At 41.8% G+C, this 113,195-nt stretch overlaps 2 protein-coding genes and 1 long non-coding RNA gene across 8 annotated transcripts; 2 read left to right on the top strand and 1 right to left on the bottom strand.

Annotated features, from left to right (window-relative positions):
• The first annotated feature begins 17,777 nt into the window (after window positions 1–17,777).
• On the top strand, window positions 17,778–41,153 carry MAX (MYC associated factor X). Of its 5 annotated transcripts, XR_001596499.2 has the most exons (6): window positions 17,778–18,060; window positions 18,796–18,822; window positions 26,077–26,184; window positions 38,307–38,430; window positions 38,906–38,990; window positions 39,668–41,153. XR_001596499.2 is itself a non-coding variant. In XM_016141731.2 (5 exons), the coding sequence occupies exons 1-5, from the start codon at window positions 18,025–18,027 to the stop codon at window positions 39,850–39,852; spliced, it is 486 nt and encodes a 161-aa protein (XP_015997217.1). In that variant the 5' UTR covers window positions 17,780–18,024; the 3' UTR covers window positions 39,853–41,153. The 5 variants fall into 5 exon arrangements, 4 of the variants coding, with proteins under 4 accessions (XP_015997217.1, XP_015997219.1, XP_015997218.1 ...); XM_016141731.2 differs by lacking the exon at window positions 38,906–38,990 and having other exon boundaries at window positions 17,780–18,060; window positions 38,301–38,430; XM_016141732.2 differs by lacking the exon at window positions 38,906–38,990 and having other exon boundaries at window positions 17,797–18,060.
• Window positions 41,154–47,439: 6,286 nt separating this feature from the next.
• LOC118600425 lies at window positions 47,440–49,103 on the top strand. Its single transcript, XR_004950085.1, has 2 exons — window positions 47,440–48,298; window positions 48,843–49,103. It is a non-coding gene; the product is annotated as an uncharacterized LOC118600425 (long non-coding RNA).
• A 3,761-nt stretch (window positions 49,104–52,864) lies between these two features.
• On the bottom strand, window positions 52,865–111,819 carry FNTB (farnesyltransferase, CAAX box, beta). Of its 2 annotated transcripts, none has more exons than XM_016141723.2 (12): window positions 111,445–111,819; window positions 98,501–98,565; window positions 88,709–88,781; window positions 86,391–86,482; window positions 79,090–79,236; window positions 78,907–78,990; window positions 74,791–74,877; window positions 68,843–68,972; window positions 66,082–66,214; window positions 59,408–59,519; window positions 58,406–58,520; window positions 52,865–54,323 (listed from the first exon to the last, which is right to left on the bottom strand). In XM_016141723.2, exons 1-12 carry the CDS (start codon window positions 111,586–111,588, stop codon window positions 54,192–54,194), a joined length of 1,314 nt encoding a protein of 437 aa, XP_015997209.1. In that variant the 5' UTR covers window positions 111,589–111,819; the 3' UTR covers window positions 52,865–54,191. The 2 variants fall into 2 exon arrangements, with proteins under 2 accessions (XP_015997209.1, XP_015997211.1); XM_016141725.2 differs by having other exon boundaries at window positions 52,865–54,320; window positions 111,445–111,686.
• Between the last annotated feature and the right edge of the window lie 1,376 nt (window positions 111,820–113,195).

Raw genomic sequence — 113,195 nt, 5'->3', positions numbered from 1 at the left:
TTGGTTGGGCATAAGCAATTCTACCCCCCTTGTCTCAGAATTTTTTTCTGTAAAAGATACATTATATATTCTTTATTTAGTGAGAGTACCTCTTGGCACATAGCCAGTTTCTCCCTTAAGCCACATGGAAGCTGGAGCATAAAGTAGGAACCAGAACTTAAGCTAAGATTTATTACCATCCCTCTCTGCTTATTCCTGTCATCAGTGATTAAAAATGACAAATTAAGGGATCAAAAGACCACAGTTAAATTTAATTCTAACACAGAGAAATGCACACAGTATAAATAGTCTACTAAATATCCTCAGATGATTTTTACATATTTTTAACATGTTCCCCATAAAGCATGTCATACTATGGGAAACCCAAGTGTTGGCCATCTGGCTGTCTCCAAGTCCTCCAGCTGGCTCTGGTCGCTTGCATGGTTGGAAACCCAAAATGTCCGCATGCTCCCAATGGGACTGTGTTCCCACGGCCACCTCTTGCCCCATTGCTTGTTTATGCTGAAATCTGAGTCTCCTTCTAGCAGTGCCGCCTTACTACTGTTTTGTTTCCTCAGTTGGCATGGACCCAAACAAGGAGATCAGTCCCTTTTGGTTTTAATTTGCCAAGGCAACCGCTGGCCCAACACAAGGCTGTTCATGAAGCAGCTTTTCATCAAGAGTGTAGAAATAAAGGTGTGGGGGTAATTTCTTTTACAAAAAAGTAAAAGTGATCAGGTGTCACCAGAGCTGGCTTCATGAGTGTGCAAGTAATGCAGTTCCACAAGGCCTTGTGCTCAGAAGGGTCCCTTATTTACGTTTTCATGCTCTGTGGTCACCATTTTGAAATGCTTAATAATTTCATCTTTGAATTTGTGTTTCAAGTGAAGTCTTACAGGTCAGTGGGGCTTATGCCAGGGGCTCAGAGCCTCTGCTCACATTCAGGCCTGCCTCCCACCAACTCCCTGCCTTCCTGGGCCAGGTTCTCGGCCAGTCTCCCAACTTCCACCTGATTACCTTCCATCGCTGCCTGGTGTCCTAGGCCCCTGCCCCATTTTCACCCAATGACCTATCCCCACCCCTACCTCTCCCCTGTCCACCATGGTTTGGGGTGGCAGGCACAAGGGAAGGGGAAATGCCTGATCTGACTTCCCACCCACCCGCTTGGCCAGGACATCTGGGTGAGAGGTGCAGCCTGCGGCCAGTGGGCAGGGTGGGCAGGATGCGCAGGCGCCGAGTCACAGCTCAGAAACCCCTGGGCCTGCATCTGCACTCCCGGATTCCGCATGCCCGAGGAAGCACGACATTAAATAGCAGATTAAAAACAACAGGATAGATGTAGAGAGAGATTGAAGTTGAAAGGGAAAACTTCATATTTTAGTACCTGTAACAGCATTTTTTGCTGCATTTTGAACATTACCATTTTTGTTTTGCAACGGGCTCCATGAATGATCTAGCCGGTCTAGGTCGGTCTTGGCCATCTTTGTTCTGCAGCCCTCTCTGCGGGAGGGAGTTTCTCACGAGCCAACCTCACCCACGAGGTTTCTTTAATTCTTCTCAAGCTCCCACGTCATCTCCCTCTTTTCCTGTTCCGTTCACCTCTCAATCCATCCTCCTAGGTAACCCCCAAACTCCAAAATGTCCTCACCATACCATGCAGAATTATTTAACACTCTCTGTTTCAATTTTCCATCTTCCAGATCAAGTTCCTGGAACCTAACTTTTCATGATCAAATGACCTACGAAAGTGTTTTGTGAAACAAAAAACAGGTTTCCCTCTAAGAGAAATTCCACTACCAGTTTTTTAAGCAGCAGGGTTTTTTTAGTCCCCATCGTATATATATAAATCACCAATAACTTTTCAGCAGCATTTACCAGCAAGTCACGTTCCCTGGAACATTAGTCCCACAAAACAGAGAAAAAAAGAATAAGAAAAGGATTCCATAACTAGTATGTTTGGGAAATGCTAAGTATGTTGCTTCCCTCATACCCCACTTTTTTTTTTTTTTTTTTTTTTTTGGTAAATTTCCATGTCACATTAGCTTACTAAAGAAGCTGGTTTGATTTTATTTAAAATAGTGTTTCCCAATTTATATGTTAACGAAACCCATTTTTCAGAGAACAGCTACTAATTGCCCACTTTGCAAGAACTACCTTAGAGCAGGTAAACTTTTCTGTAAAGGGCCAGGAACTAATTAATTTTTTTAGGCTTCGAGGACTGTACAATCTCCGTGGAACTACTCGCCTCTGTTCCTATATCTCAAAAGCGACCACAGGCGATACATAAACAAATGAGCAGGCTGTGTGCCAATAAAACCTCATTGATGGTTTTTATTAAAATATGAACTTCCTATCATTTTCATGCTAAAAAAGTTTCTTCTTTTGATTTTTTTTTCTCCATTTAAATAATGTAAAAATCATTCTTATTTCAAGGGCCAAACAAAAACAAGCAATGGGGGTAGTTCTTGTTCAGCAGGCGATGATAGTTTGCTAATCCCTGACTTAGAATAAAACAGGAAAAAAGTTACTTGTAGGCACAAGTTGAATACCATCTCTCTGTGTTAACTGTTATTGATTTTGAATTTTTTCTAATTGATCATTTTATATTTGGGCTCTTTTTTTTTTAAAGGCATTATTACCATTACCACTTGAATTTCAGATGGCTTCAGCTCCTGATACTTCAGCTCTTGGTGGTAAATAATTATCTCACATCTGCTACTCTCTCTTAGCACAGACTCTTGTGGTCCTAGCAGGTTAGCTCTTTGGGGTGCCTACCTCCTGCCATTTATTTCCCTCTTCATTCTCTATACTGGAATCACTCTGTCATTGTCAGGAATAGAGTCTGGACGCAGCAGAACTAGTCTCTTATTCCTTGAACTCTTTCCATTTGTATGTTCTAAGATAAATGTACTTCTGTAGAGCCAAGGAACTGGACCACAAAGCAGATACTCACATACTTTATAAAGTAACTTGCTCATTCTCAGCCTTTTCATAATTAAACCCACAGACACATGACTTCATGACACATCCCATTCTCCTCTTAGAAATACATGGGTGCATCTATTTTTTGAACTAAAATGAATTAAAATTAATTTTCTGAAACATTCATAATTAAGATCATACACTAAGATAGCTGGGGCTATCCTCGGAGTTGCAAAAAGTCAGTTTGAAATCACATTGCATGAAATACAAAGTTCTTAAGTACATTTATGTTTTGTCTCTCTTATTTAATTCCCTTAGAGTGGGTGTGCGATGAGAATAGAATCAAAGAGGAAATTATAAGGCAGCATCTGTGGTGAAGGATAAAAAGGGAAGATATATATGATCACTTTGGTGATCATGTGACCACTTAGAAACAAACAGAAATCGAATGACAGAAAGTCACCTGTGAGTTTAAGAAACTTCATGAAGTCCTGCTTTCTCCTGGGATGGTCACTGTTGATCTAGAAACTGGAGGAAGGACAGGCTTCTCTCTGTAGCTGAGAAGCAGCCCTGACTTTTTTTTTTAGCTCGAAAGGAGAATACATGTGGAAAGCACTTGTTGGCTGGGAGCTCAAAGCATTTTCCTTTTTCTGTCCCTGGAGAACCTGCTGACCAAGAGGTAAATTGCTCAGCATAACAAGCCCGATGAAGCAATCTAAATGGGCACTGGCCTGTGCTACTTCTGGAAGGGAAAGGGGATTAAAGGTTTGACAAGCCCAGGAGATCTGGAGTCAGGTTAACAGCTATCTGCTGCCCTGAGTACACAGAGAGGGTGCCAGGCAGGACTCCTTCTCGCATTCCTTATAGTCCTAAAGTGTCTCAAAACTCTTAAGGAAAAATGCCTAGCTAAGTTGTTGACATTTACAGTGGAGACGAGGACTGAAGGGAACCTGGCGGGGAGGAGGGAAGAGGAAAGAGGAGGCAGCGGGTCTGGACAAGCTGTCAGGGAGAGCTTGGCCAGTGGCCTCAGGATGGCAGTAAAGCTTAAGCCTGAGAAAGGCTAGCTCCCGACTCCTCTCCTCAGCCACTCCTCAGCCCAGTGCTAGGGAGAGGGGCCAGAACTCTGGGAAGGGGGCACTTACCTGACCCTAAGAGTAAGTATTTCCTTTAACTCTATGCCCTAGGGACTTTGCTGGCCTGCCCTCATCCTGTCTCTACTGGCCTAGCAAGTGGTTCCAGGAGTCCTTTGCTAACTACATACTCACTGGCAACTGAGCCACACCTGCGTTTTCCTAGGATTTCCCTGTCTTAAGAGAGGAAATGCAAGGCCTGTTAGAAGCTTTCTCCTAACAGCCAATGAATCACACCAAGGCTGGAGCAGGCCTGGTTCCCCTGCTGTGGGAGAACTGGGGAAGGCCACCCAGCCAGACACAGCCTTGCCCAGCCTCAGGGCCACTTTCCCAAACTAACCTCATCTTTGCCCTCAGTTGCCCTCCTCATACTCCCTCTCCTCTTCTCTTCCCAGACAGTGAGATTTTGGACCCAGAAACAGCCAATGCTTATCTTCAAGTGATAGGTGACCTAAGCAAATAAGCACAAGTCAAAACTGTATCTCCCGAACAAAAGAGGCTCTCCTACTCCTGCTGTGCACTGGGCCCTGGGATCTCATTGGTCGGACACTCCTGGGACGTGCAGGACATTCCTGAGGGCTCAGCATGGTCAAAGAATCTGTGTGTAGGAAACAGTGGTTTACACTAAAACCTGAAATAGACATCTGGGCTGTAATACGCTACCAAAGTCACTTTCAGACTTACATCTGCACTAAAATCTTAAAAGACAGACTCAGGAATATTTGAATATATTAACTAGGAAGGAGGCCAAGTTCAAGTCCTGGCTCTGCCACTTATTAACTATGAGATTTTAGGTATATCCCTCAATCTCTCCATGCCTTGGCTATGCAGAACTAATCTCATCTCAGAGAGCTGTTAGAAGGCTTATGTGATTTACTACTCCTACAATACTAAGCACATAGTAAGCACTATAAAAGAGTTTGTAAAACAAACATATAATTACAAATCTATTCATATTATATGCCTCAGATAAGAAGATAAAATCATTTCTTGGTAATGTTAGGAGGTCTCAGGCCCCACAGGGGATTTCCTAAGGATCTCCCATAACAGAAGCTCAAAGACTTAAAATGTCAGCATCACAGAGCTGAACGAAGTCCCAAAGCTAAGACTATACCTGATGTAGATCCTTATCTTAGAGAACTCTATACAAAAATCACACTCAATCCCAGTACAAACTGAATTACCCTCAGAAACTATTATAAACAGTAATTATTTTAACCGAAGGGGTTTAAATTACTTATGCTTTGAGTTGGGTTTTACAGATATCCTTATGTTGTATTGGTCACAGGTACAACTTTTTTTTTAAAGTAATTTTTAAAGGTGATATTCACGCAATTGATTTTTATATCTTTAAACTACTAGTTGAGAGAAGAGCTTGAAAGAGCATCTCAAGCTTTCATCCGCTTATGGACAGAACTATTCCCATACTAATTCAACTGAATGAATGGAATGTTTACTATGTGGTTATTAACATGTCATGAGACCATAATAGGCAGATTTTTATAAGACATCTCCTTGTGTGTAAGAGGGATTCCTTTGAGTGAATCAGCACAGAAAGCTTCTGAAGTGGGTGGGGACAAAGATCTACGTAGAGAGGCTTAAGGGTGTCCATCAGTATTAACGGGCAGCTCATCTATGAACTCTATGTGTCCTTACACTAACTTGTACTAAAAAAATTGAGAGGCTTTTTGGAGTTTCAGAAAGTTGAGTTTTAATGGAGCTGGAATTTGTCCTTACATGAAGCAAATGTGTTTGTTGGACCAGCTTCCCAGGAGTAGGAAACAAGATGGCACCCAGAGACCATGTGGCTAAGAGGCAAACAGAGAAATTAGGAGGCTAGGAAGTCAAACCCGATGCCTGCAAAGTTATGCTAAGTCTTTAAGAAGAACAAAGAAACTTAGGGCTGTGTAAAAATCTTAGATATTTTCATAGAATATTTTAAAATAAGGAATCTAGACATGGGTGGTTTAATGTTTTTCTGTTAATTATCAGACATTGTTTTCTTTATATATTCTCTTGCTTTTTAAAAACATAACTTGTTCATGTTAACTCTTTTAGGTCTGTTAAAGGAGTTTTTCCCATGCTTTTCTGGAATAAATAGGGGTACATTTTATCCCTCGGGCCCCAGACAGTAGAAAAGGAGGAATCAAAACTGAGAGAAGTTAAAGACAAAAACTCTGGAGAAAAACTACTTATTGACCAGCTAGCTAAGTATCTCCCTCACTCAAATCTCTGAACCAGGGGCCCACTTCCTCGCCTCAGTAAACAGCCTTTGCTCTGCCTGCTTCCTATGACTCTCCCTTCTTCAAAATCCATCTCATAGCCGAGACTTTTCCAGTTGTGTCCCATTTATTCAGTCTCTCCCACTCCCCTAATATCAGCATTTCTTCATCCTCATGTCCTCAAACATTATCTTTTGTATAGCTGCAGTTTACCTATAAATTTGTTTATTTTATGTTGTTTTGATAAGTTTTCTACAACATATAGTGTTTACATTGTCCTATTAGGTAGGAAGTTCTTTGAAGGTGAATACCTTCTATCTCCTATGTAAGTCTCTGCCACGTCATTTATATTAAAAGATTCATCAAGAGTAAAATATCATTATTGTGTTTTTTCGAATGCGTCACTCTTAAAAATCCAAACTACATAAAAGAAGAAAATTCATAACTCCATCCTGAAAAGATAACATCCATTAACAGTTTAGAATATACCATTCATCATACCTTGGTCTGTGCATGTACAAAAATTAACAACAAAAAAGGATCTTACTTCATATTATATTTCACAACTCTCCTTTTATTCTTATGTTGCTACTCAGACCTCCTTCATTTCTCTGAATAGCAACATAATATTCCAAGGCACAGATGTTTCATAACATTATTGATCTATTAGTAGATATTTAGTTGTTCTACCCATGTCTAATAGACATATATATTTTAAGAAAGCTCTCACATGTGTTATGCACCTGAAACTAATAGAATATTGTGTGCCAAATGTAATTGAAATTTTTAAAAATTATTTTTTAAAAATAAAGTTTTCAAAGATGACTCTCTTTTTTCAAGTCTGAGTTTCTGAATAAATGGTGGTAACGTTAATTAAGATAGAGTAGTTCTTGGATATATAAATTGCTTCTTTTTCCTGATTATTTTCTCCTTAAAATAATATAACCATTAAAATCAGGAACCAGTATCAATATACTACTACTGTCTAGTCCTCCTACTTCATTATAGTTTCACTAATTGTCCCAATATTGTTCTTTACAGCAAAAGGATTCAATCCAGGATCACGCATGGTATTTTGTTGTCATGTCTCTTCAACTTGCTTCAATCTGAAATAGTTCCCCAGTCATTCCTAGTCCTTAATGGCCTCGAAACTCTTGAAGATTACAAGCTAGTTGTTTTGTACAAAGTTGCTGGTTTTGGATTTGTCCAACGTTTCCTCATGATTAGCTTTAGGCCATGAGTTTTTGTTAGGAATATCACAGAAGAGATGCAGTGTGCTTGTCACTACATTCTATCAAGAGGTACTCGATGTCAGTTTGTCCCATTACTGTGATATTAACCTTGATCACTTGATTGGGTGATGTCCTCTAGGCTTCTCCACTATAAAGTTATCTTTTTTTTTCTTTTTAATCACTAAATATTTATGGAAGGTATTTTTAATCTGTGCAAATATCTATTCCTCATTCAGCATTCACCTACTAACTATGTCTAGCATCCTCGATAGTTCTTAGCTGAATTATTATTATTATTTTGGTCGCCAAAGTGATTTTATAATTCCATCATTATTTTATGTTCATTAGTTGATATTCCATTGTAAGGAAAAGCTTTCTTCTCTCACCACTTATTATTCATTTATTTATTTCAGCATAAACTCGTTGATTCTCATTTTATTTTGTAGCTTGTTAAGGAGACATGACAACTAAAGGCAGTGTGGAATCCTGGACCAGAAAAAGGCCATTACTAGGAAGATGGTGACATCCGAATAAAGTCTATGGATTAATTAATAACATCATAGCAATATTAATTTCCTTGTTTTGATAATCATATTATGATTATGTAAAATGTTAACATTAGGGAAATCTGGGTAAAAGGTATGTGGGATTTATGTTATATATTATTTTGCAACTTGCTCCATCACGTCATTTTTCATTATGGACATCTTCCCATTGTTTATCAGTACATAAAAATCTCATCCCCTGTATCGGTACATCTTTTTATGAAGAATAGGGTGGGCTTTCCATAAACGTTATTGACTGTTGCCACTTGCCATGAGTCAACTGGCCAGAGAGGGTCAGCCTGACCAACAAAAGAACAGACTTATTCCAGCAGCTGTCAGTATCCAGAGGACACTGTGTTCTTTGGAACTGTTACCAAACCAGCCAGGTCAGTTTCTCCTCCTATTTCAAAGCAAATTTCCTCTCATTCTCCTTGAATTGCCACAGTATTTGGCTGGCCTGTAATTGTGCTACAGAGCAGGGGGGAGAAGGGAGTGTGGCCTAAAAGAAATCTTTCTATAAATACCGAATAATTATTCATACGTTGTCATTTCTATCTATCTATCTATCTATCATCTAATTATTTGTTTGTTTGTTTGTTTGTTTGTTTGTTTGTTTTAATCAACATGCTCAGAGCTTAAACGGTTTGACTCTTGAGAGACTTGTTCAAGGTCACACAAGCCACTGGCAGTAACAGGAAGAAAAAGGGTGAGATGGCTGCACTGTCCTCAGCCAGCAGACAGGCTGTGCCAGACACTGCCATCCCTACCAAGCCCAGAGGGGAATGCCAGAAGCTTGGTGTTTAGCGTTGGCGATTGGAAGACACAGCTGTGTTTTGATAAGTTATGTGACAGCTTCAGCAGCATTTCCCCACTCTCCTTCAGAAAGATCACCTGAATTCACCAGATACCTGTCTACTTCACAACCTCAGGCAACCGGTACCTCAGATAGCTGCCTTTCATTACCTTGACACCCCTTGAATTCCCATCTCAGTCAAGTACACGACAACTTCAGATTGTGCTGACTACATAGGGTCTCCATCCATACAAAGAATTCACAAGCCAGGGTTCTCCAACCATTCTACCAACTAAAGCAGGCAGGGAGCTTATATAACTTGATAAAGACAGCAGCAATTACACTGAAATTGGTTAAAAGGAGTAGTTTGGGGTCATAGGACTATGTAATTTCCAAGATTCCTTTTCATTCTGAAGTTCTCTATTCTGTTCCTAATCAAGGCAGCAATGCCACGGTGAAAAGCATTCATTCCACATCAGAGAGACTTTGGGCTCAGGTTCTGGTTCTGCCACCTACCAGCTAAGTTATATCAGGCAAAATACTTGACCTTGCCCAGCTTCAGTTTCTCCATCTTCGCAGGGCTGTCGGGAGGTTTTGGTGACCTGACGCAGGCCTCAGCACAGCACCTGGCATAGCAACAATGCTCAGCACCGTGGCTCTCATTATTACTACTATTAAGAAATTTATCTTTCTTATCTAGACGGTTTTTCTAGATACAAGGATCCTTTCTTCTAAATAAAGGAGGATGTGACAATCTGAAGGAGAGGACTGAGCAGACAGTCCATATTTTTTTTACTTTAAAAGATTAGCACAGTAACCAAAAGGAACAGTTCTCAGAGGTAATCATTGAAGAAAAGTGAGAGGGGGGCTTAAGTGACTGCTCAAGATTACAAAGCTAATTAACTTTTCAATCTGTTCCTAACCTTGAATTTCTCCTGTGTCCCAACTAATCATCGCATTCACACCACCATACTGCCTAGCTCTACCTCTGCTCTGCTCTGGTGTTAGAAATGTCACTTAAGGACTCCAGATTGTATTAATGTTGAGCTATCATTTATTAAGCACTTAACAATTTGCCTGCCACTGTGATCTAATCATTGTTTATTCAGTGTTTAAAACACCCTGTATGTTAGTATTACTTCCCTATTTTATGGACAGAGAAACTTAGGCACAGAGAGGTTAGTCCACTTGCCCAAGGTCACATAGTCAGTAAGTTAGAATTCCAGCGGAGATTTAGTTTGGTGGGTCCTAGAAGTCAGAATGCATTATCTCCAGGGTCCCTGTAAGCACTAAATCATAGCTCTATTGATCTTAGGATTCCAAGGTACTCTAAGGCTCCCAACATTTGGAGCACAAGATGATCCCCCTAAAACTCTGCCTTTTTGTGCTTCCATGTGGTGATGGAAGTGGATTCACATCAAAGTGAGGGCTGGAGAGGGAAAACTAAATCCATCTCTTGGCAGCAGACTCTCAGCCTGACCTTCTCAAACTGGACAAGAGTGGTCATTCCATCGGACTTTCTCACATTCAGTTGTGTCAGCATGAGGCTTTCTTCCCAGAAAATTCTCCAAAAACACAATGTGTGACTTATAGCATTATTTGGAGGAAGCCAGTAAGGCTGAGAGCTTAGAGCTGAGTCTGGCAGGAGAGGACTGTGGGTTTGGAATGAAAGCTCAGTGGCAGGAAGGCTCAACACTACCCGGTGGAAAGCTTGATTTCAGCCTAGTGTTTTGGCTCAGTTTTTGTGTACAAGGAAAAGGAGAAGGTACAATTTGAAGAGTGTTAATAACTAGTAATTATTAATAGCTAAAAGGCCAGCCTAGGGGAGCAGTTATAGGGGTATAGTATCTGGAATCCAATATACCTGTATTTTATTCCCTGATGGGTCTCTTATGAGCTGGGATGCCTTTGACATGTGATTTACTGTCTCTGGGCCTCATGTCCTCACTCGTAAAGTGAGGTAATAAGGAAGGTCATTGTGAAGATCCATGTAAAGCATGAAGCCCAATGCCCAGAACATGGTAAGTGCTCAATAAATGTCTGCCAGTATTAACAGTGATTCTAAATAAACAATATTCTTTGCAGCATTACTCCCAAGACCTAGTAAACATTCTCAGCTGATTTCTGTGGGCTCTGTTGGCTAGTTTGACAAACAAATTAGTGTTGTGTCTAAATTGCCTTTCCTAATTTTAGGAAATTGCTTTCTACCTGCCTTTTTAAGGGATGTGTAGAAAATTTACTTTTCAAAATATTGTCACACATTGCTGGGAGATGCAAAAATAGTACAGCCACTTTGGAAAACAGTTTGGCAGCTTCTCATAAAGTTAAACACATACCTACCATGTGATCCAGCATCCTGTTCTGAGGTACTTTTCCCAAGAAAAATGAAAACTTATGTTCACCCAAAAACCTGTATGCAAATGTTTAAAGCAGCTCCATTCATAATCATCAAAAACTGGGAAAACTCAAATGTCCTTCAGCTGGCGAGTGCATGAACGACTAGTACATCCATCAGTGGAATACTACCTAGCAATGAAAAGAATGGACTGGTCACGTACGCAATGACCTGGAGGAATCTCAAATACAAAGGGAAAGAAGCCAGACCCAAAAGCCTACATGCTCTACACTGTCACTTTCTGTGACATTCTGGAACAGGAAAAATTATAGTTGTAGAAAATAGGTCAGTGGTCATTTTCAAGGACTGGGATTTGCAGTCCCTGACTAGAAAAGGGTACAGGAGAATATTAGGAGGTGAGGAAACAGTTCTATAACTTGATTGTGGTGCAAGGGTACATGAGTATATGTGCTTGTCGAAACTGGCAGAAATGTACACTAAAAAGGGTGAATGTTACCTTATGTAAATTACACCTCAATTAAAAGAAAACCAAGACAAAATACTGGTGCATACATAATCTCATTTTATCCACATATCTCTACCACCTAGGGCAAGTTCTTTCCTATGGGAAGGTAAGGCTTGTAGAGGGAAACGGCACTCTGGTGGAATCGGAACTCCACCCCTCACCACACACACACCACCTGCACCCCTGACTTGGAGCTACCTCCGCTCTGATTTGGTAAGGCACTCTAAGACTGTAGCCACTGCAGTCAGTTCCCCCTCTCTCTTCCCTTTCCCGCAAATGTCTAACCTTTTTAAGCCATCAGTTTAAAAAATACCAACAGTTAATTAATTAATTTGTTAAAGTTTGGTGATGAGTATCTGAAATCCACAAAGCTTCAGAGTGCCATGTTCCTTCCAAAGTTCTTAGTTTCGTCACAGAGAGGAAACCTCTTTGAAGGAACCATGTGTCCTGGCACATGTTCCTCTAATATAAAAGGAACTTGGGGTTTGTAGGCAAAATATTCTTGCTATAGTAAGCAGGAAATCAGATCAAAGCTGTGGAATCTGTCACACTTCCCAGCGGTGACTTTAAAACTGCCTCTCGGAATACATTTTGCCTTTTGTAGAGTGTCACAATGAAGACCGACTGAACTGTTATTGTTTTAAATAAAAGCAATTGTCTCATTTAACCTCAGACGCCTCCATTAAAGATCCGTGATTTTTGTTTGTTTGCTCTTTGTAAGTTGGGCTTTGTCTACATGATGGAACCCATAATATGTACAGTTTTATTCCATTATATTGACATTTCTATTACATAATATAAAATCTATTGTATGTCATTAACAGTAGTCAGAGTCATCAGTGAAACAACTTCCATCAACAAACTTATGAGGAAACTAACTCTGGCACTAATGAACAAAAAATCCTCTGCTGGCTCTTTCTAACAAAAGCTATAAACAAATGCCTTTGGTTTTCTGACAAAGGAGTCAAATTAGTTCAAGGTCTACAAGTAAGATATAGGCTAAACACACATTGGCCCTTGACATAATCTCCTCTCCACTCTGATCCCTAAGTCCTCAGAATTGTTGAAACGGATTTTGAGAAGAATTCAGAGCTGGGCATTATTAGCAGGGACGGCTCCGACAAAGCACACAGGATGGAGCGGGCCCAATCTTTATTTTCCATCAACCCCAGAATGTTTATGTCACATAGGGAAGCTCTACTCAGCTCCTGGTGAAGGTAAAACTGTCTTCGTGATTTTTTCTCAGTACTTCTAGGAGTGAGTTAACATTTATCAATCCATTCTAAAGAATGATGGGCTTGAGATAAACAATTGTTTCAGTACCACAGTATTTATTGTGTACCAACCATATGCTAGCTACTGTGCTAGGTGCCGGGGATACGACTAGGAGCAAACAGGGCATTGTCTCTGACTTCATAGAGCTTGGGTTCTAGGGGAGATGATAGTCCATTAATAAGTAAACAAAAACCAAATAAAAACAGATGCTGATTCTCTTAGTCTGTTCATGCTGCTATAACAAAATACCACAGACTGCGTGGTTTATAACAACAGAAATCTATTGCTCACATTCTGGAGGATGGAGTTTCAAGGGACTGGACATTCCACTCTGCATGGAGGGAAAGATATGAAAGGAATAGCTGACATCCTTGCCTCCTCCTTTATGCCCCTTGAAGGAAAAGTGATTCATCAGATTCACGAATTTGAGAAGAAAAAGTGGTCGCCTATGGCTCAGCACATTCTCCTTAATCAACGTTGCAGAATCCAGGAGGACTTCCTGGAGGAGGTGATGGCTGTGCCTAAAAAAGTGATCAAAAGAGAGCAAGTGGGAGTAGATTGGGGAAGATACAACTCAGGGCAGAGGAAACAGCATGTGGAAATCCCTGGAGGCAAAAGGAAACATGGCCCTTTGGATGAAAGGCAAGAAATTCTCCATGGCTGGCATACAGAGGGTGAGAGAGAAGGAACTGAAAGATGAGACTGGCCAAGGAGCCAGATCAGGAAAGGCCTCATGTGCCAAACGATGGAGTTCAGGCTTTATTCTGAGCACACTGAGATGGATGAGAAGGTTTAATCAAGAACGTGAAGATATTCCATTTCTGATAGATCATTCCAGCTGCAGGGTAGAGAAAAGGCAGGAAGGTCAGAAGGAAGTTCCCAGCCTTCTCTGAAAATGCGGGGAGGAAAGGGTCCTTTGCTACACCTTAGAGATCTTCCTTTTGGACCTCTAGATCCAATTGCCCTGAGCACCATCAGAGGTCCTTTCCATACAGCCCTCTCCTAGTTCCAAACCACTCATTCCCTCTCCCTTACAGGCTGAGGGGTGGGCACAGAACTCCGCAATTCCTTCTAGTTTCTTTACACTCTGCCCACACATTTGTAAACAATCTCATTATTAAAAACTCCTCAAATAATCCTAACTTGAGTGTGCTGGCTGGTTCCTTCTAGGACCCTTGAGGTTATACCACCCCCCCCCCCAAAAAAAAGAAAAAGCAAGCGTAAGTGACATAGAAAAAGCATGAGAAATTTGCTATTTAGGAACGATAATGGATTTATTGAGATAGTGATTGTCTTTTAATAGCCCTACTGTTTTAGAGAAAATGATGCCACTCAAAAAGAAAAGAAAAAGAATTAGAAATCCCACCTCCCAGAGACAAATGCTATTAACATTTTTGCTGAATATCCTTCTACACATTTCTCTACATATGTATACTTGAACGAATATGTTAAATTTTATATTATGCTGTGTAAAACCTACTTTTTCTCACCCACACATAAGCCTTGAGTTTTGAGTTGCCTGTAGAATAATCCAAGTAGATATGTACAGAAATAAACTGAATACAACAATCTAGAGCTCAAAAGTGAGATGCACTCTTGGGGTTGCCATCAGAGAGATGGCCATCAAAGCCTCAGGAGAAAGAGGTCGGGAGGGGAATAATGAGGGCCACAAGAGCCACTGGAACTCAAACACTGACAGGGTGAGAGAAACAAGAGGAGGCAGAGAAGGAGCAGCTATGGAGGTAAGGGGAAAACAGGAGAGTTCTCAGCCTTTGAGAAAGAGAAGAGGTCAATAGTGAAGAAGGCCACTGTCAGATCAAATAAGGTAAGAACTTTGGATTTAGCAATAAAGAGGTAGCTGGTGGCCAAGATAAGAGTGATTTTAGTGGTAGAGTGGAAGCCAAATTGTAAAAGAGCTGAGGAGACAGTCTACTTGCCCTCCCCACTTGCTGGTCCTGTTCCTCCTTTATCAGAGCTTCTCAAAATCTAATGTGCATTTGAATCACTTGGGCATACTGTTAGAACACAGGTCTGATCAGTAGGTCTGAGGTGGGGCCTGTATTTCTAACAAGCTGCCTGGTGATGTGGATACCACTGGACCAAACTTGAAGTAGTAAGGGGCTAGATTAGGCTCCCCAGAGACAAGGCCCAGTCTTGATAAGTTCACATAGGGTTTTACCAAAGACACTTAAGCATGAAGAGAAAAAAGTGAATTCTTAGGGTTTTGGATTATTATTCACATCAGAAAAATACTAAAAAAGAAAACTAGAGGAAATTTCTGTTCCCATATGTGTAATTCTTTCTTATGTATATGACTTGCTCATGGAAGTCCCTCCATTTGGGTCACTTAAAAGCTATTTCTTAAATTACAAACTTATGAAAATTTTCTAGTTATCTTTTAGTTATTATTTTCTACTTTGATTGCATTAGGTCCAAGAACTTGCTCTCTAAAATCACAGTCCTTTGAAATTTGTTGATATTTGCTTTATGGCTCAGACATGATCGATTTTTGTAAATGTTCCATGAGAGTTTGAAAAGAACATATTCTAGAATTGTTGGGTGCAATATTTTAGGTCTCTTAGGTCAAATTTATTACTTGGGTTGACAGGTCTGCATATTCTATCAATTATTTAAAAAAGGTCATGTTAAAATCTCCAGTCTCTCCACCAGGAAAGCTTTTCCTCCTCACTTCTACTCGCCCAGGCCACCATCCAATAACTGGGGTTTCATGTTCCCTAAAATCTGACCTGGTTTCTGCAGACCCCATCCTTGCCCCAATGGAACTGACAGCCTAAGACTTACCTGATCACCAACACCTCCACATCACCTTGGACCTGGAAATATTCCTCCCTCCTCTGAGCTTTTACATTATTCACTGCCTGTATAGCTAATTTAACACTTAGTCTGTGTTCATTGCAATTATTTGAATTCACAATTTATTCCCCTACCAGGTTTTAGATTCTGGGTGGGCAAAGATTATCCTATTTTTTATATGACTGCTTTATTGAAATATAATTATTGACAAACCATAAAATTCACTCTTGTAAAGTATACAATTCAGTGGAAGACTATCTTATTTACCTTGGCATCCTCTGTAGCAGTGCTTCTCCATCTTGGTTGCACATTGGAATCACCTGCAGAGCTTGAAAAAAATCCCACTGCCTGGTTCTCACTCCCAAAGGTTCTCACTTAATTGGTTTGGGGTGCAGCCAGGGCACTGGAATTTTTAATAGCCCTGGAGTAATTTCAACTTATAGCCAGGGTTGCCCTATAGTGCTTTGTACATAACTGCACCCAATAATTGTTTGTTGCAATCATGAATTAGTCCTAACTTCTAATATTCAGCTAATTAACCTATCTAAGAGCTACCTTCCTAGTCTCCCTTATAGCCTATCAGCTCTTATAACAGAATGGTCTGATTATGTCTATCTTTCCCATTTAATGTGAAAGACTAAGACAAAAGACTTTGGAAAAGATGTTTCGGATTGGATCACCGAATAAGAAATATTTAAAGGAAAAAAAGTAAAGGAAAGATTACAAATTTACATGTCTCTTCAGCAGGGATGATACGAGGAGGACACCAAGAAGGTTGTGACATGTATACTCAAATTTCTATATTCAAAAGTCAGGGATAAAATGTTATTTTATTAAAGAATCAGTAACTTATGAGAAAAGCTCAAGATTTCATCCATTTTGGAGACCAGAAGTAAAAGAGTAATTCAGCTACTTTGTTTATATCACGGCCGAAAGTTGTCTTGTTGTTTTTTCTTCCTGTGGGACTTGATGTATACTCTTAAAATGGTGGCAGGGCAGTCTCATTTGTTTCCACAGCTGTGAGCAGCATGAAGGCTGGGGCTATTCCAATCTTACACATTATAGCAGGCATCCCCATGCTGACACATGTTAGGTGTTCAATATATATTGGTAGAATGGATATGATCACACCTCATACCACAGTGTTTAAGCATGATTTTAACTGGAGAGGGAGCTGCAGTTTCCCGTTTTGATACCTTCTTGCAATTCTTAATTATGGTACTCCGAACTGGGGCACTTCCTAAACTGCCTGGGGTACCACAAACTCAGAAGAGTCTTTTACTTCCACATAAATGGTTGTTGAGGGTCGGGTGGGGGTGGGTGGGGGTGGGGGACTGTGAATGTATGAGCCTCACGTGAGCAGCACGGATAGTCATTCCAGAAGATTCACGCCTCTGGGAGCTGTCCTTCAGCGAGGCCCATCATCCTGTCCCGCTACACCACATAACACCAGCCTTTGGTACCTCCCCACAGCCAGATTCCAAGGGTCCTCGTGAGCATCCTGGGCCGTGGCCCCTATTCTGCCGCAGCAGGATTTCCCCAGCTGGCAGGTTATGCCCCAGGGCGCAGGGCGACTCAGGCATTAAGAAAACAAAGTAAAACCAGTCGCATCAAGGAGAGACAGCGTTATTTAGGCAGCAGGCTACTCCCCCAGAGCCTCCACCCTGTCCCCTGGGCCCTGCGCCCGGGACTCAGCCGGTGCCCGGCTTCAGGCGCCTCAGCTCCCTCCACGTGTCCTGTCTTCCCAGCAGTCTCCACTGCCGCCTAGTAGGAACCTCCTGACAACTCGCGGTCTGCGGACTACAAGTCCCAGCAGGCACTGCGCCGCTTCTCTCTCCGCCCCACTCCGCGGGACACGCAGGCGCTCTCGGCTCGGTCAACAAGCTGGGCTGGTGCCGACTACATGCAGTTCCTTACGGGATTTGTAGTTTTTCTGGCGCTAGCCGTGCCGCCAGCCAAAAGAACAAGAACTACAAGTCTCGGCGGTCCCAGCGAGACGAGCCCGGTCACGTGGCAGGGGGCCGACCGGGCGTGCGTGCCGCCGTTGATCGGTGCTGCAGTGAGGAGGTGGTTCTTGCCCGTGTTGTGTGTGTGCGTGTGTGTGTGTGTGAGTGTGTGAGTGAGAGAGCGAGTGAGTGAGTGTGTGTGTGTGGGGGGACTCGGCTTGTTGTTGTCGCTTGACTTCCCCCTCCCCTCCACCCTTCCCTCTTCCCCGCCGCCGCTGCAGTGGCCGCTCCCTGGGCCGTAGGAAATGAGCGATAACGATGACATCGAGGTGGAGAGCGACGTGAGTCCCGGGACTTCTTCCTTCCCGTGCGGGTTGTCAGGCGGGGACAGCGGCTGGGGCTCTCAGCAGGGTGACGGCGGCAGGGGGCCGGGCAGCCACCGCCTTCTTCCCCTCCCCCCACCCCCTGGTCTGGGACCGCCTCCGTCGCGCTCCGGGCTTGCACCCCTTCGGGCTCCTGGCCTGAGCGGCCTTCTGAGACTGGAGGTGGGGAGGAGACACGCGGCCTCTGGGACCCCTGCCCTCCCTCCGTGGAGCGGGGTGCTGCGACTTCATGCTCCCACCCTAGCCCGCTCAGGATCCGGGGGACAGGGACAGAGTGCGCCGGGATCCCATTGTCCGGATCCTGGGGAGGGGACGGCGCTCAGGACCTGCTCCATCGGTCCGCGATCCCCTCCTCCCTGGACCTGCAAATCCCGGAGAGGGGGAATGAGGGAGGAGGAATAAGGTTTGGGAGTGCCCAGATGCCCCGAGCTGGGTCCGAGGGAAGGAGACAGTGCTCTGGCCCCCTCCGGCCTGGGTCGGATCCTGGAAGGAGGGGCGGCACTCGGGACCCCCCTGTCCCGCCACCGGATCCAGCTGGGGGGAATGAAGGCGTAGGGGAGGGAAGGGGGGGGGGTCGGGCTGACTTCCCCACCCGCCGCTTCCTCCGCCGCCGGCATTTTCTTTCTTATTATTGAATGTGAAGTGTAAAAATAACTTCTATATTTTCTATTTTTTTTCTCTCTCTTATTCCAGGAAGAGCAACCGAGGTTTCAATCTGCGGTACGTCTCCTACTCTCCATTTCATTTTCATTTCCGTTCAGTTCTAATCCTTTTTGGGGTCAGAAAAAGATCATTCTGTTACTTTTAATATTGTAGTAAACTCTCTTATTAATTGCTAAGGTGAGGTGGGGCCTTGTTCTGGGGTTCTAGGCAGGGAGGCAGGTTTGCAAATCTCATAATTCTAGATTCTCAGGTGACAGGTTTCAGTAACTGTACGAGAGGAGCATGAATCCTTCCGTAGTTGTCAGATGGAGGATCTAGCTATTACAAGTTGGAAATGAGAAATAACATCATTCTGAAGTAAATTGTAGTAGCATTTCAGGGCAGAGTGGTCAGAAGATTTACTTTGGAACAAGTAGGTTCTAAACGGTATCTGCATAGTTACGGAAAGCTGAAGCCATATGCAATAATCACCTTTAACCAAAAATCATGTGACTGCGCTAGTCTTATAGAATCTAGCATAACATGGTATTTAATGCAAAAATTGGAAATGTAGAGGAGCCAAAGATTGAATAGGAAAAGTGTCCTATACAGCTTATTGTGGTCTGACTGTATTTGAGTTGAAGAAGAGGTAAAAAGGAAATAGAAAAATTGTTGAAGGAAAGTGGCATTGTAGAGATAGTTTTGCCAAAAGGTGATGATTGAGACCATAAAGTGTTCTCAGTAATTCCTTAGGTTTTTGATGTTAATGTTCTCAGTAGATAGTTCTATGGATATAGATATACACTAATACTGGCTTTGGAGTCTGAGACAGTCCTGTGGGCATTCCATGAATAGATTAGAAAAAGAAAGAGCAGACACAAAATAAATCAGAATCAGGGAAAGAGAAATAAGTATATCAGAATGTCTAATATTTGACACCTGGGAACAGTAATGGAGGTCACAAATTCAGATGCCTCTGGAGGACCCAGGCAGTAAAATAGGAATAGAGAGCAGAGGTGAAGACTAGGGTACATGTTATTTCTCTGATTTTTAAAATGATATGTGGGGCAATCAAGTTATTTGGGGGCTTGTTAGAATTTGGAGGATGCCACTTTAATACCTTTGTCTAAGAATTTAATTACCACAGGATAAAAGCAAGCCCTCTTGTACCTTCATTAGAATAAGCAAAGATTCTTCAGTTTGTCCAAGCAGAGAGGCATTAAGAAAAATTTTATTTATTAAGAGCTGATATTTCCATAAAATCCAGGGATATAGTGGTTCTAGGGGTCTTAAAAATTATTCCTGGCTAATAGTCACTAAAAAGAATTTATTTCTCCATTAAGTATTATCAAATTCATATAATTTATACATAACTTTGAAAATTCAGTTCCTTGTTTCTCAGTTACTATTATCACTAATAATGTGAACTTAGAGTTTCATGTTTGGGACTCAGTCTATTTAAATTTTTTTTTTTTTCTCTCCAAATTGCCAGTTGTAAAATCCGCTCCAGGGCTTCAGGGTTGGAGGATAGAGATTGGTTAAGTGTCCTTTATAGAATCATTATTTGAATCGGAATTACATTGGCTTTTCAGTGAGAGGAAAGTTTTCTTTGTGAAATTTTGGCTTTTAGTTCTTCAAAGCTTTCTGCTTTTCAGAATATTCATCCACATGGGTGTTGATGTAAATTGCCTATTAAATTATTAAAATGTTTCCACCCCCCCCCCCCCAGAATGCTAATCTCATTGTTTTGTTTAGATATTTTTAGTTTGTGTTAAGGTGCTTTGGATTTTTCGCTTTGATTTTGGGGGCGGGCAAAGGAGCGGGTTTGACCCTTTGTGTTTAATTTGATACATTGACTTGCTGAGACTTTTAAATATTATCTGGCACAAAATAATCATAACAGCATGGAGAGAAGAAACAACAGACAAATTTTACAGATTATGAGTTATCATAAATAAACATTTAGCGTAAAAAGGATTTCATTATTTTTCTCTGTGAACATATCTGTTTAGTTCCTGATATTTAGTATAGATAATAACCAGCATATTTTTTTTTTAAATTGGTGGGGGTACTATTCTTAAGCTTTGCCTTAGTTCAGAAAAGGATGTGGACTCTGAATAACCATATATTTAGGACTACAGAAGAACTTTTTAGAAGTTATATTGGGAAAAGGTTCTGAGTCCTAATATAAAAAGACAGTCATGGTTTATAATGTCACTACAATACCTACGGCCTTACTGCATGCGAAACGTAGGATATTCCACAAGCACAGTTAGGAAGTGAAGCTAACTGTAACAGAAAGTGAAACTGATTTAATGAATATTTTTTTCTATTGCCTCAGTGCAAGTGCAAAAAGACAGCTTCTCCAGTGACCAATAAACTGTTAAAGGAAGTAACCCCAAACAATATATCGTTTTTTGCTAAATTTAATACATCTCAGAATCCCACTGATGTTATTTTTATTATTTTTTTGGAGGGAAAGATTGCACTTAAAAGGTAATTTTCTGAGACAGGTATATTTCATGCAAAGTGATCTTTTCACTTTATTTCTGTTTGGGAATTTCCTTTTGGAAAGAATGAAAGTATACTAGAAATACAGAGTTAGTGTTTTCGGTCAGGAAACCCAAAGCCTTTTTCAGCTTATCATTCATGACAGCTGAACATTCTTCAGTTACAGTATACTTTTTAAGGAGTTTAAAAACAGATTTGTGCAGTCTTGGCCTTTCTGGCATGAAATATTTAACTTCTCCAATCTCTTTGCTTCTGTAGGAATTGCAGTGTATTCAGAAGGGAATGAACTTGTTCACCTTTGATATTAGAATTTACTCAGGAAAGTACTGTCTGTTTTACCTGGAATTAGTTCTTGGCAAAAGTGCTACATAATGCATATACATTGTGTCAGGTTAGAGTGTTGACAGTGATACAGAAATGCCTGGTTTGGTTCCTAAGAATGCCTCTTTGTTAGAAAAAAGGGTGTTCTTATATTTGTTTTTTCAAGATGTCAGTAATGGTGAAATAGCTGATCAAGGACTCCAGCTTGGTTTTCAATTAAAATTTCCTGACCAAGGCATTTTCATTCTCTGAAATGGTTATAATATGGTGGCATATTTAAATTATAGCATTCCCAACTTCTTTTAGGCACCAGTGATTTTATTGAAGGTGTTAAAAATGCATGTATTTATTAGATGTTAGAAATGTATAACAGACTTCAAGCAGGAGAAGCGTGGGGAAGTTGAAATTTATAGCTTTCGATTAAGGGCCTTAGTGAGTTACTCATTTTAGCTGCCCTTTTTTTCATGTTGCATTTTTTGTGTTGATTAAAATGAATATTTTAAGATACTTAGAAATTCATTTTTATTTATTCTGACCTCTTTCCATCTATCAGAAGTAATAAATAGACCTTTCTGATGAGAATTTCGAGCCTGTATATTTCAATGTTATTATTTAATAAGAGTAGCTTATTAATAATCATAAGCAACACTATCATCCCTCTAAAATGCAACCTTCAAATTTTTTAAAGGCAATAAATGTTTAGTGGACAACTCTAATTCCCTATATGCTGAGAATTTTTTATGTTGGAATTGAGAAGTCTCCCCTTATAGATGAGGTTAGGTAGCCTGCAAGAAATGGCATTGTTCTGGAGAACCTGTACATCCTTGAGTGATGGAGCATTTATTTCCCCATATTATTTGTCTGCCTAGAACTTGCAAGAAATAAGGCTCCGTTGATGTAATGGCTTAGATGAAGATGCATTCTCTATGCAGTAAGTTGAAAGGAAATAAAGAGATTCCCTTGAATATTTAACAGACCTCCTTAGCTTGAGTGACCTGCCACTATAGCAACTTCTTGGCTAACAAAATCATATTTGCTTTTAACATTTAACAGCACTTAAGATACGCATGCTTGTTAATGTTGGAGATGGACAAATTGTAGGTGAAGATTTTTATTGTGGGTGCTAGTATGGAAAGTTTGGTGACTGAGAGGCTGAATAAAAACCTTGGCAGAGATGTCAAAGCTGGAAGCGATTTGGTGCTGGAGTTCCTGTTGAGCATCTGGGGGCCACTCTTCAGTTTCGCTCAGCCTTTTAGTATTCCTCTTAGCTTGGGATGCCTGAAGGAAGAGTTTTCTGGCAGAAATCACAAACCCAGTACACTTGAAGAGCAGCCGCATCCAGCCACTGCTGCAATAGGATGTAGAGGGGAGCCGTTTGGGGGCCTGCTGTCCAGCCAAGAATAGCTCTGCTGTCCCTTAGAGTTTGTTTGGTATCACCCATCTTTTATAACCAAACATCTTTCTCAGTACAGGTGAGAGAAAGCTGGCTCATCTGAGTTGATCTTTATTTCTTCAAGACACCTGTTTGTTTACCCTTCTCCCCACTTAGAAAAACAACAACTAGTTTTGAGTTTGTGGGAAGATCTCAGTTGCCTTACACTAGAAGTCCTCACCCAGTTTTTCATTCTCAACTCTGAAATCTCAGCCTTTTCAAAAAGGGTTGCCAGCAAGTGAAAACAGTTAACAAAACAGTGATAAGCTTGGCAACTGGCCCTCTATTTGGGTGAATTAGTGGAAGGTGGGGTAACAGTGTTATCGGGCTGGATGGATCTGTGGTTTGGAAATGCTTCCCAGATAGAATTCTCTTCCTGTCTAAAGGTTTTTCATTTGCTCTTTCAAGCCACTAGAGGTATCACTTAGTTCGGAGTTGCCTGGAATTAGGCATGTTAGTTCTGCGTATTTTTAACTTGTTTTTTCAAGTGAGATTTGAAAGGAGAAAAATGCATCATTGCCATTGTCTCTGAGAGCTTAAAATTGACTCTGGTTAAGCATAGCTTGGGGATGGACATGGCAGCAGGAATTGGTCTAAGATTCCACTCTTCTGCTAGTTAAATTGAACCTGGAACCACCACAGAAATTCCATCCACTACTTTGAGAACAACAGTCCCCTGCTTAGGCTTTCTACCAGGCAGTGGACTGCTGCCTTTCCTTGTTGAGCCAACTTCTCACACTTGGCTGGCTCCCCAGATGAAAAGCCAAGATTTCTGCTGATGGTCCTCAGCCAAGTTCACTTAACAATCCTCTAACCGAAAGTCTTGTCTATTTGAGTCCTTTCAGGGCTCAGTGAATGAGAAAGGGGTTGGTTTTGGTGTTAGATTATACTTAGCTCCACCCCTCCAGTGCAGGCTTGAGTGAAACCAAGTTCAACTTGATTCTAGCTTTTTCAGATTTGCTGGGCTCTCCCAGAAAGAAAACACAATTGGAATTTTATTTGTATCAACAAGAGGGATTGTGGGTAACACTGGTGTCACTGCTTCTGTGCACACCCCTTGAGCTGGGAGGAGGGCCAGGAATGGGGTGATTTAGTAGACACAGGAGTATCTGCTACTGGATACCAAGCTGGGCGATTAATTTGCATGTAAATAAGCCATCTTAGGGAATATGTACCAAACACAGGAGAGGCAGATAGATGCCAGATGCCATCTCTTAGCCTTCTAAGCTCTTTAGGTATAGTCCAGGTTAGAACCCAGCTCAACCTGTGTAGGTGACTAGAGGAAACAGTAAGTTAGAAAAGGACTAGGTACTTAAATATGTTTAATTTCTCCAAGCTATTTTATACTGCTGTTAGAGGCATCTGCAGGTTTTGGGGGGTTTTTTTTGTTTGGTTTGTTTTGTTTTGTTTTGTTTTGTTTTTGCTCTAATTATGATATCTACCTCTAGCCTCAGGTTATCTGGTGTCCAAGCTTGATCATTCCCTCAGATTCCCCCATAAATTCCATATATCATTTAATAGTGAATTCAGACTTAACAAGATTAGGAGGGCTTTAGAAGTGCTCCAGGCATCTGCCCTGGAAATGAGTGCTATGCTCTGGAGAACCAAGGCTGTGATGGGAACCATGTGTCCGATTCAACAGAGCTATAGGAGAAGTGTTATGCTTGAGACCAGGAAGTGACTAAAATTACCACAGCTGCTCCCAGCCTCCTCTTCCTCTGTAATGACTCAGACTTTTAGGATTAGATAATAGAATTTCAAGTCATCTCATTCCCACAACTCTTGTCTTTATAGATTTTTGTCTGTACATCTTGTCTAGTACAAGGATTCATTTTTGCTAAGGCTTTCTTTTTGCTAAGCCAAGTTATTTACTCTTGTTGCTTCATTTTTAAAAGTACTGGTACTCTGAGAGATTAAAGCTACGTGAACTTCTCATATACACACTTGCTCTTTAAGCTAGCTCAATGTACCCTTGCATATTCAGGATAAATTTGCAGAGTGTGTTATTTTTCATAATTCCCAGAGTATAAATGTAATAAGGTTCTTGCTTTAGGTTGAGCATGTGTTTCTGTTCCATTTGGAGGGAATGCCCTTTTAATGGGGACCTGCTGAAGCTTTCTTGCAGTGCTCTCCAGCACTATCTCTTCTGCCTGAAACCAGTGTATTTTGCCATTCCTGATTTGTTGGCAGTGTTTCCCGTTTCCAGTTGTGTTCTTTGTGAATTTTAAGCAGGACAGGATAAAGACTCTGCTCCATGTGTACTTAGATAATGCCGAATAAGCATGACCTGCCACAAGTGCCTGCGGAAATTTATTCAGAGCATATGCAAGTCAGAAGAGTTGCCATCTAAGAACTAGCTTTCAGTCACAGCTTGTGTGGGAAAGCCCTTGGCAGGATAGCACCTTGTATCCACTTTAAAAGAATAGGAACTCAGAGTGCAGTTGGCATCTGTATCTGCTTTGTCATATGATCTCAGATTCATGCATCTTGGTTTTTCAGAGGTTTTAGTTTCTATTATATGTTTTGGTGAGAAAGTCTTAAACGAGTACCTTTTAACAATCTGGAGACCAGAATAGACTCATGGTGATGGGTTTCACATGGAAAGAAGCACCGCACCAATGACCTAACTCCATTCCTGGGTACCCATCCTGGGAATCTCTTTACAGTGGGGCTGATCACATCTTATGAAGGGGCCCATTGAAGCTTTTTTGTGGTCACCTCTCAACCATGGACTGGCTGCTTTTCTATCACATAAGTAAGTTATGGGTTAAGACTAATGTTGCAGGAGAGTCATACTTTGTCCCCCTGAATAACTTTTATTTTACTTATGCATGAGCTGGATGCATCGAGCTACTTTGGATGTTCCTGTCACAAGCCTTGCTCACCCCTTTCTCCCCCTTTAGCAGAGCCTAATTCTGGAGACTCCTAACTACCTACCTCAACAAAGCCTTCCTAGTCCAGTCACCAGGGACTGCGCTGACAGCACATTCTTCCAGGCTATACCCACCTACCTTTACCAAGCAAAAGGAATGGCTTCGCTAATGTGCTCTTTCTCTCAATTCTTCTAGGCTGACAAACGGGCTCATCATAATGCACTGGAACGAAAACGTAGGGACCACATCAAAGATAGCTTTCACAGTTTGCGAGACTCGGTCCCATCACTCCAAGGAGAGAAGGTGAGTTTATTGAGAAAGCTGATTGGCCATCACTAGCTTGAAACTTGCTGTGGAGTGTACTTATCTATCTGGAAAGAAATGTAGTCAGAGATATTCGGGTGACATGGTTTCCTTAAATTTTTATTCTTTGGGAGATCATCACACACCTTACCTACTCTAGTTTATTCTTAGCAAACAACGTGAGATGTAATGTGTCTGCTTGTAAGACATCAGTAAAAGTTGTCTTTTAAACTTAGTATTATTTGTAATAAGTTACTCATTCTAGAAATTATATAACAATACACTGTAGTGTCGAAAGTTGCCCGTAATAGTTTGGGATAACACTAAGGATTCCTGAGGTTAGTGATCCCCTAGAACTTCATGAGAATTTCTTGTGTATGGTTCAAAGTTAGTATTTATCTTAAATGACAGTTCCCAGGGATGTGTGTGCACAAGTCTGGACACCAGTGATCTTCCTGTCCCAACAGCTGTTATTTTAAAGGCATGTAAAGAGCATTTTAAGCTGTTGGACAAATGATTTGGGTAAAAAGATATGTTCAAAAGAAATGGAAGAGAAAAATTACTGCTCTTCTCCCACCTCCTACCCTACTGGTGGTCTTCCAGAAACTAATTTTTTCCCTGGAGAGGTAGGCACCAGCTGTTTCTACATTTAAAAAACAAAGTTGGAAGCTTTGAGTAAAAAGCCTGTGGATTAGGGTCACTCCTTGGGATTTGGAGAAAACATCTGTTTACACGATTCTATCCTTGACATAGAATGTAGCTGGCTGGCCTTTGCAGCAGTTCAGCGGTGTAAGTGGCAAACTGGGAAGAGGACCTGTGTTTTTTTGGTTCAGTGATCCACTGTTTAAAGAAGCAGCCATTTTAAGAAAAATCATTGCTCTCTCGTGTGCTTTAAATGGGTCTCCTGATTTAGTTCTGTTTTGGGGGTCCTGGGTTTGTTTGGTTATCCAGAATCAAATTTGGAACCATTATGGTCATGTTTATACTGTCACTCTGCTAAGTCATGTGCTTTATACCTTATCTTGAGGTGTGGCTTTCTATGTGTTTGAAACATGGGGTAGGTCTGACCTTTATAAAAACAATAAAACAGGCCATGTGAATACCTAGTATTGCAAAACTTGAATTTGCCATGGGTTAGGCCTACTTAGTGGACTTGGTTTAATGGCCTTGGACCAAGGTTCTTACCTGGAATGACAGCATTCCTGGGCACAACACTGTCTAAGCACTACAGGAAATCTTTATGATGGGGACAGAGACTCACCCTTTTAGTCAAAGTACACATGCACAAAGGATTATCGCTAGTGCTAGTCTGAAACGTGGGCTGTCAGTATTTATTCATATACCATGGTATTACCTAAAATGGCTTGGTGAACTAAATGGACAAGAACTGCCTTCTATTCAAAGCCTCACATCTAACCAGGAGTGGCACCAAGGCCGTGTTTCCGCAAGATGTGGCCTATGGACCACTCACATCAGACTCTCTATTGAATCCACCTTTCTGGAGGCGGGCCTGCAGATCTGTATTTGTAACAAGCAGGTGATTCTTAGGCATTCTTAAGTTTGAGAACACTTTGAGAGGGGAGGGTCATAGGAGCTCAACTATACCTTTTTTCTTTATTCAGCCTATTTTACATTGCTGTAACATTCATATGTCCTTAAAATCGCATTGTCCTTAAAATCACGTTTTCCTAAATCTTGTTGTTTCCTTTCTTTAAAGAAAGTTGACGATTTGAAGTTGATAGCCTTACAAACTGAATAGTTTGTCATTGGTTGTGGTCTGTTCATTTATTCACTCATTCCATTCACCAAATATTTATTGAGTGTTACATGCCGGGCACTATTCTAGATATTAGGAATACAGCAGTGAACAAAACAGACAAAAGGAGAAGCTCTTATTCTGATGAGAAGAAGATAGAAAATGAACTAATAACTAAAAACATATACAGTATGTCAGATAACTGCTATGAAGAAAATTGAACCGGAAGGAAGGGTTGCAGTTTTCATTAAGGCAGACAAAACTCACTGGCAAGGCAACATTTGAGCAAAGATTTGAAAGAAATGAAGGAAAGAACCGTACGTATATCTAGTGACGAGCATCTCAAGCAGATGGAAGGTGAGTGTAATAGCTCAGAGGCAGGAACTAGGAGCATTCCTGGGTCCCCTTCAAGGAGAACAGAGGCCAGAGTAACTGGAGTGGAAGGAAGGTGATGGGGTCAGAGAAATAGACTAGGGGATAGAAGTGGTTGAAGGGTTAGGTTTCATAGAGCCCGTCGGCAATTTACAGGTCCCTTTCCAACTTCAGAGTCTTGTCCTGTGTTTCAGTCCAGATATTTCACACTGAGCATGAATGAAGGAAATGGCTCTTAGCTCTGGTGGGACCCCAGCTCTTTCCTATCTAAATTCCATGACGTTCATTAATCTTGTCTGCCAGCACTGTTTCACAGGTGCTGCAGGAAATCTTACAGAATACTTTGGTCTCAACTTCCGAGTTCTCACTAAATGTTGCAATTTTTTTCAAATGTGGTATTTGAACCAAAGGAAATTAGCTAATTCTTGATTTGGATTGCAGTAATTAAGGTTGTGACATTATAAATAATCTTGAAATGATGATTTTACCTAGCGAATTTAGGGAGCTTAGATCAGGTTCTTGAAGGCAAGGCCTCCAATCTCTTGTGACTTCTCATTTACTATTTGGATTGTCTATCATATGTATCTTAAGCCTTTTGTTTTTTAAAAAGAAACCGATACTGATTGAATTAGATCCTAACCAAGAATGGAAGGATGCTTATATTTAAAAAAAAATAGGTTTACACATTAGACCTAAACTCCATTTATGCTTGTTTCCTATGTTTTTACTGTAACACAAACATTATAAAGAATGGTCATCTTTTGCTTAAGTAAAAAGATCAGTGATGATAACTGTATTGTAATATAAAATTAAGTCAGTACAGCAATTCTGTGAGGTGAGTATCATGCTACTATTGAACAATTACTATTGCTCCTTGCCCCTGCCATCATTACCATGTCAGAGGTGAAGAAACAGGCCCAAAATCATGATTTTTCTGTAGCTTGATAGGGACTAGAACTCAGGCCTGCCGATTGCCAGGTTTTATTTTTCTACCATACCATAGGCGTAAATAGTTTAAGGATAAAGGTGCTCCTTGACTTACGAAGACGTTACATCCCAATAAACCCATCGTAATTTTTCATTAAGTCAAAAATGCATTTAATACAGTTAATCTAGTGAACGTCATAGTTTAGCCTAGCCTGCCTTACATGTGTTCATAACACAACATCCAAAAAAAAAAAAAAAAAAGAACACTGGTGACATAGTGCACTGTAGATTATCATATTTACCCTCAGGATCATGTGCCTGACTAGGAGCTGTGGTGCTCTGCTATTGCCCAATTTCATGAGAGAGAATTGTATTGCATATCCCAGCCTAAGAAAAGATTAATGTGTATTGCTTTCCCACCATACAAAGTTGAAAAATCATAAATCAAACTGTCAGAAGTTAGAGACTGTATTTTGAAGAAGTCTTGCTTAAATGTTTGTATCTATATGCTTTACATGGGGAGCTTCCTCTGAATAGACCCAGTAATCTTGGCAGTATGTCATACTGAGGCAACTACTAAAATACTGTCCTCTGAAGTGGCATATATAGGTAACACTGAAGTGCAGAGATTATTTAAAGATTATAATTTTTTTTGAGAAATAGACCTAATAGTTGGTGGTCCATTTTGGCTTTGCCATAGTTCCCAGTGTTAGCAAGTGGGCTCTAGAACTCTGTCGTTTTAGTCTTTTGTTTCTTATAGTTTTGCAGCTGGACATTTCACTGGGGAAAAATGGGATGGAATAAGAACCATCAGCCAGTCTACCAGAGTAAGGGAGTATCAGAGCAAGAACAACTGTGGCCCCATTTCTTGTAGAAAGACATTACTCTTCTTGAACAGAATTATTATTTGTTTCAAAGGTCTTAGGTTGGGAACTAGCTGTGGAGTGTTGTCCTGTGGCTTACTGGCACTGAGCTTAGACCTGGTGGCCAGCCCATCAGTTTGCCTTTACATGGAGATGTCATTCTGCCCTCCACCCCATTAGTTGGCCCCAGCACCTAAACCAGAGTGATTACATCCAGTCACACTGTTTCCTTATCATAGTTGACTTTAGCGATAAAAGGTTCTGTTTCAGCATTGCCATTTGTGCTGTGCAGGGATTTATAGACACTTGTCATCTTTTAAGTTTCTTGCTAAATGCCTGTTTACCATATTTAATTGTTCTCACAGGCATTTGTGCTCTGGATTTCTCCTTTCTGGATAGAGGTATGTTAAAAAGAAAGAATATAACCTAAAATAAAAATAAAAACAGGGTTTCTTGTCATCATTAAGTTCAGAATTCCTTCATTTTGGGTGAGATTATGAGGGCACTGCCTCTATCAGCTCTTGTCACAGACCGTGGCACACGGTAGTTCCCAGTAGGTAACTGTAGTGAGCGCCAGAGGAAACAGCAGGCTTGCTCAGCCCTTTAATGAAAACAACAGCCAACATGGTTGTGTTCACCTGCTTAATTAAGAGCCATGTGAGTGCTGTGGAGGTTTAAAAGGTATAATAGATGATGTCTACTCAAGAGTTTTGTGCTTTCGTTAGGAATGGATTATTCCTAACAATTAACAATGATAAGACAACAGAATAGTATCAAGTAAGAGGTTTAAACACTGAGCTAATCGCTTCATCTCTATTAAAGCTTGTTTTCCTTAACAGGTAGATTTTGAAACCAAATAGCTAACGTCATGAGTCATGATTCTAACTGTTAAAGATCAGTCTTGCTTTTAAATCCACTCAGCACTGTGATTGGGGCACTTATCCAGTTATAATCATACATATATTTGCTTTATGAATATCTGCCGTCTCCCACACCATATCATAAGTACCATAAAGGTAGGGAAAACATCATCTTTTAGTCACATTTCTTCCCTCAGGGCCTGGCATACAGTAGAGAGCAGAGTGAGTATTTATTAACTAAAGGAAGGAGGCCCCCTCTCCATCCTGGCCATGTTATGCTAGGAGAGGCTCATTCTGGTGGACACCTTTTAAGACACAGTTTCTTTAGCAGCACTGTTTCTACATCATATCTGGACTGCTAGAGAGATTATCTCTTAAATGAAATGTAAACTACAGTCGTAGCTGTTTTACCTCACTACTCATTAAGGTTATTATCTGGCCAGACAGCAACTTGGACAGTTATTTTTTTCTTAAATTGTCTACATCTTTAATTGGTTGCCCAAGTCTTCCTTAAGTTTTGGGCTCAGCAACTATAAATGTATTGAATTCTTTGTAAGCTATGTATACGTTGCTGAAAACTTACGAGGGCTTTTCATTGCCCATCAAGGTAAGGACTGATGGGCACCTTGTCCTCTAAATAAGGTACCCAACTTGCCCTCCTGCTTTTTTTCCTCCTTCCCTTATAGTGGGTGGGTGTGCACCCTCTTCTCTTTCCCCAGGAATGTCATTCTCAATTTATCTGAGTTCATTCCACAAGGTCTTACTCCAGCCTCACTTCCCAAATGATGTCGGGATTTTGTGAAGAGACCCACTCATGGGCCTATCTAGCCTGTGCATTGTTCTCTTGCTCATGCGCTACCATGTGTTTCTACCAGCTGGTCAGTCTCCACCTGTCCACCTTCAAGGCCCATATCAACACTTCACCGCTGTGAAGAACCCCATGGTTTCACTCTCCCTTTAATCCCAATTGCCCATTGTGAAGCCTATCCTTTCTTCCTGTGATGATCCTATATCTAATGAGAGGGTGCACTCCTTGAAGGCAGAAGCATCGTCTACCCTTCTGGAAGTCTCTGCAGAGTTGGGGAGAGCTTACTCCATGGAGAAGAATAGAGAGCCAGGAAATGCTACCTAATGCTTTTTCCCTCCTGAGACTTGGAAGGATAAGGATTGGTTAGTAGGCCTTCCCTTTAGCATTTTCTTTTTCCTCTAACAAAATTGCAAAAATTTTAGAAAAATGGGAAGAAATGAAAGCAGCTCCCCCCAACACAACTACAACCTTTCCTTTATTCAAAGATTATAAGACAAACATTGCCCAATAGAAGTTTAATGTGAGCCACAAATACATTTAAATATAATTTAAATACAATTTAAATTTCTAATTGACACAATAAAAAAGTAAAATAATAGGTGAAATTAATAATATATTTAACTTAATATGCAAAATTATGACTTTAATATGTAATCAAGATATTAAAAGTCACTAATGAGCTATTTTCTTGCACTGTCTTAAAATTTCAGCATGTATTTTATACTTATAGTGCATCTCAATCCAAACTAGTCATATTTCAGTTGCTTATTAGCTACATGTGGCTAGTGGGTATCATATTACATAGTTCAGTTTAAAGATTCACTCCACCCCAGACCCCATTTTAATATGACTGAAATTGGTTGCCATCTTAAAGTAGATGACAAAGAAACTTACCTCCTTTTTTTCTCCCCCACCAAAAGCCACTCTTATTAAGTTATGGAATTATTGATAGAGTGTAAGCAGCAAGGAAATAATGGTGTCTGGGTATTCCGTTTTGATCTCTTCATATACATGTTTATGTGGGTAAAATTTTATAGCTTGCTGTTGTTGTATAACATGCTTTTCCCCCCCAAGTGAAAAGGTGTTTATATTTAGTCATTAGACATTTCTGTTGGCCATTTAGGTCGCTTCCAATTTTTTTATTTTTACAAATAATGTGGTGATGACTATCTTGATGTATGAGGTTGTTCCCACAGAATAGATTTCCAGAAGTTGGATTGCTGGGTCTAGGGGTAAGAACAGCTGGGTTGTTGCTGTGTGTTGTCAAAATGCTTTCCAGAAGGATTGTTTTGTGTCTTCTTTCTTATATTTCTTTTTTCAAGCAAATTCTAAAGACTAATCTTTTGGTGGTATCTTCTGAGAATACTAATTTTACCAACATTGGAATTTTTTATTTTTTTGGAGGGGTGACTAGTTCAGTAGGCAGAAGGTAGTAATTTTTTATTTCGTTTATTACCAGTGAGATTAAATTCTTTTCCACATGATTATTTACTAGCAGTAATTCCTCTGAGTAACTGTGCTCCTGTCCTATGTGGTCAAAGTTGGATGAGGAAGAGTCACACCTACATTTTAAACTACCAAGGGCACAAGGAAAAAGAATACAAAATTTGAAACATAATTTTGTTTTGACCATTAAACAAATGTCTGACTCCTCTCTTAGCCCTTTAAAGGTCATGATAGCTCTGCCTTCCCCTAGAAATCAACAAAAAGGTTTTATGGGGAGGTTTGAGGAGGGCCTGGCAGCAGGAAGCCTTTGAGGGGGTCACGTGGCTGTGCTCACTCTGATCCCCTTCCAGCGCCTCCCTTGTTGACACTGATGGGCTTCCATAGTGGGATGAACTAATTTAACGTAGAGCCACATTTATTGTGTAGATTCTTTAAGTTTTGTTTTCAGAAGATAGCTATTCAAATGGAAAGGTACAATGGATTAGCCATAGCCTGTCCTTTAATATGTATAAAAGCTTGGGCTGATTTCTGAAAATATGGCTTTATTTTCTTTAAAATAATTAGTATGAAATAAAATAGGTGTCAGTTGATGACTTGGGCAGTAGTTCTTTTTTCATTCCCCAGGACATGGCATTTCGGGTGTTGGGGTAACAAGGCAGCTATAACATTAGCCCAGTAGGATCTGATTTTGACAGTGAGGAAGAAAAGTGAGAAGTATAGCTAAGATCGTCGTTTTTTGAGTCAGCATGAGGACCCGAGTGAATAGCAATGGTGTTCCTAATTTTAACAGTCTAGTCCCACTCTTTTCTTCCTCACCTCTCCAACTCTGCTTTCTAAAACAAATTGGAGTTCTACACAAATCCAGGTTACTGAATATGATTTACGACTCCAGAAATGCGTGGAACTCCTGCCTTATATGAAAAGTTTTGAGAACCACTGTCTAAGATGGTAGTTAGTAACAATGGAGGGCATCCTAAGCATCAGTGTTAACTACTTCAAGAATCATTTGGGGCCTTAAAAACGGTATGAATTAGTATGAAACTCTTGGGTTTAGGGCCTTTGGTGAAATATGTAGTCAGTTCTTGCTTTGACATGTGAGCTGGGTGCACTCTGTTCCCAAGTAGAGTTCTGTTCAAGTGGGTGCCTCTGGAGGCTGGATTGACCTTTTTCCTTGTTCTCTTGTTGCTGTGGGCAGGGATATTGATGGGCAAGCAGCTGCAGCATGAGCAGGAGAAGGGGCAGGAACCTGCTGGGCCTCTCGGCCAGACCAGGTCTTCTCCATTGTCCATTTAGGTTTTACCCTTTTTAAGTAATGAAGCCAAATCACTGTGGGAACTGGCAATTCCCCTCCCCTGGGACCAGATTCAGCCAGTTCTCTTAGGCTATCTTGCATCTTCAGGCTTTTCCTATTTGCTTTTTCTCTGCTAGACGACTGTTTGGTTTCCACCTGTCTTTAGAAAGAAAAAGGAAAACAGCCTTACAGTGCCGCTAATATAAGCTACTTTAAAAATTTTTTTTCAACCTAATTTTAAAAACTAATCTTCATCTTTGCTTCAACTTCAACTCACTTCTGTTTCCATAATCTGTGCAGAGATGATTTACCTAAACTCTCAGTTCTTCAGGAAGACCAGGGTCTTCATTGACATCCTTTTGGACAAATCAGGTGACTCTTTTATAGTCCTTTTCCTCCTCAAAATCTTATCTTCATGACTGTACTGTCCCTCTAAATCTGTTGATCTTTTTTATTAGTCCCACAGCTCTCTTTGTGTCCCCAAAAGGTGGGTGTCCTGGAGGCCTGAGTTAAATTCTGCTCTGCTATCTAGTAGTTAATGTAACATTAGGTAAGTTACAGCTCCTTGTCTCAGTTTCCTCATTTATGAAATAGGAGAAATAATGCATCAGAGGTTGTGTGAGGATGCCTGGCATTTAGTAAGTATTCAGTAAGTATTAGCAGTTGCCATCACCATCATCATCATCATTTGTATTGCATGTGCATCCGTGGCTTTGGAACAAGATCTGCCAAGACTGTCTAGTGTCCTTTTGCGTTGTTCCCAAAGACGAAGGAGAGGTCTCAGGGGCCACTTTGCATTAACTCATACTGCAACATAGGAGGCCCAGTACCTCTTGAGTCTCCCCTCAGCCATAGTTCATCTTGTCTCAGAGCTGTGTCCAAACCATTGAAGATACCTGTTTCTGCTCTGAAAGGCAGCATTAGAATTAGTGCCTTCTAATTATAAAAACTAACAGGAAAAAAAAATTACTCAGGTCTTCAAAGTCAAGAGTCGATCTGTGGACCTGTTGATTTGCCATGTTTTATCTGCTCAGGCACACTCACATACAGACTGCTGACTCAGCCAACTGATCCCACTATAGAAGACAGAACCTGAAAGCCCAGGCCCCCTCCATAGTCCATACTGTAAAGCCCAGTGTTTTTGTTGGCCTTGTGTTTCCCATTCACGTAGTATAAACTCATAAAGGCAAGGAAGCACCTTCCCCTGTGTCTGATCACATGGTCTTGTATGGTTTGGAAGCTGGGAGGAAGGAATTTTGGATGAGTCTGGCGTTTTCTGGCTTCAGCCTTTTGGTTTTTCTTCCCTGGACTAGATGATGTACATGTAAGTTTTGAGGAGTTCTGTATTTCGTGCCTTAAATGTTTTCTTGTTGAATTTTACTTCTTGTTGAGTACCCTGGAAAGAGCAAAATTAAGTTAACTGAGTCACTATGTTGGACTTGCTAAGGAGTCGGGGGCATCCTAAGTGGCCTGGGGTTCTGCTTTCTATGGGGATGGAGGAAGGGCTGTGCTTAGTGTTCTAAAGGCCTCGTGCTGGGTTTGTACCAGTTCAGCTTTCTTTGGGGACCTCTTATTCCCAAGGCACTGTGAATCATTCATTAAGTTATCAAACTGAATATTTGCAAGTGCTCTCTCGTTCAGAGATTTTGCTTTTTTCCCCTTGTCCCAGATGTAAATGAGTAGTTAAATAAGAACTAATGTTGCTTTCTGGGACCTGTTAATTGAAAAAGGGGGTGGGCAAATTTAAAGAGAGACTGTGATGTAAATATGCATAGCAATTAGATCAGTGATGGAGTGCATAGAGTTTGGAGGGCTAGGTGAGACCTGAGATAAATATTGTGTCTGCAGTCACAGAGCCCATTAATGACTCCTGGATTCCTAAACTCTTCCAGGCCCTCTGCTACTTATCCTACAGTGCTTATTTGTATTTCCATCTCTAACATCCAGAGAGGTAGAGTATTTTAATTAGTCTCTTCTAATGATGTGCCCCTCCCCCATTTTTTTATTTTTCACTTTGTCACCTGATAGACCCTCATAAATCCTCTTTAACAGAAATGAGAAGTAGCATCTGAAGTAGCCTTGCAACCAGAGTTGCAAGCCCCCATTGCTAGATATTCTCATTTCTTTCTTTATAACCTGGCTTTGGCTCCACCCTTATGCCCTTGCCTGTGCTGTTCTCGCAGCCCAAAGTAACCCTTTTCCAGCAATTCCACCTTAGTCTAACCCAGGGTTCACTATTTCAGATGGGAGCATGTGTGTGCACGTGTGTGTGTGCCCAAGCATAGCCAAAGCCAGTGCCTGGCAAACAGTAGGTAATTGCCCCAGCCAAAAGCCGTCTTTTTTGTGGCTTTTCTAATCTACTTAATACCTACTCTGTACTACTCAAGTTATATTTGTTGATACTACCCCATGATTTGTCCGTGTATAAATATATTTGTCTCAAGTAGATAGTAAATAAACATCTGGGCAAAGAAGCCATGATTAATACATTTTGTTTCCCCGCAGTGTCTGCTCAGTACCTTACACATAATTCACACCAGATAAAAATGGTTGACTATGAACAACTTCCTTTCGAGAAAGTTGCCTTAAGGGTGCTATAAGAGAAGAAAGCCTAGAAATTCTAGTACTTGTGAGGACTGGTGAATAAACCCAGGCCTTGCAAACCTCTCTAATGCCCACCCAGCCCAGGGTCTATAAATTGAGATTCTCAGTATTTAATACAAGTGAATTTAGTTTTGCTAGCCTGAATGGATGTTTTCTTGGCCTTTTCCCCCGACTATGTTCTGGTTCAGGACCCGCTGGGGTTATAATACAGAATTGGTCGAGTACTGCCCTACCCTGAGTAAGAAGTTTTACTACTTCTCAAGAGCCTGAGTGGCATAAATGCCACATTTCAACTACTAGACTGCCCTGCCTTGGGCTTCAGTTCTCTTGGCTTTTATAGTATTGCAGCAATTCACCTGGTTGGCTGCTTGGCCATGGGTAACTCTGGCCATGTTTGCAACGTGGAGGGAATCTTCCACAGGCAGAGTAATATGACATCCATTTTATTGGCTTAGTAACTTGTTCTTCGGACAGGGCAGTGCCTGAGCTACCCACAGCCATTGTATAGGTGTGGTTGCTTCCTGAAATGACCCAATCTCAGGCCCTTCCTGTGTTGACATGAAGCACTGACAGCTTTCATGAAAGTCTTTTTAGCCAATGAGGCTGAAATAGTGACACAGCAGCATGACTTAGCTGGAAATAGTTAATGGTCTGAGGATTTGGCTGAATTCTAGGACCTTGATGAAAACCTTTTTCTTCACTCCCATCTAAGCCAGCTCCAGCCAAGATCTTACTCTTATCTTTCTGGAGCAGTTGCCTATAGTCAGGCCCCAGCAGAGAATGAGTGGCCTCAGCTCTCATTTTTAGACATAGCCAGGCCGAAGACTTGAAAGGAACCTAAAGAACCAAAGGGGATGGGAGGAGTGGAGTACAAGTTCAGGAGTCAGATGGACCTGAGCTTAAATCCAGGCTCTACCACTGCCTAGTTGGTGATTTTGAATAAACCAGTAAACTTCTCTGAGCCTCGGGTTCTGTAGAGCTCCCTTTCTGAGTGCTAGTGAGGTAAGCTATGGAAAGCACTTGGCACCTTAACTGGCACAAAGAAGACTCTCGGTAGCAATTACTTCGGTACCTCAGCCTTATCCCACCTCACCCTCCAGTTTCCCTTCCCCCATGCTGCTGTTGCAGGAAGTTTTCTCACTGCTTGGACTAGGTCTTTATTTTGTTCCCTTTGTTTTTTCTCCTATTGCAACAGGCATCCCGGGCCCAAATCCTAGACAAAGCCACAGAGTATATCCAGTATATGCGAAGGAAAAACCACACACACCAGCAAGATATTGATGACCTCAAGCGGCAGAATGCTCTTCTGGAGCAGCAAGGTGAGCACCTGAGCTTGTGGGGCAGCTGGCCCTGCTGTGCTCCAGCCAGGTCAGGGCTTCGCATCTGGGCCTGCAGAGTCAGAGCCAGTTTTGGAGCATGTGCTCCTAAGCAGCCGCTGCCCTGCCTGTGGGGCCTGAGTAGTTGAGCGTTAGAGCCATCCAGAGGAAGGACCTGAGCCGCCGGTGAGGGAGCGGTGGAGTCTAGGGGTTGGACATCTGGAGACTTGTTTCTAACCTGATTTCTCCCCTTTTGGGGGCTCAGGTGTTCTGCCTGTAGTAGGAGTCACACCTGGTATCAGGTGTCTCAAAGAGCTGAGGTCTTTGGATTGGAGTGTGCTGTGTAAGTACCAGAAATTCCAAGGATTCAGGGACAGTGAGCTCTTCCCATTGTCAATGGTAGTCCAATCAGGGCAGCCTATGGGCCAGGCCCATGCTGTTCTCCAACGCTCACATCCGCCTTTTCCTACAACCACAGGGGAAAGCGAGAGCTGATCAAGTTCTTTGTTCCTGGGGAATTCACTTCTCTTCCTCCCTCATGGAAGATGCAAGTAAAAGGAAATGCAAGTAACCACCTGGGTTAGAACACCTCAAATAAAATAAAATAAATAAATGGGATGACCTTCCAGGCTCAAGATGAGCTAAACCGAGGGATGGGCAGAGGGAGGTGGCAGCGGGTTGGTTACTGGGCCGAGCAGCCTGCATGTAGGGGCTGTGTCGAAAGGCCCAGGTATTCGTGTGTATTGGTGACTTGCTTCCAAATGTCCAGCTTGTCTTTCCAAGTGGATCTTGTACATGAGAGCTAAGCCAAAACTTTTCTTTGGCTGATACATCTTATGTCATCCTTTCCTGCTGTTGTGTAGCCTTCACACCCTCGTAGTTCCTGGCATTGCCAGGCCAGCTTCTCCTTTCACTGTACTGTTGGGTCCCACAGGGAACTCACGCTCCTGCCTCTACACTGGGCTTCCAAGGCAGGACGGTGACATCACATGCCTTCTCTTTAGGGTTGGGTGACATTGCAGAGTGGCTGGCCATTTCTACTGGGCTCTCAGGTCTGGCCAGGAAAGAGGGAAATGAAGTGTGCTGGTGGAACAACCACCAGAAGGGAGTTATTTCTGAGCCACCCTGAGCCTCAGGGGCCATCAAGCCCTTCGGAAGAACAGGCTGGACCCTGAGCTGAGAGTCAATTACTCCCCCAGTCCCCAGAAGGCTGTAACCCGCTCGCTTGGTTGCTTTTCAGTCCGTGCACTGGAGAAGGCGAGGTCGAGTGCCCAACTGCAGACCAACTACCCCTCCTCAGACAACAGCCTCTACACCAACGCCAAGGGCAGCACCATCTCTGCCTTCGATGGGGGCTCGGACTCTAGCTCGGAGTCGGAGCCCGAAGAGCCCCAAAGCAGGAAGAAGCTCCGGATGGACAGCTAAGCTCCGTGGGGCAGGCCAGCAATAAAAACTGTCTCCTCCGTCGTCTCATCCTCCTTGAGTTCATCCTTAGAACCCTCAGAACCATTTAAGAGACTCTTATTTTTTTTCCTTTTTTTTTTAAATTTTATTTTTACGTAGAAGCTCTTGGACAACAGCTCTCGTTCTCCTTCCCCATTCCCACTATTTTTTTTTTTAATGTTTCCCTTCAGGGATTCCCTGTCCCCACCAGGAATTTTTAAACCAAAACACCCCAACTTGGCAGCTTTTTCTGTGGAGGACAGACAGCCGGCCGGACCTCTGAGCACATGGTGTTCTGACCACCCACCAGCTCCTCCAGCCCTGCCGGGCGCAGGCCCGGCGTACTCCTGCCCCTCCAGGCCTCTCCTCCTGGCCACCCTCACCTCTGTTTGATAGACTTTGTGAATCTGTGGACTGCTCTACTTTAAGAAGATGACCGATTTAAGAAGTAATCAGAGTTACCCCTTCTTCTTTCTAAGGATTTTTTTTTTTTCTAAAAAGCTATTTATTGCTCCTGTTAAAAGACCAGATCCTTGAAGAAGCTTGTGGTATGAAAGGAAGTGGGGACAGATTTGCAGCGCAGTCTGGCCTGTTGCACTCCTGCTTCTCAGCCAGCCTTAGGGAAGGCCGCGTGACGCTCGTGTGGTATGTGTGGGGGACGGCAGCAGTGAAGCGGTAGCCGCCAGAGGGTACAGGGGGTGGGACAAGGAGGGAGGATCGGGCCGGGCAGAGGTTTTGTACTGAGGGCCAGTGATGATGTTTTGATATTTATTTCCTGCTACTGAAATTTGAATCTGAATTGTCCCTATTTCTGATGATGTCGGTATTGCAAAACGACAGATTCATAAAGTAATGATCAAATCTTCCTTTCTTTCCGTGTGTATTTCTAAGAAATAGAGCCAACTGATTTTGTATGTAAATACCAAGAGCAATTTACCTGGTACTAAACCCGCACCCTAGTACGGCCCCTCCCCCGCCCTCGCCCCACTCCCTTTCCGACTGTCCTGGAACTCATCCCCATTGTGTGATCCAGCCCTGGTTCTGGCTGCGGTCAGCAGATCCCAGTGAAGGGTTTTGTGTGTTTAGGCCTCATTTCTTTGTCTTTTTCCTACTTCGTTCCCGGCATTTGCTGATTTCTAGTGTATACTCTGTAGTCTCAGTCCGTGTTTGATTCCATTCCACGGAAATAAAAAGTATGTTGTACATACTGCCGAAGAATTGTCTTGCAAGTTAAGGCTTCCCCCTTTACTATAAGACTATAAATAAAAGCTTATTTTATCCTTCTTGGTGGTAGTGTCTTCTTGCCCTTACAGAGGCCAAGATGGTTAAGAGAAGAGCCCTCTGGAGGCCACTGGGCCTCTGGAAGCCTGAGAGTGGGGCAGAGTCGCTTCCTGTGGGCTTGCTGAGCTGGGAGCAGCCGAAAGCCAGAGCAGTTCCCTTTTTGTCCTAAGGGCTCAGCTCAGCCTGGGCAGGGCAGGGGCTGGATAAACTGGTGGTGGCGACTTTGCTCATTGGATAGGAGCTTTTAAAGTTCCAACAGGGATGGGATTGTTTGGGGCAACATTTTTAGATCCACTTCCTGCTAAATGACCATTGGGGAATTGGAATATGTGGGTTTGGGCTTCTCCTGGTAATGAATGCCTGGTTCAGAGATGCCTAGAGTTCTCTAGGACCTTTCAGTTTCTAGAGATTCCAAATATAGTAATAGGAGGTAGCAGAGCTGGCAAGAACTAGAAATAAAGGAAACTTCAGTAGCATCAAGTTTACTCAGTCTAGGGACCAATACCAACCAGAATCTGACCTTCGAAAGGAAGAGGATATATGGCCAGAACACCGCTCAGCTTTGGTGTTCCTGTCTGGCTGACCAGAAATATTGCTGTTCCTAGAGCAAGGGAGAGAGTGAAGTCAAATCGGTTCTTTGATTTGTAACTCTCTTTAGAATGGTAGTGTTGGGGTCCCTGTCAATTTAATGTCATTCATAGTATCTCTTTTTGGTTAATGGGAGTTGACAGATGAGTTGTGTTTCTATCAAGTTTGTAACATGATAAATCAACACCACAAAACTCTGATTGCAGTAAGGGAAACAGGAAACGGGGGATCACCATCCCAGTTATTAAAGGTACTCCATTTCAAGATGGGAGAGAAACAGGAGTAAGAGGGAAAAATGGAATGAGAAGTCGGGTAATTTCTTAAACCCAAAGTTAGTGTGTTTCCTCCTCTTTTTCATCTCCCTTTGGTACAGTTCTTTGTGTGTCTGGATTATAAACTCCACCTTACAATACAGTTGGCTTGGTCAAAGTAGGCATTAGAACTGAGCTGCTGGCGAAGCCATGCTGATGAGATGGAAGGAGCAAAGCTGGGAACCCAGTAGGCAGGGAGCAAAAAAGGGGCAGTCAAGCCAGCCCAGGGATAGCTGATGACCCTGAGAGCCAATCCCTGGCTCCTGTATATTGGTTAGACAAGGGGTTAAGTTTTGGGCTTCTCAAAATTTCAATAAAACAGTTGGAAGAAAAGAGCCACGATGGATAACTGATTCACCTGGGAAATCGGAACCACTTGACTGACATGTTGAGCAGACTGGCACGGGGTAGAGGAAAGGTGGTACCACCGGGAGCAACTGCCTGGGAAGGAAAAGCAGGTAAGAGACTCGAGCTGAAGACTGTGTTTGCTAAAGAGGACAAATGGAAGTCACAGCTAAATTCCTTCCGATTTGTGTATCTCGGAAGCCAGTGTCTATACCTCCCAGGACACTGAGGTTTGACCATGGTTTGTTCATGTCATTGCACTCTGGACAGTCCTGCATAAAGCCCGACGACGTAGTTATTTGCATGGTCACTACAGCAGGTGGCCTCACTGAAGTTCCTCTTAAAAGCCACCTATATCTCTTATGCAGTGACAAACTCGATAATTTCTACCTTCGCATTTGCCCTGAGTGAAATGACATTTTAAATGGCCCAGCTTTTGAAGTTCTTGATGTACAAATCCCATATTTAGAGTAACTGCTTCAGCAAAGAATTACCTCAGCTCACAGGGCTATCATCTTAGCTGAGAAAGGTTTATACAACAAGGCCGAGTAGATGATGGGAGATGGAGCCCTGAACCAGGACCGAGGAAAGCAGAATTCTCTTTCTAACAACTGTAATATTTTAGATTTGGGCTCAGAAGTCAGACTGCCTGAGTCCAAAATCCTGGTTCTGTCAATAGCTAGGTAATCTCAGGCGAGTTACTTCCCTTGGCCTCGGTGTCCTGATATATAAAATGAGGATAAAAATAGTACTAACCTCATAAGGTGGTGGTGAGGATTAAATGAAATGTGGTTAGAATGTGCTTGACCTCAGGACCAAGTGAGCACCCAGGTGCCAGCTATGAGTATCCACACAATGCGTACGACCAGGGCTGCATCTGCACGATGGAAGATACCCAAGTCCAGCTCCTGCAGCCTTCTCTGGAGTGTGTGAGGGTAGACTCTTGGTGTCCTGCAAATACTTCCTGCCCCTGAGATATGCCCTGTCCTTACAAGGCAGAGTGAATAAAGAAACAGTATGGTTCTCATGCACTCAGGCTTGACTCCCAAAAGTAAAATAGCTCAGGGAACAAAAGGAAGCTGTTGGGGAAAGTGAGGCACAGCAAAACTGAATTAGCACAGTGGGTCTGAGGCCAGGCTCTTGGAGGCCGCATTTGGAGAAAGGTGAGGGAAAAGAGGAGCTTGTTAAACAGTCCGTTTCATAGGACTGCCTTGACGGTGTTCTCCTCCCAGTGAGGCTTGACCACTTGGCTGGCCGAGGGGTACCCACTGTCTGTCTCTTTTTGAAGCCCCAAGTGAAGGTGATGTCGTGGGGTAACACCCATTTTTATACCTCATACTGTCTGTCCCCTGGTGACCAGGCAGGTTTATATGCCCCCCAGAGCGGGGCTGTCTCTCAGGCCTATTCAGCAGGCACCATCCTGGACAGCCTGTGGGAACATGAAACTAGAGCCTTCCTTTATTCAAAACAGTTTCTCTAGCCTGAGGAGGAAACCCAGGTAATGAATAGGAATTTCCCAGTCTGTGCTACGGTTGGATATACAGTGAAAACCCATGGTACAAACCGGACCCTCCTGCAGCACTGCTAAATCATCGGTGTCAAAGTGGGGTCCTTGGACAAAGACTGTCTTTCAGTGTCTGGGGTTTCCTACGGCATGGCCTAATTAACACAGCCCCAGACTTTCCCTGGGAAGAAGATAAAAATATTTTTCTAGTTAATTCCTCAAGTAGAAAATCAAATTGTCCAAATAGCCGATTCCTGGACCAGTTTGGATAAGCAGGCTTAACATGCGCAGGACAGGAATGATGACGTCAGGCAGGCCCCCACTTGAGTTTTGGAGGCTCTCCCAGCAAACCTTCATCACGCAGCAGGTAAGTGTTGCTGCTTCGTCAGGGCCAGGGTGGGACAAGGAGCTCGAGGATCTACAGAACCAGTGCCTGAGTGGTTTAGGTTGCAGGCTCTGAGCCCACCTGTCTGGGTTGGCGCTGATTGCCCTGGTTTCCTGAGGCATAACGTGAGGACAACAGTAGCACAAAGTGCCATTGTGAGGTGTAAAGGCATAAGTGTGAAAGCTTTTGAACTGTGCCTGGCACTTAAGTACTCAAATGTTAGCAAATTTTAGGTCTGTCTGCCATCATAGGTCCCAGGCTATAGAAGCATTTCTGTTTGAGTTTTGCTGAAACATAGGGTGAATAAATTCCATCCTCCAGTGCATCGAAATCTTTAAAAGAAAAGGAAAATAAATATATGTTGAATACCAAAGTGTGGTGACCAATAGACTTTGCTTGACTTCTGAGAAACTCAAGCAAGACCTCAAATCTGTTACCATTTGAAAAAAATCTGGACTTGGGAAATTAAATATACCTTTGCCAGCTGGATCAGAATCATTAACCATTACCATACTGGTTAGTTTGCCCTGTCTGCAGTGCCTGGTGGTCCATACTGTTCTGGCCCCCTGTGCCTGGCTGGTGTTTCCCCACCAGGAGGACCTAGTTATGTTAGGAGTTGAGCCCTCATTATTCAGCCTTACTGAGGTGAAGTGGGAACAGACTACCCCATTGGCTCTGTATGGTCTGATGACTGAACCCCAGGGTCCACGTGTTCTAGCTTACCCTGGCTGAGATGTGCCCTGTGTACGCACGCACACATGCACACACACCCAGCAGGTTGGGCGTGTCTAGAAGAGAGCCAAACAGGTGGCTTTAGACAATTCACAACCAGCTGAGCAGGTTCCTTCCTGCTCCCAGTGCTGGGTGCCAGCTGCACCAGCAGGCCTGTTGTGACTGCCGGGCCCCATTTAGGATTGTTTTCCTCTGATGTCCACTGCAGGGGTGGGGCCCTTATACACCTACAGCCTTCTCTGGGCAAAAGTATCCAGCACAGTCTTTGCTATTAATTTTTTCCTATAAATCAAAAGCCAAAGAAAAAGAATCAAGGATCCAATGTTAAATCTGTGCCAGGAACTTCCACTCCAGTGCTGAAGTGCATAGTAAAGGTTTAAGCTTCCTGCTAAGAAAAACAAACCTGACGGCTACCGTGGCAGGCCAGTAGGGAAAGGTACCCATTTCATAAGCTGGCTCCTGCAAGGGCCCAGTGAGCCATGTGCAAAGTCTGGCTCAATAAATAGAGCTGCCTCCCTGGTCTATAAGTACCAGCCAAAGGAGTTGAGCTGGCAGTGCGGATCCCATGCATGTGCTTGAGAGCTTCATTGTTTCATATCTTGCGGTGCCATCAACAGCTCGGAGGTGGCAGGGGTGGATCTGGGGCTAGAGGACAGCACCCAACAACTTTGGGCCAAAAGGCCACAGCAAGGCCAGCCAGCTGAGAGAGGGAATGTCACATCCACAGCATATACCTACTGCAAGGTTGGTAGTAGACTTCAGGTAGGGTAACTGATTCAAACAACCTGACTCTGTTTTCTATCCAGGAAATGAGTCCAGGGCCCCTCCTCTGCAGAGAGCTGCCATTCTAGCCGGGAGCTCCCATGAGACCAGGGACTGGTCTTCGTGCTTGCTGCTCTACCCCTAGCTCAGTGCGTGGCCTATCACAGGTACTCTACAAGTACACAGGTATGTGCGCGGCAATGTACTTTTCGGTTCCCCAGTGTACGTTTATCTCTGTGCACTTTAAAGTCAGCTCCAGGGTTGCCTCTGCATGAGTTCAACCCACAGGTATTTGAGCAGCACATATTCTCAACCCAGCACTCTGCCAGGCCCTGGTTAGATTCCAAGCAGCTAATAACGCCCGAGCCCTGCCTTCAAGACACTTAGAGTAGACAGAGGCCAGATTCATGCACATGGCATGAATGTACATGCTGGGGCTCTGATTGCCAGGAGAGTTTGAAGATTGGGGCCTTCGATGAGAGAGGGCTGGCATGCGTGAGCGGCAAGGAACAGGGCCGGGTCCTCACTTCTCAAGCTCTTGGTGTGCTCTCCCTTCCCCCTCGCCAAGAGAGCCCAGCCTCAGGCTCCCTGTGCAGCCAACAGAGAGGCTGGCTGGAAGCTGTTGGTGAAGGGAAGGTGGGCCAGAGCCTCTGCTATGCATGGGCTGGATCGCCCTTCCCATTCCACTGCATTCACTGACCATCTTGGTATCTAGGCCTATGGCACCACTGCTCCTGAGAGAGAGCGGAGGGGCCCGAGGGGTGGAGGCCAGCAAAGCATCACTCCTTGGGAGCACAGCATAGATCTCCCAGGTACTCATTTCATCATCACCATCATCGTCCCCCTCACAGAGGTCCCATTTGCAGGGCACTCACCACTGTCCTGCCAGGTGCTGGGCAGCACACCTAACCGTCCTCTTGAGAGAACTGTGACGAACTGGTAGCTGAAGTCCCAGGGTCCTGTCACCCCCTTTGTCCCATCAGCTCAGGCCATCACAGGTACAGTAGACAGCAGCATGAAGTCATACATACAAGATAACCAACATGCAATACTTTTTATCATGGAAAAAATTATTGTGACCGAAGGTTGAGAGAGTAGTTTACTAAACCCCAATGTCCTCATTATCCACTGTCACTGATTATCAACATGCAATACTTCTTGAAAGAAAAGGGATGAAAAAAATGTATTATTCTTATTATTGTTATTATTATAAGTAAAATGTGATATATCAAAGGGACACAGGAGCCAACAGAAAGAGCTCCTAATGACTAAAGATGGAACAATTTGAGCAACAAACAACATAGCGTTGAAACATAACCTAAAGTATAAATATGAGTACATACTGATTGAAAAAAAAAAAAAAAAACAAAGGGAGAATGGACAAACCTCCCATACAGAGAATTCCAAGTAATTTAGGTACTCCGCTGTCAGAGTTGTGGGACATAACTCCCCATTCCGGGTTGTGCACACGGACCACCTTCTAAAGGGTATACAAGGGTGGGGTCCCCAATCCCTGGGCCATGGACCTACACTGGTCCGTGGCCTGTTCAGAACCGGGCCATACCGCAGGAGGTGAGTGGCAGGCGGTTGAAGGAGTGAAGCTTCATCTGCATTTGCAGCCGCTCCCCAGCATTAGCATCGCCGCCTCAGGTCCAGCTCAGATCATCAGACATTAGATTCTCATAGGAGCACCGGTCCCTGGTGCCAGAAAGACTGGGGACCACTGCTCTAAGGAAAGGGGAAGAAGAGGAAACTTGTTGTGAGAAACCTGACAAACGTCAGCTCAGCCAGCTGACTAAGGTTAACAGCATCAGTGATCGGCTATGTTGATAGCATGCGCCCTTGATAGGATGTGATGAGAGGACATTTACCTCTGTGGTCTTCCCCAAAATCCAGAGCCCCATTCAAATCAGGAGAAAAGCCACACGAATCCCAATTGAGGGACATTCTACAAAATACCTGACCAGTGCTTCTCAAAGATGTCAAGGTCATCTAAAACAAAAGTCTGAGGAATTGTCACAGCCAAGAACAGCCTAAGGAGACATGACGACTAAATGTAATAATCCTGGATGGGATCCTGGGACAGAGAAAGGGCATTTGGTAAAAAGGAAGAAACCAAATAATGGACTTTATTAATAATGTATCAATATTGGCTCATTAGTTGTGACAAAGGTGCCATATTAATGTAAGGTGATAATAGGGACAACTGGCTAAGGGGTGTATGGGAATTCTGTGTACTATTCTTGCAATCTTTCTGTCAATCTAAAACTTATTAACGATTGACAGAAAAAAGTTTATTTTAAAAAGTACATTATTGTTATTATTTTGCAAGAGCTGTGTTTCGGCAGAGATGGGGAGCAGAGGGCAGGGAGGTAGGGTAAGGTAGGATGGTGATGAGCACTCTTTTTCCACCTGCCTGGTTTTGTTTGGGGATGTGCCCAAAAGTAGGAGAGAGGAACATCAGCCACCAGGCCTCATCTTCTGGACCTTCTGCCCTGCACCAGCTCGTGAAAAGCAGAGGTGAGGTGGTTATTTCAGGGAAATGAAAGGATGTCCAGGAAATGGTCAGACGTGCCGGGCCAGGGAGAAGGCAGGCTGCCACTGGGGCTGTGGTCAGTGCCCAGGAAGACTGATTCACCACAGTTTTGCTGTGAGTCATACAGCGTCACACTTGACCCTAAGAGGATGTAAATGGAGAGGCACGCGTTTAGTGCAAGGAGGTTGTTCTTGCTAGGGACTTGGCAGAGAGTGGGGAATAGGGCAGAAGGGTGAGGTGAGCCTGCCTCTGCTAATTGTCACCATCCTTATTCAGGTAAAAGATGGAGGGAGGCATTCAAGGCCTTAGCCACGCAGCCCCCGAGGTGACCCGTGCATGTTTAGCTACTGCCCTCCACCCCCAAGACCACCCATTTCACCTTCCTTTGGAGCCCTGGAGTAGTGCAAGTGCATGGGCTTCGGAGGCAGCAGGTCTGGGTTCTGGTTCAGACTCCACTACTTGATAGCTAGGAAACCTTGGGTGATTCACTTAAGCTCTCTGACCTGTTTCTCTGGTTATAAAATGCAGATAATACACCTGCCTCACCCACCTCATGAGGTTGAGTCAAGGATCAAATGAAGAGAGGCAGTACACCAGGAAGGACTCCTTAGGGTTATCATTTGGGTGGATGTGGCAAGGATGGCCAGCATTCTTCAGTTAGCAGGTAAGGACCTTCATGGCCCTGGGGTTAATCTGCGATAGTGTTTTGTGTGACTTGAGAAGCTTTTGGTTACAAGTAATAGTAAATCCAACTCAAATTGTCCCACATAGCTAAAAAAAAAAAAAAAATCCAGAGACAGAGCAGGCCGCAGGAGTGGTGTGATCAGGGTTCTGATCATGTTTCTCAGACTCTCAGGGAGTCTGTGTGCACTGGCTCCTAAGGCTGGCTTCCTTCTAGGTAGGAAAATGGTTTTGTAGGAGTCTCAAGCCACACATTCCAGCCTACCTAATAGAGATAACTGCTTTTCCCTTTCATAACAGGCCCAGGGCTTCTGTCTTTGGTCTATTTTAGGCCACATGTGCCAAATCAATCACTGAGGCTAGGACAAGACATGCTGACTGGCCTAGGCCCTGGGTTATTATCAAACCTGAACAAATTACTGAGGCAGAGAGGGATGGATTAAAATGATTGGCTTAGGCCAATCAAGGATATAAGAGGGGGTCAAATCCATGCAAGTCTTTTGGGTGCCACAGAGGCCAGCAATGTCCACTACAGGTTTTTAATCACAGAAAGAATCCACCATTGTAGAGAACGATGGTGATGAAGCCTCTCTAACATTCATGTCCTCCTTTGGCTACAACCCTAATTTGTATTTGGGGCTTCATTCTTTCCTTATTCTCAGACTGTATGCTTCCGTTGGAGCTCCATTTACCACTCATGGGGGAAGCATGTGATCAAGGCTTAAGTCAATCAAGGTACTGTAAACTGGCCACTGGATTGCTTCTCAGAAAGGTACTTGGCTTGATCAAAGCTAGTGGAATGCACTGACACTCACTGGGAAGGCAGGCTGGGAGAGTGCCAGGTGCTCTTGTCTGCTGAATTGACCTAAGAGGATGTAAAGTCTGGAGCTGGAGCTGCTGCCATTTACAACCACATGAAGAGAGACTGAGGTTATCGCTAATATGGGAGATGGGGAGGGGAGAAGCCTGAAGTCACTCACAGCCAAGCTAATGCCTGGACATTTCATTTTATGATCAACCCATTTCCTCATTGCTTTGGTTCAAGTTTTCTGTCATTTGCAACAATGTTTGTTTTAAATTATATAAGTCTCCTTCCTGTTCAAAGGCAATGAATGCCCTAAGCAGTGCATATGGGTGGCTAGAACATTTGGTCCAAACTTCACCATTTGTCATTTAACACTGTTACATGGAACACATCCCAGCCATGAAAGATGTGGAAGAATGCTGAACGAATACAGATAGGATTTAGTCTGGATCAGGCATAGGCAAACTAGGCCCATGGGCCAAATCTGGCCCACTACCTGTTTTCATAAAGTTTTGTTGGAACACAGCCACATTTTGTCCATGGTTGTTTTATACTACAATGTCAGAGTTGAATAGTTGCTTGCAAAGCCTAAAATATGTGGTATTTGGTCCTTTACTGAGAAAGTTTATTGCCCCCTGATGTAGATGGTAGAGGACTAAAATATGAGCAAATTACTTCCCCCAAAATGAATACCTGTATCCCCAAATGGAAGCAACACTGAGTGGCCCTCTGTCATAGATCTCTGTATCCCATTAATATCTGGTCCAATTATCAGCCTTAGGAAAGCAAACTTTCAGGGAACTGAATTTATCCCAGACAGTAAATGAGAGATGTCCCAAGTCTTTAAGATTTGGTCTATGTAATGCCTGTATCTTAGTAGCCCTGGTCACGGAGTCTAGGAAGCCTACAGGCATTAGAACATTCTTTTCCCACCCTGGGCTATTACCTTTCCCTCTGAGTCGGGATGTTAAAGCTATTGGCAAATTCCTGCAGGTAGCCCAGAGACCCACTTCCATAAGGAGATGGGATCAGTGTATACATTGGTGGGAATAAGAGAACTTCTTCAGTTTTCGTAATGGAATGTCAGCATTGTTATCTGTACATCTGACATCTAAAGCTGATGGATTTTACTTCTGCTAACAATATAGTTCGCTCAGGGCAATCAGGGAGCTCCATTTTTATTTCTGGCTAACAAGCCCCTGCCAGAAGTATAGCACAGACAGTTAATATTGGTGAAATAGCCAAGGTCACGAAAGCAACCACCCCCTCGGGGTTTTCTAAACCGAATCTCTGCTCGGTTTAAATCACCAGGAAGCAACATGGCAAGATCTAAGGCTAGCCCTCAGCTGGAAGCCATCATGGAAGCTATTTAATATGGTCTCTGCTTTTATGTGGCTGACAAGTGGCTTCCTCAAGAATACTACTGCATTGTCCACAACTAAGTGGCTAGAATCTAACTTGTGGCTTCTAACTCAGAAATGAAACCATGAAGAGAAGGCAGTTTAGGAATACTGTTAACTGGTACTGTATTGTTATCAGAAGAGCTTGCACTGGCTTACCCAGGAGGCTCCCCTTCTACTCCCACTAAGGTCTGGCAGGCTTCTCAACTTACATGGCACTCAAGGTGGGTCTGAGATGGATCCAAGGGGGAAGTTAAGGCTCATCTGGATATAGAGATCTGTAATAGTTTTGTATTTCTTTATTGATGGGGGAAATATTTGGCGCAACCTACTTTGAATGCTATGTGAGTGCCTTCTACTTAAGGATCCACATGATAAATCTGAGAATTTATCTCAAGAACCCACTTTGAATTCTGTTCAAGTCAGGAAACCCTCCAGACTCAACTGGAAACAGGAAAGACATTTTAGGATATGCTAGTAAGATTCTTATTCTGAAATAAGAATACCATTAAATGAACCTCTTTTCTCTACTTGGCCAAACTTTACCTACTCTTGGAGACTCAGTTCAAATCCTCCCTCCTTGGTATAAAGCCAGCTCAGAGTGAGCAATCCCATCTGTCTCTTCACACCAATTATTACTGCAATGAATCTCATAATACATTGAGGCTGCTGACTGTAAACAAAAAGTCAGCCAGACATTTCTCAGCAAAATGGGTTTGTTCAGAGGCAAGGACTTGTAATCCTGTGCACAGGATCAAGTTGGATAATAAAAAGAGGAAGCTCTTTTATAGCGGGGACAGGAAGTTGGGAAGGGCTGTTAAAGTCTCTGCTGCTGTGCTCTGCACTAAATGTAGGGCACGGGAGTTCCCCGTTCGGGCCACCCTCCTCCACTTTAGATGAAGTTTTCGTTCATTAATTTTTTAGAAGGTTACTGGTAAAATGCATGCACAGTAGTTAGGAATGGGAATTTTAGAATCTCTGGTAGGGTTTGGCTTTTTTGTTGTAGTGATGGAAGGATGCATTTTGACATGTTGCTTTGTAGCCCAGACCTTTCTTAGCAAGGCAAGAATAGCACGGGGGCAGGATTACATTCCAGGATGTGGATCTGGTTTATGCTCTACCTCTGAGGACATCCTCTTCTATCTAGTCCATCTAGGAGGGTCACACCACAGAGACCCTACTTGTTCTTCCTTGGGGAAGGGTCTCTCACCAGATGAGGAAAGCCAGGTAACCACAGGATTCTGACCTGTCCCTGTGACAGCCACCTACCTCTGGCTGCAATACGTACCCACCCACTCATTGCCGAATGTTTGCTTTATGACTCAGGAACACAGTCCCTGCGTATAGCCAGGTCGAGGACACAGACATCCAGACAGACCATGAAACATAGTGTGCACAGTGCTGGGACAAAAGTAAACCGAATTACAGGGAACTTGGGAAACATACAGCTTTCCCCACTCCCTGTCAGGCCCACTGTGTCCTCAGCTGGAGAGGAGGGTACACGAGGATGGATCCCAGGTCAGACCTCCTTGTCATCACTAATGCACATGGACTGGACCCTTGCTCACAGGCAGAGACTAGCAATCTGTGAGCTCCCAACTTTCAATAACTAACACTAAGCATTCTGAAGGAATTTTCTTGGTACCAGCCACAAAAGATAGACATCATAGAAAATGTTATTCTTTTATTATTTTAAGGAGGTAATACATAGTCCAATATGCCAAAGCAATAGGGAATTAGAGGCAGCAAATGGCCAGAGTTTTTGAGAAGAGCCTTATGCTGCATCTCTGAGCTCCCATCTGCCCACAGTCCATGGCTGCTGACGTGAAAACCCAGTCAGCGACTTGGAGCTTGCTGGGCCCGTGGCAGTAGACAGATGACCAAATAACACCCTGCTGACAGAGAAGGGTTCTATGTGAGCAGCAGGGGCCCTGCCGGGCTGAACACACCAGGCAGCACTCAGCCCTGCCACGGCCAGGTTTACATAGCTACTGCCTTAGCAGCAGCCAGCTGGTCCAGCAATCGATTTTATTTCTGAGCCTGGCATGGGTAGGATGTGAATAAATCCTGAGTCAGAAATTAAGGTGAAAGAGTTAGTAGTGTTAATACTCTGGGTGAGAGAAGACAACACTGTCTTTGAAGGCAGGCTGGGGGTCTGATGGAAGAAAGATGGAAACACAGAATGGCCACGGGCCGCAGGCGCTGCCGTGAGGCCATCAGAGGGGTTTCTCACGGTACATGATGGGGCGGGGCGAGGGTGTGGGCACTGGAGCTGCTTCCTCGTCCTCTCATAGTTTCCCACACCTGGGGCTGAAGCAAATCCTGCCCGTGCTCCACGTGTGGCCTTAGAGAGACATGTGGCTCAGCTCTCCAGGGCAGAAAGGGAGGGACTCATAAGCAGACCTCTCTCCCCTACCCAGATCCCTTCCCTGGCAAATGACCAGGATGGGAGGTGAGAGCCTTGGGCACCTCCTAGTAAAGCCCCACGACGTGTTTTTCTGAAAAATTCATTCTGGTGAGACCCAAAGCCCCTCCCTTGGCATGGAGGAGATTTATTTCCACCCACGGGAAGGTACTTTCCTGGCACCTTAATGGTGGCGTGCAAGTGGGAATCGCAGCAGTGGGTCATGGATGTCATTCATTTCACTAGGGCTATCCCAGTTGGAGAGCTGGTGGGGAGGGGCTGCTTCTCAGCATGCACTGTTTCCCAGCGAGCCCTGGCCAGGCCCGAGCCGGGCTTAAATGCCGCATGGGCTAATAGATTTTTGGTTTGACAGGAGTGGAAAGAATTTTTTTTAAAACATGCCACTGTGTTCTCCAAATCCAGAGCCATCATTTTTGCTTTGTTGGACAAGGAAGGACAACCACAGCTCCACAGTGGCCAAGACTTGTGCAGCAGAGAATGCAGTATATATCGAAACGTATAAACCTTAGTCTGAACAGGTGAACACTGAGCTGTGGTGAACACAGAGACTTGAGACCCCATGTCCTCTAGTCAGTGGAAGGTCCTGCTGTCGCCTCATCCTCATGCTCCTCGAAGCCTGGGACCGGCTTCTGCAGAAAGTGCATGGTGGCCTGGATCACTTTATCTGGTCCGATATTGTACACAGGGTGAGTGGGCTGCTGCAAACAGAAGAACAGGTGTCAGTTACTCGAATGGTCCTTGGAAATCTGACCCACCCAGTGCGCTTGTAAGAATTTAGCATAAGGAATCATCAGAGATGCACACAGAGATTTATCACACTACGCCCTAATATTGGTAAAAACATTTTATAGTACATGGGCTACAAAGGAATATTATATAGCCATTTTAAAAAAACATGCTTTCAAATATTTTATGGTATTGGCAAATGCTTGTAACATATCAAGTGAGGAAAACAGTATGTACAATATTGTCCGAAACTCAATTTTTAAAAATGTGTTTGTAATTCTGAGTTATGATATGTGCAATTCAGGGTAAAGATATTTCAGGGAACATCTCTTGGAAAAATGCCATTTTTCTGAAAAAATGTTTTATCTGTCTTTTATGTTTATCTTCTAATTATAAAGATGGTTAAAAAATTAAAAATTAAAATGTGCTTGTAGATGTGATGTACATGAATAGGCAAAAATTGGATGTGCACCAAAATGGGAAGTGATATAATTCTTTTTTATTTATACTTATATATATATTCTAATTATTTAAAAAAATGAACATGTATTTACATTTATAATAAAGAAAAAAGACCACAATCTTATTATGCAGTAAAGGTGTCAGGCCATATTTGAATTCTTTTATATTATTACACTCCATCACAGAAACTCAAAAGAAACTTTAGGTCTGAGACAGGGCACAATCCTAGACCAGTATTCAGGACTTTTCCACTCTAGGAGAATGAAGAAAAGGACATAACTACAGGAGATTTTTTTTTTTTTAATTTTAAGAGAATACTATGAGCAACTTCATGCCAAAACATGTAATTTTATGGAACATAAATTTTCCAAATTGACTCAAGAAGAAATTCTTTAAAACCTATATGAATACATCAATAATAACAGTTGCTTATTCTGCTACCACCATTTCCTCCCCCAAAATGCCATACCTAGATGGTTTCTCAGGCAAGTGTTAACAAACCTACAATAAAAAGGTAATCTCTAAACTACACAACTTTTTCAAAGACTCAGAGAATTGGGGAAAGAGGAGGAAGATAACCATCTAATTTTATGGGGCTATGATATTACCCTAAAACAAACTGGAAAAGAACAATAAAACAAAATTTTAGATAAATCTTATGAAAAAAGCAAAAAATACTAAATAAAAATACTAGCCAAAAAATTAGCAAATTGAATCCAGCAGAACATTAAACTAACATACACACACACTCATGTACTACTATTACATTCTTATCCTGAGAATGTAAGGTTAACAGCAGAATATTTATTAACGAAACATCGCATATTAAAGGAGAAAAACCAGATGCAGAAAAGGCATTCAATAAAATTTAACACCAGAGTATGATGGAAACAAACAAAAAACAATCTAGCAAACCAGGAATAAAGAAGAACATCCTTAACCTGATACAAAGTATTTAACAAAACCCCACGGTAAGCATCCCACATAAAGGTAAAATTCTAGAAGCCTTCCCATTACCATCAGAAGCAAACCCGGAACACCATGTACTACTATGTCCAGTCAACATTCTATATGGAGTCTTAGCCAAATTACAAGGCAAGAACAAGAAATAAAATCTTATGAATCAGGAAAAGGCAAAGCTGTCCTTATTTGAAGATGACATTATATTCTCAGTAGAAAATCCAGCAGATTCTATAAACTATTACAACTATTAAGAAAGTTCAATAAGGTGGCTGGATACAAAATTAAAATGTAAATATCAATATTTCTATATATCTGTTAGCAGCAGCCAGTTACAGAATATAATAGGAAAAAAATAGTCCAGTCACAATAGACACAAACTATAAAATTCTTAGACACATATCTAACAAAGATGTGATAGTCAATCATGGAGAAAATGATAAAAGACCACTGAAGCACATGTAACAAAATCTGGAAAAGTATGTTCAGAAATGGGAAGCCTTACTATTAAGAAGTCAGTTCTCTCTCAATCTTGAATTCGATGCAATTCCAATAAAAATCTCATTAGTTTTTTGTGGAATTTGAGAAGCTAATCCTAAATTCACAGGAAAAAGCAAAAGGCAAAGAATAGCCAAGGCAACTTTGAAGAAAAAGAACAAGATGGATGGGACTTGCCTACCTGCATCTAAGATTTGCCTAAGAGTGCAGACAAGCAAAAGCCCAAAGGAACAGAACAGAGTGTCCGGAAACAGAGTCACCTTATGTATGGAAATGCGAGTATGGGATACTCATGTGATACACCAGCAGGAAAGGTGGTAAATGTCAATAAATGGTGCTGGTTAACTAGTTATCCAAATGAAAAAGCCTCGCCACATAAATCCCAAGACGATTCAAAATATAGATGGGAAGAGCAAATGTTTAAACTGTTTAGAAGAAAATATATTTATGACCTCAGCATAGGGAAAAATTTCTTAAGTAATCCCTCCTCCGCCCCCAAAAAACCCCTCAAAACCAAAAAGGCAAATGAAATGTTCATTTTAAAATTAAAATCTTCTATTCAACAAAAAACACTAAAAACAAAGTGAAAAGACATGTTACAATCTGGAAGAGATTCACACACACCCCCCCACACACACCACTGACAAAAGATTAGTATCAAGAACATGCAAAGAATTCCTGCAAATACATAAGAATAGGGCAAACAATTACATTTACAAATCAGGGAGAAAATGAGCAAAGGTTATGAGCTGGCAGGAAATTCAATAACAAAGTGGCCAATAAACATTAGAAAAGATGCTCAACTTCTCTAGTAATCAAGGAAATGCAAGACAAAACAGATACCATTTCCCACCGATTAGACTGGCAGAAGGGAAAAGTCACCCTGGAGGGATTCAGTGCTGTGTGAGCAAAAATTAACAGCCACACCTGAGAGCAGCTCTCTGCCAGCCAGTGAAGATGGAGGTACGGATTCTCTCCTAGAGAGACCCTAACACACAACACTACAACCTTCTTTGTAATAGCAAGAACTGAAACCATGTCAACATTAACCAACGGGAAACTAGAAAAATCAATTGGGATTCGTTTATACACGGAATACTACACAGCAGTTAAAATGAGCAACGTAAACAAACACAGATAAAGCTCAAAAGTATAAAGGTTAGAGAGAAAACCAACAGAATAAGTGTTGTAAAAAGTTTGAGAACATACAAAACAACTGTTTATGGATACATACACATGTAGTAATCGCACAAAACATCTGCAGGCATGATGTCAATTTTAGGACAGCGTTATGCTGGGGAAGAAGGGAAGGAAAAGACTGGAAGAGGATTACTCAGGAGGCAAATACAGAAAACATTAAGGCTTGGAAAAGCTGCATGACTATTACTGATTTTCTCTGACTACATCATGTCATCCATCTACTGGCCATATTTCTTCTGTTGGAAATATTTTGTGACAATCTGCATGGGCCAGATTATCTGACGGCTGTGGACAGTCTTAGCTAGACTCGTGTCTCATGTCCGGGAGCGTCTCATGCAGCCAGGCATAGGGCAGGATGCAGAAGTGAACATCTTGCCCGCATGGGACTGACAGTTTGAGGGCAGCAGATAAAACGAGTTAAACACACACGTTACAAATTGTGATGAGTGCTATAAAGGACACAAACAAAGTGCTATGGCAGAGCATTCTGGGTGTTCTCATTTACAGAAGGTGGTCTGAGAAGGCCTCTCTGAAGAGGTGGCATGCAAGCTGAGCGCTCCACAGGACAGAGGCAGCCATACGAGGGAGTGTTGTGTGGCTGCAGGCGCCAGAAACTTAACTGCCCCTGAGTAAACTTCCTCAGAGAGGGAGCTAATGAGGGAGGTCCTAGACTCTGGGATAAAGGCACAAACCCTTCCTCACAGACTGGAACCCCCGCCTAGAACCGAGTTTGCCTCCAGGTGCGTTTCCTCCACAGTCACATCCTCGTGAATGCACTGCAAACCGAGGGAGGGCGGTAACTGCCAGCTCACCAGCCTGTCTGGACAGCAGAGCCAGTTCTCCAGAGCAAGAGTGGCTGTTCTGCTTTCTGGGTAAGCCCCCATCCTGGGGGCCCTGTGGAGACGGGGTGTTACGTGCCCTTATCCCATCTTACCAGAGCATTTTCAGGCACACCGAGGACCACATCATGCAACATGGCTCCACTGCCGAAGTGCTGAGCTATAGACAGGCCGCTCAGACAGTAGCAGGTGTGATAGAAGTCCCGAGACCTGCAAGGACAGGGCGGTTCTGAGCAAGTGCTTCTCTGCTCCCCACAAACACCTTCCCCCGCCCCAGTGAAGCCTAAACAACAAAGCAACCACTTGGGCTCTGGGTGCCAGGCTGCGCTCACATGTGCCACCCTGCCCTTCTCACGGGGCTCCAGGAAGCCTGGTTTCCTCCCGCAGCATTTTTTCAAAGCCCCATCCTTCAGCCCTGCCAGACAGCAGAAACTGTCACTTTAGAGTCAGTACCTCCAGCTGTCTTCCAGAAAGGGTTCTCGTGCAGAGTACTAGCACTCAATTAACGTATTTCTCAAAAAACATACGTACAAAAAAAAACCAAACACCAAGATGACTTGAAATGGGCCAAATAATTCCTGATAACTTGCTGGGCACTGGCCTTCGGCTGGGCCTTTCCCGGGATGCTGGCAGCAGCAGGGTGTGTGTGTGCAAAGGAACAAAACTTACTTTTCTTTTATTTGACACCTGAAGGTTTGAATCTATCCTGTAATAGTTGTGTTATGATGTCTGTTATGACACTCGAAGATTTTAAAATCCTGTATCTTGTTCTATTTAAATCATTTTGGTTAATTAAAAAAAAAAGAAAGAAAGAAATAGAAACTATCAACCTTGCGATCTGCCTCTCTGGAGAGGGGAGTGCACATAAGCTGAGGGGGAGGATGGGTACTGGAGGTGCCGGGATCGAGGGCACTCAGAGGGGGTGCTCCCTATCAGGTGCTTCTCCCCTTGCCACACCAGCACTGAGCATCTGGATGGAAAGGGACGCCCTGGCTTTTAACGGCTGGCACTTGCTGCCATCTGGGTCTGAGTAGGCCTAAGGTACACACCTCTCCCTCCCCTCCTTGTCCCTTCCTCCCCAGAGAGAAGGCACTCACTTGCCAGGTTTATCCAGAAGCCCCCCAGCGGGGCACTGGCAGCACATAAGAATGTACTCCTGCAGGGCCTGCTGGTGAAACATCCAGTGGCTCATGCTGAGAGCAGGGTCGCCTGTGGAAAGGCAAAGGATCAGCGTGGGGCTGGGCTTGGTGGGAGTCCAGCACAGCATCCAGGACTCCTTGGTATTTAATTACTCAGTGGGAACAGTCAAGGTTTCCTTCTAGTCTTCTTGGACCAGTGTTGAAAATTACATTCTTGAGACACTTGATATCTTCGCCCGGGTCCTATGACACGTCTTTTCTCCTGAACCCTGCCATGAGGCAAAGAGCAGCGGTGCAGAGTGGCACTTTCCCTTTGCCTGAAGTGCCTACGTTACCTTGCTGACCATCGGCAACCACACCTGTGGCGGGCAGGGGCCCAGCTGGTCAGCTCACCTTTCCAGACTGACCTCCACCAGTGCTTCTGACTTGGTCCACAACTCCCTGCTCTGGGCTTCGTAAGACATTTCCTCTAGTTCATCTCTGAAACTTGTTAACAGACTCTAGCTAAGAGAATTCTTAAGAGGGGTAATAATGTCCGTTTCTTCTCCTTTTCTAATCTATCTCCAAAAGGAATTCTCCAACTTTTCTCTTGGCTCAAAAAATGTTCCTAAGAAACACGACTAGGAACTGCCCTCCTGCATCATATAACATGGTGGCCCAAGCAGAAACTGGCGAGAAACTGGCTTCTTCACTCTGAACGGTAATCAGTACAGTCAGAGGACTCTGTGGGCCACAGTCATCAGTGCGAAGGCATGGCAAATCACCAAGAGACAGATGTGTGCAAAAACATTTACATGGGAATTGATTTTTTAAAAAATACACCTGTAGAATGTGCGTTAAGTCCTTGTTCAATTTTATACTTTGACACTTCAGCGACAAAGACAGCAATCTGTAAATGGCAATTAAAAGCTAATTTTTTCTTTCTTCCAGTCTTTGTTTTGTTTTGTTTCTAAGCAATTTTCCATATAATTATTATAATTTTGTATTTTATGTTTTTCATTTAACATTATAGGCATAAACTTTCCTGTTCTGCTACATAATTTTCATAACCATCATTCTGAATAGCCGTATAGTACTTCATTAAGTGGATGCACAAGGTAACTGCATTAATATAGACACTGGGCCAAAACGCTCACATATACAACTACAGAATCATCCATCTATGGTAGAAATTTATCAAAGTTTACAGTAAATGCAAAATATTTAATTGTGGAATACTACAGAAAAAAAAATCATTTTTAAATTTCTTAAATGAGAGAGGACAAGACGGGGCTGGTTAGAAAGTGATCACTGATTCCCGCGTTGAGCACTGGATGAGGCGCAGCAGTTGGCTGACATCTGGGGTCACGTACGAAAACCACTCATCCTCAACACCCGGGTCAGGCTCGACCCCTGAGATGCTCACACTAGAACAAGCACACGGTAGCTGAGCCCGGCAGGAGGAGGAGCACTTTCGGGCCTCCCCACTCAGGCTCACTCTGGGGCACGTGTTCATAGAGGCATTCGCACTACTTTAATTACTTTCCTCTTTTTTCTTTCCCCATCTATGAGCACAGCTGCCTTTGTAAAAGATTCATACACACATGATGGGACTTCACCCTTCTCTTACTTATTTCCAAGGTTGTCTCCAGCTCCTTGATATGATAAAAAAAAAAAATGCTGCAATAAACATCTTTATGAATCTTCTCTGTTTAGGATTATCTTCTTCAAATGGATTCACAGAAGTGGAGCTACTCAGTTAAAGAGAATAAACATTTTTAACCCGTTTCCTGTTTAGGAAAAAAAAAATTCAGCTCGCTGCCAGTGTTAATTTAATTTTACACAAACACACTCTTTGAGGCTGAAGCAAATCTGACTGGTTTTCAATGTCAAAATACAATAGAAAAACTGTTCTTGGAGTTATTTCTACACAGAACTTGTCTCTAATCCTAATGTAACAAAAATTTATACATAAATGGGATTCATCAAATGAACCTTCAGCTAACAACTGTTTGAGAATGACGTTAACATCGCACGTAGAAATGCCATGTTGTCTAGGATTTGACATTTTTAGCGATCGAGAATTACTATATTTTGTAAATGGAAATACCACTACTAAAAACAGAATGCTATATATAGAATGATGTTATTCATTTCCAAAGGCTGTCAATATACTAGAGCAATGTGAAAATAATAATAAAAGTGAGATATTTCATGGCAAACTTTGGAGGTGAGGTTAGGACTGTAATCCATGAGTTATCTCGGTGTAAATGCTGCAGCCAAAAGTGTCGCCAGCAAGTATTCTTGGGGCAAACGGGAAATGGGTTAAGGCTTTTAATAGATACTGATAAACTACTTTAGGAATTTATATAGCCTCTAGCAAAATTTAAGATGTTTCTTAACATTAAGCATTAGTTACTTTTAAAAAAAGGTCTCAGCAATTAAAATGTTAAAAAGAAACAGTACCTGATCATTTGTTTTTATTTGCATTCCTTCAATTAATAATTAGGGTGAAATTTTCTCATAACTTTTGTTTACTAGCTGTATTTTCTTTTGAAAGTATCTTCTGAGATCCAACAGTCAATTTTATTAATCTAGCTTTCCATTATATTTGCCATTTTCCTGTATCCTATTTCCCCCTTTTGTTCTTTTGGTTATATGGGTTTTATAAAGTATATATCTATAGTATTAGTTTTTATATATATAGTTTACATTATGTATACACAGTTTATATCATATATTATATATACATAGTTTACACATATACTGCAATCACATTGTTGAAATTTTCTTTGTGATTTCTTTAAAGAAGCACATTTAAACTATACAGGAGTTCTTGGGGGGGGTGATGAAAATTCTACATTGATTACTAATTATGGTAATGGCTTCACAACCCTGAATATACTAAAAATCACTGACTTATATACTTTAAATGGGTGAATGGTATGGTATGTGAATTATATCTCAAGAAAGCTATTATTTTAAAAAGCATATTTATTAAACTTCAGGGTAACTGCATTAAACATCTATATAAGAATATGCTCATTTCATATCCTATAAGAAATAAAAGACTATTATTATAAGGTAAATGATAACCTATTGCTAAAGTTGAAATATGAAAAAAAATGGTAGGTTTACTATCAAATAGATTACAGAGTGCTTCAGTTACCACTTACATTACTGAAGTCTAGAAGTTCCAAGTTCATAAACTCAACAAGGAATTTCCAGAGATCTTGAATTTGCACGCCAGCACACAGAATCATAGTGAGATACAGGGAGATATAATTACGGGGTGATAACTGTGCACTGGAATCAGGCTTTTAAATCCTTTATACCTGGTCCCTCAAATTACAGCTCCCAATATAAATGTCATTTTGCATTTCAAAGGTTCCTTTTATCTAAGAAATCAAACGTTTTTCCAAACAGTAAATGACAGGTGCAGCCACCTGTAGCTCAGTTTCACAGGTGGACAAATACAGGCTTGGGGTATGTTCCGAAGGACAGGCAAGCAACGAGTAACTATCAGTCCAGACAGAAACCCACAGTCCCGCTGCTTTCTTATTGCCCCGTGAGAATAACCCACTAATTTAGTCAGCATTTGATATTTTTAAGATAGTAATAACTCAGGCTTCTACTCAAATGCTGTCTTCTACACGTGGTAAGGCAGCTGCCCACATGGAACTACTCATGGCCGCTTGCTGAGTCAGGGTCTAGCCTGGATTCATGTGCTGATGTGTGTCAGTCCCTTGTTATCTTTTTGGTTAGCAATATGATCATCCCCTTTTAAAAGTGTATTTGTTCATTTACTAAAATAAAAGTAATATTGTACATAGTAAAAAAATAAATAAAAGGGGGAGAGTATGGGAACAAAGGTACAGACAGAAAATTTAAGAAGAAAGTCTCCTCTCCTCTCTCCAACACGCCCACTGTTGAAGGGGCTTTATGTCACTTTCGGGGAAGGCTGTGTGGATGTCGCACACGGACCCTCTAGGTCTGGCCTTTCAAACTTGCAGTTGCGTCCTGGTGAGCTATCTACATCAGCCAGCCCATCGTAAGCAGCTACTGTATGGAGATCATAATTTATTTAACTGTTGACCTTTTGGTCGACATGGGGTTGTTTGCTATTAAAACTCTACTTCAATAGACGTCTTTTGCTAATATCTCTGAAGGTAAATTCCTGACAGTGCACTTGCTGGGTTCCAATAAGTTACACAGATGTCTCCGAACTGCCCTCCAAAACACGATGTGCCTATTTCCACTCTAGCTAACAATACGAAAGTGCTGGTTTCGCCACACTCTCCCCAGCATATGTATCAAGGTTTCTAAGCTCTGTCCACCTGACAGTAACAAAGGCTAATGTCCCACTGTTTTTATTTGCATTTCACATCTTTTTGTTTGATTGATGGCCACCTGTGGTGGTTCCAAGCAGGGCTCTGATACTGTCGGAGGTGGCAATCGGGTCTTACGAAGCAAGTCACTTACCCTCACTGTCATTTGCTCTCTCTTCTGTAAAATGGTGATAACAAGAGTACCTATTGCATATGGTTGTTTTGGGACTCAAATAAGAAAACATATGTGCAACAGTTCTGCCCCTGGCTTATGGTGAGCACTTGGAAAGTCAGCCGCCCCTTGTAACAGCAATTGAAGTAGAAGTAATAATAATAGTAGTTCTTTTTCTGTCTGTTCAGATCCTGTTTTTCAATTGGGTTGTTTGTTTCTTTCTTACTGATTTGGATGACGTTCTCAAAGAAATTAGCCTTTCGTCATTTGTCACAAATTTTTTTCCCGCCTTGCTACTTATTTTGATTATAGTTTCTTTTTTTTGTAAAATAACTTTTGTTTTCTTTATGCAAGAAATATATATTAATTACAGAAAAATGGAGAATGCAAATAAAAAAGAAAGAAAACAAACATCTTCTATCATTTCACAGAGCAGATACCTTCTGTTAATATTTAGAGTCAATTCTTCACTAAAACTAGAATTACGTACATACCGCTTTGAAACCTAACTTTGACCACAGTATATTCTGAATATTTTTCTACACTGCATCTCCTTTTGACTCCCCAAATCATTATTTTGCCTACCAGTCAAAAAACTTCCCTTCTTCTCAGACCCCTGCCTGGTCCATATTTACTGTTTCTGAAAAGTGGGTGAGCATCAGGCCAAGCGTGGGCCTTCTTCCAGGCAGTGAAAAAAACCAAAAACACCACGATTCACAAGCAATCTTTTCCACAGGCAAAGCTTTGAATGTGACTAGTCCTCCAGAACTTGAGCTACAATAAACAAAATGTCAACCAGGGCCCCCCTTGAAGACTTTGGCGGGTAGCAGTCCCATGACAGCTCTCCCCAGATTTTCCTGGCAGCTGCAAGATGACTGCATCTTATCCCTGCCAGGAACGGGTTTGCAAGAAGCTGATAGTTTTACCAAGGCCTCGACCTCATCAGTCCCAATAAAGAGATCACTAAATCCTAAGTTATTTCTGCTTGGAAAATGCTGGACTCTGGGAGACTTCCTGACCTCCCCACTATAGGGGTCAAGCCAGATTCTGCGCAGGCTCCATGGTCAGGGGGATGAGACCGAAAGCCCAGGGGCCCTAAGCCAAAGAATCTCAGGACACACACAAACGGGAGAAAGGGAGGACAGAACAGGGGCTCTGTTTATATCAATTCAGTATCAGAAGTGTCCACGATGCAAACGAATTAAGAAACTAAAGAAAAGGACTAAGAAGAACAGCCAAACAAGAAAAAAAAAAAGTGTGGGAGAGGGCAGCAGAAAAGAATCTCATCTTCCAATTAATTGCCCAACTACTAAGTCCAAAGCAAAGCTTCCCTCTAGGCCAAGGGATCTCACTCCAAGAACAGATCAGCCGCCAGCCAGGGCATCACTTCCCCTCTCCCACTAGCTTCCTCAGAGACGTCCTGTTCTCACACAAAATAAATGAGAAAGATGATTCGGGAGTCAGCAGGCGGCCTGAGATTTCATAAGATCGTAAGGGAAGGCTTCCAGAAGCTCTGTTTGCTATCTACCTGCTTTGGTTTTGACTCCCTCTTGGGACGCCATGGAAGTGAACATGGGACTTTCCATCCCAGGGGCACAGGTGGAACCAACGTGCATTTCACATCTTTTCGTTTGATTGATGGCCGCCTGTGGTGGTCTTCAACAATTTTTAAATCTGACATTTCTAATGGTGGCAACTACCCAGTCAGATAGACACGGTGAGTCTTTTCTCTGTGGGTTCCGGTTCTCTGCACCTTTATGCAACTGCCTTTTTTGTCATTGTTGTGACCAAGTGCGCAGCATGGGTTTTCGGTTCTGATATGACCAATATGGAGCTCGGCATCGGAAACTGTGGCTTCACATCCAGCTGAGGTAGCAGTCACAATGGAGCCTGCCTCTTCCCACCCACAGCCAGTCTGAAGCAGCCGTGACCCCTAAACCATTGGAACTAACTCCTAGTCTGCACATGCATGCCTAAGGTAGGAGGATCCAGGCTGGGCTGTCAAAATCCAGGACAGAAAGAGCTAATTTCAACCCCTCTGAAAAACCACTCTGGCTTCCTGACTTGATTAGCGGCCAAGGGAAATCATGTACTCCCCCATCCCCTCCATCCCCCCATCTCGCCCCATCCCCGCCCCCAGCTGCCAGGCTCACCTTGAGCATGCAGCGCCCGATGGAGCAGGGGCAGGAGTCCCGCTTGCCAGAAGGAGTAGCAGCCGTCCACCAGCTTGTTGCAGCGGCCCTGAAATCCACCTTCGAACCGCATCTGCCGGCTTGTCACCCATTGCTGAGAATGAAACAGAGAAGGGAGAGGCAGCTGTAGGCTATAGGAGACACAAAATCCAGCAAGACAAGCTCTTCAGAGGCCCATATGGCAAGGGAGGGTTTCTGCCTTTGGACTCCCCGGTGCTTTGGCTTCTTACCTCTGTCTCCTCACTGCCACAGACATCGAGTGGAGCATTCAAGCCAGCGCTTCCGAGGCAACCAGCATTGATCTCTGCTCAGTGCCTACCACACCATTAACCACCTTTTCCCAGGTTCCAAATGGGTTGTGGCGCTGAGAGAATAAAGAGGCCAAGTTGGCTTTTGAGGAGACCTGCAAATGTCTCTTGATCAACAAGGCTTAACTAGGAAATTCAAGACAAGACCACTAGGGGCTCATTTCTAATCGCTTTGCCTGCTCAGGGAAGTTTATTAAATGCAGATAAATAGAATTTTGTGCTACATCTCATCAGATGATCTCAAACTGTTCCTGACTTTTACTTGGCACCTGAGGAAATTCATCCCAGGTCTCTTAGCAAGTCACTCACAGAATTTGAAGCAGACGCCATCAGTCCTGATGACTAGTGGTGGCTCTGTGTGGTCTAGCCTCTCTGCTTCTCTAGGGAACCCAGTTGGCTGATAGAAGAAAATCTTTTACTTTGAACCTACAAAATGGCTCCTGATGTCACTCATGGTCACATATGATATTTCCATTCCTTGCTTATCTCCAAGTGTTCTAAACACACTCTACTACTAAGATCAAGATAGCCATGGGTTGGGCCTCTAGGAATGAGTAGAACCAGGTGGCCGAGCAGATAATGACATTTCCATTTCCTTCCCAGCCGCCAGCCAGGGACTTAAGGAGCTACCTTACCAAACAGAACAGTGCAGAGTAGGGTGTTCCCCTGTGACTAGATTCTTATGAGAGTTCCTGAAAACAGCCACTAAGAACCCTTGCAGTAGGGAGTCAGGAGGGTGTTCCAGCTCCCCTTTAAGTTAATGGTTGCAGAGTTCAGATTATATCCCTGTTCAAAGCAACACCCACCCACAGAGAGTCACAATCCCAAATTCTTAAAAGCAAGACATAAAAAACTGCACTGCAGGTGCAGGCACTACTACATCCCCAGTCAGTCTTAAATGAACCCGTGCATTTGGGATGACGCCACTTAATGTACGTAAGCTAAGCATTACTCATGAAAAGAGATAACAGGCACTGTGGTGGAAAGTCCGTTCTTCATTTTCACTTACTCCACAGATTAAGTGTTTTTAAGCCAGGCTAATTTTTTCCAGTGCCTAAACTCACAGGTTTATTCTACTGACTATATAAAACCCTTCATATATGGGTCCTAATTCTCTCAAAGCAAATGGAGGGGAGGGAGTAATTTGGGTAAGAAGGACACTAACATTTATTGAGCACCTACTATGTGCCAAGCCATTTATATATGTTTTCTCCTTTAACCTCCAAGGAACTATTATCTGTGCTTTACGGAAGAAAAAAAAAAATTGAAGCTAAAACAGATTAGACAATTTTCCCAAGATCACATGGCTGGGAAGTGGGAGAGACAGGGTCCAAATCTCAAATATTGTCTTTGTAACCGAGGCATTCGCTAATTATATTCTTTATTTTTTCCCTGGGAAATAGAACTTTTACGTTGCATGCCTTGTTAAGTAATCAGATTTTAGTGGATTTCAGAGGCCAGTGCACAAGTTGACATTTCAGCATGAAACTTCAAGCCTCTAAGAACCTTCAAAAAGAGTATGTTCTAGGAGGCTTCCTGAGGATGAAGACAAAATGCTGCCGGTCATATCTCTACAAAGTATAACAGAAACCCTCTCGGAAGCTTGCAATGAGTTCCTATGTTAGGAAGCTGACATCTGAACTTGGGGAGAAAAGATGGATGGATGTCAATCGCAGTTGATTTGCTTTGAGGTCAGGGTTAGGAGGTAAAATGCTCCACAAAGACATCTCCTTGGTGGCTGTAGATGTGTGTATGTTTGTGCACTAGGTCTCCAATGATAAACTATACTTTAACAACTCCCTAAAAGTGACTGCTTTCTGAGTTCATTCTAAACGGTCAGGAGCTTGGAGTCCAGACATAAATGCTTGAGCTGCCTGCTCAATGTTACTACTCAGTTCTGCCCAGCTTTTTAAAATGTAGTTGCCGAATGTTCACATAGTGTGGTAGGTAATAAAAGCTTGGCTTTAAAATGCCTCAAAGCTCTTCTCACAACTTTTTCTCTTAGGATATTCTTTCTAGATACACGATAACTCCTAATTTTAAGAGACCAAAGCTAAATTTTTCTTTGAGAAGTATGAGGAAGGTACTCTGACTCATACCAGATGTCTGAGGGACTCACAAAGGCTCTGGAGTTAGCCTAACACACTATGTAGAAAGTTCAGAGCAGGAAGATGGAAAGGCAGGAAGAAGGGAGCAGAAACTGAGAGCACATGGTCACTCCTTCCACCTTCTCAGAACAGTACTGAGTGCTCCAACAACTCTATCTAAAGCTTCATTACAAGACTTTCAGTTTGGGAGCTCAAGGCAGGAATTGTCAGCCCCTCCCACAGCCAAACCTTCCTGAACCCTGTCTGAGTAGTCACATCACCAGGGGCCAGGGGGCCTGAGAGGAAGAGAAATCAACAGACACTTACCAATAAGCTCTTCAAGTTTAAGGAACGTTCCTTCTTGAGGATGACCAGTGTGGCCAGGCCACAGAAAGTATAGCCACCATGGGCTTCCATCCCTGGCACCCCGCCAATTCCCCCTTCCCAATTCTGACACCTAGGAAAAGATTGAGAAAAGCAGGTTTAAGGGTTAATGTCTACCAGTGAGCGTCCAGGCTGAGTGGCACAGGACCCTGGATGGCAAAAAATGAGTTCACTCGGATTAAGGCGTAAATCATCACAGCCATGAATGGAAAGATTGGGCAGCTAATTAACTTTCAGAAATGCCTTTTCCTCAAAAAAGAAAAAAAAAAAAAGAAACTCAGAAATAGTCTACTTATGTAACAAACATAGTATCAAAAATCATTACCTTTTGGAAAAAGTTATAAAATCACATGTATAGTATAACCATCAGGTTAAAATCAAATTGCAAAATAATTGCTAATTCTGGTTATCTTGTAGTACAAATCTATTGCTGATATTTTTCTCCTTTATTTTCCTATATTTTCAAAAAGTTTCTATAGTAAACATGTATACTTTTATAAGTGTTCAAAATAAACTTATTTTTTACAACATACATTTATTATTATTACAATTATTATTATTTGATGTATATTTTCTAGTCTTTAAAACATGCATAATATTTAGCCCAGAAATAGAGGATCATCTCTAGGATTAATCCTATGAAATAAGAATATGTCCAAAGGTCAGATTATAAGAATATTTACTATAGTCCTATTTATAACACTAAAATATTAGAAACAACCCAGAAGCTCAACAGTAAGGAACAATAGAATACTACAATCATTTATGCTAAAGAAGTATATTTAAAGATATTCCAGATATATGATGTGAAAAGTTATACAATGACAATGTACTCTGAATTTTCTGGACTAGAAAGACATATATCAAAAGAGTCATTGGTGGTTGATTACAAGTGGTTTAGATTTTCTTCTTTTTGCTTTTCTACAATATACATTTTTTATCTGTGAAAGATATTTTCTTTTCGATGTATACTCATAAAACAAAGAACTTTCTTCCAAGATCTCAAACTATGTGCATAAGAGTCACACTCCCTAGAGGTGTGTCTGCCTCACAACTCCAGCTGTAGCACAGGTGCACAGATAAATGGGCACTTAATCCAAGAGCTGGGAGAACTTCCAGGTGGGAGGGAAAGCAGCGATACCTCTTGTCTTCTACACACCTCTTCCTTGAGGTTGGGCATCTTGGGACCTTTGTCGGAGAAGCCACATGCCCAGGGAGATCACAGTGCAGACGAGAGTGCAGAGTCAAAAACGGGCTACCGTTCCCTGTACAGATTCTTGAGCATCCTCTGTCCCCCGACCCTACTGCCACCCAACACACACACTCCAAGTTTCTTTCCAGTGCATTTGGATTACATGGAACATAGAAAAAACTCGTTTGAAAGTTCTGATGAATAAAGAATATGCAAAGGACTTCTTAAAATTTTTCCTTTACTTTTTCTGATCTTGTCTTTAAATTTTTTTTAATTAAAAAAAAATTCAAACAGTATAAAAATGAACAATGAAAAGTCAGTCTCCTGTCTACCCTGGCCTCCTAGTCCTTCTCACCAGAAGTGACCACTTTCAGTTTCTGTGTCTCAGTCTCTCTCTTTCTCTCTCTCTACACATAGGCACAAGGCACACGCACACTACACATATATATATTCCTCCCCTACTTTCCTTCCCTTTGCTTTTACGTGCATGGGAGCAACTTAGTAAAATTCTTTGGGAGTGTCTTCTAGCTAAACATAATGGATGGAACACAATAGCCCACTAACGTGTAAGTAAAGAAATTTAAAAAGGGATGAACCCACAAGGATAGAGAATTTAAGAGGATATGAAGAGAAACAGGAGATAAAATGTGAAAGCTAGAAAATGAGAGAGAGAAGAAATAACTGACTTAACAGGACAGAGAAACCTAAGCCAGTCCGGGGAGTTGTGCGTAAAGCAATAGAAAGCAAGGCTATTTGCTCCAATGAAAGGCCCAGGGACTGGAGACACACGGTACCTCTAAAAAGTAGGATGCATTTGAATCAACTTGACTGGTTGCAAATTTACATAAGAATTGGACCTCCTGGGACCCAGCAAAAGTACTTGAACTCAGCAGAAGATGGGAGGTTTCAGGGGTTAATTAAGAGGTGGAATTCCAAGACATCCAGCACAGTTGAGAACAGGGGATTAAGTGAGAGTCTACCCTCAGAACACAAATACCCCTAACCCCTTTTCCTACTAGTATTTCACAAAGCTGGCTGCCAAATTCATATGCCAACCAGGAATCTAGAAGATTCTTCTCTAGAGAAACTCATAAGCCCAAGGAAAAAACTACAGATATTGATATATGAGAACTCCCTGATGAATGGCTGGACGCTAGCCCACCCTGGCACACACAGCAATACATCAGCTTTTTAGCACTCGACTCCTAAATATCAACAGCAGACATGTGCGCGAAGTCTCTAATATGAAAGAGAGAAACCAAAACAAACAAACAAAAATAAATTAGAGGAAATAGAGAACAGAAGTAAAATTTTTAAAGTTATATCTTTAGATAAAATATTATACCAAATAAAAACACCACATGAATAAAATTTTCCTGAAACAAGAACAGGATACTATATAAAAAAGAAGTGGTCTTTTTTTTTTTTTATAAATAAGGATAAACTAAGCTCTATTAAATTTCAAATAGAATTGCAAAAATAAAAACAACAGAAGGATTAGAAGATAACAGGTAAAGGAATCATTCAGAAGTATATAAGAAAGGTTAAGAGATGAAAAATAGGCAAAAAATGTTTGAAAAATTAGAAAACCAACCCACTCACAGGATGTTATAAAGAGAATAAACAGAAAATGGAGGAGAAGAAATGATATAATAAAGTTTCTTGGAACTAAAGTATATGCAATTCCAGGTTGAAGACAACCTGCTGAAGGGTTGGGCCTAGTTAGTACTTGGATGGAAGACCACCTAAGAAGACCAGGTACTGTAGACACAAATACTAAAAAATGAAAATTTAAAAAAGAGGAAGAAGAAGATACCTGCTGAGTACCCAGCGCAATGAATAAAAAAAAATTCGTATCATGGTTGATTGGCACGAACTTTCCAAAGAGCAAGAATAAAGATTCTAGAGATTTCTATGGAAGAGTGGAGTGGGAGATAGAAAAAGAAATAAAACAAAAACATACAACAGATTGGGAACACAATGACACTGGGAAGAAGGAAGCACAGTGGTTACCACAACAGGTTTTGGTTCATTTCTTTGTATTTCAGCTTATATCAAATCCAACATCATACCATCTGACATATAAGGAAACCATGACATGCAGAAGGCACAAAGCTAATAAATGACAGAACTGGCATTCAAACCTAGGCAGCTGGAGTTCCACATCTAGTAAGTGTCTCACAACCCAACCCTCCTGCAAATAATAGCAACACACTCTGTCTGGACAAAATACACGAAACAACTTCTTGAGGGCTAGACTGACTGAAAAAGAGGCAGGTAGATTTTGGTGAGGATTGGAAAGTTGAAAAGTCAGTCCCTCCACTTCCCTCCCCTATTCCTGGTTCACCACGAGGACCTAGTCACCCAGCGGTGGCAGCAGTAGGTCAGGGGTCAGGGGCATGCAGCTAACATTAACAGAAACACTACCATCTTTCTGGCAAGATGAATCAGGTTGACAGAAATTGAGGAAGAATCCCAGAAAGAGGAGAGTCAGAGAAGGAAGACCTCAAATTCTGTATTTAAACTTCGTTTAACTTTCTACCTGACCTGACCCCTGAATCGCACAGGCATTAGTAAACCAGAAGCGGCTTCTGACCAAGACCTGATCAGAGAGCTGAGCCGCTAACCCCCAGCAGGTGTGACAATCTACAGTTTGAGTCTAACCAAGTTGATTGCCTGCTAAAACAAAAACATCAACACTCTTTAGAACAATCTAACGGAATCTAGTCTTCACAAAAAAACATCACAATGTCCAGGATACAATCCAAAAACTACTCGACATATGCAGAATCAGGAAAATGGGATGTAGCAACTCCAAGATACCCAGATGGTAAAATTACCAGACAAGGACTTTAAGGCAGGTGTTATAATTATATATCTGCCTCTGTAAAGTGGAGAAAAATACACTTGTGATGGATAAAAAGATGGGAAATCTCAACTGAGTAAAAGAAAGTATAAAAAAGAACCAAAAGTCTATACTCTCCATCTCTATAGCTACTCCACTACTGAGTATTACATAGCAAGTCGTTAGTAAATGTTGGTTATTATTATTATCAACCTTTTAAATAATGACACTGGAAGCCAAAAGATAAGGATTCTGAAGGAGTACGATTTATACAGTTTCCAACTTAGAAATCTCTAACTAAATACCTGTCCATCAAATGTGAGACTAGAATAAAGATATACATAAAATCTTTAGAAGATATCACCCAAGTTCTTTTGAGGGATCTATCTATTGGGGCACAGGCTTCATTACAATAAGTCAGTAAACCAAGAAAAAGGACAGAGTTTCAAGAAAGGAGAGAAGTGAAATAAATAAATTTCATGCTGAAAGGAAGCTTCTGGATGCCTGCTGTGCGGCAAGCTGAGAGCAATCTGTCTGGGCTTAAGCAGGAGGGCAGAGCACTTCAGGCGGGATAACTCAAAACACATACATGCACGCATATACACACGTACACGTACACAAACACACACACGCACCAAAGAGAACCAATGCATTACCTGAACTGTTTGACTGCATTAAGAGTAATTTTATAGCTTTGGCAGAAAATTTAGGAATGAATTCATGACACGTATACTTAAAAAAAAGAGGTAATGATTAATCCTAGGGAAAAAAAATTTATACAAAAAAGTAAATATGTTCATAGTATATCATCTGCTTTAGCTGTAAATTATATTTTCATAGTAATAAGTTCTACTTTATTAAAAATAAAAATGTAAAGAAAATAAAACAATACAGTTGGATATTATTTCAAATAGCACATGTGTATATACTGTATCTTTTTTTTTAATTATGAAATATCTGAAGCATCTAGGAAAGTATGGCAAATAATATATACAACATACATGCATCTAACACCTAGCTTTGATTTAACCAAATACGTCTCAGGGTTGTTTCTTTTTAAAAAACATTTTTAAAAAATAAATAATTACAGATAGAGTTGAAGTCTCCTCTGGAAGTGTGTAGGCCTTCCTGATCTCATTTCATTCGCTCTCTTTCCAGATATAATCACCATCCTGAACCCAGTGTTTATCCTTCTCATGCCTGTTTTTATATTACTACATGTGATTCTTCTCATAAATAATATAAAGTTGTTTTGCATATTTTCAAATTTTAAGTGAATATGCTGATGGGCACATTTTAACTTCCCTTTTTTTCACTCAACACTCACTGTTTTCGAGATTTACCCATATCGATACACGTAGCTCTAGTTCATTTAACTGCTGCATTTTATTCCAGTGTGACTATACCAAAATTTACTTATCCATCTTGCGCTTATAAACATTTAACTTGTTTTCAGGTTTTGGGTATTATAAACAAGTCCTATCTTTGTCTCTTTCATGTATATGTGTGAGAGTTCCTGAAGGAGTGAAATTACTGGCTCATCAGCAAGGGCTACTTGGAGATATTATCAAATTGCTCTCCAAACTGGTTAATCCATGTAGATTCCCATCATTACTGGTAACCCAAGTTTTTGATCCTTGCTGATCTAAACTATAATACAACATTAAAGAAAATTTGGAAAAAAGATAACTTTAAAAGTATTTTTTTTTTTTGAAACTCACAATGCTATAACCATTAACATAATCTCTTGTAATTTTATATTCCCTTCCAGTCCTTTGTCCATTTTCTTTTGTTTTTCAGATGTCTTGACCACCAACTGTCTAAGAAGCCAGGACAAATCCCAGCTTCTCTCACCTTGCTATCCATTCAGCAGTGCCCTCGAAGAGGTCTGGGGTGATGATGTTGGTCAGAGAAGCTACCGAGGCGGCACAGTATGCACTTCTGGAAGGACAGAAATAGAGGGGAAAGTGTTAAGCTTCAAGGAAGAGCCTAAATCAGGCTTGCTGACCTTTTTGGGCAGATTGCACTCTCGGCCTAGTAAGCTGTAATCACCTCCTGTCCTCACTCTTGGCACATAGTCAGTCCTGGGTCTCCAACTGAGAGGTCTGACATTCTCTTTGGATAGAGTTGCTCACAGCATGGCTTCAGTGAAAGAACATGACATTCTATTCTCCCTACCTCCACATGGTCAAATCTCCATCAGAGGAAATAAGAGCCATATCAATTCATGTCAAAAGTGAATTTAGCACTTCTTTCAAAGACCTATAATGGTTCCCGAAATCCCATGGTGTCATTCAGGTATTTCTGATACGCTCATTCATTCAGATGTCAGTACTATTTTAGATCCACGATTTCTGTGTTTATGCATAGACACACATTTTTTTCTATAACTAACACATTGTAAAGAAGGTCACCAGACCCTAATGGCTGCTTAGACCAAATAAGAGGAACAGAAATAGATAAGCCCACCCAGACATGTTTCCTTAGGCTTCTGAAGGGAGAAAGGAGTTTTGACTTCAAGCACCCCACCAGTACCCACACACATACATAGACATTTTTAAATGAGAAAGAAAGATCATGTCTTTTTATTTTTTTAATGGTATTTTACTAGATTTGGAATAATCCTTGCCATTCCATCTTTCCAGCCCTAATTCTTCTCAGGAATCCTTTTATTTCAGCTTTTCCCTCTATTATGGAACACAACTACAAACTGTCTTTTCTTCCCTTCTACAGGTTTTTTCAAATATCTAGCATCTCAACATCTCTGACATTTTATGTTGAAGACAAAAATTCTAATTTTGCTTACCAATCCTTTTTCTAAGACCTCCTAAGAAATAGAAAAAGGAGAGAAAAGGGTCTAGTGTCCATATTATTCAACACAGACATAATACTAAGCCCAACTTACTAAGGTATTCCAAAGGGATCTCTTCACCAAGCATTATTATCCTACCAGCATTTTCAACTGCCTGCTCGCATTGGCCAAAGGCACAGCAGAGGCTGAATTATGCAAAATGTTATCATCTACCAAAAGCCCACTTCGAAGGTCTGATCTCATTTCCTTCAGGTCTGGAGCCTCTCAAAGAGGTTCAGAAGTATTTGCTCTTAAATCCTAATGTAACCTCTGAGGTAGGGAGGCGGCCAAAAGCAAAGTTGGCCTCTCATAAATGGAAGAACCGAGACGTGATGCCAGAAGCCATAGTCCTAGATCTCACACTCAAATGGGGAGGGAACGAAATACATCTTTCCTCTCTCCCTCCAATTAATCATCACATCTCTCAAATTTATCAACTACTCTTCATCCTTGCTGCTCTCACCCGACTCCAAGTCACCATTACCTGGATCAATCTCCTGTCCGCTCTTCCTTCCCCGCTCCAGCCCTGAAACCAGAAGACTTTTACTAAAACACTATAATCTACGCACTGCTCCATACTTAAAACTAGTCAGTGGCTTCCCACAGACCTTAAAATACAGTCCAGGCTTCTTAAGATTTCGGAGCCCCTCAGTCTATTCTGAGCCTGACCTTCCAGCTCCAATTCTCCCACTGTCCACCAGGCCCTCTACACTTCAGGGACACTGAAATTCTCCTTTCTCGAATACACTCTACACTCTATCACCTAAGTATACGATAAAATGCCAGAGTGATCTTGTAGGGTTTGTTTGCTTTACCTAATAATCTCAAGACATTTTAAAAAGCTAAATTTCAAACTATACATATTTGGTTAGAATATCCATAGAATAGGAATGAAAATATAGTGACCAATTTTTTTTTTACTTTTCCCTTAAGAAGCATCAACGCAATGCTGTACTGCCTTCCTCAATGGTTATATTGGCTTCATTTCCCTATACCGTGTTAACAACAACAAAAAAAAAACAGAAAATAGACCCAAAACAGAGTTACTTATGCTAAACCAATACTAAGTTATAGTTTCAGCTCTCCCAGAAATGGAATCTTCAACCAGTCAATAGGGAATCATCAGGTCAGCACTAGTTAAGTCATCTGCCTGATAAACTCCTTCCATGCCCTCAAGGAGTGTAACTTTGCAATAACCAATCTACTTTTTTGCCTAGTATAACTTTTTTGTTCCTGCTCCCTTCTGCCTGTAAAAGTGTCTCATTTTGTACAGCTCCTTGGAGCTCCTTTCTATCCACTAGATTGGATATTGCCTGATTCAAACCGATTTTTGCTCAAATAAACTCTTAAAATTTTAAATGTGCCTTGGTTTATCTTTTAACAACAGATACTGAGATACTGTGATATAATAAATATATATATTTAGTCTCCTCCCCAGTTCCTGGCACAGAGCTCCTAAAATCCTTGGAATGTTCTGAGTTATAGGTGTGATAGGAGCCTTTTGTGATTTATAACAAGCCCCAGTCAAACACACCTGAGTTTGCTCATGAAGAGGCTTCTGGAGGATGCGGGCTGGTTGCCAGAGACCTGGAACTATGTGATTACAAGGCTGGAACCTTCAGTCCCACTCTACAGTGGAAAGAGGCTGGAGAGTGGGTTAAACATCAATGGGTAATGATTTTATCAATCATGCCTACTTAATGAAACCCATATAAAAAACCTGGGGGCTCAGGGAGCTTCTGGGTTGGTGAATGCATCCATGTGCCTGCCAGGAGGGTGGCATGCCCCGACCTCACAGGGACAGAAGTTTCTGTACTCTGGACCCTTCCAGACCTCACCTTATATACCTATTCACCTGACTGTTAATTTGTATCCCTTATAACACCTTTAGAATAAGCTAGTAATAGCAGTGTTTCCCTGAGTTCTGTGAGCCATTCTAGTAAATTACTGAAGCTAAAGAGGAGGCCAAGGAAACCACCGATTTATAGCTAAGTCAGGCAGAAGTGTGGCTAACCTGGGTACACACTACTTGTGACTGGAATCTGAAGAAGGGGCAGTCCGTGGGACTGAGCCCTTAACCCGTGGGGTATGTCCTAACTGCATAGTTAAATGTCGAAATTGTCTAAGAGGGAAAAAAACTCATTTGGTGTCAGAAGTGTTGAGAGTGAAGAAAGTTCTTCCAGTAGATAACTAGTCTAATTTTTTGTTTGAACAGACAGGTTACAGATAGAAGGAAATCCTTTACTAAAGGCAGCCTGATTACCTACTTTTATCTGCAACGTGTTTTATGTTCCACAACTTTCACGTATTTTTCTTCCTCTCTACCTTCAAACCAATGATTAAGTCAAAATATTAATCAACTGTGTAGAAGCAAACACATTTACAAATTGGTGATAAGATGGCTTTGATATAGAAACCTCATTTAAAAAAAAATGTATTTCTCAGACTAAGTAATAAGAATTTGGTATAAAATCTCAATAGTCCCTTGCTGTTGAGAAATGACTCATTCAGTGAATTCCCTATATGCTTCATTAGCAGTCTCCTGCCGGGTGAGTAAACTACTTGCTAGGTACATCAGATAATTCTTGAGTAAAATTATTTTGAGCCAACTGATTCCAATCAGTTCACACAAGTCTGTTTCATTGCACTCCACTGGCCTGTAAGCATTTTTGGACCTCCCAAAGCAATTCTCATGCAGATGTTAAACGCTGTCATGATTTCATCAAATTCATTCAGAAAATATAAATATAAATAACTCCTTACTTGGCTTTCTTCTTCCCTTCTATCCTAGAGAGATGAAAGGTTATATGACATAATACAGTTATTATATGTTAGGGTATTATTTTATAGCAAATAAATGTATTTTTAACTTTTAAAACAAAACCATTTATTTTGTGTCTGTAGTACTTATATTTTGACATTTACATAAAAGAAGTCGAGCGATAATGACGCTTGAGGACATCTGTATCACATCTGCAATTATGATGATACCGTGTCACCAACACGTCATCCTGCGTGTCTTTCTGTGATTGCCATGTTGTTCCTTGGGTTTGGCATCTCTAATGGCAGGTAAACTCTAGACTCCACTGATGCGGCAGCCTGAGAAAAACCGCACTCACCTCACATCCACTTCACCTCCAACGTGCATGAGAAAAGAGCCATCAGGTTGCTTCAGCGAGTACAAATACTGAAGAAGCTTCTCTCTGAGAAACGAATGGGAGGAGACAGCAATGGTCAGGGCAGCGTCAGCAGGAAGGGAGCCCTTCTGGGTTTCTTTCCATCAGTGCTGGCTTTGGCTCTACCTGTTAATGATGTCATAGGCCTCCTCGGTGCCAATGATGCATAGTGCATTGACTGCTGCATATGTGGGTGCAAGGTGTGGGTACTGGCCAGGGCCTCCTCCAAAGCCACCTTCTGGACTTTGACACAACTCCAGGAAATGGCACACACTAGGTACACAGACAGCCAAAGGGAAAAACAATGTCAGAGAGCATGAATTTCAAAACACCAAATTCCACCAGAGTCTATGCCTTTCCAAATATCCCACTCTGCCCTCGAAAAAGGAAAACAAAAAAACATCTTCTCTCACTTGCTGAATACAGATTGAAAATAGTTAACCCCCCGCAAAGGGTCTCTGTACCCTGCTATTTAACCAGTATTGTATGCCCTCCTACCTGAGTTTTATATTTCAGCAGCTGCCTAGTCAGTAGTGAAGCAAGGAACATAAGCAGCTAGAAACAGACTTTCATAGAACTGGGGTAAGTGTCAAGCTTTGTGACCAAATCTTTCCCATAATTTTCACGGAATCTGCCACCTTGGATCTGTGGTACCAGCCTCCTTCTCCATGCCTTTGGAGTACCTTCCAAAATTCGGCCTCAAACCGTGGTGGTGCTCAACTGCTTCTACCCACACTAACCTCGGTGATGGTCTAGATCCACCACCTAGACCACCTAGGTCTACCAAGAATATTTAAAGAGCGGCCTTCGCACTCCCAGTGCCACCTAGGCCCCACCTAGTGGGCCACTGATTTTCATTCCTTCACCCAATAAGAAACAGGCCCTTAAGCAGTCTGCCTCCATGGTTAGGGGAACTACGCTCGCCCTATTTGTGGCAAACTTAAGTACTGCTGACTCAGATCACAAGAATGCATCCCAGTCTGTGGGCTCTGGGAGAATTTTTCACACTGATCCACATAGGCTCCAGTTCCTCCATTGAGGGAAACTGTTTAGTGAGGGTTTGCCTTCAAGCCCCTGTCTCTAAGCCAGGCATTGGTCCGTCCAGAAGTTACATTCTTGGTTCAGGTGAAACCAAGAGAGCCCTTGTTTGATCAAGGTCCTCTGAAGCTCGCCAGAAAGGAGTGCCCCAGGAAAGTCTCAGTTATCAAGCTGTTTCCCCACAACTCAGCCAGGATCAGGCTTCCTATAAGGGCAGGCCTCTGTTTAAGAGGACAAGACGCAAATCTGTGTCCTTCAAGCGCTCACACGGCCTTCTTTTCTGGGCTCTTTCATCTCATTCTGTCTTATCTATAGCTGCCAGGGACCACATAGTCTAGTTAATCTCCACTAGGACAGTTTATTACTGCTTTCCCACAACATATTTTATTACTTTTGATTTCAGATCCTCCATTATCTGGGCAGGGACAGCAACAGAAAATGCTGCTGACTTGAAATCATCACAAGTCAAAAACTATACATATTCACTTCTATTTGCACCTAAAATTTTACTGTAGGAAACACAAGGATTGAAACTGAAGTTGGTCAATAGAGAAGGGAGACAGTTTTGTGGCACATTTTTAATAGCAATTAATTTTCATAGAGAAAATGAGTTTGTTCCTAACATATTTTCCAAACTTTCATCAATTCCTATCACATTTCCCGGAAATGAGTAATAAATTCATGCCCTAAGAAAGTATGGCTGCACTAGGATATAAAAAGTGTTCTATAGCACAAAAACAAGAGGTTTTAACTGATACAAAACTTAACGGCACATTAAAGAAAAGAGAGTCACATGGTTATCCATTCTCTTTCTCAGCTCCCAAGACAGAGCCATGCCAAGTACAACCCTTCTAACCCTGCAGCCTACAGTCTGGAATGAGCTGGGATCAAAATGTACCAGACGCCTCTAAATCATCCCTCCATGCCAGCCTCCCTCAGCTGACATGCTGCATCTGACTGTCTGTCCATGGGGCTATGCTGGGGGACAAGGGGTTGGACCTTTCTCGACTCTCAGACACTTCCAAATTATGGAACATTCTGATCCAGAGGCTTTCCAAGTTGCACCTTAAGGAACTGGCAAACTGACCGTGAAGCTACCAGCTGTTATCAGCAGAATGCTTAGCAATTCTGAAAACCAAAATGTGAATGATACTTCTATCTGGCAAAAGTGTAGCGGGGTTGGACTTATCTTAGAGATCAGAAATTCACCAAATAATAATAATAATAATAATAATAATAATAATAATATTATAACAAGCAAGAAACACTGTGCAAACACCAAGAATGGCATACTTTGTGAAAAAATAAATCATTCATTTAGTCATATAACTAAAAGACCTAGCAAGTTAATTTTCTTTCAAATCAGCAAGGTATTTTATTCTAGATTATGGGACAATTACCAACAAAGTAGGACACTATCTTCTAGATTAGGGATTTTCAAATCCAAAATGTGTGCATCAGAATAATTAGAAAGCTAGTAAAGAATATACAGATACAAGCTTGCTGAAGCAGGAAAGAGCCTGGGCCGCTATATTTTTATTAAATTCCCAGGTGATTTGTATACACACAAAGTTTGAGTACCACAAATTTTTGCTGTGGAATTAGAATCACTTGGGGGATGTTTTTAACAAATTCCAATGCCCAGGCCTAATACCAATTAAATCAGAATCACTGAGGTCGGGACCCGGGCAGCAATATTTGTTAAAACTCCCCATGTGACCCCAATGTACAGCCAAGTATCAGTGCTTCTTAAACTTGAGCATGCATAGAAATTACCTCTGATAGTGTTAAAATGCAGATCTAAGTCAGTAGAGCCTGAGACACTGCATTTCTAGCAAGGTGATGGTCTGGGGATGTCACATTTTTGGTAGCAATGCAATAGATCTGTACTGTCCAATAGGTAGACACTAGCCAAATGGGGTTATTTAAATTTAATTTCAATTAAATTTAAAATTTAGCTCCTCGGTCACAGAAGCTACATTGCAACTGTTCCTACATGTCACCAGTGGCTACCACAAATATAGAACATTTCCAGCATCGTGGAAAGTTCTATTGGACACCACTGGTCTGTCATTCAACTAAAACTTATAAGAGGATCAAATTTAAAGCAAGAGCATCAATGATTTACTGTCAGCCTTATAAGGGAGTTTACTTAGACTTTCAGGTGATAGTTGAGGACTGACCTAATGTGGTTGATTCTGGACATCACTGTCACCAACTTAGATGAAGGATACAAAAGCATATACAGTGAGTATTACAATAATAAAAAATGAGCAGGGAAATACCTCCAAGATAAGAAGTAAAGTCCAGAATAATATAAAACAAATCAAAAGCTAAAATGTAAGAATAAAACAAATGAAATAGGTAGAAGTAGCAAGTAACAAACATACAAAGGGGAGGCAGGAGTGGAGATGAATAAAATATATAAATATAAGATGGGAAAGGACTAGGAATATAGCAAAAAAAGGCCCGGAGTTTAGGACCCATGAGTTGTGAACAACAATAACAAAAATGCTCATTAAAAGCATCATAAACACAGTGTATGTCAGAACTCTATCTGGCTTGAGCCTCCATTTTCCAACTCAAAGGAAGTTCAGATTAGAGTGGTAAAACAGCTAAATATAAAGATTATTAAAAGGCTTAATATTACAGACAACCACAGTGAGGATGCTACTCTAGCAAAATATATCAAGTATATAAAAGGTATCATACAAAGTTCCTGGTAAATGAACAAAAATTGAAGTTAATCTGCCTCGAGAAGATTTTAGGTTAGATTTCAGAAAAATTTCAGCACAAGAATAGGTTACCACAGGCAGACTTAAGGCCTAGAATAAGTTACCAAGATTATAGCTCTGGAAATAGGAACAGTCATCCTTAAGCAGAATGGCTCAGGAGTAGATGCAAATGCAAGATGAATGAGTTGACACCAGGCTTCTTCTAGTACTGTCTTTCAAATTTCATACTGTAAAACAGCTTCAGCTTAATACTACCAGGGAGAGGAAAACTTCCCTAGGTAGATACAGCAATGAACAGGTAAAAGACAGACAGGCTCTCTTGTTGATTCCAGGAGGCCAGTGCGGCTGTTGAGTGTGACAGGTTATCTGACTCCATCAAGCCCTGACAATCCTCTGGGTGCTGCTGTTTCGGATGTGTGGTCAAATCTAAAGTTGGTTATTTTAGAGTAGGGTTTCCCCATCTTGGTCGTTTTGACATTTGGAGCTGGATCCTTTTTGTGGAGGACATTCAGTATAATCCCTGGCCTCTACCCACTAGATAGAGACCACCAAGAGCTGGCCAAAAAATGCCTAGAAGACAAATGACTAGATAAGGTACCCTCATTAAAAGGTAAGGAACCAGATAAATCATTTTCAAATTTAAAAATTAAAAGAAAAAATACTTAAGGAGTAATTCAGGGGAACAGTTACTAATAACCTTTTGGAATGGAAATAAAACATTGGTACATGAATATTTTAATCTTTGTGAAAATTTTATAAGCAGAAAAGTCCTAAAACAATATTTTTAAGTTAAAGATAATTTTTAGATATTACAGAAGCTAAAAACCTAACAGTGCAGTGGTATCCCTGTGATTTTCATTTCACTCTGTACATTTCATTAAAGTGGCTTTCAATAACAAAGCATGGGATTCTCATTAAAGGATGATGCCTTCAGTGCTAAAATCATTAACAAAACCAATGTACTGAGTCTGGTTCCACATACACATGTGTGGATACAATCTTTTAAGAGAAGTAAGCTAAATTCCTATCTGTAATTATATTATTCTCAAAAGGTCTGACACCAGCAGTAAAAGCCTGGCTTTGCTGGCTTCGATCAGCAGTCACACACACACACAGTAGCTGACAGAAGTAATTCTGTCCACTAGGGGGAACTTAGCTTGGCATATTGTTCCCTAAACAAATAGAAGCACAACAGTGGACAGAATAGGAAAGAAAGAGATGTACTTGTGTGTGTGTGTTGTGCACTAGGTGGGGGGGCGGTGGGGGAGAAGGGTAAGAAATCTTATACAATTCCAAAGCTAAACTTAGGAATTGCCTCTAAAACACCTTATTATTTGTATGAAGAAGAAGAAAACCTACCACATGTTCAAAGCATTTCTGTCCCCTATGCAAAATAAATAAAAAGGCAATATCCTATATCAGGTAGTCTCAAAAAAACAAATCCCTGTATTTTTATATAAGGCATTAAAATTTATCTATCATACAAATACTTTATTTCTTTATAGGTCAGAGCTACTATGCTTTGTTCATAACAAATATTATTTGCGCCTAGAATGAACTGCCTGCTAAGCATAAGACAAAAATACATTATTGGAAAGTCTAAGTAATTCTTTAAAAGTTTGTTAAATCAATGCTCAGGAGAACCACAGACGAAGATTTTAAGACAGCTGTAAAGCAGAAATTCTTAGTCATTAATTATCGAGTGGTTCCTGAAATTAGGACAAATCAACTTTTCAGTTTTAATACATTCTTTTAAGTATAGAACAATAAAGGGTCATTGTATAAATTTTAGAAAATGTAAATAAGCTTAGAAAAAAAGAAAAAAATCACCTTTAACCCCACTATCCAGAAATAAGTACTACCATGTGTATATATAGCCTCTTGTTTTTTCTATGCATATAATTTTTATATTTTTAATCTATAAAAGTGAAACCTTTTAACTACCTTTTGCACTTAAATCATGAACATATCTATTTAAATATACACATTTTGTGTACAAATATACATGTTTATATATATGTAAATTTTTTATTGAGGTATAACTGACATATACTAGTTTCAGGTGTCCAACTTAATGATTTGATATTTGTATAGACTGCAAGATGATCCACACAATAAGTCTAGTTAACATCGTTAACTCTTTAATTTTTAAATAGTTGCACAGTATTTCATTGTATGCACTGCATTGTAATTTACTTAAACTTTAAACATACTTTAAAGCATCCCCACACTGTCTTCAAATGTTCAGTGTGAAAAACCTTCCTACCTGATGTTGCCACAAAAACTGCTGAGAAAAGCCTTCCTCAGAAAAGCCTTACCTATAAAACGCCAAGTACAGAACCTAGAAAAAAACTCAAAATCAATGCCGACCCAAGGATCCCCCTTAACACTATCTTCCCACTTCCGATGGGTCTACATCTCCTCTAGGGGGTGTTTGTGCTTCACTCACAACGCCCCCATTTCCTTTTTCATCTCACATATGTGACTTTCCCATTCCTGAACATCCTGATTGTGTTAATATATGGGGGAGAAACTTCCCTAACAATCCACAACCCCCAACTGGTATTTCAAAAACACACAGGCCTTTATTTTGACAATCAAATTCCTGTTCCTGCAAAAACTGTATCCAACTCTATTTCCAGAGCTAGAAGCAACGAGGCCTGTGGCAGCATCAAGAGGAGGAAGACAATGCACATTTTCCCTCTCTCTCTAAGCATCGTATACATCACAAGGGTTAATGGCCTAATTCTTCATTATCTTCCCTATCACAAGGCACCCTGCTCAGGAAGGCAAGAATGAGAGGTTATTGTTAAGACAGAATGAATAAGACAATGAGTGGATCTGTTCTTCTGACCTGACAATGTGACCCACGGCACTGTGGCCAGGGAGGGGCACAGGCTAGCCTCAAGGCAAACTGGTACAGCTACCCCTGTGTGCTGTGAAAAACGAACCTGGCTCAGAGGCCTCTCCTCCCAGACTCCTCTCCCTCAGGAGCACCAGCAGGGGGTGGATGAACTCAAGTTGCTGCCAAAGGGACATGCTCTCTCCGAGAACTAGAGCATTAGATCCAATTCCTGGCCGCCCCTTCCTCCCCCAGGTATTCCTAAGACTAGCATGATAATTAGTTTCTTCTTTAATATATAAATTGAGTTTCTAAGGATGAGGTGCCACACTGAGAATGCCATCTGTACCAAAAGTTTGGGAAGATGGCCATATTGTACCCCAGGCATTGGTGAGGAGAGACTTCTGTGGAGGTGTTTATGGAAGGCAAAGGCATTTTGTTCATTGGGTTGTCACATGCTTTCCCACAGAAGCTATTCAAATGCATACTGTACTTTCTAGCGAAATCACGTCTCTCACAGTTGATAAAGGATTTTCTCATAGACCAGAACAAGAGCTAAAAGAAAAGGCTATAGAAGAAATCGGAATCCTTCTCTTGGGAGTTCAAAGTCTTTTTCTATGCATGAGCTTACAATAGGCTTCCAAAGTGGGGGAGTTTCAGGAAGTTACTGAGGTCATGAGAAGGGGGCAAAGGTTTCCTTGAAGCACTCTTGTTTTTCATTTAAAATAAATAAAACAGAAACAAACCAAAAAGCACCCCAACTCAAAATATCATTCCAGAGAAAACCTTAGATTCCCCAAAGCCAGACTCACTCTGTTGCCACCATCTGGGGGATGGGTTCATCTAGCAGTTCCAAGCTGTGCAGGATCCAATAGCAGAGCCATGGGCGGCTGGCATCCAGACACTGTGCAAGGGATGGGGAGAAAACACACCCCTTATTCAGAATCATTCCAAGACACTGCTGACAAGAAGACATCTGTCTCACTCCTGGCAGCCTGGCAAGGGGGAGGAGGGCATCCTGTGAACAATCAGTGAATGAAGGACGCTTTGCTTTGTGGGCTTAGCCAGGAGCTGAAATAACCATATGTGAGAAAAGGAAAATGGGTCAAAGTTCACCTTGAACCTAAAAAGTCCTTCCACAAAAGGCACCTAAGAAAGGTTGAGCAGAGGATTTCTCACATGCTAGGAAGTGCTGCTATTTTCTCAGTACAGACCCAGAGATATATAATCTCAGAAAGCGGTTTCCTGGATTAACTCATTCACTGATTAAACAAATATTTAATAAGTATCTACTTTGTGCCAAGTACTGTATTAAATATTAAAGGCACAATAATGAATAAAATTCAGTCCCTATTCTTGAGACGCTTGGGATATAGAATGTGTGTAGTTATCTGTAGAGGAAGAGGGCACTGGACAGGTACATAAGTAAAAATTACCTATGTCTTTCTGGGACAAGATGCAACATAACACATGTGTACCTATACCTTGATAAACGCTATAACGGGCAGAAACACAGTCCTGAGGGAGCACATGGGGGTGCTGGGAAAGGCTTCCAAAGGTGATATATGAACAGAACTTGATCCTAATTCAAGCCAGAAATACGTATTGAGCATTGAAGCCTGGGCAGGCAGGTAGTATGACTGCCTCTATTTTACAGATTAAAAGTACACAAATGCAGTCTAGAGAGAGACACTTTTTCCAAGATTACAAAGACGGTAAATGCTAGGGATGAAACAAGAACCCAGGTTTCTGGGCTCCCAAGCCAATGCTCTCTGCATTGGCCAACGCTACCCTCTCCATAAAGGTGCTGTGGCTAGCTTGCCACCTGGGGGCAGTCTGGGTGGTGACCGAAGACACCGCTATGAATTTAGCCTGCCTGGGTTTGAGTCCCAGCTCCTTCTCTTGCTATGCGCCTTTGGGCAAATTATTTCATCTTGCTGTGCCAGTTTTCTTATCTAGAAAAAATACTCACCTACCCCATGGAGTAAAAACTCACCTACCACATGGAGTAACTGTGAAGATTAATGAGATAACGCATGGTAAGCTTTTAGCACACTGTTCATTGAAATGTCAGCTGGTATGGCATTAATTGCATCAAGGCTGACTGGATTCTAACCGTCGAGGATTTGAGTCAAGGATTAAACACTTGGAGCCCAAGGACAAATCGAGCTATGGATGTATTCTGCTCACTCCCTGTGGTGTTGTTTATTTGTGTAATTGGAATTGGTTGCAACATTTAAGCATTGGGAAATTCACATAGAAATCTGGATTGCTGGCTTCATTGGAAAAAAGAGAGGAAGAGAGAGAGAGCCAGACAGAGCCAGACCTGGCAACCCTGGGTTTGCATTTCTGGATGGTGATGATGGGTAGGAACAGAGTAAAAGCATGAGGCCTCTGGTCTGCCTCAGTCTTGCCCCAGCCCACTTCTCTTATTTATGCTACCCACTCGGGTCTTAGGCATTTGAGTTGGTCAGTCCCTGTAGTAAATAATCAAATATACAACCCGAAATAAAAAGCAAATTAAGAGAAGGGCTGTTCTTTGTAAAGCAGGGCAGGAAGTTCGGTGCCCTCCAGTTCACATTCACCCTCTGCCTGCCACTCAGCGCCAACACCCTCCCCTCCTCCACCACCACTGCAGCCACCCCGAGGTCTCTATGGGAACCCTAGGGATCTGAGGAATACGATTATTAAAGTGGGCATGTTTATAGCGGAAAGCTGCAGTAATACTCTCTGGGATTTATACACTGATCCTTTGGCCAGCATAGGAATTAGACAGCTTATAGGGCAAAGGGCTAGGGATGAACAGGTAGCCTTTCAGGGGTATCTAGAAGAAAGCATGTGAACCTCTCAGCTGTGATCTAATGCAGGAAGAAAAGCCACCCCATCTAGGGTGCTCCATGAGCTCTGAGGGAGGACAAGATAAAAAGAGATCCGGTTCTGCCCTTTCAGGGTGAGACTTCCAGCTCTGACGGACCTGGCTCCTGTGTACCTGCTTCCTGCCAGAGCCACATGGTACAAAGAGTGAACCTGCGAGAGGTCAGGCTCATAAGTCTTTTACATTGAAATAGGAAAAAGGGAGAGAGACCTAGCTGCTAATTTGATAGAAAGAGCTCCTGGATAGTGTGTTTACCTCATAGGCATCTGTCAGCTGTCGAAGGCCTCTTTTCAGGTAATGGAAGTGCTTCTCCCTCTGCAAAATGAGCCTGGAAAGACAAAGAGCTTGTAAACCTATTCTAATAACTTACGCTTCCGCCCACTACAGAACTCATGCACACACAAATGTGTACACGCACGTGCACATACTCTCAGCTGCCGGCCATCCCTCCCGCCCCAGTCAACTTCTTTGGCTCCCTAGGACAGCTAAATCAGAGAAAGGAGGCCAGCATCGGAACATCCCTAAAGTGTCTGAAAACATGCTGGCAAATGTTTTCAGTGAGATCCTCTTCTTCATGGCAGGTGACTTTGGGCTAAGTGAAAAGGCACAATGAACACATAGCTAGGCAGTGACAAATCACCGAGAAAGTTCCCCCACGATCTGACTGTAAATAGATATTTGGTGGGTCCCTATCCTGTAAGCAATTTAAATGTGAGCCGACATGGTCAGCCTCCATCCTTCCAGTCATCTCTTCTGGGGTCCCTTCTCTGGGGTCCCTTGTCCCCTGCCTCCTGCCCCTTAGCTATCTATTATTCCCTCCCTGAAATTCCACCTCCAGCACACAGACCCACAGCCCTGGCCAGAGGATCATTTGTATTCTGCAGCTAGTTGCTCTCCTTGGCACCGATGGCAGCAATACTGGCTCTAAGACGGAATGTGCCACCCATGGTCACCTGCAAGGGCAGGCACGGGACAGGGATGCCGTGTGATTACAGAAGGAAGAACAGAAACAGAGTGGCAAGACCTTCACTGTGCTTACTGCTTTCAGAATGAAAGAACCATTCTCTTTTCTATGTATTTAATTCAACAATTGTTTACTGAACGCCCACTATACCGTGCACAGAATAAGATCATTCATGTAGCCTTTCCCTCGAAAAGCCTTCCAATTCAGAATTGGAACCGAAACAAGGACATAGGTGGTAACAATATCAGAAAAAAATGGGTAGATTTCATAAAGGAAACAGGTGGAATACTACCGAGGCTCTAAAGGGAGGGGGCGCCTCATTGAGAGAGAAAGAAATGATCAGGAAAGGTTGTGTGGAAGAGGTGGACTATGTGGGGGAGCGGGGGCCTGGTAGAGGGAGAAGACTTTCATAGGTAGAGACGGCAAGGAGGGGATTAGACCGTGCGAGGGCAGTTTAGCCAGAAGGAACAGAGACAGAAAGGTGCAGATCAGCATTGTCCAAAGAACTTTCAGTGATGATGGAAATGCCATCTGTGCAGTCCACATGTGGTTGGTTACTGAGCACTTCAAATGTGCTAGTGTGACCGAACAACTGATCTATAAATTTTATTTAATTTTAATTAAGTTAAAAAGCTACAGGTGGCTAATCCCTACTGTACTGGGCACCATAGGTATGAAGTGTGCAAGAGGAGTAATGGGGGAGGGGGGGAAATTTGGCCTGAATATTAGAAATGAAAGAGGACAGGTTGAAAAGGCAGCTGAAGCCCTTTGTACAGGGGTCTGGGATGCCAGCTGAGGAACTTCTAGTCAATTTATAGGCAAAGGGAAGCCCTGAAGGTTTAGAGCTGAGAAAAAAGTAACCAGAACTGTGCTTTACAAAAATTATCTGACGGCAGTAGGTATTCAATATGTGTTTCCAAACAAGACTGAATGAAAGCACTAACTGAGGAGAGAGATGAGGTGGGAAGACTTGTTAAGATGAATTATTCCCTTCTCTAGGTATTCAACAACTGTTTTTTGAACAAGTATATTAAGAGCCAACCAGGTTGGAAGTACTCGGAGTCCTTAGGGCTCGAACGAGCACAGTGACCCATGATAAAACTGACTTCTGAACAGGTGGGCTATAGAGCACTGAAAGTGTATGTAGGTGAAGATGTCGATCGCATTGTTGGAAACACATGTGAGACTCAGGAGAGGATCCGGGCAACACACACAGAACGGAAATCATTTATCTGCATTCAGGTGACAAGCAAAGCTGCAGGAGTGGAGGACAGAGCAGAGAGAAGGTTTGAATGCAGTGGGAGAAGGGCCATCATCAAGGGCTGGGAAGAGGACAAAGAGCCAGGGAAGAGAAATAAAGAATATTACATCATGGAGGTATACAGTAGTGGCAAATGCCACAGCAAGATTGAGGAAAAAGGACAAACCACAAAGTGGCTGGCAACCTTCAGGAGAGTTCAGCGGGTAGCGAGGGCAAATTCCGGACTGTAAAGAAGGGAAGGACGCAGACCCAATTTCTCTTTCAAGGAGGTCCGGAGGTCAGGACTCAGTGAGCAACCACTCGTGCAGGCCGAGGGTCCGGCACTGGAGTGGATACTGACTCTGCTCCTTTGAGCTACAGTCCAGAGGTGAACACAGACAAGTCACTGTGCTACAACATGGATGACCCTTGAAAACACCATGCTAATTAAAAGAAGCTATCACAAAAGACCACATGCTGTATCATTCCATTTAAATGAAGCGTCTAGAACAGGCAAATCCGTAGAAACAGAAAGTAGACTGAGCAGTTGCCAGAGGCAGGGGGGAATGGAGGAACTGGAGGCTGATGGCTGAGGGTCTCTTTACATTGCAATGAAAACGTTCTAAAATTATCTGTGGCGACAGTTGCACAACTCTAAATATACCAAACAAAACAAAACACTGAATTGTATACTTTAAATGGGTGAATTATAAGATATATTAATTATCTCATTAAAGCTGTTAAAAAAAAAAAGGAAATAAATTTAAGGGAGTCATTGAAGTATTTTAGACACAGGAAGGACATGGTCAGATCCGCATTTTCTAGATCACACTAGCTGCAGCATACTGAATGGCCTGGAGTCGGGGTAAGACTAGTGGCAGGAAACCAAACCCAGCATCTAAGAGTGTCTGTGGTGACTGTGAGGGAATAAAGACAGCAGAGCAGTTGGCCTGAGGGGGCCCTGGGGTGAAGGCAGGTGACTCAGATAGAGGAGAGGTGAACATGCTTGTAAGCAAAAGGGAGACTCGGAAAATGCAGGAGCCCAGAGAAAATCCATCGAGGAAGGTCCCCGAAGAGGAAGGAGGGCTGTGGTGGAGGGTCAGGAGGACAGGCAAGTCTGGCAGCAAGGAGGGATTCCACAGCCTCAGAGACAGAAGCAATGGGAGAGAGTGTGAAGTTGGACGAATACAGGACTGTGTGGTGGGGAAGAGAGAAACCAAGGAGACTCACGGAGGACAGCCTCGATTTTCTCAGGAATTAAGAGACAATCACAGGAGAGCTGTGGATTGGCCACTGTGGTGAATGTGTTAGGGAATCTATGTGAAATGATTAAAAAGATTAGAAAACAGTACTGAAGGCTGAAGTTAAGTACTACAAACTTTTGGTGGGGCCATTCAATAGGTAGTGTTATATGATCTTTTTTCCAGGAAATCTTGCTGGGACCCTTTAGCAGAAATAGCAATGGGGATGCTATGGTAGGGACTGGTAAGATGGGAAGAGCAGAAAGGCAGAGGTGTGAGGGAACTAGCTAAGATCAGGGAATTGCTGAAATAGCTCACGAGCCATGCTGGCCCAGGCTGGGCAGGCTGGGTGTGGGCAGGACGGGTATGATGAACAGGAAGAACCAGGCGGGTCCAAGAGACCATTAATGCAGGCAGGCAGAGACCCACTCGAGAAGTGAAGGGAGGCTGAGAAACCCAAGCCAGGTGAGGGCAAGCTCAGAATTTGGAGGCAGAACTCCTGACTTCTATCTCTGAATGGATCGATTCACAGTGGGGTTTTCTATAGGTCAATCCTTTTCTGTCTAAAAGCTAAAGGAATTTGAATATGCCAAATACTGAGATGCTAAGACACAGAGGGGAGAGGGGAAAGCACTCTGTTTCAAAGGAGAACTCTAGCCACCTCATTTGGAAATGTCAGGCAAGACATCGTTAAAGGCTCTTTATCAATAAAACATTGTGACCCTAAGTATACTGCTGGGACAAGGGACCAGGTGAGAAGGGGGTGTGCTTAGTGGAATTATCCATTCAGCAGGCATGCCTACCCCACTGCCTTGTAACTCTGTGAAGGGAGTGCATGTCTGTCTCCAGAATCTGTTCCCGGCAGGCTGATATCTATCGATTCGTCGAATGAACACAAGAACGAACAAAAGATGGTAAGGACAGTTTCTGACTGTTCTCCTTTTTACTATAAAGGATGATACCTCTCCAAGTGGAGGTTAAAATGCAATCCCACAGAGATGCCACGGAGAAGGGTGATTAGACTCAAGAACACATGTGCTCTGGCTCAGAGGTTCATTCTGCCAGTTCTCTCGTGTTCACACACACATCACACTGCAGGAGACCCATCGGCCAGAGGTTGACCTTCGCTGGGGGCCTTAGTACTTCTGGAGAGCTGAATTAGGCAACTAAACAACTCTTCCCTCCTATTGGAAATAAAAGGAAAGGAAAAGAAAAACCTAGAGAAGGAACCCTTTTCCTGTCTTCTCAGCACTGCTCCCACTTGACAAGGGGCTTTTTGGTCACTAGAAAATGAAAGACCTCAGAGGCAAACACTTTTCTATTTCTAGGGAGTAGGAGACACTGGCTTACTCCTCAGGATACTGGAGTGATGAGAAACCACCTGAAGCCTCAGCTGCCCGGGAACATCTAGTTAAAAGATGCCTCAGCTACATTTTCTATAGCTCCAGGTTGTTCTCTAGGGACAGGACCTGACGCAGCCCGAAGGGGTTCCCCAACAGCTCTCCCCTCATCCTGAATCTCAGTCACAGACCGCCAGGCCCTAGGAGTCCTGCTGGGAGAGAACGTCTGAGTTTCTTTCTCTGGTTTCATCTCAAGATCAACTTTAGCCACAGGCAGAGGAAGAGAAATGCTTTTCAGTGACCATTTCCACAAGGGAAAGTGTTCTCATTCAGTTTCATCCACCTAATCATAAACACATAAATACACACACACACACACACACACACACACACACACACACACACACACACAAATATGCATGTTACTCTAAAATCCTGGAAAAGGTTTGAGTGTTTATCTAAATTCACAGGCTACAATGCTAAGTGACTGAGTTTTAACTTCTCCTTTGAGGTTTACGATTCTTTTTCAATTGAAAGGACATATATAAAACCTCTTTTGGTCATCCAGAAACTGTAATTGCCATATTGTTATGGACTGAATTGTGTCCCCCAAAAGTCACGTGTTGAAGTCCTAACCCCTAGTGTGACTATATCTGAAATAAGGCCTTTAAAGAGGTATTTAAGATTAAATGTCTGGTGACAAACGAAGAGGAAGAGACACCAGGGATGCACGCACAGAGAAAGGCCACGTGAGGACGCGGTGAGACGATGGCCATCTGCAAGCCAAGGAGAGAGGCCTCGGGAGCAACCAACCCTGCTGGCAACTTGATCTTGGACTTCCAGCCTCCAGAGAAAATAAACTTCTGTTTTTTAAGTCACCCAGTTAGCGGTATTTGGTTACGGCAGCCCTAGCAAACTAATACCCTTAGTTTTACACATCTCTCTGAGATTCTTTTCTGGGTGGGGAGTTAAAAAAAAAAAAAAAAAAAAAACTAGAGCTCTTTCCTATCCCTTCCTGAACAACTCAACCCTAAAGCCATTCAGTCAGGTGGGGGACAAGCTGCGCTCTGCACAGAGGTGGGGTGATGAGAGGGCAATGCAGGGTATCAGCGCCCGAATGGGCGAGGAGGGCATCTGTGTGGCTGTGCAGAGGGGGCTGGGAAATTGGGACACACAAGAAGAGTGATCAAATAAGTAAACATATTAAGCACATTGGCAGTCCGATTCCACTGTTGGAGAAGGAACTTAGAAACACGTGTACTGGGCAGCAATGTAAATCGTATTTATTATGAGAGAGCCCACTGGGCTTCAAGACTCTTCACGATGTGCCTCCGCCTACATCTCTCCAAGCTCACTTACTGAGCCGCAGCCACCCTCCTTCTTGCTCTCTGCTCTTTTCAGTCTCAGGGCTTCCGCTCTTGCTTTCCCTCTGCCTGGACCCCTCCCACTACCTCCTAAACTGGAAAACTCCTACTCACCCTCCAGGTCTCAGTCCAAGAGTCACTTTCTCTGAGAAGCTTTCTGCTATAGACTGAGTGTTTGCATTGTTCCTCCAAAACCCGCATGTTGAAATCCCAGTCCCCGGTGTGATGGTACTTGGAGGTGGGGCCTCTGATGGGTGATAAAGACCAGAGGGTAGAGCTCTCATGAAGGGTTGAGTGCCCTTTATAAAAGAGACCCCAGAGAGCTCTCTCAACTCTTCCACCATGTGAGAACACAAGGAGAAGATGCCATCTGTGAACAGGAACTGGGCCTGCACCAGACATCAAATCTGCTGGTACCTTGGTCTTGCATTTCCCAGCCTCCAGTACTGTAAGAAATAAATGTTTGTTGTTTAAGCCACCCAGTCTATGGTAACTTGTTATAGCAAATGGAATGGATTAAGACACCGTCCCTGACTCCCCAACCTGAACTACATCCTCCCTGTTATTCTCAGAGCATCCCATTCTCTTCCTTGATACTCATCCCACTGGCAACTATGTATTTGCATTTTTTTTTTGTTTAATGGCCACCTCCCTGATGAGACTTACAGCCCAGCAGGACTTGGCTTATCCTTGTTCACTGTTCCCAGAGCCTTGCATAGTGCCTGGTCCTTTGGAGACCCTCTACATACTGATGCTAAAGGAGTGAAGGAATGAATGACTTTAAATGAATACAGCAGACTGAATGACAGCTAACACACTCCCTCCCCCTAAGCCTGGACCATCCCTGAGAACCGTGCCTTCAGTCGTGACAGATGAAGAGGAATGGGATTCAGTGCATGGTTGGCTCCTGGGAAGGTTTCAAATCCACTAACGCCAGGGGCATCCCTAGTCAAAAATGTAAGCCTCTGGTGCGTGAGTAATAAGTCACTTGAGGGAGGGTAGGAGGGAAAATGAACTTATTTGTAAAGACCTTGGAAAGAACAACAGTATGAAGGACTCCATCTTCTACCTGCGCAGGGTTTGGAAAATTCTAAGGTAACTTCACATACAGAAATGGCAGGAAAACATGGAAGCACAGCAGGCACCCGTGTGAGAACTACTCTGACGGCTTATCTTGCCTCCCTTCCGCGCTTTGCTAGCACAGGCCGTTATCGATCCTTCTCACTTCCAAGGAGCTCCAAGCCACCTTTCCCAGGAATAAAATAACTTTAAAGTTACAAATGGGTGAGTGAGTATGTGAGTGTATGTGTCTATAGTGAATGCATTTCAGATTTCTTACCAAAGGTAATGTAATAAATGGAAAAGGAAAAATTCGTAAGTGTGTGGAACGATGAGAATAACTAGCTACAGGGAAAGAAAAATTAACTTTCGCGGGAAAGCAGGCTGCTGCTAAACAAAACAAACTGTTAAAAGCATGGTCGAAAGCTCCTTGAGATAAACCACCTCATCCCGGATAGGATACATGTCTCACATACTTAGAGAGAGGAAAATCATTTCTGGGGTGGGGAATAATTGTAGGATATACCAACATTCAGCTTCTGCCTTGAATTTCAGCCAACCCCGCTATTTGGCTATGACTCTGGAAGGCTGAATAGGCAAATGCCTCCCTCGGCATCATTCCTGGCATTGCTGGTCCTGTGCATGGTGAGTGATCCTGGGAGTGTATGTGATTCCACCACATCTGATCAGCTTTGATATCTCAGAAAAACAAATAAACCGTGGCATCTAGACTTATTGCTAATATCTGAGTGTTCACTTAGGCCAATGATAAAGGTTTGTTCCTACATTAGAAGGTCAGACTTTTAAAATCAGACTACTAAAATGTTAAATACTAAAATTGTGATAATAATTTTAATTTTATAAATTTTCAGATTTATTCTTATATCTTATAAGTTCTGTGATGAGGATGTTTGGTTTCATATATCCTTATATTGATATGTTGATTTATATACTTAGCCATTCAGCCAAAATGTATAATATCTCTAATATTAATTAGCATGCTGTAACATAATAAGATGCTCACTAGCGTTCTTTAAATTACAGTGGTCCCCAACCTTTCTGGCAACAGAGACTGGTGCTCCTGTGAGAATCTAATGCCTGATAATCTGAGGTGGAGCTGAGGCAGTGATGCTAGCCCTGGGGAGCGGCTGCAAAGACAGATGAAGCTTCGCTCATTTGACCACTGCTCACCTCCTGCTGTGCAGCCAAGTTCCTAACAGGCCATGGACTGGTACCGGTTCACAGCCTGGGGGTTGGGGATCCCTGCTTTTTAACATTCATTTTCATAAGCAACCATGATAAAATGGGAAATGTCAGATTCCTGAAATAAACCCAGAACCCTGATATAGTCTATGTCCACAAAAGATCCAAACCAAAGAGGAACATTTTTGTTTCCCTCTCAGATCTGACCTAAGATCTATGAATCAGAGGGTTTTACTCTTCTATTGTCCTCTACCACCACTCCCAAAATACAACTTCTTCTTCCTCCCAGACGATAACCTCCCATCTCCCTCACAGCACAGTAAGTATAAAAGAAAAGTCCAAGGGCTCTATTCTGATGGTGGGTGAACAAGGAATGTCAGATGATCAACGGTCCCTTTGGAAACACAAAGGACATGTGTACACAGAGCTGCATCCAATAGACAGTGACTCAGAGCTTAGTCAGGTGAGTCATGGGGATGCGACTGCTAACTACAAAGCCTCTCCTACACCAATCACGCCCCCGACCATCACCAAGTCCCACCACCTCTGGGAAAATGGCCTGGACAGGGCAGAGAGTTTGTTCTCCCTGAGCTATTTAAACAAACGGTGTCGTTTGCTAATCTCTAGCCATGATTCATCACAGGAGTGATAATTCATTACCGAGGCCTGAGCTTTGGATGAGTGCGAAGGTTCAGTTTAGCAGTTTGGGAGAGACTCCTCTTGTTAGTTGATATTTTCCTTCTTCCCATCCCTAGGGAAGGAAGGCAAAGATAACTTTCCCACCTATCTTCCACTTTTTCCAATGTGCCTTTTCCAACTGTTTTCTGCTTTGGCTAACTAAAATTTTCTGACAGAATTTTTTTTTTCCCAAGGAAATAATAGCAAAATAGAATGGTGGCAAAAAGGACACAAAGTTAACTCCAGCTAGAACCATTTGTAATGTTCCAGTAAGAAGTACCCAGAGATTGACTTGCCCCTAGCTAGTCAGCTAGGAGGTATTAGGAAGTCAGGAGACGCCATAAAAGTGGTTAGGCTACACTTCATACCCTCACCCCCCATTCAGAGTGAATCGGCCAATGACCTAACTATACTTTGTTCAGAGATTATCAAGAAAAAGTGCTGTATCATTAAGATAAAATGATGATCACACATAGTTTTGGACTACTCATCGGTTCTGATGGCTGAAACTATGACACAGGATGGTTTCAGTTTCCCAGTCAAATAATAATATACATCTAAAGAATCCCTCCTTTGCCATCCCCAAGTCCTACATCTGTTTCAAAGTATAATATGAAAAATAAAAATTCGAGAGTTCTGATCTGAACACCAGAGCAGCAGGTTAGCAACAGCAATATAAACTTCCTCTCTCCACCTTTCGGACCCCAGAGTTCAGGCCTCGAAGGGTGTCCTCATGGAACACCTGACAGCTCAGTTCAAGTGGAGCATCTCCTCTAAACAGTATACAAATAGAGAAGGAAGTTGAGGTTATACGCACATCCAGGTAACCACAAGGTCCAGAAACACCAGTCGCACAGCAGACTCATCCCCCATGGTTGGATACACTCAAGGAGGAAAGACAGGCTCCCCCAGGAGGTGGTGTCTCCCAGATCCCCTCAAACTCCCAACCACAGCTTACCTTGGTACAAGGTGGTTGAACTTGTAAGAACTGAAGACCTCTTGGATCTTTTCTTCTACTTTTGCCTGGTAAGGATGCAGGAGATGGGAGAGAGAAAACAAATACAGATAAGACCTCTATCGACTTCTTCTTCCTATTGCCGCAAATGCCTGTTGGCTAGAGTTGCTTGGTGTGGTTTTGTACTTCATATTACTATAAGACTGCATTCAGGGGCTCTGTGGAATGACAGGTTTAGACAAGGAGAGAGAGAGAGAGAATGCCCCTTACCATGCTGGCATTGCGATCAGCTTCTCCAGAAAACTAATCCATAATATCCACACTCATGGCAGTTTGGCTTCCTGGCACCAGCTACTTGGGGAACAGATGAAGACAAATACATTTTGCTTAAAAGATTTATTCTCACCTGCTCTATGAAGTTGTTTAGGTCTTCATTTTCCTGGCCATTCTCAAACACATAATTCCTGCCAACAGTCATACTTCTTATTGTTTAAATACAGATTTAAATACAGATTGAACAGTATTAAAATCCCTAAGAGAATTACAATCACATCAATCGTAGAAACAAAGAGAAATGGTCTATCTGGTCATTGGTCCTATGTCACACACAGTACTAAAACATAGAATCTCAGAGAGTAGGTCACAAAAGAAACCAGATCACTTGTGTCCTCTGAAGAGTATATCATGGTGTGGTCACACAGTACAACTTCCAAAAGGAAAGGGTACAGTAATGAAGGAGGGGGTGGCTAAAAGGTACAGGATTTCGCCGTCATCAGCATCTCTGCTCTTTGTGGTGAGGCACATCCTCGATGAGATTTCAAGATATATAACAAAGTCATCGCTGGGAAATTTTTTAAATGTGTTATTTATTTCTGAAACACCCACTGAGTCAAAGCCTCCCATTCTTTTGACAAGTGTGCAGGAATGATTTGTGATGATGAGGGGAGCAGTGATGTGAATCACCTAAAATGGCATCCGATCTAAAATTCATTTGTATTTGCTTTTAGAATATGCTTTGATATTTGCCTTTGAATATGAGTTTGAGGGATGATCTGGCTAAGAATGTGCAATGCTTCAAAAAAACAGACCAAAGTCACTGTGAGAACCTGACTCAGGAGGAATAAGAAAGTTGTCCCAGATTCCTCATAATTCTTTTCCTATTCCAGACACGCACACGGGACTAATATAAAGCACCAGCCTAAATGGAATACAGACTGCATTTCTCAGTCATGCCCTCCTTAGCTATAAGCTGAAAGGGATGGAAAAATATACAGGAAATGTATGTCAGCAAGATCACTAAATAAAGATGTACTTACTATTTAGTGTTTATAGCTAAGTGAATTGATGAATTCTAAATGAAACAAAAGCAAATGGGAACTCATTTCCTTTACCCATATACAAGCCAATTCAAATCCATATGACTTAATAATATGCAAAAGCTAATGGATGAGCTCATCTCCTCCTTAGCATTTTGACACTTAGACCCCCCTAGGAGAAAAGCTTCCAGCCAAGGACTCCTTAATGAGAAGTCCCACCTTCAGTTCCTACTCAGGCAACATATGTGGCCAAGTTCTAGATGAAGAAAACAGAGGTTTATTTCTAAACTAAGATACCTGACAGAGACATAGAGGAATATGATACAGCAAAGTAGAAAATGCTTCAAATATTTCTGATAGTGTTATTTCTCTTTGGATTTTCCTAATCACATTTCCTAATCACATTCGACATGAATTCTAATAAGTACCTGACTATTATAGGTCAGCTGCTGATAAAAATTGACAAATAAAAATTCGCTTTATTTCTCTTAAGAATGGGTATATTTTTCTAATAGCTTTATTGTGATATAATTCACACACTATTCAATTCGCCCATCTCAAGTGTGTGATTCAATGGCTTTTAGTATATCCACGGAGCTGTGCATCCATCACCACTATCAGTTTTAGAACATTTTCACGTCTCCGAAAAGGAACCCTGCATCTCTGAGCAGCCACCCCCAATCCTCCATCTTCCTAGCCCCTGTCAACCACTACTTTCCATCTCTACAGATGTGCCTATTCTGCATATTTCATATAAAAAGAATTACACATTATGTGGTCCTTTGTGACTGGCTTCTTTCACTTAGTATAATACTTTCAAGCTTCATTCATGTTGTAGCATGTACTAGTACTTAATTTCTTCTTATTGTCAAGTAGTATTCCAAGTAGTATCCAAAATGGATACATCACATTTTGCTTACCCACTCGTCAGTTGATAGGCATTTGGGCTGTTTCTACTTTTGGGCTATTATAAATAATGCTGCTATAAACATTCCGGATAAGTTTTTAGATAGACAGATGTTTTCATATCTCTCAGGTACATACCTAGGAGTGGAATTGCTAGATCATACAGTAACTCTAGGTTTAACGCATCGTGGACCTGCCAGACTGTTTTCCAAAGCGGCTGCACCATTTTACATTCCCACCAGCAGTGTATGAGGGCTCCAGTTTCTTAAATCCTCACCAACACATGTTATCTGTGTCTTTGATTATAGACATCCTAGTGTCTATAATCTAGTATCTAGTATAGCCTAGTATCTCATTGTAGTTTTGATTATATTTTCTTGATGGCTAATGATATTGAACATGTTTTTTGGGTTTACTGGCCATTTCTATATCTCCTTTGGAGATATGTCTATTCGGATACTTTACTCATTCTTTAAACTTGGGTTGTCTTTTTATTACTGAATTGTAATTGTACCTTATATATTCCAGATACAAGACCCTTATTAGGTACATAATTCACAAAAATTTATTCCTGCTCCATGGGTTGTCTTTAGGAACTGGTGTATTTTTTAATAGAAAAAGATCACTTAGGAGCACACAGTACAGTTTTTAGAGTACAATCTTACATCCAATACTTGGTAATAAGCATGATTTTTTTTTTCGACAACTACTAATGGTTTAATATAGAAATTAAAAAGTACTCATCCAAGGAAGAGAAAAATCAAAGAGATTCCCAAAACACACAACATCCTTTTTGCCTTCCCCATTCCCTACATAGCCTGCCAGTGTTATATAAAATCTGAATAAATTTGATACTGAGAAGATGCAAGCATTCTTTGAATGTTCTGATTTGCATAGCATGAGGAAAGGAAAAAGGCTAGTTGCGTATTAAAAAGTTAACATAGCAGGTCTGAGACTGCTTTCCTTAGAAAGGCTTGGTTGAAAGGTTGACCCTTGGCAGGTGTCTGGGAATCTGAATTTCCGAGGGTTCCCACCATCCCTAGGACTGATAAGAGTGGATCACTGGGCCTAAACTGTATAAACAATATGGTTTATACTGAACAGCTACTTTCTTTCTGGGAGTCTGGAATTTTGAGAGGTGCTAGGCAGAGGGTACCTATGTAACCAACCCCTAATAAAAAATATGAGCACTAATAAGCTTCCCTGGTAGACAATACTGCATATGTCGTCACAATTCACAATCCAACACTGGAGGAATTAAACTGGTCTTGTGTGATTCCACTGCAAGGGTACTTTTGGAAGCTTATGCTGATTTCACTTTGTAGCTTTTGCTGTAATAAATTATAACCGTGAGTACAACTACACGCTGAGTCCTCTGAATCCTTGTATTAAATCACCAAACCTGGAGGTGCTCTTGGGAACCTCCAAAACATTAGCAGACTTAGAAATTTACCCTTTGGCACAGAATTAAGGGAAGTGGTCATAATAACTGTATAATATCTATAAGCAAGATCTATAACTAAATTTCTTTTAAATATTTTATCAAAATCCTCACTTTATATATAGGAGAAATGAGGGCTAGCCATTTTTTTTTTTTTTTTTAAAGCTGCCTAAGTCATGAAGAACTCAACACTATATAGCTCTCACACTGGAACTCAAAAAACAGAAATCAACTTCAGGGATGCTAAAAGCATGTCCACTTTCCCTGCCCTCTCATTTTATCTTGAATTTCCATTCTTCCTTTCTATCTCAAAGGAATGGACTATTCTATTCTAGTTAATTTCTCCTTCTGCCTGAGAACTCCCACAGGCAAGGGTACAATCAATACAAGGGCTGATTAACAGCTCCATAAAACAGATAATTTATTTTGTATAAGAAGCAAGGGGCCCACAGGTTCATTTCCTTTAGGCACAAGGTAGCAGTTCATGCCATGTTAAAGAAAGTGACATGGCTCTCTTGGGAGGAGGACAACAGCCTAAAGCATTTGATCTGTTTCAGAAACATTGCTAAACAAAATAGTACAAGAAAGGCCACCAGGATTAGTCACCAGAAGATTTAATCCCGAGGAATTAGCTCATCAAAATTTTTAAACAGCCTGAAATAAAGAAGCTTTGACTGTTTCAACACACACACAAAGATATTAAAAGAATCCTGGGACTCTTGGGGAAACTTAAAAATAAACTGGATATTAGAAGATATTAAAGAACTACTTTTTATTTTCTTAGGTGTGATGCTATTATTGTCATTATGTTAAAGAATGTCATTTTTAGGAGATGTATGCTTTATTATTTAAGGATGAAAAATCATAATGTCTTCATATTACTTTAAAGATGCAGAAAAAATTAGTCATCGACATATATACACGCGTATACACACATACACACGCGCATGCACACACACGGAAAAATTGTGTCTCGTTTAAGTGATTCATTGGATTAGCTCTACCTTTGTCCTTTACTACTCTATTTCACAACCCTGTAGAGGCAGAAGTTAACTTGTAGAAAATTGACGGCAATGCAAATAATTTCTGTCCACAGAAATGCAAATTGTACCTGGTAACATGTAATTATTTATCATCCTATAGATATTAACCAGCTTTGCATCCATTTCAGCATTCCTCATTTGACTGTAAAATGTGCGGTACTTTGAGTTCTCTTCCGAACTAGTCGAAATATCTTGCTGGTTCCATGAGTTAAGTAAAATCTTTGACGTGTGTTCATTTTGTGTTTGTATGAGTCATGATTTTATCCTCTTTTAAAATGTATCCTTTAACAGTTTACATAAACGAGGGAGATTAGATGGAGGGTAAACAGATGCTGTCAATTTTTCTATGTATTTGAAAAATGTTTATCATAAAAAGGTGGAGGAAATTATTAAGAATCAAAACAAAACACTTAATATCCATATTGTACCATGACTATACTATCCAGGTACAAGAAAGATTTTTGAAAAGTCAAATATATCTGCACACACATATACAATGCATTTTTATATATAGTAGATAAATAAATGCTTAAATGGTTAGAAAGTGTTTTTGGCAATTTGAAAGCAAATACTGTTCAATGAGACACTGACGGATTCTCTCCTTAACCAAACTTTACTCTGAATCCTTTTCCCAACCAGGCCTCACCTTTTGTACTTCCACGTCCTCTTTGCATCACCAATTTTAGCAAGAATCCTGCTAAGCTGGGTTAGCCAGAATCCTCCATTCTCAATATCTGATTGTCTTCAATATCTGATTGTGTTCCCCATTCTCCGCCATCCCCCAGGGACGTCTGATTACCTGGGGCCTGCCTTCACAAGCAATCCTGTTAGATCAGCGTTGCCAAATTCTTAGTAATTTTCCATCCACCAATCCCCCGGCCTGATCCTTGCTTATAAATTCCCACTTTTCCTCGCTGTATTCTAAGTTGAACCCAATCTGTCTGCAAAACATCATGAATAATTTTTTCTTTAACATTACCAATCCACACCCACCAGCAGAACAACTACGAGTGAAGAAACAGACAATGTGAATGCCGGCAAGTATGCAGAGCCACCAGAGTTCTTACACATTGTGGTGAGATTGTAAAATGCACAACCACTCTGGAAAAGACCAGTGGTTTGCTATAAAACTCAACATACACCAACCCTATGCTCCAACAATGCCACCTCTAGGTCTTTACCAAAGAGAAATGAAAACGTGATCATAAAGACTTCCACGAGAATTTTTATAGCAGCATTATTCATAATATTCAAAATCCGGAAGCAGCTCCATTGTCTATCAGAAGGAAAATGTATTCTTTTAAAAAAACCAACAACATCAACCAGTAATATATTCGTAGACATACTACTCAGCAATAAAAAGGGATAAATTAATGGATACATGCGACAACATGAAGGGAATCCTCCTCTAGTAGTATTTTTTATTAAAGAATCCCCGACAGCTCATGCATATATGAAAACTTGGTATATGGCAGAGATGGTAAAACCCAATATCAAAGGAATAACATGAACTATTGAACAAATGTTGCTAATAGAAACATTACCTTCAGACTTCATAATCTTAAAAAAATAATAAATTCCAGGTAAATTAAACTTGAACATGAAAACTTGAGTAAAATCATCTTAAAAAGCATATGGAAGAATGTCTTTATGTTCTTGGGATACAGATTTCCTCAAAAAGCCCAAACTATAATGATAAAGACAAATAAGAACATAAACATAAGCAAGGTTAAAAGAAAACAAGAGCCTAGGGGAAGATATTTGAAATATATGTAAAATATATTATTTTTCCCAAATTAACACCTCTGACAATATCAAGTGTTGAAGAGAGTGTGGGCAGAAAAGAACTCCAGTACATCCCTAACAAGTGCTTAAATTGCTAGAGCCACTTTGAAGGGCAATATAGTAGCAGGTAATAACAATGAAACGGCACAGACCCTACAACCCAGCAATTCTACCTCTCAGGTAGAGATATACAAACCTGAGGGCTATAATATATGTGATGTATGTATATTATATACATTATACAATATGAGAGAAACTCTTATACATGTGAACAAGAAGGTGTGTATAAGGATGCTCATTGCAGTATTATAAATAACTGTAAAAACTTAAATATAACCTGAATGTCCATCAACAGGGATAATAGTATATTATCCAAAGTATACTATATATACTATACTGTACTATACTGTACTGTACTATACTATACAATACATCTAAGTCATCCTTCTAACTATATATACAGTATAGCATATACTATGACATACTATATATATTATTGAAACGGAACAGATTTTGCCACCCCAAAATGTGCTACTTTGGCATGTATATTGTTTTGAACTGAAAGCAATCGAGACCTAGCAGACTCAGGAAAAACTTTTACCTGTCCCTTAACTACCTAAAAGAATTTAGACAGGGGACCTGGCCCAGAAAGAAAGCTATTACCAGAGATAAATTTTTATCTGAATGACTTACCAGTATGGTAGGGCAAACATCTAATTACCAAACATACGATTTTCTTATTATCCTGTGAATTACCCTGCTCCCCTTAGAAGCCCCAGGCCCTTTCCTATCCCATTCCTTAGCTGAGGGTAGCATATGAGCCTCAATCATCTGACTTGCCCTTGAGTCTCTCCTCGTCTTTGAAAGGCTCTGGTATGTCCGAAATTAAATTTGCTTTCTCCTATTAATCTGCTTTATGTCAATTGAATCGTTACCAGCCAAAAAAAAAAAAAAAAAACATGTCTTCCCCAACTATAGACTTCTTTTCGTCTTCAACACTATAGAGTAGTGTAGAAAAATTCTGTACTTCAATGGAAAGCTATGCATTGTCTGTAGCACACCCTTCCAGGTTGTCTGGTTCTAGCCCTGTTGTCTTTTAACTATTTTAGATCTCTATGTAGACCACAGATGACTGATAAGATATGTAAACCCTACCTTGTCCCTTAAGTTTTGATTTGATTGATTTCTCTCCCCAGTGTGGAAAAAAAGTTTTGTATCTATTTGCAAGTCAATTTCTTTACTCCATATAAATTTGTGCCTTTTGACTTTTTCTTGGAACTGGTCATCACATCTGCCTGGTTCCTTCATAAGTGAGTAAAATAAAATATTTAAAACATGTTCATTTTTATCTGTATGAGTTTTGATTTTACCTTTTCCTGAAAACTATCTTTATCACACATATATACCAACTGGACACATCGTAAGAAAATTCAAATTGTAACTTGTAATAAAATATTCAATGACAATATCTTACCCATATTCAAAAGGAATGAATCTCAAAAAACTAAAAGTATGGTCTGGAAAAACATATTGTCTGATTCAAAATGTGGCTCCAGTGATGATAAAAATACTAAGGTCAAAGATGGATATGAAGAGTTTGAAGAAAAATGTTTTTTTAATAAGAGGAGGAAAAATGATATTTCTAAATTGTGTCTGTGATTTTAAATAGGAATATGTACCTAAATTTAAAATGCAAAATTGTTTGCTTACATAGCTAAAAGTACATGTGTTTTCAAGTTGAACAAAAAACATTTTGGGGAACTTTTTATTAGGGAAATAGAGAAAAAATGATATTTGAAATTGCCTTATAGTTGGGCAATATGGTATATGCTGAATTTCAATAAAATAAATTGATTCACATAGGTAGCCTACTGGCTACTTAACCAAGCAGAGCTTTCTTCCCTGCTATTAGATGTGTATAAAACTGGCAAGTTTGATCATATTTAGTAGCTTGTTCTACCTCCATTTAGTAATATTTCGGTGACCATAATTTAAAACGAGTCAACAGCAGTAGATCAGGATTCATTCTTGGATCCCTGTGTCCCTCTTTCAGGAACTGCAGTGGTGCAATGCCCATCCCTTGAAGCCAGCTCTCCTCAGCCTGGCTCTCCATCCTGTCCCACCCACCCACCCTCATCAGTCCTACCACCCAGCTGACCGATTTCCTACCAGAGCCAATCTGTGCCCTCCATTTCTGGTTAAGACTTCCCTCATAAGGGCTCCTTCCACTAGAATGGCTACCCCACAATTCCAATCATTACGGTCCAACTTCAGACCCTCAAAATGAAGTTGTCATGCTCTTATAAATTATTCTGTGATTGCTTCAGGGATATTCTCTCGCTCTCGCTCTCGCGCGCTCTCTCTCTCTCTCAGAAAAGAATTTTGAGGGCAGGGACTGAAACTAATAATTCCTTTAGATTCCCCTCAGAATTGATTGTCACTTGACTGAATGTTGTCTAATGACATGATGCCATTTAAAGTGGAGGATGCTTTTGTCCCTGTTTAAGGGCAAACTACAGGAATAACAGAAGTAATATCTTCAATAAACAACTGTTTTTGGCAAGCCTGCTATCTCTGAGACTGTACCAGTATTAAACTATTGGCCTGAATCACAGAGCTTTTGCAATGGGGTAAATGCAGATGGCACAAAAACAAAACAAAACAACACTAACAATACAACCACATCTGGCTTTCTGGAGTCATAAAGGTTCTTCAAGCATCAAATCCATCAGCAAAACAACTTAAGGTAGATATCTTCAAAAAATACCCAGAACCTGACCTAAGACAACCCTATGATACAATGTTCCACTACCATAACCCTGAGCTAGGACCCCATTATCTGTCACATGCAGTATTGCAACAGCCTCTTCACTGGTTTCCCTGCACACTCACTTCCTCGCAATCTATTCTCAACTATCACCTAAATGAGCTTGATGAAATGCTAGTCAACTGTGCCCAAACCCTCCAATCATAGATCAGCCTGACTACTGGTAGAAAACAGATGGCACTTTCAAAGTGGGTGCTTTGAGGAGTACAAAGAACAAGTTACAACGGCAGAGCAGGTGCAGGGAAACCACAAAGGAGAGTGCAGTACTCTAGGGCGGGCAACACAGGGGCTTGATCCCCTCCTAAGCCTGAAGGTATAAAGAGGAGTAGAGAAGGACACAGAGAGCTACATGGAGAAGGCACCTGATAGGAGATGTGACCTTAAGTCTAGAGACACTCCAGCTCATGCAATCCTGCAGGAGGGGAATAAATACACTGATCTCATTCTTCTTCCTCTCTTTTACTCCCTATTCATACTCCCCAGGGCCAAATACAACCAGAAGCCATAAGGCAAGGGAGCCTATCATGCAAGTCTACCTCCTGCCACACGTCTACAGAGCAGGGTGGAAAAGAGTAGAGTGAATTTGGAGAGGTAAACAGAAGCTATTTAGCCAAATGGCTTTCCATCTCAATCAGGGTATTTGAAAGTACTTACCATGGCCTGTAAGACCCTACATGATCCAACCCATCTCCTATTCTCCTGTTTGTTAACGTCTCTATTCACAGTGGCTCTCCACTCACCAGGCACTCATGCCTTAGGTCCTTTGTACTTGCCGCTTTCTCTACCCAGAATATTTTTCCCGCAGATACACACACACGGCTTGTTCCTCACTTACTTTAGGTCTCAGCTAAAATATCACATCATCATAGGTTTTCTCTCTTTCCACGTTATATAAAACCACCCTGCCCCCACCCATCCATTCCTCACACACTCTATCTCCCTTATCCTGCTTTATTTTTCTCCACAGCATTTCTAATTAACATACCTGATAGATGATAGAGATAGATGATAGATAGATTGACTGATTGATAGATAGATAAATATAGATGATAGATAAATGATACATAGATTGATTAATTGATTGATTTTCCTTTTTCATTGATTGCCTCCCTGGCCTAGAACAAGTTTCATAATACCATCAACTTGGTCTCTTTTGTTCACTGTCTTATGTCCAGTGCCTAGAACAATGTCTCAAACAGAAGGCATTCGATATTTGAATAGATGAAAATGAATAAATAAAAAAGAAGGAACCATAACTAAGGGCTCTTTCCACTATGTATAGGTTTAACTGCTATTATCAAATTGTTTAACAAAATAAAGACTCCTCATGGGGAGGTGAAGTACAGCATAGGAAATACAATCAATAATATTGTAATAACTACATAGGGCACTGGGCAGGTACTAGACTAATCAGGGGGATCACCTCATAAATTATATAAATGTCTAACCACTATGCTGTACACATAAAACTTAAAAAAATATTGACTGTCAACTGTAATTGAAAAAAACAAAACAAAAAAAAAACCAGTCTTCTGATAATCAAAGAGGAAGCATATGACAAGCATTTTTTTATTGCCAATGGTACGAAATTTAGCCTTGTTAGTAAACCCCTATGAATAAACAGTTCAGTCAGAACCAAAAAAATAACAATGGTGTCTTCCATAAACAACTCCTCCTAGCAAGGTTGATATTTCCTATGAATATATCATTATTAACCTGTCTCTGTCTTATCTGCAAAATTTGTAAGGATTGAATGATATATAGAGAGCCTTTAGCACAATGCTGGGACCCAATAAATGGACAGTATGATTATTAAAACATTGAGGTAGCCATGAAAATGAGATACATTATTTTCCCACTATCTGGAACTGTTCATCCTAGACTTTTAAAATGTGAGCTGACATAACAACACACTACCTACCCCACAGTTGGGCATACATTTGAAAGACACCTGTAATACCAATGTTCCATATCAGAACCTAGCTTCCGCTCCCAGTCTAGGCCTCTGCCTACCCTTCTGCAGACCACAACCTTGTTGTATCCACTTCCGCAACAATCATTCATGCCTAGGTACTCAGAATATATGTGCCCGTGTTTTCCTGGTAGGAACTAAGCAATGACATTCTACTGGGGGGCGGAGGGGGGGAGTAGTATAGGAAAAAGAGAAAGCACAGATCAGTAAGGCTCCTGATAATGTTCCCTTTTTTGACTTGCTCTTCTAACCATAGAATTCTTTGTTCTAGTCTCTAAATATAAAGACCAGCTTCTGATTCCCTTTTCAACTAGCAGTCTATCTATAACCTGTTCTGCTGGGTCAGTTCAGTTAACTACATAAAAGGTGACTCAATAGTCTTAGGTCAGATACAAAGGAAAAGGCTTGATCTGAATCAACACAGCAATCCATAACCTAAGAATACTGCAAAGATCCTGTAGCTTTTTCACTGATGGAAGGTTTCTTTGCCATCTTTTGCAAAAGGACATACTGGTGAGCTAATTAACCTGGGGAACTAGATTTAAAAAATAAGGATTTCCTTTTCTACCCTAAAATCCACAAAGTATAAATCTCCAGTTATAATGTTCTCTCTGCTACTGTGTGTATAACTATGTTTGTGTTATAATTATCTGTATAGCCATAAATATCCAATATGATAACTATCACTACTACAAATTTTGCCTCAACAGAGGCTTCCAACTTTAGATATGAAAGTCAAAGCAGGTCCCGCCAAGGTTAAGCCTGGAGACTGATCTTACTAAGAGATCTTATTTTAGTAAGCAGCCTGATGCTTATTTATAAGTGCTAAAAAGAATCATCCTGACCACTTCTCCTAACAGATAGTTAAACATTTCCACAATAACGGGAGCAACTGGGAATGAGAAGAAAAACAGAACTATAGCTTACTACTCATTCCTCAAACACTTTTCAAAGTGAAGTTCCATCCTTCTTCGAGGATTCAGTGAATGAATGACAAGTAATCCAAAATTGATACTTTCATTATAACACTTTCCAAACTATATTGTCTTCCTGTCTGTCATCCCCAACTAGGCTATGCCATGCTCATAGTCAGGCGCTGTTTTATTTCTTTGCATGACCAACGCATTGCTGGTGCTCAAATGACTGAATGACTACTAAAATGCCCATCCACGAAGCAGGCCCCAAACCTGGCACTGTGGGTCAGAAATTAAACAAATCATGGAATGGCATGACCTCAGTCTGGCGGCGTCTCGTCCCCTTTCTGTCCCAAAACTCCAAGAGGGTGGGGGGGGGTGGGGAGTGTACTATCCATCCAAAAACCTCCCTAAGTCCCAGCAGAATGGAGTGGGCTGTCTAACTTGCCCTGGCTGCTTCTCATCTCCAAGCACAGAACACGATTCTCTCAGCTCTCTCTGGCAGAGGGAACCCAGGTTCTGTCCCCTCCTCCAAGCCGACCCTGGCAACCACCCCTCCCCACAAACGCTCCACTTCCCAGCCGAAGCCTGGGCGCCTAGAGCTTCCCAAAGGGGGGGGTCGCCGCGGTGCTCTGTAGGAACGGTAGTTCTCCGGCAAGTTCCCAACGCGGGCTGCCCTGCGAATGGGACTCCTACTCCCAGAAGCCCCCGCGCAGGCGCCTCGCCTAGTCCTGTCACCTCACCTGTTCTATGGACGTGACTGTTTCCACCGAGTCGTCCTGCAACCGCTCCCGCGCGTGCTCGGGCCTCAGACTGTACAGAGGCTCTGACCAGACAGGGGAGGAAGATGGAGGACAACAGTAGGTGAAGGAACTCGGAGAAGCCATGACCAGGAGAGCAGCGGATGGTGTATAGGGACTCAGCTTCGTCCAACAACAACGCGCATTGAAACTCGAGCGGGCTAAAGAGCTACGGAGACCGGTTAGAGTCAAAAAGATTTTAAAAGCGAATCTCTCTCCGCCTACCTACACATCTTCAGGGAGTGAGTTACTGGTATACTGTCGCCCCCACCGGTCAGAGTAGCTGCTGCAAGAGGCTCCGTTTCCTGGAGCGCCAGGAAAAGGATGTGTACATCTTAATATTTCAGAGATGGTGTAGGATGCCTCTGTTCGTTATGCAAATTAAAACACGTACTTCTTTTCAACATTCTGTTAATTCTCACTTAATTGTAATGGCTGTAGTTCGCAGTCTTGGGTGCCCAATAATTGTAATTTTAAAAGTATTTCCGACAGCTCTCTTGATTGCCTCAGTCACACTATTACTAATAGAATTATTGTGCACCTTTGGGTACGTGCCAGCCACCCAGGGGAAGCCAGCACCATCTCAACCAAAGAACTGGTATCTCAGTACTCAGTAGAAGTAAGGAGCATTGTCATTTTCTCCTATCCCCTTGGGGGTTGCAGCGCAGTAGCAGGAACTAAAATGCAGAAGGAACAAGTATAAGTGAAACGACCAAGGCAATATTCATTCATTCATTTTATAGAGCTTCTACTACATGTTGGGCACCGTGCTACGCCCTAGGAATACAAAAGTGAACAAAACAAACAAGGTCCCTGCCCTTGAGACCTTTATAGTCTAGTGGAATAGATAGAATTAAGTGAATGAACACTATATGAAGACTTGTGATAAATGGTATGAAGGAAAATAAGTTCTATAAGAGAAATTAAAGGAGGACAGAACTAATTAGACTGAGTAGCCAGGCCAACCCTCTCCAAGTACATGACAGGTAAGCTGAAATCTGAAGAATAGCAAGGAGCCATCCGTGTGAACAATATGGGGAAGAGCTCAAGAGGAACGGCAAGGTTGAGTGAACATGCCATAAATATATATGTTTGTATTAATTCTGATATTTAATCTGTAGGTATTCAGAATAAAAGAAAACCTATTGAATGGGGTCTATTATATAAATATAATTTATAATTATATTTAAAAATAAAGTTGTGATTTTAGAAAAACCCTGCTACCTTTGGACAAGCAATGGAAGAGAATCTTTCAGAGCCCACATCAAAAGGACTATACCAAAATTATAATAGCAAGAGGTTAACTATTTAGAGCAGAGGGAGTTGCGGGGGTGGGGGGGTGGTGGAGGAAGATAAGATGGTAACAGACTTTCCAATAGACTTGGACATAAGCTCAACTTCCTGCTCAGACTATCTTATTATATTCCCACTCATTTCCAAGTCACACGTCTAGGACCCAGAAACTACGTATGGTATTTTACAACCAGACATTCCCCTGTTTTTCAGCCCCTGGTGTCAAATAGAAGTACTGAGACAGAGTCTAAGGATGAAGCCAGGATGGTGAACACTATCACCATGCCCATCGTAGGGGAGGAAGAAACTTTCATCTATCCTCATGGTTCCTTTAGCTGGTCTAATAATTAAATTTACTTGAGACATTAACAAGGGCAAATGACCAAATTAAAGTATATACA

The sequence above is a fragment of the Rousettus aegyptiacus genome, unplaced genomic scaffold (genome assembly GCF_014176215.1).
Source record: "Rousettus aegyptiacus isolate mRouAeg1 unplaced genomic scaffold, mRouAeg1.p scaffold_m13_p_3, whole genome shotgun sequence".
Taxonomy (NCBI): domain Eukaryota; kingdom Metazoa; phylum Chordata; class Mammalia; order Chiroptera; family Pteropodidae; genus Rousettus; species Rousettus aegyptiacus.
Note: the sequence above shows the minus strand (reverse complement) of the source record. Positions and strands in the feature narration are given on the sequence as shown.

Coding starts and splice junctions, on each gene's coding strand:
- FNTB (XM_016141723.2), bottom strand. CDS start 111,588: ATGGCTTCTCCGAGTTCCTTCACCTACTGTTGTCCTCCATCTTCCTCC. Junction 98,566..111,444: donor CAGTCACGTCCATAGAACAG/GTGAGGTGACAG, acceptor CATCCTTACCAG/GCAAAAGTAGAAGAAAAGAT. Junction 58,521..59,407: donor CTTCTGGATAAACCTGGCAA/GTGAGTGCCTTC, acceptor CTGTCCTTGCAG/GTCTCGGGACTTCTATCACA.
- MAX (XM_016141731.2), top strand. CDS start 18,025: ATGAGCGATAACGATGACATCGAGGTGGAGAGCGAC. Junction 18,061..18,795: donor ACATCGAGGTGGAGAGCGAC/GTGAGTCCCGGG, acceptor CTCTTATTCCAG/GAAGAGCAACCGAGGTTTCA. Junction 38,431..39,667: donor TGCTCTTCTGGAGCAGCAAG/GTGAGCACCTGA, acceptor GTTGCTTTTCAG/TCCGTGCACTGGAGAAGGCG.